The 144179-nt window shown below is 41.6% G+C and overlaps 4 protein-coding genes across 14 annotated transcripts; 2 read left to right on the plus strand and 2 right to left on the minus strand.

The window, feature by feature from the left end:
* Window positions 1-7189: 7189 nt before the first annotated feature.
* LOC118318328 (cystathionine gamma-lyase) lies at window positions 7190-17238 on the minus strand. The gene is made up of 12 exons (XM_035647858.2): window positions 16986-17238; window positions 15028-15109; window positions 14514-14609; window positions 14291-14400; window positions 13915-14049; window positions 13727-13784; window positions 12638-12715; window positions 12065-12217; window positions 11362-11483; window positions 10844-10896; window positions 10429-10567; window positions 7190-8271 (listed from the first exon to the last, which is right to left on the minus strand). Exons 1-12 carry the CDS (start codon window positions 17169-17171, stop codon window positions 8254-8256), a joined length of 1230 nt encoding a protein of 409 aa, XP_035503751.1. The 5' UTR covers window positions 17172-17238; the 3' UTR covers window positions 7190-8253.
* A 1722-nt stretch (window positions 17239-18960) lies between these two features.
* On the plus strand, window positions 18961-44169 carry LOC118317659 (ankyrin repeat domain-containing protein 13C). Of its 3 annotated transcripts, XM_035646518.2 has the most exons (15): window positions 18961-19716; window positions 21263-21304; window positions 27428-27532; window positions 31598-31683; window positions 32886-32931; window positions 34984-35050; window positions 36268-36412; window positions 37187-37318; window positions 38088-38249; window positions 39430-39480; window positions 41067-41146; window positions 41572-41670; window positions 41942-42042; window positions 42271-42438; window positions 42518-44169. In XM_035646518.2, the coding sequence occupies exons 1-14, from the start codon at window positions 19332-19334 to the stop codon at window positions 42399-42401; spliced, it is 1632 nt and encodes a 543-aa protein (XP_035502411.1). In that variant the 5' UTR covers window positions 18961-19331; the 3' UTR covers window positions 42402-42438; window positions 42518-44169. The 3 variants fall into 3 exon arrangements, with proteins under 3 accessions (XP_035502411.1, XP_035502410.1, XP_035502412.1); XM_035646517.2 differs by having other exon boundaries at window positions 18962-19716; window positions 42271-44169; XM_035646519.2 differs by lacking the exon at window positions 39430-39480 and having other exon boundaries at window positions 18971-19716; window positions 42271-44169.
* Window positions 44170-44862: 693 nt separating this feature from the next.
* On the minus strand, window positions 44863-53954 carry LOC118317660 (serine/arginine-rich splicing factor 11). Of its 7 annotated transcripts, none has more exons than XM_035646526.1 (13): window positions 53600-53738; window positions 51718-51808; window positions 49557-49676; window positions 49197-49306; window positions 48655-48744; window positions 48530-48576; window positions 48297-48430; window positions 47911-47992; window positions 47668-47781; window positions 46686-46775; window positions 46126-46197; window positions 45842-46037; window positions 44863-45680 (listed from the first exon to the last, which is right to left on the minus strand). In XM_035646526.1, the coding sequence occupies exons 4-13, from the start codon at window positions 49278-49280 to the stop codon at window positions 45465-45467; spliced, it is 1125 nt and encodes a 374-aa protein (XP_035502419.1). In that variant the 5' UTR covers window positions 49281-49306; window positions 49557-49676; window positions 51718-51808; window positions 53600-53738; the 3' UTR covers window positions 44863-45464. The 7 variants fall into 7 exon arrangements, with proteins under 7 accessions (XP_035502419.1, XP_035502416.1, XP_035502413.1 ...); XM_035646523.2 differs by having other exon boundaries at window positions 49557-50329; XM_035646520.2 differs by lacking the exon at window positions 49557-49676 and having other exon boundaries at window positions 51718-51851; window positions 53600-53954.
* xxylt1 (xyloside xylosyltransferase 1) lies at window positions 53895-75927 on the plus strand. 3 transcript variants are annotated; one of them, XM_035646531.2, is made up of 6 exons: window positions 53895-54032; window positions 55166-55278; window positions 56059-56698; window positions 60203-60350; window positions 66348-66480; window positions 72448-75927. In XM_035646531.2, the coding sequence occupies exons 3-6, from the start codon at window positions 56162-56164 to the stop codon at window positions 72842-72844; spliced, it is 1215 nt and encodes a 404-aa protein (XP_035502424.1). In that variant the 5' UTR covers window positions 53895-54032; window positions 55166-55278; window positions 56059-56161; the 3' UTR covers window positions 72845-75927. The 3 variants fall into 3 exon arrangements, with proteins under 3 accessions (XP_035502424.1, XP_035502421.1, XP_035502422.1); XM_035646528.2 differs by lacking the exon at window positions 53895-54032 and adding an exon at window positions 54785-54912; XM_035646529.2 differs by lacking the exon at window positions 53895-54032 and having other exon boundaries at window positions 54797-55245.
* The last annotated feature ends 68252 nt before the right edge of the window (window positions 75928-144179 follow it).

Genomic DNA, 144179 nt, shown 5'->3' on the forward strand with positions numbered 1-144179 from the left:
GTTTAGTGGCCTGAGATATGTTGACAGTGAATATTTTGCTATTCACATTATTTCAATGCACATCAAAATCATTCAGTAACGTCCCGTGCACGTTGTTTGTCCGAATGCTTGTTTTGGTTTCGTGATCTATAGTGTTGTAATTATTTTCTTCGTTGTACATTATTAGGCAATGGGGTTCGCATTTACCTGTTGTGTTTTTTTTCCTGTTGTCTAACATACTTCACAAAAACGTTTCCAAAATGCCTTCAGAAGGGTGACAGCAGATAGCAGCAGGGAGAGGGAAGAGTAGAGCCACAGCTTTGGCGAACGACAGGTAACACATAGATAACATGCCCTGGTAGCTTTTGATATGCAGATGTTGTGATGGGCCTCCTTTGGAGGATATCCATCAATGTGCTTCGGGTGAAGACAATAGTTTTGTCCCACATATGCATCCATCTTCCAACAAATCCAGGCTTCTGGGTCTTTTGCTACTGCCCACAAAGTGTAAAAATCGCATACTTTTTAAAATTGTTTGAAGGGAGTCACATGGACTCACATGATTGGGCTCGCATGTCCTTGGCAGAGATGTTGTGCATTGCAAGCTCAACATCCGGATCCTTTCTCTCTTTATATAACACCATGGCCAAAAGAGTGGATGTGTCTCTTCAGTAATTGTGTGCATCAGAGAATTTTTTATAAAACAGAACAAGAGGTTCTTTGATGATCCAGCACACATGGTTCTCTCTTTCTTTGCCTTAAAGATTGGCAAAAACAAGAAGGAGCGTGCTATGAGTATCATTTTACAACTACAAGTTTGTATACATACAAACATTAAGTGAAACCTCTAAAGTCTATTTGTAGCATTTGCTATAACTGATTGTCGGAATGCAGCGTTGCGACGATGAAACAGTTGACTGTTGTAAATGAACTAAAAAATAATGGTTTCTTAATCATGCACATCCCTGCTGTCATATTTCTGCTTTCAAGTTATTCTTTGTTGGTGTAAATAATTTAATTTCACGTTTCCATGATTCAATGTTTGTCTAGAAAGCCCCATTTTTGAATCCCCCATTAGTTTGTCTTCAAACATTAGATTATCAGTCCTCTGCCGTTCACTGAGTTGCTGTGGAAGGTTCAGCACCTTGCACTGGATTGAAGCTGTAAGAAGGAACAGAAAAGTGTTTCACTTTCTTTCTTTCTTTCTTTCTAGTTTGGAATGTTTGTTATGCCATCACCACAGATACAGAGATATTCTAAATATGATTCATAAGAATGCCTGTCACGTTTAATTGATTATATTTGCTTTGCTCTGTTTCACATTAACAGCAATGTGCCTGACACAACACTGCCCCGAATATATATACTTTCGTGACTCCCTTCATATCAGACCTCTTTTGTTATGAAAAACAAGCCTCAATGCATTTTTCTTGAGCTAAATTTTCACTCATTTCCAAGGATTATCTACAATTTTAAACAGTCGCCCGTGTCTGTAAACTGTCCACTTTCACAGACACTTTAAACCCGTCATCTCGCTCAACTTTAACAATAATGTTTGTGTTAGTGGTCTCAGTATTTGGCATTCAGCAGCTTCCTCGCTGGCCGTGAGTCACAACAGTTGGAATGACCGAGGGTCACAATCATTTGTGAGGACCCAGGGGAAGGCGGTGCACTGTGCGATCCGGGCAGGATGTTTTTTAATTACACGGTTATTGAATTCTAACAGCAAAGAGAGAAACCTCTGGGAAACAAAGGAAACATCCGATTGAGGACGATCCAGACTGAGCGAGAGGCAAGATGTGTTTTTCTTTGTCCGTCCTACCAAACAACACAACACACCTCAGAGAGTGAATAATTGATTCGTTACCTCACCTCGACAGGGTCAGGGGCAGGGGAAACATTCCCTCCAGCTCGATGTGCCGACACATCCATCTCCTCCGTGTTAACGCTGACAACTTATTTCCCTACTCAGGAGTTACTTTTCTCCCGCCCTCTCATCTGATGGACTTCTGTTGGACCTTGTTCTCTCTTGGGGAGGCAGCACAGACATACGGCATATTGATGAGTCTTTAGAAACATGCAGGGATCCTATACAGGGAGTAGCAGCCTGAACGTCATAATGAGAAACATGAGGCCATTTTCTGCTCCATCTGTTGCCGTGCATGTGCGCAGCGGACGGCGTGTCACTCTGCGCTGGTACAGATTTTAGCCTCAAGGGGGAGAAAAAAATTCATGCACTGACATTTTCTTGACACGGTAAGTGTTGCAAAGGCCTCCTCATCAGATATGGCTACAGTGACATGTACAGGTTTCAATCTAATGAAAGGCATCGGAGGGGGCGATGCCTTAACACTGGCAGCCTCTATATACCCCAATCAGGCTATGCTAACTTTTATTATATTGCAATATTGGCTTTTCGTCATGATGTCATCATGACGCCATTCAGAGCATATGATGACGAATGATTGTTTAAATAAGCTGTAGATGTTTAATCTTAATGGTAGCAAAAAGGAATTAACTTTATCATCATTTCACGTTGCAGCTCTGCTTTTGAATGATCTGATCCATAAATGGCACAAAAAAAAAATTCGTCATCTATAGCCAGAAAATGTTCTTCTTTTCCAAAGTTAGCGTCAAAAAAAACATTCAGGAGCAAAAGAAACGTTGCTCTGCACAAGGCACCTGTGTGGAAGCATCATGTAACTGTGACAGTAAAGTCAGATTTATTCTTCTGCATAGGATCAAAGTTAGAGCCCACAACGTGGCCTACGCCGTTGTGAACAGTTATACGTGGGAGGTGGTGTGTCCCTGCAATTACACCACCAAACACTAGATTGCATTGGGGTTTCTATGCCACTGTGTGTGTATTTCAAACAATGGAAACTGAATGTATAATGTCGGAGTTGATCAGATATATTTACTGAACTAACTGCAATGCAGAAAAGAGAGACGACGTCGAAGACATGATGTTTACATCCATTCAACTCACTGAGGCCGAAGGAGGGTGAGTTGTGTGTGCTTGTCCGGCTACCGAGCGGACAGATCAACGTTGTTGCAGTCTGAGTCATCTTGAGTTACATCGACATCGAAGGGATTTTTAAGTCAATCTTTCAGTGACCATCTTAATATGAAATGCCGAGAACGCATCCTGTCAAATATAGAGTCAGTATGGTTTGATTTGACAATAAAAAGTACAGTACATTTGATTATATATTTCTGCTCCGCAGGTGCTTTAATGGTTTTTCCCTTCTGGCCTTAACATGATTATATTTAATGGCGCCAGTATTTAAATGGACATAATTCGCTGTCATTGAATCACAGAAAATCTCCCATAATTTACAAAATTCCCTATTTTCAGATTGCTGACCTCGGTTGAAGTTCAGCTCTAGGTATAGATGAGTTAAAATAATGAGCACTTTCAAAATCAACAACTGCTTTCTGGGTTTCCTAGAATAGCGGCAAAATTGACATTACTCAGAATCAATACCAGACTCATTATGTTCTTCCCCTATTCAGCACAGTGCGGTTTAGGGAAGAATGGTGATCAGTGTTTCTCATTTCCCAGATTGGACTGTGACAACCCGCTACAGTCTAATTTGTCCCGCCACAGTTTCACAATGAACCAAAAAATCTTAGCAGTTCTCATTGTAACATACAAGGTTTCCAATATAGAGTTCTGTGCCTTTGCCTCCAGGGACATTGGAGCTATTTTCTGGAAGGGCGTGCTGACTACACACACCAACACTTGCGCCGACAGCGCTCCTTTCATGGGGACCCCCCCCCCGACAGAGCTGTCCAACACAGCAGTGCTGAGTAGACTGAGCTATTGATAAGCCCAACCCAAGGCATCAAGCAAATTACAAGTTGATTTCAATATCTATAAAAAATTAACTCACCGTTATAACAAACATATGAAATCTGTGTTAATTTACAATAACCAGAATAATGCCTCATTGCTATCCTCTTCATCTCACAAACTGATTCATCCCTTTTACCCCCAGGCACGTCTTCTTACTCTTTTTAAAAGGTATCGCCCACCAGAAATAATCTATTATCTGTTTGTCGCAATGCACCTAGCCTTAGCAGAGACCCCGGTGCCATTAGAGTGTGACAACCGAACATATCATTGAATATAAATGCATCAATTAAAAGAAAAATAAAGAGCAATATTCCCCATCCACCTCATTTTCTCACAACCAGATCGGTGCTGGGATTATGACTCGTTATTTTTTTTCACCGTGGCTCTTTAATTCAGTTCCAATTATATGAATGGGGCCAAATCTCAACAAACGTTATCTCAAGGCACTGAACAGAGTAAAGACAAGACGCTGCAATATTATACAGAACCCAACGGTTGCCACAATGAGAAAGCACTTGACAACAGCGGAAAGAGTAATCTCCCTTTTAACGGGAAGAAAGAGACAGAGTCAGGGTGGGCGGCCATTCTGCCTCGACCAGTTAACTGTTGTATTTATTTGTAATGACAATAATAATAGCAATACCCATAGGTGTACTGGTGTTGTCACGAATACCTGCAGAATGAGCTGCACTTACTGCAGTAAGTCTGTCTGTAAGACACAGATGGAGCTTTAATCAGCCATGAAAGCAGTTTATATACCCTCTCATTTACCGACAATAATTTACATGGACAATAAAACACAGGACATACGTTGTTGCTTTTTACTCTCTGGTCTGTACTCACTGCAAACAAACTGGATAACATGGGACAGAGTTAATGGGTTCGAGGCGCGTTCAGCTCAGTTTATCAGGCAAAAATGTTCTGCTCAATCAGACATCAGATTTATTTCACCAAACCACCAACTCCCAGAAATCATATCCGTGTTATTGCTCTGCTTGAGCGTATGGTCAAAAAAACAAACAGATCAGCAGCAAAGTTAGCAATCAGTTGAGTCCACATAGAAAGGAATCCTTTTGTGATTTGCATTAAAAAGCAATTACACATGTAAAACTGAGCTGAATGTGAGAAAACAATATCACCATATTGTCTGTGTAGATGTTCTGGGGCTTTTGATCATATCACATGATCCTCGTCCTCCAGTGTAAACTGGAAATTGACGTTGAATTATCTTGAAAAGACGGTTTCCTAAACAGCAGTAAATAACATTTCGTCCAGAGCTGGACTTAACCACACTTACATATAGTGGTGCATCAGTGTTACTTATGCCTCGTTACTATTTTCTGGTAATATAATAATTCTCAAGACTGACAAACATATTCCAGCTTTTTGCAGTTGATATCACTTCACACAATTTCTTGGAACCCAAGTCAATATTTCAAACTGATTTTGGGGTCACAGTCTTTAAAACAACATTTCTACCCCTGAGCTCCAAACCTCTTACTAACCAATTTGTGTACATGGATGTAATCTTTGCCTTTAAGAGGTGATGGAGGGGGGGCACAAGGATTATTTTTGCTATGATGCAGCAGACTGAAAGGCCGCACTGGGAGTTACAGCAGCCACTTTGTGTTTATATGGAAGAGTTTTGCCGCATATTTTGTTGTTTTTAACTGGTGATAGCACAAATTATTTAGCAGAGAATGTAATTTTACAGTCATCTGTAAGATAAACACAAAAAAACCCACAAAGCCATGACATAACAGCTCATGTGTCCTCCCAGTGGTGCATTCTGGGACTGACAAAAAATAAATAACCGGAGCTGAATGATGATGTTCATTAGGAAAGTCTAACCGCACAGGGACTTCCGGTGGCACATCTGTGGTACGGTCGCTTAGTAACAAAGCTCCGTTATCAGCTTCAAGAATTTCTATTCATTCAAACTGAAATACAGAAACATAATAATGAACTAAGACAAGTTTGAGATAGAGGTATACAGGTTATCAAACAAGAGAAAGGAAAAGATTGAGGCCCCAGAGGAAGTGTGAGGGAAGTTGTGACTGGAGGGATGGCAGCACTTCAGGCTGAATTAAAAACTAAGATCTGCAGATTTCCACACATTGCAGTGAAACAGTGAAGTGAACATGAAGGCAGGTTGAAATTTGGATCCACTTTTAGTATAATGCCTCTAAAAGTAAGGGGGGGGGGGGGGGGGGGGCGCTGGAGCCAATCCCAGCTAACATTGGGCGAGAGGCCCTGGACAGGTCGCCAGCCTATCACAGGGCCATTGTTTTATTTTTAAAGCTACTAAAAGCAGTGGTGTAACACGCTGCTTGCAGATGGAAATGTAGTCTCACTGAACGTCAGGGCCCAGTCAGGTACGTTGATTAATGAGTCTAAAGCACACACAACTTGACACATTTAAGGAATGAGTCTGAGAGATAAATGTTGTCTGTTGTGACATCTACTGGCTATGGACAGCATATAATGTACAGCCTTATTTTGGACATTCAGTTGGGCAGTAGTTACCATAGCTGTCTAGTCATTATGTTTGTTGGCTGTGAAGGACATGCGATCTGTCCAGGTTGTACCCCAGCACTTGCTCAGTGTCTCCTGGGATTGGCTCCAGCCCCCCAGTAACCCTTGCAGGATAAGTGGTACAGATAATAAATGGATGTACTTTTTGTCTTGATTTACTGATCATCCCATGTCCTAATTTTTACCCTTTTAAAATGTAATGTTTGCTTTTGCTTGCTTTTCTTATAGGGTGAAAAATCTTCTTATATACAAAAGGTTCTTATAAACATAACAAATACCACCAAGTGAGTGAAGGATGGGAATGTTGAGAGCTGAATTTCTAACACCTCAGGAGCATCTCTACTTTAAGAACCTCCCCCAGTCCTGTTTCCACCTAAACCCACCACTTCCCTTGAATCTATGTAATCTAACTGGACATGCCAGGTTTCCTACTGCTGAATGAACACTTTACCAAACCGAATCTGCTACGGCAGAGATTTGAGAGCTAGTGCGCCTTACACACAAAACCCTAATTCCTGATGCAGAAGCGTCTCAGAGATAAAAATCCATTACATGCCTGAAGGTAACAAGAAATTAAAGTTTCAGTGAACCAAAACCTTTAGCAGATGATAAATAAGTCTTCAACAGAGTCTACTAATGGAAACGTCATCGACGGGTTGTCATTAAGACAGCAGCCAGCTCATTTAAAATCTCAGTGTGCAGCCCACTACGAAATTGAATGTGGCGTGTCAACTACGGTTACTGACACTGAACAAGAATTACACCACTTGTGTTTGTACAGCGGGATGGTTGAGCGGAAGTGAGAGATGCAGAGACTCATATTGCAAACTAATTTTAATGGATCCGTCGATTATATAAATGACATTGTTTGTTCCAAATTAAGTTTATACAAGAGCAGCGATGCAATATGTGAATGCTGGGGGTAAAGCATGGGGTAAAGCAGGGGGTGGGGGTTGGTGTGCCTGAGTAAAACATTTTATTTGCACAGATAAAAACCATGTGAATCCTGAACTGGGAGAGATTCAGTGTTTGTCATCAGCCCAAATACTTTACAAGTAATCATAATAATGGTGCGACCAGGTAAAGTATTCATTTAAACCAATAAACAACAGGTCGTGTGAATAAGTGGTTGATACAGTACCTGTGATATGAAGAGCTGAATGTAAAGTTGGATGCCAAAGATAATACATACCTGACTACTGGAATGTAATGATTTAAGTTGTTATAACTACAAACATGACCACAAAATAACAACGTGTCAGGTACTGTAGACACTTAGGGACACTTACCGAAGATTTAACTTAGAATCAATGGTAGCTATATATATATATATATATATATATATATATATATATATATATATATATATTTATTTATTTTTTTACAAATATTGAAGTTAAAAATACAGTCAAAAAAGAAATTACAACAATGTAAAATGTAACTTTACCAATGAGATTTGTTCAAATGCGCAAAAATATGCATTCCATCCATTCTGAGACGACTTTGAAAAGTAACTTTTTGGAAGATTTATTTGTCATTGACCCATAAACTCAAGGGTATCAGTTTAACTGAATAATATGTCAGCCCATTAAAGCATTCCAAATTAAAAAAATAACCAATACAGACATAAAAATAAGCAAAAACCAGCAAAAGGGTCAATAAAATTAAACCTGTTAAAATGATTATTATTATTACAAATTGTGTTAATTGTTCAGACACAGTATGACTTGTTTTGTTTTTTTTAAAAGAACAGCGTTTTCCCTTATAGATGCTGTTTGTGCGCTGAACTGAGGTACCATGTGTTGATATGCGAAGATGTCAGGTACCTCCAGTCTTCAACCACACCCATTCAACCTCAGTGAGGACAGCACAAAGACGTTTCATTGCTTCTTTGGATGCTGATAAGAGAAAACAGGAAAAGAAAAAGTGAAATCAATACTCTGCACAGTCTGCATCAAAGAAGCAGCAGACTGACGTGGCCATGCCATGTAAGAAGCACAATCCTTTCTTTGCTTGATTAGTTGAGACAGAAAGCCAAAATGTTTGAAGGTCATGATGTGAGTCAAAATCAGATTAAAAAAATGTCTCGTCCCAGAGAAAACTGGACACCACAGACCAAAGATCTGCAGAGAAATTATGATAAATGGTATTCACCCACAGAGGTTCCCAATGATTAACCAACATGTTCCAAATGATTAACCAACAGCCAAGTTTGTGACTCAAAACTCCGGGATGAGGACGCCCGACCGGAAAGTTAACCGCCTGCCCCAATCTGACCTGACGTCCCATCCTATTAAACAGGTAGCCCATCAGAAGTGCCTTTTCCCCAGGACAGACACACACAGTAATTAGAGATATTTGTCTCCATTTAATTTCCATTTGCTAGAGAGGGAGGGATTCAGAGATTGCATCTGAATCCTGCGGAGAGGAGGTGCGGGCCACAAATTCGGATAGGGTTGCACGAAGTGGAAGAGAGGGTTTTAGGATATCCAAACACTATTGAGGGCAAATGCAGTCGATATATGGGAGCACGCGAGAGATCAGTTAATATGGTTTTAATGTGATAAAACAAAAATCTGGTCAGGTTGAGGTCCAGGTGAGCTGTTGCATGTGAGCAGTTTCATTAGTTTCTCTCACCCATAGAGCTTCCACCGGGCAGAAAAAGATTTGATGACAGTTCTTTCTGTTTGATAAAACCTCAGCCGCAATGCCAGAGCAGAGATTATTTGGAACTATGGCTTTTTAACGCTTGAATTGCAACTGCATGGTTCCAGAGGCACAATCAGTGATGCACCTTCTCTGGGAGCGAATAGTTAATAGATTTGAATCCCTAAGTCCTACTTGCCAACAATGTGGTAATTGATGCACGTAGTATCCAAATGCTCGCAAGATGCTTTGACCCCGATATTTTTCAGCTTTTGTTTTGTCCCTCAGTCGTAAATCGCTTTGGATAAAACGCAAACGAGTGAATGTAATGTATTTGAGTTGCTAATGTAGTTAAGCAACTTGTGCTTTAGGGAAACAGACCCCTGGTTGCGCAGCGGACAGAGGGTGGGTCTATGAGGATGGGTGGATACAGGAAAGCCCTATGCAAAGTGCACAAAATGAAACCACTGCACACTTAACTCAATCCAGGTCTGAAACCCTTCCTGGCCTGGCTCTGCCTAAATGTTCGCGAGAAACAATAACCACATCTTCTCCAGGCATAATTTGTCTTTGGCTAATGTGCTTTATTTGGCACCATACAGGTCAAACACAGTCTGTGGCTTGAACGGAAAAGTTTCAGAAGTTTCTTGGATGCAAAATAATTTGATCTTATGTTTTAGTTTTTCTGAAAAATTCCTAAAAACATATTCCCTTGAAATTGGAATGCACCTTTATTTGTTGTAGTGTTTTTTAAATACTGCCCACAGACGCAGGTCTCGTCTCACGTGACATCCTCTGCAGCACCGAGATTAGCTATAACCTCGCAAACTGTAAAGTACACAGGGCCACGCGTTTCCTTTAACCTCTGATTAATCATTAGTGAGTCGCACGTGTATCATCTGGTCCTCTTCGCAGCATTCAGACCGCTTGGTGTGTAAACTAAGCTGTGGCGGAGTGGAGAGACCGTGGTGCATTAAATTGCATTAAATTTCTGTCCGCTGGTCTGTTGGCCCACTTTCAAATTCAGTGTTGACAACAAAGAAACTGCCACATTGAATTACAGACAATTTACAGAGAAAACCCTGCCTGTGTCCTCAGAAGGTCACAGTACAAACACTACACTGTGTGAAATGAGCTGACTGAATATAATGATCATTATTATCCACTACCAAGATGATGGGATTCTCATTTACAACTGCGGTGAAATATCACTGTAGCCTAACTATGGACATTTTCAATGTCTACACACAGTGTGCCTTGCTGGAGAACACTCATTATCTACAAAGTGAACTTGTAGGTCTGACCTGTTTTTTTTTATTTGCTTTATTAACATGAGCCACCATACATAGATGGAAACTCAAAATTAGATGGTTGGTAGCTTTGAGACTTGTGCTGTGTTTGATACTTACAGCAGCCTCCAGTGCCTGCTCCAGGTCTTCAATGATGTCAGCCTCATCCTCCAGGCCCACAGAGAGTCTGATCAGTGTGTCACTGATCCCCAGCAGATTCCTCTCTTTTTCTGGCACTGATGCGTGGGTCATAATCGCCCTAAATTATGATAGAGCCCATAACATATGAGCCCAACACAGAATAGCCTCCTGTTGCTTTAACACAGATTAGAGCAGAGACTTTACAATATAAATAAAAAAGTGCCTCATTAAAGTCCTGTTTGAAAGAGTCTAATTTTCTTCTTGATCTCTGCTGCCCCCATGTGGTGATATTTGTTAACACAGCACAGAGAACAGACAAACTTTTCTAGTGTTCAGTTAAATATGAAAAAAAATATCAACGCTGCACCTCAGGAATTTATTTTGGGATACTTACGGATGTTCAGCTAAACTTTCATAACCGCCAAGACTCTCAGCTATTGCAAACATCTGAGATGAGAAGATAAGAGAACATGAAGGGAAACATTGGTCAGGACATGAATAATGTACACAACGAGGAAAATAGAAGAAGAAGCTTAGTAACCATCTACAGCGAGTGTTTCTTCATGCTGTGATGTTGTGGTTTGAGTCGGTTTCAAAAATACCAACGGCGAGGATCTGGAGGTTTGTCATTTACAGTAAAATATAATATGGTGTTTGTGTGACAGCATGAAACCCACGAGTCAACACTGAGGCCTGTTTAGATTAAATAAAGTTGCACAGAATCAACAAGAAACTAAAATAAAGTTGCTATATCCTCAGTGCCTTCTATTGAATAAAATATTAAAATTAGTATCAGAACATCCCCTCTTTTACTGAAAATATTAAAATGTCTCAAGCCTCCCCCAGGAAATGAATACATAAAGTGTTTGTTCATTCAAAGTCATGACAAAACAAATATCAACTGCAAGTTACTTTGAGGTTACTGAGGAAGGCGGTGGCGTGCTCCAGTTTCCCCTTGATGTAGAAGGTGATCATGCCCGGACACCCGGTGCACTGTCTCTTCATCACTTCATGCTGGGGGTGAGAGGGCAGGCCTGTGGCGAGAGAGAGAGGAAGACAAATCCTGTAATCACCACCCGAAGCGTGGACAAGTGGGGTGGCTCCTTTCGTGGACACGGTTATTTCCTTTACTTTGTTATTTTTAAATAAATGTCGTAGCACTTTTTCTTTAAAAGTGGGTTAAAGGGAACATTTACTCCAATGTGGTTTTGTTGGTATGATCAGAAGAGTGAGAAGAAGAACCTTTTTGCTCATGAGCCCTGGTTCATTTGACCAGTGACTGTAACCAGGTTTAAAAGAAAATGACAACTTTTTGTACAGAGGTAAAGTGAGTGAAACACTGGAAAAGCATGACACTCCTGTTAGAAGAGGATATGTTATCCTGTTTCATGAAAACTTGAAGTAAATCATTGTGCCAGGCCTCTAAGGCACCGTGAACTTAAATGAACTACATTGAGCACAGCAGAAAGCGTGTCCTCAGTTCGCTCCATGTTTTGTGACATTGTCCTCTACAACATCAAACTAAACAGAAACTTCAGGTGTTGTTCTCTTGCACAGGATTCTCCCTTATGTCTCACCTCTTATGATCAGTGTTTGAGATATAACAAATGAATACCTGGGAAGATGACGCGCTCCACCCTGGGATCGGCCTCGAGAAACTTAGCGGAGGCCATGGCATTCTTGAAGTGCCGATCCATCCGCAGGTGTAGCGTCTTCAATCCGCGGTTGACGAGGAAGCAGTCAAAGGGTGATGGGACGCAACCGAGTGCTGAACAGCAGCACATGTGAGAAAACACAGAAGTCGCGAACAAATTCTCAAAAAACCCAGATCTGGAAAACATCAAGCCTGTTTTGGTTCTTGAACCAGTGAATGTAGGTCAGGTTGGAATAACCAGTCAACCACAGTCGCAGTGTGGCACAGCAGGACGTACGTTAGTCTCTACTGTTTACCTCGAAGACATATTCTATGTCCATCAATAATATATTCTGTACATCTCATGACAGCGCAGCCAGCAAACAGCAGATTTCTTGATCGATAAATGACAAACCATTAATCAACGTGGCGCCTAGTGTTCTGCCAGTTGACTCGTCATTTCACTAACATCACCTAATGAAAAGCTTTAAACCAAAATTTGTTGTGTACAAGACAAAAAAATAAATAAAAATTGTTGATTTTTTACAAACTCACCATTTTGCAGGAACTTCAGTCGCTCATTCAAATCTTCCCTGTTCGTTGAGACCAGGCCCATCACCACGTCACTGTGACCTGCACAATCATGACGGGAAAGTTGATATTAGGAAGTCTGTGTGATGTGGGAGCAGATCACATTTCATTTGTGTGGGGAAAAAAGAGGAGAATTTTCGGGAATATAATTGAAATATTTTTGAATTAAAAAGTCATAATGTTATGAAAACTAGTAAATGCAACAAGTCAAGTTTTGATACTTTGGGAAAATGGTGCTGGATTTCAAGACAATTAAAATTACATTGGGTATGTTGCACAAAGTGCATGTTATAGTGTCATCTCACTGTCCATAATTTACTGTTTATCCATTAAAAAGACTTGCTTGGTGAAAATAGTGGGAGCGATAATGGCAGACTTCACCCCCATTCACGTGACCTGCATATGGCATTATGTGGAAAATTGCCTAATTTTTCATGACGCCACTATCAAGTTTGCTCCATGTTTTATTCTGTGAACCCATGGGGCTCTTGAATGAGGACCGTCCCAAGTTATGGTCATTCAAATATATTTCCGCGAAAATTGGAACTGTGACCTTGGCGATTAAAGTTCAAATGTGGAATATGACCTTAGAATTGGCTATAGTTTTCATATGTATGGTCTAGTGGTTGATAGGTCATCTGGAAATTCATTTTTGATAGAAAGGTTTCATGTGATGAAAATCGGTGAATTTTGACCTAAACACCTGGCCTTGGTGACCCAAAATGTATTTGCATGCGGACAATGTAGATACATTAACTTGTAAAACAAGTTTGATAAGATCCTCCACTGGTTTACTGGGTATGGTCACACAGACAGACAAGCCCAAACCAATACTACAGTTACAATGAGGTCCTTATTGGTGAAAGGTCTGGGCTAAAGAAACTCCTCTTCTCTCACTCATGTGGAGCTGACTCCCACATGTCCACTCACCTGCTTTTTTTCCAGTGGGCCTAATATGAGCTATCATTTTATCTTTGAAAATCTAGTGACTTTTTTGGTTCAAATTGTAACAAATTTGATTGAAAATATTGATGAAAAATGTAACCAACCTACCATTCATGTATTTGGTGGCTGAATACATGCAAATATCAGCTCCACAAGCCAAGGGGCGCTACGAGTGAACAAGACAAACATCTCAGTTAATCATTCAGCGGTTTGTTTCCACATGAACTGGAACTGGATTGCAGGAAATGATTAAACTGCTATCTCAGAATCACAAAGTGCACATTCGGCACCCTCACCTGGAAGTAGGCAGACATGAAGGTGTTGTCCACCACCACCACTATGTCTTTGTTGTGCTCATGGATCAAGTCAGAACAGGCCTGGATGTCAACAACCTTCATTGTGGGGTTGGTGGGCGTCTCAATCCACACCAGCTAGAGGCAAACAAGGAGAGGGGTCACTTCTCTGCAGCGTCGTGCTCAGGAGGGTGAACAGAGCTCTGCTGGTGCATTAACCATGAAGACCAATAACAGTCACCAAGTTTTACAACATATGTGTAAGACTGCACTCAAATGATTCTTTAAGGACCCATTATTTGTGTAAAATATTGTAAAGATATCCATAAAATCAGCTGTAGGCAAACAACAAACTTTGTAAAAAAGTTCTTTGACTCACCCTAGTGTTGGCCTTCAGCTCCGCCTTAAGCAGCTCTGGCTTTGTACAATCAGCGAAAGACACCTGCAGACCAAGTTCAGTGGCAATTCTTTGGAAGTAGCGATTTGTTCCTGGAAATTAAATGAAAGTCAAACTTTCAAGAACTTAGGTCTCCTAACCAACTCAGAACAGCGTTTCGCTGTAAGGCTAACAACCTCTCCCAAGCCTCAGAAAGCTGACTCACCTCCGTATACATCATCCATGCAGACAATCCCATCACCGGCTTTGAGCATGTGAGTGATGGTCACTGTGGCCGCCAGCCCGGAAGCAAGAGCAAGGGCTGCGGGGAAAATGTCAACACATCGTCTTATCACTCAATATCGAGATGCTTGGCTGCTGTTTGTAATATCTCTTCTTTTTTTTTCGAAGCATCAAACATTTATCGGGAAAAAAAAAATTGTGCCCAGGCGTTGTAAACACATCATTTGCACACAGTTTTGTGTCCGTTTTTCCATTTCATACATGGACTTTGCCCTTTAGTGTTCCACACATGGAAATTCATTTCTTTTACCCGTGGTGTGGCTAGAGACAACACTTCAGCCATTTTGTCGGGTTCTCGAAGCCCAGTTTTGCGGAAAATACGCCTGGAGCAATATCGATTGTTAGTTAAAGCACATCATTTATGTCGATTTGATTCTCATCAATATATCTATTGATATATACAAATTAATTTGTGATTAACAAACAGTCCAACTTACAGTACTTTGCTCCATCCAGAGCAGCCACGGCCTTCTCCAGGCATTGTCTCGTAGGATTTCCACTCCGACTGTACTCAAACCCCTACACGAAAACATTAGTAGAAGATTGCAGTCACAAACACAAACATTTATAAGAATACTGTAGCCAAGTGGAACCGGTGTTGAGGGGCAGTTGGTCAGTATATAAAGTTCAGAAGGTAATTATTCTTTGTCTTCTCCACAGAGAAGTGTTTAGCTTCGCAGGTGGTGTGTGTTGTATGTGTGGTAAGGTTGTTTCCCCAATTCATATTTTTGCATAATAAAGATTTCTATGACTAATAGTAAGCTGCTTCCTGACCCACATGTGTTCCAACCTTGGCTGAGGGGGGCTACATTCAAACGACATCAGGAGGCAGTCTTTCCATAGACATGATCCCCCAACACAAGTGTATTTTTAAAATACCTAAAATCTCTGCATAAATCACAATTCCTTTGGCTTGCCATTAACAGTATTAAAGGTCAACAACAAACCAGTTAATGTGACATAAAGACTGTGTCTGCTGCATGTCTGTTAAACAGCTTACGCGTAATAACAGTGTAAGGTGAGGAAAGACAACCTCGCCCACTAATCTACCTCTTTCCCACGGAAGAGGTAGATTAGTGGGCGAGGTTTGGCCAGGTTGTCTAAATGGTTGAGTAAATGAACATAGCAAATACAAAATGAGAGCATGTGCTGTCTCCAATGTGGTACATTAAATACATGACAATGCTTTTGCCGGTAATGTGAGAAACATGAAGAGGAACACTCCCAGTTTGAACAAAGTGAGTGACAACAACATTAAAAACAAGTGCGGGTTCATCTGTTCCACACAATCCAGCACACCTAATCATTAAAACAAGACGTGTTTGGACAATTTAAACTATTAATGCTTTAATGTCAGAAAAATCACAGACAATTCATTTGAGAAAATTTAAAGACAAATTAAGACAAAATGACTGCTACTCATTCTCACGGTGCCGTTGCAATGGCACTACCAGACTTGTAATGTGTAAACCTATAAAATAATCATTGACAGAGATAAATGGCAGTTGATCAAGTCAACCCTGTATGCAACTAGAGAAACGTTTAAGTAATCATTACAAAGCTATAAATGCCTATACTCCATTATCTAACCTACTTGTGTGTACATGCCCAGCATAGTTATTCCCAACATGTCTATGCAATTCAAATAGGCAGAACATTTCTCTAGTTCAAGATGCGACATTCACTAAAGTATATTCGGCCCGCTCAAACAAAGTATAGAACATCGCCTTAACTTTTTCCCAACCGATTGGAGCTCATATGGGTCACATTATACTATGTTTCCCTTCATTTTGAAAAACACACGTATGTAACAGAACTTTGTTTCCCCCCTCTGGTTTATCTTTAGTCGGGAACCACCGAACATAAATGTATTTATATACTTAAAGTAGTTGAAAGTAGCTGCACATCGATCAGCTACAACAGTTTACTACTGATACCACATTGTTAGATTGATGATCTAATAATGATATATATGATCATTGTTTATCAGAAGCCAAGTAGTGTTCACATTCTGTGGATTTTTTTACTTTTTACTACTAAGGTACTGTGGGACTTCTACTCGGACTGAATCAGATAGTTAACGGTGTATTTTGGATCATTGACAAAATAAAGATATTATAGAGATATGGGGGATATGATCGATTAGGATGGATGTTCCTTTGTTGATGCCCCGTAGAGGACATTCAAATGGGACACGGCAGCACAAAAGAGGAGAAGCATCACGTGACAAGAAATATAAATATATAAATGTATTTATTTATTTATTTAAATAATTAAGTAACGATAGAAATACTAACCACAATAACGAGTTTTACATACACATTAACAACTGCTACACTAAACACATGTTTTTTTTTTAATGATATTTCATAAAGGGTCGTCGGGGGCTACTCACGGCGTGGTTTCCCGGTCCATGCTGCTTGAACGTCGTAGACAGAGAGATCGGCGGCACCACGGCCATCGACTTCCACTGCTCCGGCTCCTGGCCGACGTGAATCGCCTCGGTGGCGAACGATTTAAACGCCGTGCGGAAGCCGGCGAACGCGTCGGCCGGCTCGTCGTGCTCGTGCTTCCTGTCCATGGCTGGAACGCGACCCGCCGCCCGCCGCGGATGACTTCACTGAACCGCGGCGCGCCGGCCGGAGGAGCCATTTAAGAGAGCTGCGCCCGACCCGCCGCGACCAATCAGCGCCCATCAACAAGAAACGCAGGGCGCTGATTGGCGTTGGAGCAGGGGCGTAAAGCCCGCGTGACTCAGCACGTTGTTAACGCTCTTTGTGGCTTACATAGTGGCACCACGTGTTAATATGACTCTGTGCTGCCCTGATGCAACATCTCTTGTTGTTTGAGTCAGGCCCTTTGTCTCATTTCATTTCAGATTTACTCCTCCGGGTTTGTGAGAGAGATTCGCTATTGTTATTGCTGTAGTAGAAATCTGGGGAACAAGCGTATGTTCACACTTGAGAGGCTGGTGCCAGTGAGGTTTTGACATTTTGATTTAAAAAAAATGAATAAAGACTTAACTGTAAGTTTTGCCTATTGATTTTCAACCAATCAAATCGACTGATCATTTCAGCTCTACACTGGTTGGCTTTCTTGGTTGCACGGGGGAAATCATGAAACACTGTGCCATGTGGTAACCATAGTGGAGGTCAGCAGGGGACCAATAACTATTTTAGTTAACCCAGGGGCCCTCGAGGGGGTTATTCTAGCCAGGAAGCAAACATAACACTCCCATTCTCCCCACGATTTCCCATCTGTCACCAATATACTTGTGAAACGTTACATTCCATTTTTTGCATTTTCTGTTGCTTGTGGTTGGCACACCTCAGAGAATCGGGCTGTTGTTTCCATTCTTGGGCTGTAGGGGGAGAAGTGCTCAGTAATGAGTCGGTGATGACACTGGAAGGCCGCTCTGGATAACCATATCTGTACTGTAGCTAAACCTGACCAGGTTGATGCCTTAATGTAATCTGCCGCACATATTTGATTCCTACAACTGCCTGCAATCATTATGTACTTAACTAGAATAAGAGGGAAAATAGATAGATAGATAGATAGATAGATAGATAGATAGATTGGGAGCCGATGTCGTTATATGTTGGCTGATTTGGGTTGGGAATTTGGGTATTCTGTGTCTAATTGTTCTAATATAGTTCCAATCTATTTCATTATATTCATGTTCTGCAAATATTCTGTCTCTGGGCTGCTGTAATGTCCACATTTCCACCACCAACAAAGGATTATATCATTTTATGTATATAAAAAAAAGAGGATTTTAAATTTCAAACCCTTAAGACGAAGATGTAATTTTTTTTTACAGTTTAACCATAAACATAATTATTGTTCTATAAATTAAAAAAAGAAAACACAAATAACACCAAATAATTAGAACTTGAATTAAGAAAATAACTTTCAAAGTGAACAGAAATGCACATGCTTTCTGCATCGCTCATCCTGTAAAATAATACGTCTGTGGCAGGCTCAAAGTATAATTTTGTCGGCCAACCGATAGTAGACCGATAGATAGACCGATAGATCGATAGATAGATAGATAGATAGATAGATAGAACATAACGAGTTTTTTTAAAATGTTATTATTAAAACATGTGTCAATGTAATTAAGTAATTACACCAGAACAGTAGTAAAAAGTTTATTTCCTGTGATTAATGAATAACTTAATTAACACACCATTTGGTCTGTTGATTAAACAATAGTAGTTGCTCTAAGAGTGCATCGATACACGTGATCCTGGTATTACAACATGTTTTCGTGACATCACCCACCACGGTGAAGAGCCGAGTCCCAGGCCGAACTTCTAACACCGACCCACCCATCTCGAGCAGGAAACCATCTAGCAAACCCGTCAGTCCGTGAGAGTTTGTAACCTCTCGCGGATTCTCGCGATACCACGAGGCGGAAGGCATCGGTCGAATCCCCCCGCTACTCTGGAGCCGATTACGTGCAGCGAGCAGCGACAGTTTCGAGAGGAGAGCCGTTTGTTTTCATCACGGGACACACGCTGCTACTCGTTGTCCTCCGTTTTTTCCTTGGCACTCTCCGGTGTTGGGACCGGGCGCTTCCATGCGGTGCAGCCTTCGGCGTGAACACTTCCAACTGGCGGATCGCATCAGTTGGCCCGGAGGGTCATCGTCCGCGACGACACCCTCTGCCCCGCGAGCGCCAACTGTTTGAAGGGAGAATTACAAAAAAAAAGAAAGAAAGAAAGAAAGAAAGAAAATGACCGGAGAGAAGATCCGCTCCCTGCGCAAGGACCACAGGCCGAGCAAGGACGAGGACCTGCTGGAGCCGGACGAGGAGGCTGCGACCGGGACCTTCAGCGCCTCCAGGGCGAGCGGCAGGAGCAGGGCGAGTAAGATCTTCAGCAATCACAAGTTGATCAAGTCGTCGTCCACCACGCAGCAGCAGCAGCAGCAGCAGACGACGACCAACGCCAACACCAACACGCTGTCAACGTCGGACGTGATCGATGACAACAACAAGAACCCCATCATAATCCCAACCGGACAGGACTTCCCGGTGCACGAATGCGTGTTCAGAGGAGACGTGCGACGCCTGTCTTCGCTCATACGGACGCAGAATATCGCCCAGAAGGACGTTCACGGTGAGTCCACCCAGGGGCCGAGACAACCCACCGTGCGACCGGTCAGCACCGACTCCAAGGTGCAGTGAAGCCTCGAGTCAGCCGAGAGGCCATTTAGTCTCCATCGGCACCGAGAGTAGACGAGGCTTCTCCCTGTCCAGGCCTGGATGATATCAGAGTGGTTCGACCTATCCTCCTTGCAACATCCAGTTTCTTCAAGTCAGCGTAAAGACAAAGCCAAGCGATTGTTTAGTGCATCTTCCAACCAACAGCAGTGGAACCCCATCTTATCCCAAACCAGGGCTGCAGCGAACAGTTGTCCTCCATCAATCGATGGATTTGTTAAGTCGATGAGATGTCAGAAGTTTGACTTGAGTATCTCTAGATGTCCGCTCGTGTCTGATAAACAGTCCAAAACCTTCACTTTCTTCACAAAACTATCATCAACACGGTTGCTGATTATCTTTCCAGTCCATCGATTAGTCGTCCGATCGCAATGGCTGTAGTTAGAACTAGTCACAAATCGTAATGTGGATATGATAGTTGATGTATCAAGGGGGTCCTATGCAAAAACTTTGGGAGTCCCAGACTGATTGGATGTCGTCTACGGGGCAAAGTCTGCTCAGATAGTGGCCCAACTTCCGAAAGAGACACTCCCTGAGCTGTTGAAACAACAAGATTTGCTTTGTTCCGGCTCACGCGTGGAGAAGATGGTCTGTGTCGTTTAGTGTCAGTTCTGGAATCCGGTTTGTCTTCAAATCAAAGCTCCGACAATGATGACTGACGAGGCGTGTGCCTCTGTTGTACAATCTGTTGGCATCGTGGTTGTGGAACGTGAACCTGCATTTCTATCCAATTGCGGCGGAGGCATTTTGGTCTGCACACGTTGGTTACGCCTCTTGGAAATTCGACAAATGAACCGAGAGGTCCTAGATTAATATGCATTTGAGTATTACTCTGTCTACAATTTCATATACAGTCTGTGGCCAAAATATGGCCCCTGTTGTTCCTATGCGCTCTCGATACAGTTTATCACAACCTCCAGTTGGACTGCAATCTGATCCCCAGCTTGGGGTTTCATCCACATCAAGGCTTCTACTGGGTCGACCCTCTTTAATCTGGATGCCCTTCCCCCTGGAACGGGAGCCTGCAGGAGCTGAACGGGCAGTTTGGCTTCCTCTTGAGGGATTCTCCAATGCTTATGAGGCACATTTCACATCCTGGGAAGAGAACCTGTGCTTCTTCTTCACCCAATGAAATGTTATTTTTTCCTGAATGCATTACTTGTGTAAAGCACCTCACCATTCAGTGTTTACTTTGTGTCTGATGATGGGCCACGTCGCTGCCCGGGAGGTTGCAGTAGTTTGTCTGCAATTGTACTTCAGAACACACACTGGGCCATACACTTATAGATATTATAGCCATATCATTGGGAATTGAGTGGATTAGCCTTCCCAATTTAAAAATCTAAATTCACCTTAAATGTGACAGTCCCAGTCCCAGATGCCTCTTAGTATTGAGCTCATCAAAGACCACCCACAAACTTTGTTTTCTTTTTCTTCTCCAGGAAACACGCCGCTGCATCTCGCTGTCATGATGGGGCACAAAGGTGAGAAATGTCAACAGAGTCACCTCCAGGTGGTTTATTTTTTGTCTCTCTCCCTGTGTGTGTATCTGTCTGTCTCTGTGGCTTTCCAAATGAATCTCTCTGCAGGGCTGCATGTCTTATGTTTGTGTTTCCGTTTATCGGTGCGTTTTTGTGTGTGTGTTTCCGCTTTGTTTTGCCGTCTTTGTGAATGCATTTGTCTGGCTCAGAACCACCAGACATTTTTTGGTCACAGATCATCACCAACACAAATCCTGGCAAGATGCTCATGCGTGTTCAAAGGGTTTTTGCTCATGGATTTTTGTCTGGATTGGATTGAGCAGTGTCTTCTCTCATATTTAATACATTCACAGAGATTGTTGTAATAAATTGAATCAGTGGGGATTAGACAATGAGGACACCGCAAGAAATAAGATCCTATCCCTGGCTTAAGTCTCCTGTTCAGATTGATGTCTTGGCTTAAAGACTAATAGCTTGAAGCTAATGCAGGGGATAACCAGCGGAGAGAAGATATTTCAACTTTCATAATATTTTCTGCTGTTATGAGTTTTCCGCTGGAGTTCATTCAGATTTTGACACACAACCCGCAGAGCTTTGCGTATGTTGAAGTGTACGATGTATCTCGGCTTTCTGGAAATCTTCACATGGTTTTTGTTTTCTGCTGAATTGCACTGGCTGGACTGAAAGCATGTGCATAAAACATTAATGCACTGCCCCTTTTGTGAGTCGATGCTCCCATTTAATTTCACGATGGAGACTTCAGAACATGCTATTGAAAATGTAACCCCCCCCTTTTGCGGCAGGCTGTCAGTGAACAGTTCAAGCATAGGGTAACTTGTGCTGCACAGCCCCGCTTGTTCAGTTTTTTTGTCATTGGAATCCATCGGAGCACGGGTTCCAATTGATTTCACATTCACAAAGTTCAATACCTGTCGCCAGAGTGAAGGCCCTGCCACTGCCTATCGGCTGTTCGTGCAGCGGGTTGCCAAAGTGTAGTTGCGGATGCTACGCTATGGAATTGATTGTGCTAATGAGGTTGCCTATCTCTTGCCGGAGCTGCCGCCCTGTTCTCCAGGGATGCTCAGGCCAGACGTGGTGAAGGCTGCAGCATGAGATCATAGTTTGGGTGTGGCTGCTGGATGTAGAGGACAGTGCCTTGTCTGTGTGAGTGCTTCTGGTTTACCTCACTAGTGGCAGCCATACTTGTTTATAGTCCCTTTCATTTTGAGCGTAAGTAGAGGTGAACCAAGTAATTAGTTTAGTAGAAGAAGACAGACAATGTCCGTCACCAACAGCTAAATGATCACAGTTCAATCCAGCCTTTTTGTTCTGCTGCTGGTAAAAATGAAATGCAGAGAAAGGAGTGTTGTTATATTCTTTAATTACATGTGCAAAGCTAAATGAACATTTGACCAAAAGAAACAAACATTGATAATCCGAATAGTTGCCGGTTCGTTGTCTGTCATTTCGGGTCAGAGGACAGAGAAGGATGACGTTTTCTCTTTGACCTGTGGCTGTGATATCTGTTCCCATGGTCAAAGGGATAAAATGATGAGATATCTTAAGAGACACAATATGACAAGGTCAGGTCACCCCTAAAGAGAAAAATGCAGCCCATTAAATCGACAGAGAAGATTAGATTGTCATTATGCACAGAACATTAACATCCGTTTTTGTCTGGAGGGAGGGAAAAAAAATCATATCAATGGTCTGTGTTAGTCTGTAAAGCAAAACAATGTCGAGGAGTTTTCAGGTTTGCTTTGGAGATGGAAACAATTTAACTCCTTTTTGATTCGGTTGCAGAGAGTGTGTGATCGATGGCGAGGAAGTGAGCCAAAAAGCCATTTTACAGACACACTCAGCCTGGATGAGAATGGGCGGTGAGGGTGGGGGCTTTCACAGCCCACAGAGCCTCTTGACGAGTGTCCCCTGTGTAACCAGTGCAGTAGAGTAGAGTAGCTTCAGATTAGCACTTTGCTCTTCCAGCCTGCTCTGCCCTCGCTCACAGAGTTTTACGTGACTCGAGCAGCTGCTGCAGTCGCAGTTAATACACAAACCCACAGGGAGACTTCCTCATATCAATACTCTCACGACTGCACATCGGATCGAATCCGACAGCAAACCGTGGCTAATGAGTTATAGGCTTAGTGCAAATGTATCCAGGCAGCCTTTTCCCATTCGATTCTAATGAATGACCTGCAGTTAGTTGATTATTCCCTGCCATCACACATAACAACTGTATTATGACATTGCATTATAACTGTGTTACATAGTTGCTCTCCTGCTCGTGGGGAATCATTTCTAAGTCAAAATGTACATGTTTTTTCACACCTGACAGTCCGAACCAAGGTTCATGTCTTTGTTACATTGTTTGCATTCGATCCGGTTAGTTTTGGTTTGTCATTGCAATTTAGCGGGCGAACAAAATAATTTTAGTACGTCCTGACGTTATCACCTACGTGAAAATAACCACACAGGTAACTTTAAAATGTCACAGCAATTGTCTTTTTCCTTCGTGAAATGGGAAGTGGTCCGAAAAAATGTCCGGGCGCAATTTTCTTTTAGTTTATGTCCGAAAACAGCTTTAGGCTATTGGCTTTGTTGATGATCTAATGATACATTGAGACAATTGACGTTCACATATGACACAGCAGGAGTTGGACACGTTCACAGCAGCAGGAAAATCTCAGGAACTTTCTGTGGTGTCTGGGTAGAGCATGCAGCAGGCAGGACATGATGATAATTCTAATGCGGAAAGCAGCATTATTTGTTAACAGTCATCTCCACACCCACTCGCTCACTGTGAGTTCTCCAGAGATTTTCCTGCTGTACTCTCACATGGTCTCACTCGGACATCCATCCATTATCTAAACCGCTTTATCCATTAAGGGTCGCTGGGGGGCTGGAGCAAATCTCAGCTGACATTGGGCGAGAGGCGGTGACACAACACGGTTCGCCAACGTAACGCAAGGCCAACATACAGAGACAAACAACCATTTACTCTCACATGCACACCTATGGTCAATTTAGAGTCTACAATTAACCTAACCCCAAGGTTGTCTCCGGCTTCCTGCGAACCCAGGCATACACGGGGGGAACATGCAAACTCCACACAGAAAGACCCCGGTTGGTTTCGAACCGGGATGCGAACCTTCTTGCTCTGAGGCGCTACACCACCGTGCAGCCCTCACTCGGACGTTCTCTGGAAATTTTACTAGGGGCCTGGCAGGAAAACGTTCCGGAAATTGTAATTTGCGTTCTCACATATAGCCCCTCCAGAGAAGTTCAGGAAGATGTCCGGACTTCAGTGCATAACCCAGAGCAGAAGCTAGCAGGGCCGTATCTCAGGACTCATGGCCCAACTGTTCCCTCCATGGTTATGCAATGTTTATCTGCTAAATGTTTCCATTATTATTACACAATCGTTGGATTAAGTGGGGTGATGTATAGGTCAAAGGCCCCGAGGGAATGAGGGCCTTACGTCAGAAAGCAACCGCTCGTTTACTTGGCCATCTGTATTTTTCTCTCGACATCATTTTCTGTCGTCAGCTGCTCCTCCCCCGAGCTCAGACACGGAGCAGACTAATGCATTAACACAGAGGTTTGCATTTTTGTTTGCTGATGCAGAGCTTTCCGCGATGCACTCTGCAGTTATATCCCCACATTTCTGGTTCCAGCACAGCTTCTGTATACAATTAAAAGACTCAGTGGAACAGATGTCAGAGTCCTTTTTTGATTCTTCACATTTACACGTCTGCGGTAAAAAACACAGAGCTTGTCGTGGATATCGATCTTGGCTTTTACAGCAGCCAACGGCGTTGAATGTGCGCTACGCTTTTCACGCCAGAGTTGACCTTCACTGGCAGCTCGACATGGAAAGTCACGACAGCAGCCCGTTGTCAGTTGTCACAGACATCTCGACACCATTTGCATGCACCTGCAGATTTGATCGATGAATTGGACCTCGTGCGCTGATCACGAACTGGCAGGAATAAAGAAATAAATTATCATTCCACACAAAATTTGTTAACGCTCTGTGCAGGATGGGTCATCATACAGTTGAAACCGTTTCACAGGAGAAGAAAATACAGGGATTTTAATGTAAAAATGCAGTGTTGTTGTTTTTTTTACATAGAGACAAAGGGACAGAGGATTAAAACAGGGGAGTGGATTTTTCCTTTAAAGAATGCAATGTGGTCAGTATTACTCTCGTTTCTTTTGGAAGCCTTTGGGCGATCTAAAGCCTTTCAACATTCAGATCACGCATAAGCGAATTGGGAAGAAATATAATGAGAAAACGAATTTTTGGACGAGTCATGAGCCAAGTCTTTGAACATGAGCCGCTCCCCTGGTGTGAACACAATTACTTCCCACTGGCCTGTCTTTGTTCATTTCGATTTTCTCTGCCATGCCTCCACCTTGCAGTCTGCTGTACATTAAAGCAGTGCTGTTGTTTATATATCTTTTGTTGTTGTAAAAAAATATAGCCAAAGTGCTTTTGGGTGCTGTCACAACCTGACCTTTAAAAAAAAATATATATACTGTATAAATATATAATTCTGTATCTACACTCGTGACAGCCACGTTCCTCTTTGTTGTGCGGATAGTGTGTTTGATTAGGAAGTATTTCAAAAGGCGCTTCTCTCTGTCATAAAGAATGTATGAGACCCTGGCCTCGCTCTTATCAATAACTAAACATGGCAAGCGTGTAGATCAGGGAGATGATGGGGCACTGTAGACTGAGCGACAATGTCGATGTCTTTTTTTTTTAAAAGGCAGCAATGATCGTCTCTGGTTCTGAACATCAGAACGCACCACTCGAGTGCTCACGGTGGTGTTTAGCTGAGGAACCAGTTTGAACACAAGGGCAGGAGCCAGTGACACTGAGAGGCTTGTCGGCGGCTGTTGTCAGACTAATCATCACTGAAAAGGCTTCTCAAGCAGCCCCACTTATTCACTCAGCAGCAGCCTGGTAGCAGTTAGCCTCTGCTTTGCATTTGGACAATTGGCTGCTCACAGGGCTGCCACTGGTCCGGCCCAGCGGTGACACAGAGCTGCACAGACGCCAACAATATGATGAATTATGTCATGAAAAAAAACGGACAGCTGAGCCAGAACAACAGGCTTCTTCTTCTTTTTTTTTCTTTTGCCCGGCTGTACTTTTTTGACCGGCTGCCCGGCGGAGAGCGGAGGGATTTTGTGCTGCACTTAGTGCTCATCCTGTCATGGAAGAGGAGATGAGTCGCGTTGGCTGTTTTCCCATCGCCGGAATACAAGCACGACTCTTGAGAGGCTCACTCTGCACGGTTTGACATTTTACTTTGTTTCACTGCAGTGTGGACTCTGCAGCGGGATGCTGATGTCTTGTGTATCTGTAGGCCCCATATGGCTCTTTCGTTAATGGGTCAGCCATCAGCTCAATCCTACACACAATCTGTCCCTCCGTAAAACCAGGATTATTTTTAAATCAGCGCTGCCACAGGAAGCGTGTGTGGTGTGTATCGTACATATTAACAGCAGCCGGCCTGTCAAGTCATCTATGCTTGAATATACTGCAGATTTACCAAGCAAGTGTGTGATAAATGCATTCGATTGGCCAAAAAGCAGAGAGAAGTAACGTAACGCATACAGGTAAAAATATAATGACGTCAGTAGAGGTGTCATTGGCTTTAATTTTTTATTTTTTTTACGGCACCACGCTAGACGAGTCACTAGTACAGGACGAGGCGCGTCTTTGCGTCCTGGCTGCCTAATGAGCGCAGACAAGGTGGTCAGACGAAAACATAGGATGTTGCTACCCTGGTTGCCTGTTGCCTTTGACAACTTTTTCTGATCTTTTTTTTTTTTTAAAGCACATAAACATTGACTGTAGTGACATGTCAGGCATCTTAGCTCTAATTTTACATGTTTGCAATCTTCCGTTCCTGAGCAAACATATCCTGATTCCAAAAATCAGACCTTTTGTTATGTGAACACCTGTAGAGACAACTATTTATATAAAGGTGTTTCTGTTTCCTTTTGTCTTTGCTGTGCTGCTGATCTTGGTTTGTCTTTTTTTTTGTCCTAATTGTGATTCCATTATTTAACCTCATTCAAATGGATTGTCTGTTTTTGGACCTCTTGCAGAGTGTGCCCACCTGCTGCTGGCCCACAATGCACCAGTGAAGGTGAAGAACGCTCAGGGATGGAGCCCCCTCGCAGAGGCCATTAGCTATGGAGACCGACAGATGAGTGAGTATCTGTGGCTGACAGTCACTGCTTTTGGCAAAACACTGAGACAGACCTTTGAAACTTCCCCACCACCACCGCTACATGCTGATCATCTTATCAACATGTCGGCCGGCCAACTCATTCACATAAACAAACGTGTCCTCGGTGCGATTTCCGTCGGGATAGCTCGGCACATTCTTCCACACTGCCGATTCCCAGTGAGGCCGTGACTCTGGTCGCACTCCTTTGTCCCTCAGAGAGAGAGAGGGGGCACTCCTCAAGGGCCCCTCTGGCTTTTGTGCATCGATGAAAGGCAATTCATTAGATGTTTCTCTCTCTCTCTCTCCTCATAGGCTGATTAGGCTCAGGCCCTTTTCTCGCCCATTTTCTGCCCACAGTCCAACGGTGGTTGGAATGTTAAGATATTTTGGTTTAAGTTTCAACTTTATGTATCCACTATTAATAGTCACCATTGCCTTGTACGAGAATATCACTGACACATAAGAGAAACCGGTCGTGTTAGTTTTTTCATCGGTATTGGATGGATGGATATGCTGGCTCTCCAAATATTGAATAATGAACTAGTGAGTGTAGAGTTAGATGCATTCTGTTCATTACATATCTAAGGCCAGAGGTTTGTAGCTGTAAAAGTAAAGATCTGTTGCGCTGCTGCTGCTGTTACTGCTGCTTTTTTGTGTTGCAGCTTAGGGAGCTTTCAGAAACTGTGTTGGGTCAATGTACCGGATTCTCTGGACATTGTCCGGATGGAGCTAGGGCCTCTTTCTGTACCTGCTAACTATAGGGGGGGGGGATCAGAGATCAAGCTACAGACTCGACCTGCTGGCAGACGGGCACAGTGGGTCATGTTGCTCAATGCTGATCTCCTGAATCAGCTGTCGGGTTTTTACAGGCGCTGCAGCCTCTGCTGCGATGAATCCACTGATACCTCCTTGAAGTGTTTAATGCCACACCAAAGTGCAGGGCAGGTCCTCTGATGTGGCAGCTCAGCTGCAGCACGTGACTCGGAAAATGTCAGCTCGCTGTAGCTGCAGTGGAAAGGTGTGGAGGGAAACTGACTTTTCTTCTGTATTCAGCGCAATACATGTTGAGTCATTTTTTAGGTTTAGCCTATCGGAGTCCTGCTTCGCAGTTATTGATGATTTAAAAAACCAACAACAACCCAGTGCTGTTCCTATGTTATGTTTAGTAAATGTTGGTGTCTAACTTTTGCTGCTGTCAACCCGCATTCGTCACTTCTGATTTCCATTTGAACCAGGTGGTGGAATGTGGCTCAGAAATAGATTTTTGTCATGCGTTTGTGTTCACAAAGAGCTATTTCTGTCCCTAACTTCTGCTCACTCGGCGGCGGCGGCGCCGCCTCCAGGAGCTTGTTTAAAGAGCTGCCTCGGTCATGTTGGTGTTTATGAGACGGAGGAACAGTATGTCCTCTTTACAGGACTTGGTAAAGAGGGTTTCAAGTGTCATGTTTCTGTCTTACTTTCCCTCTGTCTCATTTTATTCAAAATATGGACTATTTTAAGAATAATCAAGATCACATCATTTTCCCGTTGTGACATGAAATCCACAAAATGACTCATGTTTGACTTGGTATGTTCGGTACAACCAAGGAAGCTTAGTTCTTTTTCAGGCCGTGCCTAACCATCAGTGTTCAGTCTATATTTGAGGGAATTGTCCCGCCAGAGACTGAATATGGTGTTGTGTTGGTATGATTTTTAAATTTACATTTTCTTTCTGCTTTTCTTGGCAGAGCATCGCGTTCATCACCACTCACTGATCTTGTTCATATCCAGCGAGTTTGGGTTCTTTTACGGCTAATTCAGTTTGAGCACAACATTTTAAAGATTTGTAATATTTCAATCACGTTCACCTGTAGAATGAGACCTCCTGTCGAATGCTGCAGACTCAATAGCTGGTTCGTTTCAAATGCAAAAGCTCACCTGACGAAATTAAATTAACCATTATAAAATATTAAAACAAATTGTGGTCGGGCCTAACGCTCAACTCTATCTCCCTTCCTCCTCACTGCATTAATGCAGACTTCTTTCAAAGCAGCTTGTAATTTTAAATCAGACATTAAGAACTCCCCACGCTGCGTGTGCTGTGTTACCTTCACTTAATGTGCTTATTTAATGTGTGAGTCTTTTCAGATGTCTTCTAACATGAATTGACTGTGCCTCAGCAAGTTTAAACAGCTTGAAAGTTTGAAGCTTCATTCAGCTCGGGCTTGTTTGCAGCAGCCTTCCTGCTCTGCCGCACCACACTGTGACTCCGCTGCGTACCTGTGTCAATATTGAATGTTCTCAGATGGTTGGAGTCCGGCCAACTGCCGTCGTCCAGTACGATCCAAGAGCTAATTGTTAAAGGGTCGCAGTTTGACGTGATCTAAAATGCAAAAATCGCTCAGACGCTGGTCTCTTTTCATTAATTTGCGGTGGTGGTGGAATTACCTTGTCAAGTCAGGAAAGTGCCCTAATCAGTATCGGGGGGTGAATTAGTGCCAGCACGGAGTCAGTTTGGTTTAGTGTCGAAGCGGTCAGGAGCAGGCTTCTCGGCCGACGCTGGCCGGGTCGCCTGTAGCCAGATGGTGAGGTTGTACTTCCTTCCTTATCCCGCTGCGAGGCGGCGAGGATCAGGAGGAGCCCCATTCAGAGCTGGTCTCATTAGGCAGCCAGGACGCAAAGACAGCCCTCGTCCTGTACTAGTGTCTCAGTCAATTGGCACGTGTGTCGTCATGTGTATCGGGGTTTGTGTATGCCTGTGTTCTCATTTGGCCCTAGTTGTACCATGGAGCCCCCCCCCCCCCCGCGCTGCCTCGCGCGGACAATATGAACAACATGTTTGTGTGTGTTGACTCACCACGTGGAGCTAGTGAGGCTACTGATGATACCTTATGTCCACTGTTGCTTTTGGGCTACATCCACATTACTATGTTTTTGTTTTAACACACATCGGTAATGCTGCATTTTATACTACTCCATCCACACTACTCTTTCTGAGTTTGAAATGCTGCTCACCCGATTTTAGTTTGAAAACGCCAAAACTATGTTGTATGGAGAGCAAAAATTTTAACGATTGGAATCGATGACACTGTCCTCCGCATTGGCTTCCCAATTGGAGCTTATCAGTCACGACTTGACTACCAGCGGTGAAGGCAAATGAGTACTAGTTCCACCTCCTGCAGTGGATGGGCTAAAGAGATGTGAAGGCTTGTTAATGTAAAACCATAATAAAAAGCCTCCTGTGAGTGTCTCTCCTCCAGGTCATTGAGGAGTTTAAGCAGCAACTCATCAGCAGGCTGCTCCATATCTGCCAGGCTTGTTCCATTTTGAACTTCCCGGAGCGTTTTAACCCCTGCAGGTGGTGCGCACCAAAGGCAGCGTTACTGTAAAGTGCGTTGCTCTTTGCCTTTTGCATGTTTCATTGTTGGTAGAAACTTATACATTCATACACAACAAGCATGTTGCACATGTGTTTGTGGCAAAAACTCAACCACTTTCCTGTACAGTGCCACATCAATGCTGCTGCATCAACATTGGCACCTTCAATTTTTTTCCCTTTTTGACAGAAGATTAATTGAGGGTGGGTGAGGGAGAGTGCGGCAGTACCAGCTGCTGTCTCTTGAAATGTTCATGCACCAACAATGCAGGTGCTCTCAAAAGAAAAAGAAAAGACTTAGAAAGAGTGTAGCACTCTTTTAAGTTTAGAAAGGTTCAGAGAAATTGAAAAAAACAGTTTATGATCTCGCACCACATAGAGACGGATGCTTTCCATTTGGCAAAACAACAACGACATGGTGGAGAAATTAGTTTTTGATACAGTGACAAAATCTTCTTCTTGGCAACATGATAATTGGCAGGATCAGATTCAACTCAACAAAGGGTCATTTAACGCTCTTATCAGTTCTTGTTGTCAGCTGTTATGGGAACAAATTCTGTCCTCCAAACCACTTCACCACCGCATCATTCCTTTTCCCTCCGCGCAGCAAAAAGCTTCGTCTTTGTTGATGCTTTTGAACTCACTTACCTTTATCTCTGTTTGTCTTTTTGTTTTTTCCCTGTCCCTCAGTCACAGCGTTGCTGAGGAAACTGAAGCAACAGTCCAGAGAGAGTGTGGAGGACAAGAGGCCCAAGCTGCTGAAAGCCTTGAAAGAGGTCTGTACTTCTTAGATGTCTTGATGCTGTTTCTGTCCATTGACTCTCTCTCCTTTTATTTTTTTTTTCCACATCTCGCTCCCATCTTGTTCTGCTCCTGTCTTTCTATCGTTTATGATTATTATCTTTTTCCCTTTCTTCCAGCCTCCTCTCTCTCTTTACTGTCCCTCTGCTACAAACACCACTGGCTGAACTCAAATGAATGTTCTGTGTCCCTGATGACACAACCATAAATACATGCTCGTCATTCACAAATAACTATCATTACAACGAAGCAGAGCCAGGAGGGACACAGTATCACTCTTCATTATCAAGTCGTCGGTTGTTGAGGCTAAATTAAGCCTCACTTTAGTACATGTAAGTACACACAGACTCGCTGCTCAGAGACAATAATATCCCTTCAGGATTTGTTATGGCTGTCTGCCTGACATGACGTACACAGACACTGAAAACATTTAGTAGTGCACAGACTGCCATAAATGCATCTTGGAGCTGCTGTGTATGGAGGACTATGGAGGACAAACTGTTGCTGTTGTCATCTGGTGATTGTAGCTTTTTTTGTGGTCAGTTGAGCTGCAACGCAACCTCCACTGGATAGTCAGGGAGCAAGTAAGCAGATGGACTAATACAAGAGCAAAAAAAAATGGAAAATGGAAAATTTCAGCAAAATGTCCGTCAGCTCATGTCTGTCTGAACTGACTGCCTCTGTTACATAATGTTTTGCTTTCTATTCTGTAACATGTTTATTTTTTGTAAAATGAAACTAGTGTCTCATTCGCACTATTTTTGTTGCATACACACAAACACAACCGTTAGTTATTCCACCTTGGCAGAGTTCCGTTGGTGTTCAGAAGTGTTAAAAACACACCAGTTAGCCACACTGCTGCACTGGAGGGCACGTTCCCTCATTACTATGAACATGGGCACTGATTATTTTCAGTAATTTCCTCATACACCATCCTGTCACTGTAAAAACTTATTTCCCCAAGGGCGGATAAAAACGCAGCTGATAATAGTCCCCAACAAATACACTTTTCACTCCTGTTTGGTCTTTTCATTGAATGTGTATGTGTGAATGTGTAAAGAATCAGAACTCATCCTTAAGGTATACGTCATTTTTACTTTTGAATAGCTTTGTATTACCACCGTTTTCACCCATGTAGTTTTACTCGTGACTGAGTTTTCTCTATCTTCATTTGCAGCTTGGAGACTTTTACTTGGAGCTTCACTGGGACTTCCAGAGTTGGGGTGAGTGAAGTTCCGCCTTTTGTCGCACCATGATATTAAGGTTGATAGAAAAGTTAAACGTCTTAGTTTCACAAACTTGATCAACTCTGGAAAGTAACCACGTGTGTAGTCTGTTCAGAAGAGTGTTGCAGACAGGAAAATGTGATGGAATCCGAGTGTGCACTTTGTGCTGCGAGGGACATCCACTGCTGGAGTCAAGTTACTCCTCCTGCTGGAAATGAACCGACAGTGGACGTCACTGCATGTATATGATTAGTCAGTGATAATCTGCCAGCGACAGAAGCAGAATTTGTTCTCCAGCTGCACTGAACGCTCAATGCATGGCCTCACATATAATACAAGTGAAGCATATTGTATAAGAGCGTATTAAATACTGTTTGTCTAGGAGGGGCATTTGCTTACTCTGCACCAGCTCGGGCCTCAGAGTTTCAGCCAGGACTGAATTCTGTGTTCTCGCTGTGTCTTTGTGAATTATTGACAAGCAAGATTATGTAATGGACGCATGCGAGTAACTAAATGTTCGCTGGCTGCATAACCGTACATCCGTAACGGGGGAAATATCGTGAGAAAGTAAAAGGCTTTGATATAGAAACAGACGTTTACAAATGATATTTGTAGGATAGAGAGCTTCAGATTTACTGTGCATTCAGACCCCTTCACTTTTTCCACATTTTGTTATGTGGCAGCCTTGTGCTATAATCATTTTCTCATCATCAATCTGCCCTCCATACCCCGTAATGACAGCCTTTTTTAAAGGGAGAAACGGAAATATCACATTGACAGTATCCAGACCCTTTATTCGATACTTACTTGAAGCGCCTTTGTTACACGACTACACAATTTCAGTCCCGAGCCTTCTCGGTTGAGACGCCCCAAACTCTGCACACTTGGGAGTTGGAGAATTCCTGCCATTCGTCTTTACAGATCCTCTCTGGCTCTGTCAGGGTGATCGGGGTGGCTGCCATTTTTAGAGTCTCCAGAGACGCTTAATAAGGTTCAGTCAGGTCTCTGGCTGGACCACCTGCGTTGTCTGTGTTGGCTGTGTGGCCGGGGTCATTGGCCAGTTGGAGGGTGAACTCTTATACCGTGCTGATATCCTGAGCGCTCTGGACCAGGTTTTCATGAAGGATATCTCTGCTCAGGGTTGAAAGTAAAGCTTCAACCCTGAGCAGAGATATCCTTCATGAAAACCTGGTCCAGAGTAGTCAATACCTGCATGATATGATGGTGCCATGATATGATGATAATGAGCGGTACCTGGTTTCCCCCAGTCATTACACTAAGAGGCCAAGTAGTTCAGTCTTGGTTTCATAGGACCAGAGACTCTCGTTTCTTACAGTCTGAGAGGCCTTTTTTTCTTTCTGTTTTTTTTTTGTCCAGATCTGTGGCGTGTTCTCCCTCTGGAAGTTTCTCCCATTCCGACACAGGTCCACAATCGGGTTCTTGGTCACCTCTCTTACCAAATGCCCTTCTTCCGTCAATGCTCAGTTTGGTTGGGTGGCCAGCTCTTTGGAGATGTGTGTTGAGTTTAGATTGATTGAAAAACAAAATATTGAAATGATTTAAGCATAAGGCTGCAACATAATGAACTGTGGAAAAGGTGACTGGGTCTTAATACTCGGGGGATGCGATGTGTTTTGCACGGAGAAGAATCTGGTTTAAACCAACTCAGTCTCACAGATGTGAGGGATTCCTGGCCTGGTTCCCTTCAGGCCTGTTTATACTACATGTTGTGCTCTGCTGGGTTGGAGAAGCCAGTTGATTTTGTAAGGCGGCCATTCACAGAATGTTTGTCTGGACTCTTAAAATCCCCCTTGAGTTTTGTGCAGTGGTGAAAGGGCAAAGAAAGTCTCTTACTTCATTTACTTAAAACCTGGTGAAAGCTGCGAGTTGTTTAATATTCAGCTGCAGAACCACACGTTGTAAGGCCCCGGTCTACGGCGCGATATGCCACTGAGGCTTTGAAGTGGCGGGTTGTTTCAATATTTTTTTTTAAAATTGAGACACTTCCAAGATGTTTAACACGTTAAACCGAATCTTTTCATGTTGCAGTGCCTTTGCTCTCCAGAATCCTGCCTTCAGACGCGTGTAAGATCTACAAGCAGGGCCTCAACATCAGGCAAGTCCTGTCGACGAATGGATGCATTTGTGTAAAATGTGTGATAATCACTGGTGCCTCGTAACCACATTGTGTTTTTTGGTTTTAGCTGTTTTAACCCATGAACAGAAAAAATCGGACATTTTTCTGGAAATTTTTACTAGGGGCTGGAGGGAAATTGCGGACATTTGAATTCTCACATACAGCCCCTCCGGAAAAGTTCAAGAAAATGTCCAGACTTCATGTCTGCATGTCTGAAAGCAGTTTTTGTTTCAAAGTAAACGAGGACCACCTTAATGAAACCGCATCAAATTAAAGAGCAATTTCCTAATTGATCTACAATCTCGATCATCACAACACAATATATAAAACATATTTTTCTCCTCTCTCTCCTTTCTCTACCTCCTGTTTCATCTCCTCAGCCTAGATTGGTTAACTGGAGTGTGAAATAAATTCCTGGCTGTATGAGGAAGCTGAACGAAGTTTAAATCAGAGCTTCATAGATGGAGGGTTTGTAAACTCTTGAGGTGCTGCTGAGCGCACTTACAAAGGGCGTCAGCAAAAGTCTTTCACACTCTGATGCACACGCACACACACACGCACACACACACACACACTGCGGACACATCAACACATTCAGTGTAGTGAGAGTTTTTCTTTTTCAGGGTTACATGTTTGACAGATCAGGCCAGCCCTTTGTCTATCACGTACACGAATGCTTCTATATTTGGTTTTCCCGTAACGTATCGTCTGAATCTGTTTGAAGAAAATGAAATGGGTACATAAAAGTGTGTTTTTCAATCTGCGTGCCGACCGCGTGTGAGATGGCCTTGATGTGGAGCTCGTCATTATTCCCTGAAACTGCTCCTGCCTGTCTCCTATCGTATTCAAAATGCCCTCTTATTATATGGTGCTACCGTGTGTCAACCTGTCATACTCACCCACAGCACCTGCCACTTTGTTTCTGCTCTTGTATACTGATCGTTTCTGTTGTTGTTTTTTTTTGCCTGTAATCCCGTGGCAATGGATTAGCATACACATTTTAAACTGTCAACTGTCAGAGCAGAGGTGGGGCATCCATCACGGTGAGTTTTTAGCTCGCAGACATTTGACACCGTGTTTCCTGCTGACTTAGATGTGGCCAGAAGTAAACTCTAGTCCGGCTCCTTCGCTGTTTACTGTCCCTGTCGTGCATCCTAAGTTCCCAGACTAAACCCTATTTGTCCCTGTGTGCACAGATTGGACACCACCCTGATAGACTTCACGGACATGAAGTGCCAGCGCGGTGACCTCAGCTTCATCTTCAATGGCAATGCCGTCCCCGCCGAGTCTTTTGTCGTGCTGGACAACGAACAGAAAGTCTACCAGCGGATACACCACGAGGTGTGAGAGCCACATGCAGTCTGAAAGACTTAAAGCCTCATTTATGCAGTGTCCATTACAAACCGCATTTTCCCACATTTTCGCAATTCTTCGTTTTGTCTGAAAGATGTCAGAAAACAGTGTAAAATGGCTTCTGATTTTCCCAGAGCCTTATTCAAATATCTTTGGGGGGTTTTGGCTGTCACAAGGCAAAGATAAATACTGAAATACTTCAGATGCTGCAAGTGGCAAAGGTTAAGAATACCTCAAGCAATTCTAAAAAATAAATATTTTCTGTAAATCAACTAATCATTGTATCATTTTAGCTGAAACCTCGCAAATTCTCACAGATTTATGAGTTATTAAAAGCCTTTAAATCTAAAAGACCCTTCCCCTGGTGAGCCCAAATGTTCTTCCTCAGGGGAGAGCTAAACAAAAGGTCACAAATGTTTGCATCTGTATGAATTTCTTTACAATGTTTTAGTGAGAATTGGCCCGTAGGTTTCAGGATATCTGGATCTAAACATACTTGTTGGTGTTGTACGGACCAACAGACATGAAAGGGATTTGTTCCCAGCACCAGCGGGAAAACATAACTGCTTTTTTAAGCATAGTATTGGTGGAAGGTCAGAGCCACATTAATGCCACATGCTGGTCAATATGATGCAGATGATCAATTAAAAAAAATTTAATTCAGCCTTTTCCTATCACTTGAAATGATTATTAGGATTCATCACTCCTTCCTTAGGTCTCAGTGTCCATACCTGTGTTGACGCCTGCGTCCTGTGATTTTAGGAGTCGGAGATGGAGACGGAGGAGGAAGTGGACATCCTGATGAGCAGCGACGTTTACTCGGCCACGCTCTCCACCAAGTCCATCACTTTCTCACGGGCGCAGACTGGCTGGCTGTTCAGGGAAGACAAGACGGTCAGTGTTTGTGTCATGTTGTGAGGCAGTCGATGTGGCTATCGTGATATTATTATTATTCCCACTGCCACAGCTTGTCCAAACGCCACTCTTGGTCACAGGTTTCCACCTGCTTGTGGAATCTCTGGAATTTTTGGTAGCTTTTCCCAGACAGAACGTAGGGAATTTGATTAATTCTTTTGGGAAAGGCAGGAAATGGAAGTGAAACAATGCACAGGGCTTGTAATGTACACAGCATGTTTTTCTCAAGTAAACCAGACAATTGACCCCTGTACCTCTAACCTCTCCTACGTGAAAAACATCAGTGACAAACAAACCAAGTGATGGAATATTTACATGTCATTGTGTCTGACATATATGGAAAACAAAAGAAACCTGACTGATCCCTGTTCTTTCTTTTAATCTAACTGTTACCCCACTTAGTTTTACTTTATGAATGTTTAAATGTTGGTTCTCTGGGTCTTCTTACTATAAAACCTTTGACTCCCTCCACATTCCTGATCACGTTTCCTATGCTTCATACCCACACCAGGCAGGAAAAGACAGTAGAGTCGGGAGCAGCAGTGATAACCCCAGGAAGTAACCACAGGTGATAGGCTCAGGGTTAAAAACAACAGCGACAAGGCAGGGATCCGTAGGAGGCGGTGAACGAGATATGTGGGAACTGTTTTCTGCCCTGTTACTGCTCTGTCCTTTTGACATGCGTTTAAAAAGGGAAATTGGTGGCTCAGCGGGGGGAAACGCATCAATCTGTTTCTTCTTTCTTCAGGAACGCGTGGGAAATTTCCTGGCAGATTTCTACTCCGTGAACGGCCTGGTGCTCGAGTCGAGGAAGAGGCGGGAGCATCTGAGCGAGGAGGACATCTTGAGGAACAAAGCCATCATGGAGAGCCTGAGTAAAGGAGGGAACCTCATAGAGCAGAACTTTGAGGTGAGTCGGGCATCGGACCTGGCCGATTGTCAATTTCAGTGCGTTGATAGAGTGAGCAGAGAGACGACTGTTCGGTCGCAACTCGACTTCACGTCCTCTGTCCACGACTGATTTGTGGTGCCACAGAGCCCCACACGTCATTACCCAGGGTTGGGTTGGATGACGGAGGATTGGGGTTATAGCACCTCATTGAGCATGAAATCTACAAATACGCTCAATGATTTTCACGCCGCCCTTCGAGTGTGGTGGTTCAAAACAGTAGTGAACTCTTTTTGTTGCAAATGGTCAATCGGCGTGCTTCACAAACGGATGAGAAAAGCCGCCTGTCCTGACTCCCACAGTGCTGTTGTTTCGCTGACTTCATACCTGCACCTCAACGAAGCGTTATTACCACTTTTTGGGTTTGGACCTTTTTGACCAAAAAGTTTCATGAACTATGGAGCAAGTGTGAAAACTGCACAAATCTGTCATCCTGTATTTTATTTACTGTGTGAATGAATCATGGAAAATGCAGAGAAGTTAAGAAGAGGCTTAAATTATTAGATAAGCGAGTGCCCTCTCTCTTCTTCACTTCTAGTTGCCGTGAAGCCACAATTTGTCTTTAATGCTGATGAACAAGAATAAATGTCTGTTTTTCAACCGTAATATTAATACCAGCGAGTCCTCCTACTTCCTTGTCTTTATGAACGACAAATTGCAGTTCCCATGTAGTCTTGTTTGACAAATCAGCGACGTTCAGCCCCGGTGCACTTCGCCCCAAATGTCCCTAACCCGATGTAGTTTGTGGTTCCACTGGTCGAAATGCAGCTTTAGTTCCTCTGTAGGTTCTCGGTCCCTCCCTATGATTCATAGTTCTGTTTGAGATATGTGAGACACGTGTTCTGCCGGTTTTATGTCAATATTGCAATGTAGCTCATTTAAATATTCCCTTCAGGGTTTTTCTTTTCTTCATTCTGTGATGAAGTTACATAGTTGGTGAGAAAAAACTGTGTGGGTTTAAATTGCACAGTTGTTGTTGCAAAAAACTGATCTTAACGGACATGAATTCAAAATAATTCCAAATAAGGTTCGGATGTTTTCTCTGGATAAACTTGATAGACAAACAAACAAACAGAGTGAAACGAGTTGGACCAGAATCTTCTCTGTCAATAAACATCCTGTTTACTTATACCTCCTGCAGCATAACCACCAATCCAGCCCTGAAACTGTCCTGTCCCGCTGGAACCTTGGGGTAGGACACAAGTCTCAGAAAAAAAATCTAAACCTTACACGACTTCCCCGCTGTGTCTGTACAAAGATCCATCCTGTAGAAACAGCATGGACTTCCTGCCAGACTGTCATCAAACGATTTTGCATGGTTTATTGAAAAATTCCTGTCTCACTCCCCCACTGTTGTTTCTTTAATGTTTTATTGAAAACAACGTGCAAAGCTGCACCACTCGCTTGTGTGAAGAGACAGGTTTACTCCCCCCTCCTCATCCACTTTGCATGGATTTCAGTCGCTGCACTGCCACCTAGTGGTGAAATGTATAAAAACCAGCCCCTTGTTCAAAGAGAGGATCCCGTCACCCCTCACTACAGTTTGTTCCAGAAGCCCTTGTCCAAACAGGGAGCATAGAGACGGTCACAAAGTGAAGACAAAGCCTCTAAACACTCAATAGATGCCTTTTAACGGCTCCCTTGTTTTTACGTCAACATCCCCCTCCCCCCCCTTTTTCTGTGCCGGGCTTTGTCTCATCACAGTGTCCTGTGTTGTTTGTCAGTAAGAACCAGTATACTCATGTTTAAATAAAAAACGTCTTTTCTTGTTTTCGATTTAAAAAATAACGTCTCCTTCCACGCCGGTGGGAAACGAAACATGGAAGTGGGTGAGAGGTAAATAAGCAGCTGCGGTGACGTAGCTGTGTTCACCGCGGCGAGGGAGAGGGGCTCGGCTCGGTGCCTGTTGATGCAGGGTGGCGGCGGAGGGGTGTGCGACACTATTGATCTCACGGATGAAGGCTCAAACCCCCCCGGTGCCGTGGAATGATGGAAGTGGGGCGGGAGCAGCACACCAGCATATCAGGGCCTCCGCTGCCCATGTGCACTCTGTCCTCGTCACAGCAACACGCCAGGGCCGATGTGTGAGAGTCGAGCACTTCACAAAGCCACAGGGAAGAACACCCAAACATTTCTGTGATCACTGCACTACAGTGAGACACGGAGAGGAGCTGCGATATCATCTCCGTCTTTATTCACACCTCGCACGGCCGACTCCTGTCAGGTGTCTCGTCACTCGCCACATTTTTCCACATCATTCTGCCCCAGTTGCCTTGTTATCAAACCACGACCCACATAGGAGAAGTCGGCTGGTCTGAATTTTTGTATTAATTATTTTTTTTAGATAAATTAAATGTTGGCAAAAACAGGAAGTTCACTCTGCAAATTCGTCTTGAGCTGTTGAACGAAACCGCCTGAGGCGACGGCTTGTACAGCCTTTTCTTCTCACTGTTGTTTCGGACTAGAATCCACTTAAAAGTGTTTTACTGGAGGTGTGAGGCTGCGGGGCCCTCTAGTGCCACGTGCTGTGTACGATGGAATAAATTAAGACTGATAAAAATAAGTGTTAATAGTTAAGAGTTTCTGCTTTGGTTAACGGAGATCTTCCTATGACTTTGTTTAAGATTTGTTAAGTGGTCAAAAGTTTGCAGGACTGTTAACGTTTTTGTTTAGTCTGTCTCTGGTGTAGCTTTGTCTTTTGTCTCTGTATTCTGCAGTGGTTTAGTCTGAGATCTGACCTTCACGTGTTTTATTTTTCTCTCTGTCTCTGCCCTTCAGCCGGCGAGGAGACAATCTCTAACTGCCCCATCGCCCAACACGATATCCTGGGAAGAATACATCACTGCTGACAATGGAAAGTAGGTGTCCACACGGGTGAAGACGCTTTTTTATAGAGTTTCACAGACGAAACCAGAAGATTAAATCATAGTTATACAGTAGCTGTGAATGAACAAAACCTCTGATGACTACTGTATGTCAGAAAGATCATGACTGACAGAAAGAACAGGGAATTACTTTCATCAGCTTTGTGCACAACAGTGGTGCAGAGTAAGACTGGACTTAAGCTGTTGGGTCCCGACATTTTTCTGGAGTTCGCTGTTCACGTATGAAGAACTTGGCGGGAGATTGTCCATGTCAGACGCTGTGACAACAGCAGGGGCATTTCCGGACACCGGCGTTGTCGCGTACAGCCCCCGTGCGGAGAAACGGAGCTCGCTGTTTGTCTGAAAGCATCTTCGAGGAGTTAAGGTTCTGACAGGTTGTTGTTTCTGTCTCCGCTCAGAGCGCCTCACCTAGGACGAGAGCTGATCTGCAAAGAGAGCAAGAAAAACTTCAAAGCCACCATAGCCATGAGTCAAGACTTCCCTCTGGGCATTGAATCGTGAGTCTTCTCTTTAACTTGGCCTCCACACAGTTGCCAACAACTTTTATTCTATCTTTCTGTTTTTAACTTCATTCGCAGCGTGTTCTGTCCTGTGACGCTCACTGTAGCTCATCAAGCTGTGTTACAAGTAGAACTTTCACATTAGATAATACTGTTGTAGAAATCACTAATAAAATAATGATCAAAACTAACAAGTCTGAAAAAAACATAGTGAGTGTGTTTGTTGATTTATTTTCTGTAACCATGTGTTTGTCTTATTGCCTCTCAGGCTATTAAATGTTCTGGAGGTGATCGCACCCTTCAAGCACTTTAATAAACTCAGGGAGTTTGTGCAGATGAAGCTCCCCCCCGGTTTTCCTGTCAAACTCGGTAAGTAGACGTGATTCAAAGGAGCATGAACCAGTTTGACCGTTAAAGAAATAGAAATAGGATCAACAGACCAAAGGACATGGTACTTTTGTGCTTTTTTAATTTTTTTTAATTATTTACACCACCCATTTAAAATTTGGAAATAAATGGACCCGAGACGGTGTATTTTTAAATACATATTTTTCAGAATGATGATACTGGTTTAATTCTACCCACGTCTCCCTGCAGACATCCCTGTCTTTCCCACCATCACAGCCACGGTGACGTTCCAGGAGTTTCGCTACGACGAGTTTGATGAGTCCATTTTTACCATTCCCAACGATTACAAAGAAGACCCCAGTCGCTTCCCCGATCTTTAACACCCCGAGCTGGAACAGGAAGCAAATCTACAATGAGGCAACATTATGCTACAAAACATACTTTTTTTTAAATACAAAAGGAAAAACGGAGGGAAATAACAACAACTTCTTGACAGTTTATAGATTCCACCGGACATCCAGACTCTTGAGTACAAACTGCAACAGAACCTGGTCAGACCTGACGGACACGCCCCGTGTGGCAGAGACGTCGACTTCTGATGAGCGTGAAAGTCTCATCGGTCAGAGGGCATTGAATTAAAAATGAGTGACGGCAGAGCAGGTGAGGTGTTTCTGAACACGGGCTGCGAGTAGAAGACAACGGGGTTCAGTCGATGCCATGCAGTTTAATATGTTAAAGTGGGACCGTGTTGAACTGACCCGTAGTGAAGCACTGATGTTACTGTGACAGATGTTTGGGAGGAATTCCACATAAAAAATAAGATTTTTAGGTTCTTTTCCTACTGAAAACTTCTAATAAAAAAGGGTCATTTTTAGCTTTGTGATATTAGATACACAACACATTGACTGTATATAGTGTAATCTGCACACCTCTCAGTCAGGTGTGAAGGGAATAAGTCACAACTCTTTTTTACATTATCAAATGTGGAAATGTTCAAAACATTCACAATTCTGTTTAAGTCCAGCTGTTACTTTTGTACGTTTCAAAATTAAGTCTTTTTTTGTAGAATTCCACTTGAACTCTGCACATTAGAATTGTGTGTGTGTGTGTGTGTGTGTGTGTGTGTGTGTGTGTGTGTGTGTGTGTGTGTGTGTGTGTGTGTGTGTGTGTGTGTGTGTGTGTGTGTGTGTGTGTGTGTGTGTGTGTGTGTGTGTGTGTGTGTGTGTGTGTGTGTGTGTGTGTGTGTGTGTGTGTGTGTTAGTTACTGACTGACTTTCTGGACACTAGATCCACTACAGCGACTGTACATCCAGTTCATTTTGTGATACTATCGAGGCAATGCTAGAAAATGCTGCAGATTTTTATGGTACCACCGAGTTTTCTCTTGTTCGTCCGAGTGAGTGGTGTCGACTGTAAGTTATGATTTCCAAGCCTTTTTTTTTTTACTTAACCTTTTGTAAACTATAACAAACTGTACAATCGAATATTGTTCAGTTGTTAGATGTTAGAGGGGATGAATGAGTAAAAAAATTCAGGCCATTTTTACACAACAACAACCAGGCTTTTCCCCTGCACAAGAAGTAAATACACGTTTTATGACTTATGCTTTTGTCTTTTATGTTTTCTTATTATTATCCACGCGGATGACTTTTTCCTCCACAAGTGGAAGAGTTGTGGAATTTTGTTATGTATTGTCACGCAGGTTAATTTGAGTCATTGGTTTGTAACATGGTGGCAGTCACTATTTTTGTACAGACTTGTTTTAAAGAAAAAGGTAAATCTAAATTCCTCGTCATCTTTTCCCACTCGTTTTTATCGGATAAACTTTATGAACCTCCTTCAGATGTGTGGAAGCAACAACAATCACTTCCACCATGTGAAAAGCACAAAGCAACGCGGTTCTGAGGAAAAGTGATTCTGTAAAAGGCCGGGAGGCGTTCAGTCCTCAAAGGTGCTGCTGTGGTTCATGAGCTCTAAATGAAGTGGGAACAAACTGGTGTTTTCTGGAGGATGTTGTTGTTCAGCGTCCTCATCGTTGGAACAACATGCTTATTTATATCAGTACAGCAAAAACTGTTGTAAAGGTATGCAACACTATTTTCATATAAAATGTCCTAAAATAAAAAAAAATCCACATATCCAACTGAATTTGGACTCCCATGTTTTTTTGCACCCACAATTGATAGCTATATAGGTATATATATAGACCTATACATCTATATAAAGTAATATAGACATAGGTCATAGAACAGTGGATTAAGAGGGGGATACTGTTACACAAATGTTTCAAGATTTTCTTAAATTTAAAATTGTTCCAATAAAATCAATGTCTGATATCTGTTACTAAGGTTTCACTGAGTTAATGGAAATGTAATTTAGGTTTATCAAAGTGATATAACGACCCAGTTTAAAAGCTGGTGGTTTCGCAAAATGCTGAAACTACTTAAACAACTTAAAGTTAAGTTCTTCTGACGTCACAGTTGGAAAAAATTGGTTGGTAGAAGACTTGTTTGTAACCGTTCAATTCTGCATTTCAAACAAGTACATGATAATTAACGTGTATTTTGTGGTTGCCCCTTTAAGAACTTTTTTTTAACCTCTTCAACTGTTGTAGTTATTTTTAACCAAATTTTAAGTCTGAATGTTTAATTTCTTTTGATTGTAATTCATAAATTCATACTAACTTTCCTCAACTTTTACATGCTGCATACTCGTCCTATTCAGTTGACAGGCAACCAGTGAAATCACCACTGATAAAAAGTTGGTAAAAATTATTTTTAACCATATTTCCCAACATCTCACTTACTTTTTTTTCACTAACAATTTTCAAATAACAACTCGTCAGTTTGATCTGATTTTATTTGTTTCCTTTGGAAAACCTATTGCAGACAAAGTTTATCATTGTAACATATATCAGTCTACAGTGGACAATTACAAAGCGCTGTAAATAGGAAGGTCAGCTGAAACACGAGTGGGTGCATCACAGTTGAAGCAAAAACGGTTCTGCGACCAAAAATAAAGAAAAAGGCATTTAAAGAAACATGAAGCTGGTGCAACACTAACAGTCTAAGGAAAGGGTTGATTCCTGACCAGTAAAATATTTACAAACTCAGCATTTCCGTGAGAAAACGCTGCGTATTCTACCGTCAGGAAGACGAGGTTTGAACACTAAGCAAAAATGAACAGGATCTTAAAAAAGGTACAGCAATAACAATTTAAAACCACGTCTCACATGATTCATCTTTTAGTCTTGGTTTTTTCTCATGTCTTTACAAAAATTGGACGTCTCCTTCTACACCCCTTCCCTGCCAGGAGGCGTCTACAATTAAGACAACAAATCTTTTTAACCGAGTGATCAGGTACAGACATTTTGTGGCCTATATTAAAAATATAAAAGGACAGTGGAAAGAAAACGCGTTCACGTTTGCTCTCGGGGGAGGTTCTTAATCACTCATCTCCATATCTTCCTGATGGTGATCGTCTCCGTTTAGTTTGGACTTTTTGGGAATTTGGCCCTCGGATCGCTCCATCTCCTTCTGGCCTTTGGGGGACGAGGCCGAGTCGGAGTCGCTCTTCCTCTCGTTGTCGTCGTCCTCCTCCTCCTCTCTTTCCTTTTCACTGTCATAACCTTGCTCCTCCTCATCATAATCCCGGGTCACCTGCGTCACCACAAGTTAAGGGTGTTATTATAACCTTTATCTAACCAGGAGTAAAAAGAAACTCGTTGAGATTGAAAGACAGGCAGCTGTTGAAATCCAATGAAGGGAATTTGGAAGAATTCAGGGATGATCTGATAGTAGTGATCTGTAGTGGCACATACCTTAACGTCTCCTTTCTCACTGTCAGACTTGCGGTCTCGCTCTCGTTCCTTGTCCTTTTCCTTGTCCTTGTCCTTGCTCTTCTTCTTTTTACTGGCGGAACGTTCTCTTTCGTCTCTGCTGCGGTCCCTGTCCTCCCTCCTGTCTCGGTCCCGCTCCTTCTCACGCTCCTTGTCCTTCTTCTTCTCCTTCTTGTGACTGTGAAAATTATTAATACACAACATCGTCACATTTGGCTTTTCACTCGTGTGGCGATTGAAGATGCACTGCTCAGGACTCAACTCACCGTCTGGGCGACGGAGACCTGGTTGGCTTCCTCTTGGGGGAGCGAGACGCACTGCGGCTTCGCCTGTGCCTCCTGACACACAAAAGTATCAAGTAAAAGTCAAGAAACAAAAACGTTTAATTAACCTATAGGTCAGTGAGCACCAAGGTCCGAAGAAACAGGGGTACAGTAGTGAATTTTCAGTCTGTCTAAATGCTGCAGTGTCTCAGGGCACTTCTGTGTTGTTTCGCTGTTGAGGAAGTAAAAGGGGTTGGTCACCGGAGCGAGAAAAAAGAATTGCGAGCGCTGTGTGAGGCGTCAATCGCTCTTCTCACATTTACTTTTTACAATCTGACTTCAGTTCACGACCTCACCGTCTGTGTCGCTTATTCCCCTTGTCTCCAGAATGTGAGTACGCCGTACGCAAAGTTTGCTTACGGTGCACACAGTCTCCCGTCAAGTTGGTTTTCTTATAGATCACAACCTTTGCGTGGGAAGTGGCGTACGCACGTTTCCAGCCCCGTTTTGTGCGTACGCCACGTTTATAAATGACACCCCAGAGCACTGCTCAAACTACTCACCGACTGATGCTTCGAGATCTCCTGGCACTGCTGTAGCTCTTGGGAGGCGTTTTGGACCTTTTCTTAGATTTTTCCTCCTTCCTCCTGTCCCTGTTCAACACACAAAGAGAGGGAAAAATATTAGAAAATTGCACATTAGAGGAGAGGGCGGGGAAGCTTCTACTGAAAGTCCACTCGATCACAATCTGCTCTCAAAGGCATTTTAAGTTTAAGAAGAGGAGCATCTGTAATAATCTGGACACTGACATGGTGTTTCAGGACTGATAAATGATAATGATCCATTTATTGTGGCGGATACAATAACATCTATTTATCATACACATGCAAAATGTGTATTTTAGTTTATTTTTCTAATACAACACCAAGGATAAAGAAAGACTAATCTTGAAATTTGAGCTCAAAGATGAGGCCCCCACTCAGACAGATTTCCATCAGCCCCTGTAACTGGTCGACACAATCACAACCATTCATTTAAGACGAGGAGAGTTTGATGTGGTGACTGCCGGAGGAGTGTCTGATGGAGAAGCTGCTAAATCATTCATGATTAACAACGAAGGTAGCTTCTGCAGCTGATGTGGAGTGGTCTGTTGAATCTGCTGTCGAGACGGTGTGTACCTTTACGGTATATCACTCCTTGGAAATTGAAAATGAAATGAGGTTTATTGTTAATGAAATGAGGTTTATTGTTAATGTATTCATAATAACCATTCTTTTTTGTAGACTTAATAATGCCAAACTTTATCTCCATATTGAACAGAATGTGATAAAGTAAAAAACCCACTGTTCAGGGCAAAATTTCTAAGTGTTCACCACCTTCTCTGCATTATTGGACAGTGGTAAAAAAATATTTTTTTTTTTACTTCTTGGCCACAGAAATATCATGCATCCATATAACTGGATGTCTTGCAGCTCTTGCTCATAATCAATTTTGAAAATAAAACAGGCTACATTGGTGGTGAAGACAATATGAAGAGTCACTGACCTCGATCTACTGCGGCGGGTTCTATCCCGGGAGTGGGACCTCCTCCTTCGTGGGCTCTTGGACCTCCTCCTATTCCTCGAATGGGACCTCCGCCGAGACCTGCTCTTCGAACGTCTACCAAAATTAAGATATGACACTTTCTACAGCATAACAACACAACTTGTACTCGGTGTTCCTGTTTCGAATGAGGCTCAAAGCTCATCTCACACCGGATGTTAAAGATCTACTAGCAGATGTCTTTACCTGTGTCTTGAGCGAGATCTGGACCGCCGGCGCCGAGACCGCGAACGAGAGCGGGAATGTTTACGCTTGTCATCTTTCTTATCTACAAAAACAAAACATGAAGTTAAAAAACGACCATGTAGTGGAGACTTATTGTTCACGTAATTTATCGTCATCTCGCTTAATGAAGATGAAATTGTTTAATCGCAGAGGATTTGGTTAAAGAATCATGGAATTTAAAGGTTTTCCGTGACATGTTTGGCCAAAAATTATTTAATTTTACAATCTTAAAACTAACAAGGCTGTGAGAATCATAGATATTAATTAAACAGTCTTAAATACACCCGGCAGACCAAATTTATCTTAATGTAACTGGCACCATTACACACAAGAGACAAACTACTCACTTCCGGGTTCGATCGCTGCAGAAATGAGAGACTGGGCCTCTCGGACTCTCTTCATGGCCTCTTCAATCTCCTTGTTGGAGGCGTCGCTCTTGAGCCCTGGGTTCAAGTTCAGCCCGGCCGCTAATGGATTCAATCTGAAATCATTCAATCACTTAGACTCTTCTCAAAGAAATATCCAGGCATATTAGACTGTACTACCCTCTGGATGACAGTGGTTGAGAATAGTTTCTTACTTGGGATCCATGGACTGCATGAGCTTCAGGAAGTCTGCGGAAAGAGCCTGAAAGAGAGACCAGGGGTTTTAAAACATCAGACAGACATTTTGTTTGAATATGAATGTGGCTCATCCCGTGCTTACCTGGGGGTTCATGTTTGGTCCTTGCATTCCCATGGCAGCCATTTGCTCCATGTTGGGAGCGCCGAGACCTCCGAATGGCGTCCCTCCCATCTGGAATAACAAGGCACAGTTAACTTACGACTGAGTTGCGGTGACTTTTGAGAGGGTTTTGAATGTTACAGTGGTTGTTCAGCATGTTAGACTTCAGTCCTGACAGTAATGTGTTTTAGTCTCAGTAAATCTGGTTTGAACACATGGAATTTCACAACTGCATCAGAACGTTTTCCTAGTTGACTCTCGTTACTGTACACACCACCAAGGGAAGGCTGCAGGCTCTTGCATGTAAATTCTTTATACTGCAACACTGGCGAATGAAGGTGATGATATATTCACTGTGGTAATTTACATATCTAATACGTAATTGAACTGAGTGGGAAGCTTCAAAGGTCACTGAAATGAATGGCTGCCTGGAAGGTAGTAAACCAATGTTAAATCAAATGATGCAGAAGAATCTAACTTACAACTAGTTTATAAATAGCACAAACTTTTTGTAAATAACTCACTGCTGCCAGAGGATTGGGTGTTGGAAGAAGGCCTCCGCCAGGCATCATTCCTGCCACGGCATTGGCTGGAGCCAACAGCGACATAGCTTTAGATTCATCAGGAATGACTCCTGGAGAGAAACAAGGACATTTCACTACATGTTCCAAGCAAACATCAACAAACACTCAGACTTGCAGACAAGCCACCTCAGATTAACTACTCTATTGTGAAAAATAATAAATACACTTTTTTGTCTTGTCTGTAAATCTTGATCCCTGGCTTTTTTTTGTGTGTGTGTCAAAGTATGATTGTAGGATTATTAGCTATGAGTTTAAAAGTCACAATACACACTGTGGTCAACACTGCCAAGATTTTATCACCTGCACTTGATTTTTAAGTCATGAACCAAACGTAAGCAAGCACAGCCAGTTGTCCCGTGGGATGTGCTCTCAACTTTCATTAGATGTTTTATGAACAAGCGACTCGCGCCGGCTGCTTCGCTATAAAGCACACAAAAACATTGAGATACAGAAAACAAGAGTTCATGATTTGGGCGTAGACACAAAAGTACATTTCAACAACACTTACCACTACCAATACAAAAAAAGAACAAACAGAAAAAGGTTCAGTCATTTTACCTTTTCTGGGCTATTGATTGTGCTTACTTTTTAACAATACCACCACAGAAAAAAAGACAAAAACAAACCCTGCTTTGCAACATGATAAACTACTACTACTAAACTACAGTTCTGGTGTTAGTCAACAGTATGTCACAAAATAAATACACAATGTCCAAGATAATTTGCACTAAACAGTTATGGGCTAGTACCAGCAAAAGCCGTGATAAAAACATGAAAATGTGCCCAAAGCTGAAGAAAAAACCAAACAGTTAAAAATCAAAGGGAGAATCTTAAAAGAGATGATCATCCATGGTTGTGCAATCTGGAAAACAGGCTATTTTTAAATCTGACATTTTTACTTTATAAAAAAAAAAAAGAGGGAGAGGGGGGGAGAGAGAGACACGCACGCACTCGCACACACACACAAACAGAAAAGACACTTGAGAAACGGGATAAGGCTGCAGAAGACAAAACTGTTGGTGGCATTTTCAGCAGGGCCTGGTATATAGGGCTGGCTGAACCAGGAAAAAGAACTGTAAAACACAACAACAAAAGAAACACCACTGTTAAACGTGAGATTCACTGAACTCTTTCAGAGTCATGTGTGGAGAGGGTCAATCAATAAAGACTAAGCATTGTTTTACTGCAACATCAAGCAGAGGCTTCATACTAATTTTTTAGCTTGCATGTTAGTGGAAATTTGGGAACACAAATGCACATGTCTAAATACACTACAATGCTTTGGCACATGAAGCAAGTGAAAGCCAAAGGCAGTTTGTGCGCTTATTTTAATTTAAACCCACATTATATGCTAATAAACGTCCACAACATCTGCTGAAAATAACTGTAGCTGACACTTTGGGAATCTAGTCTGGCATGCAGAACAGATTAGTTAATCTATCTTGCATGCTTTGTGGCGTAGGGACGTCCCGAACATTTCTTTTTGTTTCCAATCTGAGCAAATTCAAATTATAATTCTGCCAATACCAAGTCCCAATCCAGTATTTATATTTTTTTCTTTGTAAACAGTTGTGTGGTTTCTAGGTAGCCTAGTAAAAAACTGCAGTTCTGAACAACGCTTTATTAATTTTTAAAAAAATTATATATTTTTTTTAAAGGACACCCTAAGGAAACCCATAGGTTTTACCCACTTGTTGGGCTGATAATACCTTCTCTCAGGACAGTGTGATTGATTGACATCTCCCTCACTTGATTGCTAAGTTTTGTTGCACAAAGAGTAAAATATAAACAAAGGATAAGAAATGGTTCAAGCTTGAGGGTAGATATCAATTAAAAGAAAGAAAAAAAAAAAGAATCCCTTGATTGGCCTCGATACAGATCTGCTCGGGGCATCCCTAGTTGGTGCATGCCTACTTAACATTTTATTTGAGGAAAAAAAAAAATAATACTGAGATTGACAGATATCCCTGCACCCTCTCCCACACCCCTTCATTTTGCTCAATGTGGCTATTTTTTTTTTTTTTTTTTAGAGAAAAGATGCCTTGAACAGAGAGAGAAAAAAATAAAGAGTTAATATTTTACTGCAGAACAAGAGAGAGAAGGCGGCTTGCGAGCCTGGTGCCATATTTTTTTCTAATCTCCTGATGGCAGCAGAGGACCACTTTCAGCCAGCAGGGAAGGGGCTCTCTGCAAATGACTTGTCCACTATGAAAACCACAACACAAATAACAGAGAGAGAAGTTTATAGCTAGATTGTAAGACATGGACACAAATGCACACATCCCTTTTACATACCTAGTAATGCCAAGCACTGAAAAGCTTAGCTAATTCTGATTGGTCAGGAAAAAACTCACAAATGGCTCAGATAGCGTTTGCAATGCTGTTAAATACACCTATACATTTGTGATGTACGTTCAGAAATAGCCATGTGAGTGACGTTAGACTTAAACAAGACACCCACCTTCAGCAAAAGGGACCACGATCAAGGCTCTGTCCACAAAGACGGTGTTTGTCAGGTGTTGGGAAACGCCCACCGATTCAGACTCGAGGAACTTTACAAAACAGACACGTGAAGTCACAGGCAAGGGAGAGTCACTGGAAAAAAATACAGACATGTTGTGCAAAGAATACAAACAAGGAGACCCAACATGGCAAGTTAAAACTGAGTGTGTGTCCCCAGGGACAACTGACCTAGTGATGGATGATGAGCAAAACTGTCCCCTGCTTTATGATATGATGCTGGAATTAAGTCTGCTTTAACAATGTTTTCAGTTTGTTGTATTAATGTATTGTATTGATACTTAAAGAGTACTAACAAACACCCTTGTTTAGACCCTCTCTCATTTTCTCATCAGATGCTTGTAATGCGAGTGAAGCAACACTGAACTGTTACTGTGTAGTCGCATCTTGCTCTTGCCTGTAAAGCAGTCCAAGACATGTCCTACCTGTACAGTAGCCAGGTGTAAATCATTAGAAGAAAATACAAAGCAGAGAACAATTATTTCCTGCTGTCGTCAATGAGAAAATACTTCGATCCAAGCAGCCAAGAGGGATCAGGGCCAACTAAGGGATTCAATGATAATGATACTTCTCATATTTATCCATTTTAAATGTCCCAGCTCAGCACAGCTACAAATAGAGCTAAGACTAATATTTAATACCACAGTTACTTTTCCATTTACTCAATTGATACTTTCACTTTAATTTACATTAATGTATGTTCAACAGTAAGAAAAGTAAATGAAACAAGCAAACTCTTTTTTAAATTTTCAGTACTGCGACATCGACCAATATAATGAATCAACCGTCAATATAATTTTATAATCAGTTATAATGGTTTAAGTCATTTATCAGACATTTATGTCAGATTTCACTTTTTTCAGTGGGGCTGCCGACAAATGATTGTTTTATTATTGATTGATTAGCTGATTATTTTCTCAGTCAACTGTAAGAGAACAGTGCCAGTTCAACATCAGGGAGGTTTTCAGTTTATTGAAATTAAACCAAGAAGAAACAGAGGCTGAGAACAGCAGATTTTTCTCATGATTAATCAATTCTCAAAATAGTTTGATTATTTTGGAGCTGATCACTAATCGACTCAATTACATCATTTCAGCTTGTTCACAATTCTAAATATAGGTATATCCTTCTGCGTTTCTCTCTGTCTTTATATACAACATTTGTATCAGTTTCAGATAAATTACACACCGAATCATTAGTCATTAATATTTCTGTTTGATTAACTCAGAACAACAATCATCAACGCTAATGAACCAATAGATTCGTTGTCCTGACATGCATAGAAGAGAGGTCACATAAAATAACAACCAATGGTATTATTAAGATTTAACGATCGATCAATTCATCGTTGAGACGAATGGGAGTAAAAAATACTAAATATTCAAATTAAAACAATCATTTTAAGAGTTTGATCATTTTATAGGCAAAGGGGTCAAATATTTTCCGGTTGCAGTTTCTCAAATGCGTGAATATAAACCTTTATATATATAGAGAGAGAGAGAGATGTGAATTGAACACCCCTTTGGTTCAGGGCACAAGACATAACCTGGAATATTGTAATATGACTTTTGCATTTTAAAATTAATATCAATTAACAGGGCAACGTGAGGTTAAACAGAAGGTATTTATTTCCTGCAGCCGTAACGCGGTGCAGGAAGCCGCTCAGCGAAGGCGCGGGACAAACGTTAGCGTTAGCGTTAGCATTAGCATTAGCTAGCCTTGCAGCGAGGCCTACTGCTCGACGCTAAAGGCCTCGAGAGGAGCCCGCCGTGGGCGCAGGTCGGACCAGAGGCCTTTACCCCGGTTCAGTGGAGAATACTCACTCGGGTGGAAACAGCTTGAGCTCCTCTATGTTCCCGAGGAATCCGAACAGAGTCCGCATCTGCTCGGACGTCGTGCTCGGCGAGACGTTCGTCACCTGAATAACGTGCGTGTTGGAGTTCATTTTGCGACTGGTTAGCAAGCGGGCTAGCTTTGTGCTAGCGACGTGCCCGGGGTTTATAGCCAAAGAAAGAAGAAGCTAGGAAACGTTCACGAGGAAAACCACATTAGGCGAATAGAAAAACGCGCATCTCTCCAGTCGTGAGGATGTTGGTTGTTGTTGTCGAGCGCCGCGGACGATGAGACAACGGCCGCTAGCAGCGAACAACAATGCCGCGACCGAAACTGTCGTGAGGCAGGGGTGTGCGTTCACGTGCGGCTGGTAGACTTCACACTTAAGAGTTTTTCATGGGAAACACAACTGGACCCATTGAAGTGAGGCCAAGTATATTATAATGACAATGTATTCAATTTACTGTCATATAGACTGGTAAACTCTTTTTTAATACATGTCTTCTTACACTCACCGCTCTTATGGATTTTCGGTATTTCATATTGTTTTTATCTATGTCTGTCTTAGATTCATGTCTTTGATTCATTCTTTTTTTTTACTGTAAAACACTTACTGGTTTGAAAGGTGCTGTGTAAATATATTGTTTTATTATTGCACAAAGCCTCACATTTGAGAAGCTGAAACCAAAACATGTTGGTTGCTTGAAAAAAATCCGATTAATATTCTGTTGATGGACCAATTGATTAATTCACAAATCGTTTCAGCTTTAACTCTTACCACAACGTAAGGGTACATTATGAATACATACAAGTCCCTCATTGAAAACTATTTCAAGTAAACGTTCTCCCTTTCAATTCTAGAAAGAAAGAAATAATCAGCATACATTTCCTGTCACATTTCATACAATAATTTCCCCCTCTTGTCTTCCTGTTGTCAGGAGGTGTAAGTTATAGGTAGTTTTTTTCATGGAGCACAGGCAGATGGCAGTGGGAGGGTTTCCCCGAAGCCAACAGTTTTACTTCTACAGTATTAATAAACTCAAAAGTAAACAAAACAGCATACTGTACAAAATTGTTAATAAAAGCAGAACATTTTTGCAATGTGTGAAGGTTTACATATAATTTTTCCGACAGTCCGTGAAGGCAACACGACTTAAAAAACGTCTGAACCCAGAGTGGGCGTGGCTAAGACTGTGTCACCGGGTCATGTTGCTAGGCTGCTAGCTGCTGCAGTGAGCAACAGGCACTGCTGCCTCTCTACCTGTTTAAATCGTCTATTTGTTCAAACACCAGGGTATTTTCGGTTTGTACATGGACGTCTTTATTTAATTTTCGTGACAACTGAACAGTGTTTGTTCCGGTGCAGATATTGCGTCGGAGGGCAACTCGACGACCTGCATCTGGGCGCAAAGTCGCTGCTCGCTAGTGTAGCGTGTGTGCGTGTGTGCGCGTGCGTGTGTGTGTGTCACTGCGGTTATGACCTTATGTGGACGGTAACGGTGCCGTTAACTGTCAGTCAGACGTTAACTAATGTAGCATTGTTTCGTGAACTCCAGGATCCAGACACCCGGAGGGGGAATCTAATCCCCGGATCAGCTGTCAGGATGAGACTGCACAGAGCCGCAGCATGACACAGGCGAGTGGATACACTACTTTCTTTCCTTCAAAGGTAAATACATTTTTCGCTGCATGGTAATATTGGGATTTTTTTTTTTTGGAGGTTTCTAAAGAGTTGACGATTAAAGTGCAACTTGGTGCGAAAGCTATGAACTCTTCCTGCAGAGAGCCGAGGTTTATTGAGAGCAGGATTTATTTGCAAGAATCAAACCGAACAAGTGAGATAAGCAAGTAACATAAGAAGATATCTTAAACCAAACAACACAGTGATGGGCAAGGCTTAAAAACATCTCTAGAACATCTCTATAAATGAAATGGATTATTATTATTATCATTTGATTTGATTTATTAATGATCTATGAAACACACTAATCCGAGGAATAATCTTTGCAGTTTTTTTTTCCGTTCAATTTGTACTCGTACAGTTTCGGTGCTTAACTTCAATTTTTGATTCAATGTTTTAAGTATGACTTTTAAAATCCTAAAATAAGTGAAACAAAAAGCATCTTATTTTTCAGTTTTGACTAATCTCATCATTTATCTATGAAAGTTTAAAAAGTGTCAGTTAGAACTTTGCAGAGCTGAATGTAACATCGTCAAATGTCTTGTTTTACTTGACCAATAGTCCAAATAACGCTAAAAATATTCAGTCTAATGATATGTGTATGGCAAAAAAAAGCCGGGAAATCCACTGATTTGAGAGGCTGGAGTCAGCCTCTTGGTTTTGTATTGTTTTGCTTGACAAACATTTTTTCTGTCAAACGAAAAAATCAACCTTCTGTTACAGCTATACTTTCAAAACGAAGATTAAAGAGTATTCCTTCTCTTACAGGAAAATGTCGGCAACCTATGAAAATAACCATGAACCTGACGGACACAAAGTTTTGAATGTCTTCTCATTTACTCCCCCACTCTCATGAGGCCAACGGGAAGATATGGGTATCCTCAGACTGGCAGCCAGAATCATGGGTAGGATCAGTACATTCCGGTCCTATCAGTTCGTGCTTCTCTTGGCTGCCGCACTTGCCGTCGTAGCTTTTTACTACTTTGGCTCGGAGAAGCAGAACTTCTCCAGCACCACCAAGAGGATCAAGCAGACCCAGGCCAGCCACAACACCAACAGAAACGATGCCGACCTGACCGTGGACACCAGGCTCTCTCAAATGGCTGGCTCCGAGGAACAAGGAGGGGAAGGCCGAGATGCAGGAGGAGAGAGCGAGGCTTTCGGCTCAAAGAGAGGGGCCAGTGAAGCTACTGACCAACAATACCACGCACTCATGATGTTCACCAAGGTGGACAAGAGCCGGAGCCTGCAGGACAAGTTCCGGGTGGCCATGTTGTCCATGGTGAAGCATGGACGCTTTCTGGAGGGGGAGGTGTTGGTGCTCCATTTTGTGAGCGACCAGGCCAGCCAAGAACTGGGGGAGCGGATGCTACGCGGATTTCTCCTTGATGCAACATTTAAGTACGAGGTAGGGCAGTTTTAAAAGGTGTTTGCTCTGTAGTATTTATCTGCTGATTTCAAATCAAAAGAAATGTTTAAAGGTGCGTATTGGTGGGTATTTTAGTTTTAAAAAATGCACTATTATTATTATCAGAATGTGAAGAAATTATAGTTTTGAGAGAGGGGTGTTAGACACTCTTCAGTGAGATCAAAGGGACTTACTTTTAAGCCCCCAGACTCCTCAACCCAAAAGAAGAAGGCCTATAATGAGAGGTTTTTTGAAACACACGGGGGCAGTGTTGTCCTGCCAAACAGATCCTCAGCTGTGGCGATGTGCCTCCCCTGTTGCTCTCTTTCTGCCAAAGGGGAGGATTATGGTCCCTCTCTGTTGGTCTCTCTCTTACATGCAATATCCTGCCTCGCTTCAGCTCCTTTTGTATTGCTCACAAAGGACAAGATCACAAACTTGCTTATAAACAGCACATCGCATCCTAAATCCTCCTTACCAGCCAGGCCTTTTCTCTCGGGAATGTCTCATCGTCTAAAACATCTAACAACTCTCTTATTAGCTCACACTGATCCCATGCCTGCTCTGCATTGGTTAGAGGTTTGTTCAGCTTGGCACTTTGGAGGCTGCCGGTTAGATTGCTTACTGTTCATTCCACTCTCTACACTCAGACTGTTCTCAGAATCCCAGAATGTAAAATGCAGCACAGTGTTACGGGATCTGCTGTGTTACCACAGTGATAGACACGACCAGATAAGGTTTCATCCTTAAAATGACAGCACAGACTGGCACGCATAAGTAATTGCCCAGCCCTTCCTTAATGCATCGATCAGCCAATATGAATAATCACTGATTGCTCTATGTTTAACTATTGAACTAAGCCAGGATATGATACATTAGTTGGACAGAAAGAGCACAAAGTATAGGCAGTAATAATTGCAAGAATATCACAAACAATTACCCAAACTTTTGGCAATAAGAAAATTTGTTTGGGTCATAATAATAATTATAGTAATATATCTTTCTATAAGGAGCACTGAAGCTAATAACACACAAACCGGTATAATCTCTTGTGTTTTTATGCAACACACCCCTTAAAAAATCACTGTGCTGATACAAAAATTAAGTAAACTGTTGGAATTTCTTTTTTTAATCAGTCTCTTGGTGTCATTCCAGTCCTTGGCTTTTAAACATGGATTGAGATAATGACACTGTCTCTCTTGATGTGCACTCAAACATTCACACAGAAGATCCTACCACAGTTACAGATGGGACGGTAATATCTGAGCACATTGACGTCCCTGTCTGCTCATTCCGATTCTCACTCCTTATTAATTATTTATTTCAATGGAGCATAATGGTAAGACGGTGGTGGTTATGCAAGAACTTTAGCCTCCATCCATTCCCAACAGTGATAATTCACTGACCCACTTGACAGTCACCAAAAGGCCTGCAGAGTCACACCGCCCCAAGGCTGTGCTCATTACCGCTGACCATCTTTCACGTAACACACTGGAGACTTCAGCAATGTGTGCGCTGGTGCTAATGACTGGAGAGAAATTAAGAAGAGTGTTGTGACACGACTCCCGGTTTAAAACCCTGTTCCAGTCAGCCGGAGCGCACATAAGGTACATGAATAATGCGTTACTGACGATAACGATAATCAAAACGTTCATCGTGAAAACTTTTACAGGCTAAGGACCATGAATGTGGGTCCATCATGGTTCAGGTTTAACCTTTTACCAAACAGCTCTATTTCTGTGCACAATCCTGAAAATAATGTTCCGAAATAAAACTGTTGCTGTTCAACTGCTTAGATCACAGTCATCATTACCCTGGTCTCCTTCACAAAAGGCAGTGTTTAAACATTTTACAACCACAAAGTCTGAATGAGAACAAGATATATTGATCTGAAAGTTACAGAGGCCCAAAGATACGTGAGTTTTTTTTTCTCATTCTGTATTAAAGTTTATGCAGGCTTTAAGGTCTTAGTTTCCCTCTCTCTCACTGCTCAGTAGAGATTTTGGGTAGCCAAACATGTCCAGTCTCTCAAGTCACCTTTGTGATTTCTGTCTGTCAATTATAATACTTGGCCACATATGACCAAGGACTTACCTTAATCTGTGAAGCATCATTAAAAAAGTTTTCCCAATTGAGGCACATGGGTCTGATTTATAATAAAACAGCCATGTTTGTAATGAAGTCTCTAACATACACACTTACTGATGTCGGGCTGGAAAAGTCCTTGATCGTCCTTAAGAAAAACTGTTTGCATTTAAACAACACTTGTTTTCCCCTCATACAGGGAAGCTTTAATGATAATGGGAGCTTACTGTACTTTTATATTTAAATTTAAAAAATCCTCTTTCAGTAATCCGTAGAGATATCTACTGTACATGATCAGATCAGAAACTGCTGCCTTACAGCTGTTGAGGGATTAAAAGCTCACAACGACGGACTGAGAAGCAGGAAACTTGGACACGAGACGACGAGAAAAAATAAAGCATTGTAGATAAATATGATTGGTCTCACAAAGATATAAAAATGACACGAGACAACAAAACATCAGGTGCTTTTATTCTTCCTTATACATTGTGGTCCTTTAAATAGACCGTGGACAGTGAAGGAGGCAAGTAGTTGTCTGTACTCGGGCATCCAGTTATGACGAAAAATTGGACCTCTGACCAACTGGGTTTGGATTTACTGTTCCATTTTGTCAATACATCACCAGGTCCTGTTTCTAGAACCCTGCCTCATTTGGCATCGAAAAGTCAACAGGTATTGATTGACTTTCTCAACACGATGGAGCTGATATTCTTACAGTCACACACGCCACGAGAACAGACTTCTTCACGTTTTCTCATCTAATTAAGAGATTGAATGTCATTCTCCAAGAGACTCACTTTACCTTTAGCAAAGGTAAAGATGACATAATCGCTCACTTGTAAGACAGGTCTTAAGACACGTTTCGTATCTATGCAGTTGACTGGAGGCGAACGTCCTTTCTATGGTCTTGGTTACTTTTGACAACGTTTGAATGGTACCTTCACTTCTTATCTGTTCAACTCATCATTTTTCATGTAATTCATTAAAAAGTATTACAGTTGGCGCCAACTTGATAACTTGGAAGTTGACACATCAGTAGATTATACAGTTTTATAAATTGTGATTTTGTCACTTGACATTATAGTCATTTGGATTGATTCAATTAGACACTGAGACTTTACTCGAAGTGTCGGCCCCAATGTTCTGCAAAAGTCCAGATGGTCTTGTCTAGTTTTAATGAGCACTTGTGTTTAAATAGAAAATTACCCACAAGAAACTTTTACAAAGATCTTTATTGAGGTTAATGGGACAGTCAAGCATGGAGAGGCATTCACTGTCCAATAAAATCCAAACTTTAAGACCAGGTGAACCCAAATTTAGGCTATAAACAAAATACTAATGGTCTAATGAAGCAGAATCTAAAGTAGTTGGGTGATTGTTGTACTGATATGATTTTCACTTTGCTGATCTTTCCCTCAGGTGTTGTTTCATGACGTGGTGGAGCTCACACAGAAGCTCTTCCCCATCGTGGAGGCCATGCAGAAGCACTTCAGTGCAGGCTCTGGAGCTTACTACAGTGATGCCATCTTCTTCCTGTCTGTAGCCATGCATCACATCATGCCTGAAAGTAAGAGAAGCACATTTCCTCTCATTTTTTTGTAACAGTTATTTAACCACAGATATAGACCACCTCAGAATAGCTATCTGGTTGGAGTGTCAGATTAAATCACCTCTGAAGAGTCTAAAGGTAAATCTTTAAGGTGTTGGAAACTTGCTTTAATATCAGTGCTTAGACGGTCATCTCACTCATATCTTAAAGCATTGCATTGTCTCTCTTGCCCATGCAGATTCTTATGATATTTTTTGGCAAAGTTTTGAGATGTCTATCTCTGGGATGTCACCACACCAAAGTAACAGGTGTGATTAAAACCTTAAAGGTGATCAGATCATTTAAAAATGACACAGACAGCAATGTATTTTCGGAGTCCAAGTCCTGTAGATTAATATTTACATCTAAAAAACTATATACTGTATATTTTTCCTTTTTAAGACCTGTCAACCTGATTAAAAGCAGAATTTAAATTGTACTAAAAGACTAAGTTATGGTCGGCAGAGATGCTCTTCAACAGCACATCCCCAGTTTAGCTTCTGGCTGAAAATGGTTTAAACATTTTTGTCTGCTTAAATAGTTTTTCAATTTTAAAAAACTATTTAAGCAGAGGCTCACTTCTCTATTCTGGCACAGTGCACAGTTGGAAAAGGCAGTAAGGGCAGGTATCTAACTGACACGTGGCATGCTGCAGAGGCCCTGGGGAGGGAGGAAGGAGGATGTGATCTGTCAATGCCACCCACATTAGTGCCTCCTGTGTTGGTGCTGACTGATGGTAGAGATCTCCTGCGTTGTTCACTGCGGTGGTTCACGTCAGTGGGTGTGCGGCATGGGGCATCAGTCCACAGATGCACCAAACTATTAGGCTTTTGGGATGAATCAACAGACAACACAGGCCCATATATGGAACCTGAAGTGTCATGAAAGCAGAGCACCATCCCATTGAAGGTTTTCAACTAATTCAGGCTGACAGCGAGGTCTGTTGTGGAAAGTTTCGATCGTTACACATTTGTTCTTAAAAGTTACGTGAGACATTTTAGTAACGAAAGGGGGGAGTGATGTCGAATGTCATTTTGTGTTCAGGTGTTTTGCACAAGATTAATTCATTCATTATTCTGTTTTCATAAACCTGGGAACACTGGGAATTTTATTTATTTGCACCTGAACTACTTCCCAATTTTATTTGTCTTCCACCAAAGACATATTCTGCATGTCCGCATTTGCACACCCTATGGTCAAATCGCATCTGTAAAATGTCAAAGTTTACATTGCTTGTAGGTAAGATTTTTTTGTCAAATATTTGGCAGTATTTAACAAGAGCTTCATGTGAAAACACTGACAGGCTCACGTACCATAATGGAAGCAGGCATCTAGAGAGAAAACTATTTTCACCCCATCTGTCCTTGGAGGGCAGGAAATAAAACTGCACAATGGAACCATGTTGTTATTAACCATAAGGTTCCTAAGAAACTGTTTTTGTAAGTGTTGAGTTGTTGTATGTTTTGCGCCTCTAGAGGTCTCAGCATGTTGGGACACGAGTCTCTCTTTATTTTCCACCTAAGGTAGAAGTGGCACTGCTAATTTGTGAACTGCTTCACCAAAATGAGACAGATGATGAAATGAGGGTAGTAGCCGATCTGTTTGTCGTCAGCTAGGCCAAAGATAACATAGCAGATATACAGTATGTCAGAAGTGTCAGCTTAATTAGGTATTTTTAAGGTTCTATCTTTATTTCCTTCTTTATGGTGATGAAACGGGTTCTGCAACACTTCCCTTCAGAGCCTGGTGTAGTTCCAAGATGAAGCACTGAAAACACTTTATTTGGTGATAAAACCTTTAAATAATTTAGCAGCTCGAATGCATGATGTTTTACCTTTTTCTAAATAAAGCTGATCCGTGGTATATATTGCTGCTGTAGACAAACCTCTCACCCTGTTTACCCAGCACAAATAACACAAATAGAATAACTCTTTTCATGGAGTTTTTAATATAAAGTAACAGGGTTGAACGTGACTGGAATGATGGAGTAGATTGGGCTGGAGCTGAATTTAAATGTCCTGAAGGCAGCCCAGTTATAAAGCTGATTAGGTCCACAAAGGGTCTAATGTGGACTTTGATTTGGAATTCCAGAGAACAGACTTGCATATTTGACTACCCATAAAACTTAAAAAAAAAAAAAAAGCAATTTGGAAATTTTATACAGTAATGTGCAAAAGTTTCACGGCATTCGATTTATATACTCAAACTGACCATCAAACAGTCACTTGCAAAGTGTTATATCACAATTCCAAGCAAGCCAAAGAATTAATTGTGGGTTACAGTGATGAAGAGTAACTTTATCTGAAATGCTTAAATCTCTAACTTTGGCAACCATACGTTAGATGTTTGGTTATTGGTTTATTATCTATCACGCAAAACCATGAAGGAGGCATCTTCTTGGTCCCAAATTCTTTTAACAGCCGACAAGGCCCCTAAATATACAACTAGAATAATGATCTGTATTCAATGACAAGAAGTGACAGGAGTCCTGCAACTGAAAGTGTGGCTCCCACAGAGCCCTGATTTCAACATTTTGAGTCAGTCTGGCATTACATGAAGGGACAGAAGAAAAAGGCACAGTCGAAATCCACAGAACTGTGGCAAGTTCCCCAAGAAGCTTGGTACAACCTACCTGAAGAGAAACATGAAACATTGTGCACAAGTTTAATTTCTCCTCTTTTAAAGGCGAATGAATAAATCTCACCAGAGTCCAACCTGGGGTCACCTGTGCTATGAGGAAACCTGCATTTCCCCTTGGTGTAAAACCTGATACATCTGACTGCCACTATGTTGAAGTGTACTTGTATTTTATACCAAACTAGTTATGTGTATCTTTTAGCAGGGTTATTTTATTTATCAAAATACAGATAAATCTTTAGGTTTAATAGAAATCAAGTGGCGTTTTCTGTGGACTTTATGCTGCCTGTGTAGCCAGCCCACATGATGCATATCTGATCTGTCAGACTTGCTTGAGACAGAAAACCAAAAAAATCTAACCAACACATCAAAATGCATGTGACGCTTCAACTGGAGATCCCGTTGAATCTACAGACACCTGATCAAATGAATTACTGACGTAATTCCCAATTTTTTAAGTTTTCAAAAACAAAATTAAACAAACAAAAAATGGTGAATGACAGTTCTAACATTTTGATTTAATTTGTCAATTTGTAGTCACTTTGCTTGCGCATTTTGTCAAAGGAGTAGAATCATCATGGAAAAGTATGATGCCGCTCCAGCAAGACTTTCTATTTCCGTTGTTTCGAAATTTTGTTTGGAAATTGAAAACTCAGTTCTGCTATCTTGGAAAAAATGCAAAGATTAGATTTGAAAAAATTCAATAACTGGGGGAAAAAATAATGATACAATTTGGATAATAACAGACACAAATTAGATTTTTATTTTATGATGATGACTTAAATCTGAAGCTTCTTCGTATTTTCAAAAAATTGTAAGAAAACTCCAAGGCACTCTCCTTTTGGATTACTATAATTTCTTTATTGTCATGAGATGTTCATATTAAATTCAAACGGCGGTATTGTATTTTTGTTTTCTCCTCTCATTATATACTAGTGCTCGTGACTTGAGGACCCTGATTGGCAGTAAACAGCTTTTCTTGCTTCTTCAGCAGCAGTATGAAAACATGTCAGCATGTTGATGCATGGGAGCCTAATGATTGTGAAAATCAAGTGATCGCTTCTTTAACAGGAAAACCTGTTTCCCAGTGAAAGTTGGTAAAAGCAGAAAATAATGACCCTCACAAAAGGGCTGTAAGTGCTTCCATCAAGACTGATATTAGGGCTTAATAAGGTTGACCCACTTTCTGTCTGGAAAAAGTGAGGTTGGATAACAGTCTTTGTCGTTTTGTTGCTGTGGCTGAGTTGAGGTTTAGTCAAATATGAATGTCTGACCTAACCAGAGCCTAAGGCGAGCTCTAAGCAATCCTATCAATGTTAGGATTCTTATTTCTTTTTATATATATATGGCTGTTATATTGCTGCACCATTTTCCTTTTCTCTCCAGGCTTATATCCCATTTTCTATACAGTGGTAAAAGCTGCTGAACTTGAACTACTAATGCACTAATTGACAAGTACTGCAGACTCTGTCTTGCACTTTTTTCCACAATATAAGCATTTTACATTAATCATTCTGTTAAACATGAAATGGAGAGTTCACTTTTACCCTGAAATAAGCCTTTTCAAACAAACCAAACAAGCTAACCTTGTGAATGAAAAGAAAATATATTTTTATCACGTTAAAAGCACATTTACAAGGAAAAGTATATTTGAAAACGATTCTCCAGCTCTGACACAAGCAACAAGCTGTGTGGGGAAAAAAATAACTATTCAGACCTGTTACCTCAGTCTCTGTTCTTATGACAAGAAAATCCAGCAGCAGTATGACTTTTGTACAAGCCACAATTAGGCATTTATGAAAGCAGATGTTGAGAAAGATGGAGATTGGATGAGATTTAACACCAAACAGCAAATATTTCCCCTGAAACAAACTCACAGAGCTCAACTGTAGCCGTAAATCACATTCAGTTGAAATCACAAGGGGCTAATACAGTATATTCTATGCTGTCATTTCCATTTAAGCGACAAATCTGCTGTGATTACAAACACCGGCCGCACCATCCGACTCTACTTTCACCTTCACACAACTTTTCGTTGAGTCACCGACAAACATCAAACCCACCACATCACAATGTTATAACAACTTAAGACCCTTTTCCTGCTATAGTCTCACTAGTTAATCCACGTTAGTACAAACAAACAGCGCTGACCACTCAGAGATTTCACTTCCGTGCCCCTCTCTGTTGCCACAGTACACGGAGGCATTGTCATGGCAGCTTCCATGTTTGGAGAGCACAGGAAACGGGTCGCTGTCGTACTGCTGAGTCTATTCTGGTCCATTAATGATCTCCCTATAGTTATACACTTTATTGAACTTCATTTGGTTTTGTTGGGGCCTAACAGATATAAAAGTATTAAAAAAAATAGCCTGTCTGTGATTAATTTCCTGCGGAGTCAGGTACTACACAAGATTTTGCAAAAAAAATTTGAAATTTTTCCAAGGACTGGTAGGAAAGGTCTGAAAATGTCCTGACTTTGGTGCATGTCTGAAAGCAGCTTACGTGAACTAGAAAGCGTATATTTTTAGGTTTTAAAGGATTTGATATGAGTATATTGTTTCACACATGCTACCAAAATTCTGATTGTATTTAATACATTTTTAAGCTGAATGTGATTTTTTTTTTTATTTGACTGTTTTTTTTGTGCAGCTCATCATTTTTTATTGGCTCCATCTTTTGCATTCATCACCACCAGCTGCACCAGTCCCACAGATGCCGTCAAACCAACCTTTTGCATTGCAGATAAATGTTTACTTCAGTCTTCAGACTTCAGGCCGTCATCTGCGTCGGTGCCTCTCAAGCTGAGATTGCAAGTGTTTTCATCTGTTCAGTAATTAAGTTGTGCCCATGGTGCACCATTCCAGAGTATTTCCCATCCTTTCATCACCATGCCAACCAACAAAACAAAGGAAGCCGAAACAATGGAGAGATGAGGACCTGAATATCCTGGTTACTGTTATGATTTCATCTACAAACGCGATACAGTGTGAACAAAAACTGCACTTTGTGCTTTTCATAACTTCCTGTAGATTTCTCTGCACAATTTGTAGACATTTTCATGCAGTTTCAGTTTTTAAGGTCAATGGTAACATTACAGGAATCGGTTAATTAAGTACACTGCTGCAACCATATAATCATGCTGAGCCTTTTCTTTGAGACTTTTCTTATTTCCTCCAACTCTGGCAGTTGCTGGATGATGTGCTCATGGTCAAGGAATTCAGCGTACGGTCACAGTTCACTTTCATTACGTGTAGATGTCCTGGGATCACCGTGTGAGTTTGAAGTCTGCTCAATGTGATTTGATGATTTTTATTTTTTAACAGAGTACTCTTCTTTCAGGTCTGATGCGCATAGTGCAGCTGGACCTGGATCTGAAATACCGGACTAACATCAGAGACCTCTTCCAAGAATTTGACCGGTTTCCTCCCGGAGCGGTAATAGGCATCACCAGAGAGATGCAGCCGGTCTACAGGTACCCAATGTGCACACAACACACCTGCTGTGTTCACCACTATACATTTAGAGACAGATTAAGACAGTTTTAATACAACACAGACAGTAGTAACCCAATAGGGAAAACAAGGCCTGTAATGTTTTATGAAGTACAAGAACATTTGCTTCACATTTTTGTCTTTACATACAAATACTACTATCAAAATAACGTTACCCAGACAGAAATTAATGAAAGGATTAAGCAATAATTAATTCAGGCATACTGTATTATGGTTTTAAGATTTTCTCAGGACCTGCAAATACTACATAGCTTTTTTGTCTCTCTTATTAGTAATAAAATGATAATAATAATCCGCAAGCCACAAATCACAAACTGCTCAGAACGGTCCTTTTAACCAGCATCGATAGCCGCCATTGTGCAACACTGGCAGAATGATGTGATGTTTTCATGAGTAAGCTATTTAAGTCCCTCGTGGAAGATAAATAATTTGGGATTTGGCAGGATCTAAGCAGAGAGGCGTCTCTAGTCAGGAAATGTTTTGTTTTCATCCTATGAATCAGATGCGCCTCCTGTCTCTTTGTCAGACCTGTCAGGAGTAAATAAATAAATAGATCTGACAGACTCTGGCAACACAATAACAGGATCCATATAACCTCGAACTGGTTGTATTATTTGCCTTACATGTCAGGTTCATCAGAAACTTGACACCAATCAAGTAAACATATTGCTTACTCATTACTATCTTCAGGTTACGGAGCAGCTTGGTGGTCTTGCTGAGATCAAGATTTTATTTAAGAGTAAACCTTCTTCTCAGACAATTGTTTTCATCCATATAAACAGGACTCATAACTAAGCAGTTTGTGCATGGATGTGTGTGAGAGATTCATTGCAGCATTTAGTGAATATTATAAAATGCTTGCTCAGATTCTTAATGTTCTTCAACCACTCTGGGTCCCAGCCAGATTTTGGATGATTCGTCTTAGTTTCTTTTGACTGGTCCAGCTTCAGTCGGACCAGCATCAACAGTGTTTATGCTTCTTCTCCATATTTACTTTTACTTGGTTGTGGCATTTTAGAGAATAGTGTTGATGTCCATCCCCCATGTTGGAGCTTTTTCTTCATCTAGACGAAGCTCATACCATCATGTCTAAAGCCTTTAGATACTTAATTACTGTAATGTTTTGACAGAAAAGCTGAAATTGGCACATTCAAAAGGCTGAAACCATCAAGTGTTTGACAGTTTTGTCAAACAGAGCCAGGGATTTTTTCGGCGCACACACAGAACCGACAGACCGTGAGGAAATATTCAAAAAGTGTATTGATTTTAAATCCCTTTCTGCCCCTGTAATGTTGAAATATAACATGCTGTCTGCCTCATGATTTTGCCGACGACGTGATTGCCATGGTGTAACAATTTGGTAAATGATTATGTATTTGTGTGACCTGGTGAATGTACATGAGACAGTGAAGCTTAGTCTGTAAATGTTGGTGGTGTCAGGTTTCTTAGCAGGTCTTTGTGTAGCCTTTTCTTTCCTGGCAGACTTCAGTTGGCACCAACAGCTCTAAACAGAACTGTAGCTCTGTCCCGCCACTGCTGTGGCTCGACAGTTCACTAACCCTGGGAGTCGCCCTGCTAATGTCGTCACTAAGTGCCCAGACACTCTTCTTAAATAAAACAAAGAGCAGCATAGCAGGAGAACGTGCCTCTTAGCATGAACAGTCTGTGTTTGAAATCATGAAGGATGTCAACAAAGCTTTCAAACAAACGGTGTGTGTGTGTGTGTGTGTGTGTGTGTGTGTGTGTGTGTGTGTGTGTGTGTGTGTGTGTGTGTGTGTGTGTGTGTGTGTGTGTGTGTGTGTGTGTGTGTGTGTGTGTGTGTGTGTGTGTGTGTGTGTGTGTGTGTGTGTGTGTGTGTGTGTGTGTGTGTAATTTTATGAACACTTACAATGTTATGAAGAACAACTCTTTGTATCAGTCTAGCTGAGTTTTCAAGAGTTTTCAAGCACATTTCAGGACCAGCAATAGAGTTTTCTTGAATAAGATACTGTGACCACCAAGACATTGGGGGTCATATTATATTTAAGGGATCCTACAATTTCACAGGGAGAAAATAAATTGAGTCTAAAGCCTCTCCCAACATCTTGCAAACCAGGAACTGAATTGTCTGACAAGCAGGTAAAATACCACAAATTGTTAATGGGGGACCTCAGTAGAAAGTGAAAAATCCTAACAACCAAAAAAAACAATTTTGAAGATTATGTGACAGAGCTGGATACATGTGGGGTTTACGTAATGTTTGTGTTTCATTGTACGATAAAAAGACTATATGGACTAATAGTCCAAGGAGAAAACTTAAATTATGAACAGTGTTGTCTTTTATTCGGTACAATGTGGTAGCCTACTAGACATTCACTAGAGAGAGGTGGGAAATTCATCAGTGAAGCTGCACGGCAAGATCCCCGAACACACCATTGGTTACAGAGACAGTGTATCGAGTGTTTTATGTAGAGGATAACCAAGCCAGAGAGAACATTTCGAAGCAGAAGCAAATCTACTCTCAGCCCGTTAGCCCAGTAAGATGGTTTGTTAACCATTAGTCAGTGGCCAATAGACTCTGTGATATTATCATTTTTAAAACTTGGTGTCATCAAGCCACCCTCTTCTCTGGAGTGCTTTCCTGTGATCAGTGGAGAGGGCTCTCTGCTCCCACTGTGTTTTGGTGCTAATGGTCGGAGCATTATTCAGGGGAGAGCATCCTCCCACCAGCCACATTCAGTGCACGTCCTGCCACTGAAAAGTTCATTATTGGGAGAGAGGAAAAAATTCTCTGCATCTGCATTTGTTCCGTTTTAAGGAGACGAGACCCACTTACATAAGTGTCACAGATAAAGCCACAAATGCGATGAAAGACATTAGACAGAATTGAGGCTCCATTGTGTGATACATCCCACGTTTTCACAGCTTTTGCTTTCAGACGGAATCAAACATTGTATTTGAAATATTGAATATTCTAATGGTTATGTGACTTAGTATTTTCAGTAAGATGGTTGTGACTTATGTAGTAAGTTCACTGTTAATCCTTGTACATCTGATCAAAATGACAATTTATGAATCTGACAATTTGGAGGAATTTTATAGGAGCGGAGTTGAGGTGTTGGAATTGTCTTTAATTCATCCTCATCATGTTGCCAAACAACAATGTGATGAAAAGGACTGGACATTTCATCTGTGTGTCCCCCAGAACCAGACTTCCTTCTGTCAGCGAGCGAGCTTCACACAGCTTTTAGAGAGCAGGCTGTTTCTTGTCCTGAACAACTTGGAGGACACATTTGGCTGGAATGGCAGCACAGAATGTCCCTGTCACCTGCTAATGCTTTCCCCTCTCGCACGAGCAAGCGATACTTCACTTCAAAGGTTGGCAGTGAGAATCGAAGGCAGGAAGACGAAGCTAATATAAACCATGTCACAGCATAGTGTATATATGTCAAGGTTTTTTTTGTGTGTGCCTCAGGAATGAACATAAAAAGAACATCAAAGCCATCACATGTCGTCGTACACGTTCACTGTCATATCCTGCACACTGTAATAATTTTCAATATACCATGATAGGAATCATCACTTTCATACAAGGTTAGTAGCAAACAACTGTTAAAATTAGTTATATAAGTTGCTATTCTTTTTTAAATGCACTGGTATCAGATTTGTTTCGGCAGATATACGCAAAGTCCAGGAATCAGTATTGGCAAAGGGAAAAATGCTATCGGAACATCTCTACTTCCTTGTGTGTCGTGACTCATAACAAGTGTGGCGTCAGTCATATATCATTGCCGGCATTACACTGTGAAGTTTTAAATGTGCTACTAATCACTTAGTACATTTCATCAAATGAGCAGAAGGGAAATGTTCCCTTTCTGACTGTGCTCACCCTGAATGTGTCTGGAGGCACGTAGACCCAATATTTATGTCTTAAAGATGATAAATGCTCCACAGGGGCCATGAATCCCAGGCGACCAAACCAACAGATTGTATAAAACTGTGTGGACAAGCTGCAGCTGCTGAATATAGGTCAGAAATAATATTAAATCGTGACTCAGAGAATCCACTGCTCCCATTGGATTTGATCAAACAGCACAAAGAGAGAGAGGGAGAGAGAGAGAGAAACTTTGTAGCCGGCATAATTATTCTACATAATTTTCCCACACGTGTTCATGTGCACCAAGAGAGCAGGCGTATATATGTTAAGGTTTTTTTTTTGTGTGCCTCGAAATGAACAACATCAAGGCCATCACGTCATCATACACGCTCACCGTCATATATCCTGCATCAAGAGAGCCGGCAGAGCTTAGCTGATTGTAAAATTTTCTTTTTTCAACTGTCCTTTGTCCATCTTCTATCCCCACGTTTTAGTGAAAAACCATTTACCATTAATATTTAATCCACCGGTTTCCTCCAATTTTGGCCAGTTCTAAGAATAACATCAATCCTACCGAGAGTGTGTGTGTGCGTGTACAGACGCCTGCTAGAAAGGCAACACTTTTATTTATCCTGGTGTTCGGTGCATCACTGCTCAGCTGTTGGTCAGAATATAGAAAAGATCATTTTGCACTTTCTGAAAGTGAATACTTTATAAAAACATTTCAAAACCAACAGCTTACAAAGCAGAGACCTCCACATATTTGATAGAAGTATAAAAAAACACAGCAACATGATTATTTTATTTTTTCCTCCTGTGCTTCTTGTTTGTTCAACTTTCATCGGATCTTCTGGAGGGACAAGATTGAAAATAAAATGCACACATGATCAAACGTCAATAGGCAATCAGCAGCTGAGTGAATAAAGTGGAGGGCATTTGTTTTTCTGGATGCAGCAAGACGGTCCCAGCTTTGGTCAAATGAATAGGCCCTTATCCAGGGTTAAAGTGCTGCTCCTGGGCTGCAGCGCAGTATTCTCTGAAAATCTTTGTCCCAGTTTAGAAAACTTCTGTTATACGGACAAATTTTTCAGATGAAGACAGAACATGCTCATTCTTGAATAGTATATTATATTTTTGTTCATTTAAGAAATCATATATCATATGTCAGGACGGAAACTTACCTAGATCATATTTTTCATCCAGCCAAAAATACAACAGGAATACCTGATGAATTTTCTGGCATCCATGTTAGTTAAGTGCGTCTTCAATGGTGACCCTTCTTTACTCAATGCCTAACCCGCTATAAAGCCAGTACTATATTTTACACTACGCCTGGGAGGCCTATAATAAAAATAGAAGAAATACGACACGATAACCCTCAGGTCTTACTTGTATGTACATATATCAAATCTATGCCTAAGAATGTTTGTTGAATGAAGCTCTGTGTGTCTTTTAGCCACCTCAGAGTTGGTGCATTGGCAGAACATGGTGCCCAGTTGGCACAAACCTTTGACAGTCCTGGACCAACTCTCTTCCTGTTTTGGCCACAGTGCTGTTTGTTCAGCAAATGACGGAAACAGAGGGTGGATTTTCGGAAAGTCCTTCCTATCACCTTTTCCTAACTACTTTTCCTTAACCTCAATGGAAAACGTCATGAGGTGAAAGAAAGGTGTAAAGGAGGATACATTCACTTTATTTTTATTTATTTTAGTTGACCTTTATTTCACCAGGTAAGATCAATTAAGAACAGCTAACACTTTAGGAAAAGCCAACAGCGGTGCTCAGAGAATCCGACTACAAACTTCTGAAGATGGACTACAATTACATTTGATTACAACACATTTAAAGAATTCGAACAGCTCGTATCATGGCTGCCGATGAAATACTTCCTGGTCATACCTCACCCTCACTTTTCTAAAGCACAAGGCTGAACATACATACATACATACATGTATACATGCATGCATGCATAGGAATGAGACATTTCACCATTGATGTACAGTTTCTGGTCTGTGGATGTCATGTCATGTCGGCTAAGCTACAGCTTGCGTTTCTGTCCCTCTTCCTGCAGACATACTTTCTGGCAGTATCGTAAGGAGAACGCTCAGACCAGAGTAGGCGAACCTCCTCCTGACGGCCTCCCGGGCTTCAACAGCGGAGTGATGTTATTGGACCTGGGAGCAATGAGGGCCTCCGCTCTCTACAACCAACTCTTGGAGCCCAGTAACGTGGCCAAATTGGCCGACCAGTACCGCTTCAGGGGCCACCTCGGCGACCAGGACTTCTTCACCATGATTGGCATGGAGCATCCGGAGCTGTTTTATTCCCTGGCCTGTGGCTGGAACAGACAGCTGTGCACCTGGTGGAGGGACCACGGATACGGAGACGTGTTTCAGCTGTATTATCGTTGTAAAGGACCTGTTTATATCTACCATGGTAACTGTAACTCTCCTATACCCGATGACTGAGCAATGTGCTGTGACACTGGAATGAAGGAGCCAATGACATCTACAATGAACTCTGAACGAATAGTGTTTTTCCTGCACGTTTGGAGTAAATATTGTGACTTTTATGGCAGTTTTCCTTTCTTGACCGTGCACATGTGGTCACAGACTCTGCCTCCTGCTGGTCAAGGAGCTGGTAAAGGGCCCCCGCACACTTACTTCAAGCAATCCACCTGTGTTATTTTAGAACAAGGCTACATCCACACTACTATGTTTTAGTTTTTAAACACATCGCTGCTGCTATGTTTACACCACACTACTTTGGAGTTGTTGTGCGCCTAGATCAGAGAAGTTTTGAAATGCTGTTGGACCCGTTTAAGTTTGAAAACTTTGGCTGTGTTGTCGTATGGACAGGGAAAAACTGATGAAGCAATCACCTGCATTTGTGTCCTGATTGGTTCTTATCAGTGTGAACTCTGTGATCATTGGTCAAGGCAGAACGTTGTTAACACTTACTGTCAGTAACAGTTCCACCTTGCGTCTGTCCGAGAAATTTCCCGTCTTTCAACATCATTGTTTCTCCTCATAAGTATTTTGCTTAACTGAACGGCCAACTGCTGAGATTACTTCTGATACAGAGCTGAAACTGTCTGGACGCTGATCATTGTAGTTTTAAAAAAGCTTTTCAAAATGAAAATGTAGTAGTATGGATGTAGCCTAAGAAACAGCTTTGAGTTAAAGCAATGCAAAAGGCTGCATTCATTATTTCTTAGGTACAAATCTGATGAAATGTGAGCATTGAAGTTAAGTTTGACTGAGTAACGGATCCATTGATTGGAATTCTTATCAGACACCTTAACACTAAAGATGGGTTTAACATTATCAGGAAGGATTTTACTGTCCTTGAAAACTATCACACTGGCAATCATTTCATTTTTTGTTAACAGGAACGTAAAGCATATCCTTGACCGACCAATGGTTCATGTTGCTGGATGATGTTTTATTTCATTCAAGGTTTTTGCTCGAGCGAACCTCGTTGGCAGCACCGATGTCTGTGTTGTCCTTGTTCAAATGAATGTGGGGGCTTATGTCTGTTTGAACGTTTGAGGACGTTACCTTGGGCTCTAGAAAATGTTTCAATCTTTTCTGACATACAGTATTGTAGACCAGACTCATCACTAAATACAGAAAATAATCAGAGCACTAATCGGTTAATCAATGATGAGGTTAATTGATAGTTGTCGCCCTAACTGATAACTAATGTTGAAATATCTGTGTGAAATAGAGTCAGCAAATGTGTTCATTTCCTAAAACTAAAGACCTGTATTTTTTTTCCATTTTCCTCGTATGTGGCCAGAATTCGGTGTCACCCAATCTTCCTGCCAACACCACATCAGGTGAGGGCTGATCGGGTGCCGTTTACTTTCCATCTCTGGGGTCGTGAAAGAAAGGGAGGGGTGTGTTTAACACCAGATGACTCCATATTTTAGGAGTCATGTGGGCGCAAGGCACATCAAACTGCCACAGTTCCTTTCAAGCACATCTTTCTGCGGGTTGAAAGAGATAATGGTCAACAATGATGTGACTGATGGCTGTTGTTAGTGCTCTGCATTTTGCACTTCAGCCGAGGCCAAACAAACCCAATTTGGCCAAACACACGTTTCAGAGGGGAGCGTGTTTGCCCAACTGTGCTCACTGAATAAACAGTCGTGTTCAAAGACGCGTCATCGCTCAATATTCAGTCTGGAAAATGTCTGAGGTGAAGCTGCTGAATGTCCTGTGCCACGAGTGGAGTCGAAGAGGGCCTACGGAAGACACTCGAAAATATAATTTTTTTCCAAATCAGTTAGCTTCATTTGAATTCACCCTGAAGCTTATCCGATTTTTTTTCTCCCTCTTTCAGAATGTTCTTCACCATAGCTCTAAAACAAATTGATGGCGAAAGAGAAGCACATGTTTAGACTAAATACTGGAAACAAATTTGAATCCTCAATTTTTTTGACTGCATTTTACAACTTCAAAACACATGCTTTATCACCAAGGGTTTGGTTGACTAGACAACGGTTGCATTTATTTCACTGGCTTTAATATGAAATGTGCTTTGTTTTACTTATGATTTTTGTACGTTTTAGCCCATTACTAAATTAAATTACATTTTGATATATTCCCGACTCTAGGCCTCAATTGGCCTCCATTCGTTTCACTTAATATTCGCAAACGAGTGCATTTGTCCCATCTCTCTCTTTGGATCCAACGATTAGAAGGCTGCTTTCAGTGTTAACAATAACTTCCTAATTCTTTTCCCCTAACTCAATGATATGATATATTTTTATGTTGTTTTAAGGAAAATGAAGAGAAACAAAAAGTAATTCTTTGTTTTTGTTCCAGTTATTTAACGGTTCACCTTTGTAAATAATATTTATTTTTCCGTCTGTGTGGGAGAGAGAGTTGACAACAGTCATCCTCGTGAAAAACAGGATGCCTTAAGTCACTTAAGGGTTCGAACGAGATGTGGCAACCTGTGGCTGTGTTCGTGTTTGTCTGCTACAAGCTAGACACGACCTGTTTCTGTCACTCAAACAGGGAGCAAAGGCTTCGTAGATGGAAAAAAACCTGCATCAATCAGACACCGAATGTGCTGACATTAAAAGAACCAGAGTGAAGATCAAAATTAACCACTGCGATATGAAATGACTTCACTGACTTTCACAAAGAGCGAGCAGGGCGTTTTTGCCTGTAGCTTCTTCAGGGTCGCTTATTTCAATGTGCTGTGATTGGTTTTGATCAACACTGGCTCTGCATGGGTCGTTTCTCTACAGTAAAATAACCCAATTTACATCCAACAGTAAAATGTATCTCTTATCAAGATTTGCTTTATTATAATGATTTTTATTGTTTCCTCCTATTGAAATCAGATTCATCTTTTTAAAGAATCCTTAGACTCTTGTTGGTTTACGTATCTGTGTTACATTTACATTCTTTCGAATGACCTTTTCTTGCACATTCAACGTGGACGGTAGATTTGAACAAATGCTGGTTAGTACATTATTAACTTTTCATGAACATATTTATCTGATTATTAATAAAACATGAGAAATTTGCTGAGTCATGCATGTCATTCATTTGCTTCTCTCACAAGTATGCGTGTCTGCGTGGATAATCAGGTATTTTAGTGCAGGTAAACTAGAGAGCAACACTCCGTTCATCTGTCCATCCCAACAGAATGCACCATTAACAAACTAACTTTTTACACTTTCTGCCTCCCCTGCCTCTGCCTGGCCTTGCATTACAGCTCCTACACTGATTCAAATTATATGAGGTCCGGCATAATAACCCTGGGCTAACCAGACTATTAGTGTGCTGGGATTCCTAAAATCCCTAAGCCATGACAACAGGACATTTAGGGTGCGGTCAAATTGTCCTTCCTATCTACTATTCCTTGACCTCAGGGGAAAACCTCATGAGGTCAAGGAAAGGTGTAAAGGAGGACTGATGGGACATAGGAAAAGCCGGCAGCGGTGCTCAGAGAATCCGATTGATTTTCACGTCATCACGCGACGGCGGATGTTATTGACGTGCGTCTGCCGTGGTGAAACTACACATTTCCTAAGATGGACTACAAAAAACTCAGCGGCTACATCAGCATGTATCAGTGTGTTTGACCACCGTGTGACATCAGATGCAAATGCTTCATATGTAACAGTAACTGATACGTGTCCCTTCTGGGTCATATTCATACTCTTCTACTTCTTCTTCTACTTTGGATTGAATCGTTTACGTTCGTGCATGGCGCGTCACGTTAAATATCGCTGCCGCAATGAATTGTGGGGCGTCTATTTCTCCTTTTCTTTCGCATAGGAAGGTCCAGTGTTCCCTATGCTAAAGGAGATAGGAAAGGAAACATTGAAGCACCTTTCCTATGCATTTAGAGAATCCAAACAGCTCTTATCATGGCTGCCGATCAAATACTTCAGGTTCACGTCAAGATTTAGGAAACTTCCTAAGCAAATTTGACAATTCGACCGCACCCTTACCTTGAGGGCAGGCAGCAGCAGGCTGCTATGGATTTGATTCTGCAGCAGCAGTGAGTGTCCCAGCCAAGAAACCAAAGGTTCAATCCAGAGCTCAGTGAGAGTAGGGGTGTTTCTCTGCACCTCTGTTTCCTGCAGGCCGACAGTGGAGCAAGGACAGAAACTCCCCACATGACCTATTGCTGCTGTAACTGCTAATCATAGATGACTCACTTAACCAGCACTGCATTCAAAGGCAGCAGAAACAGCACACGATGTCAAACTCCTACACAGTGTCCACACAAAGTGAACAACACATAATTATGTGCAGGAGCCTACGCTTGTTCGTATGACGACGAGTCAAAAACGGTGTTTGAACCGGCGACCTATTGACCTGCTTTATGTCCGTGTACGACTTAAGAGTCTGCACACTCTTGGACAGGAAACAGAAAGAAATCCGCAGTGTCTCTACCAGTGACAAGCTGGGTAAACATTTAACTATGCAGAATAGAGGAAAACACTCACTGCTGCATAATACACATTCTTAGGGATGGTTTGCCTTAATGTTGGATGATTTTTGTTTTAGTTTGAGTTTTTTCGCACAATTTCGCCACTTGTTCCATCAAACTGAGAAATGGTACAAAACCAGGACGATCCTGCCCCCAACACCAACTCAGTTGGCAGTTTATTAAATATGTTTAGCCAAAACTAATCCACTCTAAGAAACAGTTTTCCTGCACAGCCTGTACAGCTCTGACTCTCAGTGACCATACAGGGCTTAGTTTTGAACTTGTTTTGTTATGCACCAAAACGCCAGAGCAAATACCTCGTATTTGAAAACCTACTACTCATATTCTGATAAATCCACCTTGTGTTAAAGATGTGTTATAAAGTAAAGCCTCGTTTTTGAGGATATAGTCTATGTTGCTGTTGAACTGTACCTTATAATACAAAGAGGTGTGTCTGCAAGATCTGCATGTTCACCTATTTTAGAAGACTTTGAAAAGATACCATGCTGGCCATCAATTTTTTTTAAATTTTTTAATTCTTAACGCACATTTTTGCACATAACTTGTACAATTGTTGTTCGTTTGTGTCCAAAAACATCTAACTCAATAGCACAGTGGTTCCAGACAATGTGTTGATTTAAAACATTTATTTTCTTAAGTGTGACTGTGAAATGACTTTGCAATCCTCGTCTCTATTCGTTATTAATTTCATGTGGCGTGTTCAGCGGTGGCCTGATCCCCTGGTGTTATGTGGCCTTCCCCACAACACCACCGCCTTTTACCGTGCAGTGCCTCTGACTCATCCTAATACAGTCAATATGCATGATGGTGTTTCATTCAAGAGACTGCCACAAAAGCGGCTGAACTTCTATTATCTCCCGACAACCAAGCAGTCTGCCGTAAATAGGCGATCTCATGGTGAACATCAGAAATCAGAAACAATGCATGTTGCTGTTTGCACGTGGGAAGCTTCTCACGTGCCTGCGGCTCCTTCAAGGATCCAGAGAGAGAGAGAGAGAGAGAAAAAATTGGGCGACTCGCAAAATCACCAGTGATTCAGCAGAAGGCTCCTCAAATGTAGGAACATAATGACTTTTTTTGTGACCAGTGGTCATCAGCTGTGAAAGCGGTTCTAACTATAGGCACACATTTGTACAGCCACCTTTTAAATCTACAGAGGGTTAGTTAATCTCTCTCTCTGTCCATTATATGCTCCCATCTTCCAAGATTTTTGCATATGCATAAAGAGAGGCACAAATAAAGATGCACTCACTCACCACCACCATCTGTGGCCCTCGGAGATTGCCCGTGTTTTCCACCTCTCAGTGTCAGAGCAGCTGTAACTCATAAACAAGACATGGTATAATAATGACAGCAGCGGGACATTCTGTGAATCACCCACAGACGAAACATCAGCTGAAATGACACGACTCTAAATTGTGTCAGTGCCTGTCAACGTCGTCTCTGCGGCCTGATTGCTGTGTTGCAGGTGTGACTCACGTGTGCGCCTTTAACGTGTCTCTTTTACAAACACACACACACACACACACAGAGCTGATGATGATAACCAGGCTCACATTCACCGACTGCAACAGAAGAATAACCTGACGATGAACAATATGATAAACAGTATGAAAAGTGACATTCCCAAAAAGAGATGAAATCAAATTCTTGCAACCACAGAAAGATCATGTTTGAAAGAGACCCTAAATAGTTTACAGTATATATACTTATATTTTAATCTCATGCTGGATTTTAGACACCAGAAAAAAAATTCACAACCTGTGATCCACTTTTTTCTCAGTGGAGATTTGGAGGTTTGGTTTATCATTTTACATTTAGAATATCAAAGAAGATATTTTTTTCAAATTACTTGAATTTCCTGTGGGTGTACACTTGTATCCCCTTCATGACTGTTTATATTATATGTCAAAATTTGCCATTGATTCGTAGAGCAGTTTGAACTGCATTAACCGACCCCCTACCAAAATAGTTCTCTTTTAATGATGATCCTTTACTGTCGAGCCATTTTCAATTCATTCTGTTACATGGACATTTTCACAGACTGTATCTAAAATCATCTAATTAACGCAACCATTGAACACAGCATGAGACTACAACAGCCCGACGCATGTCAGTCCAGCTCTTTTAATAGAGAAATAAAATGAAAAAAAGGAAGTAGTTCTGAAAAACGCAGCATTGTCATTATGCACTGCTCCTTACTTTTAATAGTAAGGAACAGTGCATATATAAAATTTTACTGGCCCATGACCCGTCCCTCGGGGGGCATTACGCAATAAGTACCGAACCGATCTGCACCAAACTCGGCACAAATCAGTTCAGTTCTCTTGCTGAAAAATGAACATGCAAACCAACGAACAGAAATGTATGAAAACAAATAATGTGTTACCAAAAAGCCTCAAAGGGATTATGTACATACAACACAGCACAGTTCAAGTACAACGACAGGAAGCACAAAAACCCCTTGAGACATGGAAGCTCATCTCTTCATGTACTGTATATTCAGTTTCTAATCATGTGAATGACACAAGATAAACTACGTGGGATCAGGTGGGCACAGGAGATAGACCTGGGAGGGGTAGCACAAACCACAGGGACCGTGCCGTCTCACAATGAGCAGACACCGAGATATATGAAGAGACCGTCTCAAGAGCTACAGTGCGCCTAGACATATTACAGCCATTTATTCACCAGATATGGAATCACAATGCCTTCTGGGAGGACGCAAACTGTGAACACTGACTGGGAGGCTGACCCACATAATATATGGTTCCATTTCCGCAGAAATTAGGTCTCTGTGTCGCCCTACTTCAAAGTCCACGGGGAGAAACGTCCATGTTAACATCTAATCTTGTATGCAGCTGCAGAGTCTGATTTAAGATCGGAGGAGGCAAACTGTTCTTTCGATGGGAGGGGGTTCTGATTGAACTTGTTCCCGGTGCAGTGGAGTTCACTCACTTTTTGTGCCTCATGCATCAAAGAAGTAACTTCTTGAAGTAAGTAAAACTAAGGCCCTTCCAAAACGTACAACCCCTTCTGTTAATCTGATGGCAATTGAGCGACCTCCGTTTCCCGAAAGCATCTCGAGGCTAACGATCTCAGCTCATGCGCAATTTAAATTTTTTCACCTCCATCTTTTATTAATAGCCTTTTCTTTTTAACTGTTATAGACTGGAAATGAACAAAAGGATAATAAATATGGGGTTTTGATTCAGTATTTCTAGTGTTGCTACAGCACCAATTCCACTGTATGCCCTTTTGTAATCTCACTTTTCAAACTTGTGCCATGACACCTCTTTACATAATCCATGTCCACAAATCGCTGGCATAATTTGATTTCTTAAAAAATATTTGTTTCCCTGAATTAATGATCCACTCCGCTCTCTCAACAGAATACTCATTCATGCAGATTTTCCGCCTGCTTCCTCGAAATTGCAGATCCTTTTTTTCCACTTCACCCATAACCTATTTGCTATTGTAGAGTAATTCCTTTCAGTCTCTGATAGAACTTTGGCAGCCAGGTTCATACGTGCTGGACTGAGATATGGGATGTAATTGTACTTTGGTATTAGCTTTTAAAAACACTGTAAAGTGTGATGTACTTTCACTGTATTTTTACATAACAGCTGATCTTTTAAATTTGACATGAATAGTTCTGATTTTCCAACAGCTGGGATGACAATTGGTTGGTTGACCTACTTATTCTACCTTTTCTCAACTCTGCTAAGGGTTTTTCAGTAAAGCCTGATGTCACAGTGGACATGACTTAGCATATAATCAAGCCATCATTGAACATTGAATACATGAATAAAAATCAATGACCAATGAATCAAATAAGACCACAGCAAATTGGGCCCATCTCCTCCCCTGCAAAATCAAATATCTGTGATTATAATACACTTCAGGGACTTTGTGTTTGTTGTACGCTCCACATGCTCGATGATGGTCAGGTACCTGACAAGTACTAATTGTTGACCCCATTTTGTGGTATTTAAGATCTTAAGATGGTATTTATGGGAGTTCGTAGTGTGTGTATGTGTGTGTTGCCATTGTCAAAAAGGACAGCGGTACTTGCAAAACATCCTCAGAACTGATTTAACAACACTGTCACTACCCATCTGTCTTGCTCCTAACACATATATAATTGAGCTATAACATACACACACACACACACACACACACACACACACACCAGAATACCAGAGAGAAAGGTTGCGATAGTGTAGCCTTGATATACGTCAGCCCATTCTGCTGTCTGTGTGTCAGGCGAGATACGGTACGACACACAAACAGCAAAGCCCATAACTAGGTCAGTGTGCTACAGTCCGTGCAACAGGCCGGCACTGGAGAAGCTCCAGTGGTGATTAATAAGCCACTAAAGTCCTGCTGCTGCTGCCGCTGCATACGTCACGAGAGTGACACACATTAGAACAGGATGTGCGCACTGAGGTCGTCAGGAGACCTTCCGTAGGAGATTCATCAAAGATGTGCTGGGATGGCGTTCACCTTTTTATCCACAAGGGGGTTTACTCTAGGAGCAACGGGACTCCTCTCATCCGACGGGCTTCTTCGGCTCTTACTAAGCACTGCCCATACTCCACGGAGGTTTGATACCTGGGAGTCTCCTGGGAAGAGATGAAAGGAAAGCATTGTAAGTGGGAGAAAGATGGTGTCTCCGGCCTCCTCCTCTGTTGAGGCAGGGTTTCACTATTTTAACATAGAAGCCTCTAAAACGCTTAATGTGAAAAGGCTTAACGTGCCAAAGCAGCTATCAATCATCAACCACATTTTCTCCGATATATCTTGTCATAAACACTTACACCTGTAAAAAAAACAAAAAAACAACCGAAATCCTATGATTATGGACGTTATCTGACGTTAAGTGTTTTCCTCTCCATTGAAAACCATTGTGAGCAAAAGGCTTAACGTCACTTAATGTGCCAAAGCAGCGATCAATGATCTCAGATGTTGTTCTGATTTCGGCTCTGATTCATCCGACCCAATCATTCACGCAGCTGTCCGGCATGATTGCACACCCTCTTTTAATAGCATCATATTATTACTAATTAAAAACAAGCTCATCAGAAGATGAAGACTTGAACATACATCAGCATGATAAGAAACCACCTTCAGTTAATATTTTCTTGTTCCTCGTAGGTGGTGAAGTTTATGGCCTATAAGGCCGCCAGCCATCAGAGGGCAACCAAAGTGTTTTGGCTTCACTTCGAGGAGCTGTCCATCTGTATGAAGATGGAGTCAGTGATGTATCCACTCTTTGTCCACTATTTTCATTTCCATCCAGCAGCAACACACATTGTCATGGCAACAAGCAGCCGGCAACTTCTCAAGAAAATCCACTCTCCATTGTCGAGAGCATCATTATGAGCCACCATCAAATGACTGCATGCCCCGCGGCCAGTCTATGTGTCCACGGCTCTGTCCTTATTCCTTGGCCCAGATGGCCAGCGGCCACGCCCCATGTCTCTGCCGAAGCAGTGGCGGTGACTCACTGGCATTTATGACAGAGGAGTCAAATATTTAAAGCCTTCTTGGGCGATGCACATGCTGTTCTCAAACTGAGATCACTGACAGGGTGGCATCTTGATCACAACTTCCTCTTGTACACAAAGTGTTAGTGATGGCTTGACAGGGTGACCCGTCACGATTCTGACTCGCGGGCCGTAGAATAATGCATGCAGGGAGTGAAGTCATGTCTTCCGAACCTCTCATCACCGGCGGATTTCTACAGGTTTCTGTCCAACAGAATAATGAGCACAGATGACTTTCCCTCAATCCAGTAATCACTTGGATACAGACACACAAGATGAGCTATTTCAACAAAGTGCCCCCCACGCTCCCCAGGCACATTCGAGCCAGAGGAGTTGGAGCATTTTGAGCCCCTCACGAATCAACATCTGAATCAAGTCACGGATTTGGAAAATCATTACACCCCTAATTATTATCTTCCTATTTTTTTCATGGAAAACCTCAACCACGTCGAGTTTCCTTTTATCTCTTGTTTGTTCTCTTTCTATATTCACCAGCCAGTTGTTAACTTTGTCTGGCGGCCATTTGGTGTAATGCTGCATGTTATCAGTTTGTAGGCAGGAAAACACAATTAGAACTAAAACACATTGGAGACATAATTTAGGAATTATTCTCTGTGGGTTAGTCTACAACACTTGAGACACATCCTCAGTTTCTGTCTCTCTGTCTCTCTAATCCAACTGACCCTGCATATAATTACTGATGACTAAGTATTTGGGTCATATCCAGTGACCTTAATAATATGCTGCTAATGGGCAGCTGAAGGAATACTCCTGGCATGCAGATGAAAAGAAGATCTTGAACTCTTTCCTCTCTCTTCCATTTATATCAATTACATGCACACAAATCGCACATGAAGCATCTACATTACGTCCGACGAGGCACTACAACACACACCAGACTTAACGGAGGGCCTTTACACTAAAGTCCATCGTCATCCAATCAAGACAAATATTGGACAAGGTTTAATTCTCACTCGTCTGTAGTTCTGCATCATCAAATAAACAATTAATCATAGCAAATCTATGAATGTCTGCTATGTAGATACAGCACAGACACATTTACACGTTTCCCGCACACACACACACACACACACACACAGACACACACGAGTGTCGCAGTCTGCTGTCACATTACCCCGGTTCCATCGTTTGACCTTTGCTACTTCCTGTGTGGAAGATATCAAGAAAAAAAATAAAATCAATATGTTTCCTTCAGATGGTCCTGAATAATCCTGCTTGTTTTTATTATTTTTTTCTTTCTGGTTCATGGAGCAAATCTGAAGTATTCGTTTTTTAATGTAAGTTCGCAGCCCAAAACAATTTATTTTCTGCGCTACCACTGGGCACAGAATGGGGTTACACAACAATGTAGGTCATGTTACCCACATATGATGGTTTTATGGTTATCTCACGAGCGTAGTTTATGAGGAAAGAACAATTATGAATATCAGAGAGGGAACATAAAGCCCACAAGTGACAAGAAAAAAAAAGGTTAATAGGTGAGTAGCAAGTGAGCAGCTGATTTAAACCTCCCAAGGTCAGGCACGCATAGACGAGCACACACAGCCGGATGTAAAGGTTACAGAATGAATTCATTCCTATCAAGTTTGACCCACATTCTGAGTCCGTACAACAAACAGGTGCTACTGTTCCAATCTCACTCCTCTTCCTCCCTCGGAGTGCACTTATTTTTCTCACAGAAGAGTTTGGTGTGTGAAAAGAGGGATGACTAATGAAATTACTCCTTTCCCTTCGGTCAGCGGGGCTTGGAAAGCAATGAGGCCTGACGTTGCTTTAAACGTGTAAAGGTGCGCTTTGTGTATCTGTTTCAATCTTAATATCAATATAACCTGACATGCACGTGTCAGAGATGGCAAAGACTTGCTTCATATCTGCAGATTTAACATTTACCGTAGCACTGACATGTGCATCGCAATGACTCATACTGATGGAAATGTCAATTATCACCTGAGGCAAACCTGGCAGATCTGAGGATTTCTGTTAGTTCGCCTGTTTCACACCGTCTTCATCTGAAACACGGCCATTTGTTGCAATTAGCTGGTTCAATCAGCTTTGCATAACAGCGCTCTTTGTCTTGGCGTAGACCGCTCGCAGTGATAGTATAGTGCATTTCAGTCGCTCGAGAGCAGAATAAACAGAAGAAGAGTTCATTGAATAATAGTGACACTGTTCTACATTCATCTCTATTGTGCCTCCCGTTGAGATAATGGATCAAACAACCACACAACCTGTTTTCTCTCACATTTCTCACCAGTTCTTCTCAAGAAGCATAAAAGAAATAGGGAGACCGATGTAAAAACATTGGATGGTGCAACACAGTAAGTAAACTAGTAAACTACGACAGCGTCCTTGCTGTTGCTAGGGTGGAGGCTGCCTTAAGTGATTATAAAAACAGTTTTCTGTAGGAAAACTTCCATCTGATGGTATATAATCATCAACAGATGTTGAATTTTAACTACTTTCCTTAACTATTATATTCAAATTAGTGTTGCTTTTAAGCTCTTAAGTGCATAGCCTTTAGATGAATGACACAGAGGGATACTTTTTTATGAATATGAGCAGGAATGCCGCTGATATTTGTAGACAACAACTTACAATCACAATCAGAGTTTTATCTATTAGTGAGTCTTCTTACATCGACGCTTCAAAACACACATACTGGATCTCACAAGCGAAGCAGCACAACCACCCAGCCCTCGTCCCACCTCCATGGTAGTACCGCATCCACCGTCTGCCCCAGAGAGGCTGCCAGTTCAGCCCTGGCATGACGCCCCGTCCAGCAGCCCGGACCACCCACTCATCTCGGCTTTGACTTCTGCTCGAGTGACACCGGCCACAGCGACTCTGATTTACTATAACCGGTACACATACAGTACGTACTGTCCCACAAGTGCCATATGTGCTACTACAAACTCAAAATCATAATCATAAAATCTTGCCTGCATAAATTCCTATCCGTATGAGCACTGGTAGGTAGGATTATATGTCCCCTAAGGACATATGTTGACATAAAAACATGAAGTGGATATAAAAACATATAGGTTGGGGTGAATTGTGATTCAGCAAAATGAGGATATTGGAAAAACACATTGATGACATTCATTACTTATAATTAATGGCTTTACTAACTCACAACCTGTGTAACTATGAAACTTTTTCATATGATTAATAAATGGAGACATACAAAGTATAGGTTGAGCTCTGAGGAAGACATTAAATAAAAAAATAAATGAATCAAAATATATCTGTACATCGCACCCTGTGCATGAATGCACCACACCTCAAATGCACAACTGCTCGGCAAACCAGCAAATGCACACACACACACACACACACACACACACACACACACACACACACACACACTCGCTCCTCCAACATCTCCTACACACTGAGGCTGTGGCTAATGAGCTGATGGTATTTGTCTGTTCTTGGAATTGCAATCTGACGCCGCTGTGCTTCCAGTTAATTGTGTGATGTAACTTTGGTCACGGCTCAGTATTTATGGTCATCACTGCAGGGGGAGTTTGATTTATCAATGCCAGCTTGATCACAGCTGCTCTCATGCCAGCTCTGTGAGTTTGGGCAACAGGCCTCAGTATCGGAGAGCAGCAGAAAGCGGTGTTGTTGTTTCGTATCTTGTCATTTGTATTTGTGTGTGCTCACAAAGATTTCTTTGTTCACTGGGCTCTGGAAAAGCTGAGCGGACATTTGTGTGGGGCAAAAAATTCATGAAGGCTGCCCGCTGAAGATTGCCAAGTGTTTTTTTACAAAAATGAGCCAAATTATTAGTCTTCCCGACAAATATGGCAGTTGCAGAGCTTGTTCTTACTTTGAAAGTTACATTTATAAATAATAGGGTTCATTTAAAAAGTCTATGAAAAACATAGATGGCACCATACTTTTGATTGACCATCCTTCATTGTATGTGCAGCAGCAGCTCGATTAAATTGGTTTTTTAATCAAGTTTTGGAGACAGAAAAGGACAGCAAAGAGCCAGATGGCTGTTCAGCACACACACACACACACACACACACACACACATACACACACACCGTATACTGTGCTGTACATGATGTTCTGTTCACACGGTGGAGAAAACAGGCAGAGGAGGTTCTGCGGGCGGCCCATGGGAGGCGCTGCTGTGTTCGGAAGCGTTGCCTTGTTGATGTTGCACATGAAATGGGACAAACCTATTTGCATGCACACACATGCACCCGCTCGTTCCAGCGTTTTTTTTTTCCCAGACAGTAACATGCGGTCTGTGCAGAGCACCATGTAATTGGTGTTTGTTTAGTTGCTGTGGTCCCAACAAAGAGGCGTGATCAGTATTCAATACCGTACAGATGAAGGCTAATAAACGGATAAAAGCATTTTCCTCTGTGCAACTGACCTCTATCCATGTCTTCACAGTGTCCACCTTAATATTGTGATTCTAAATGTTGCAGTATTGAACAGTTGACCTGCCGCAGGACTGTTAATTGCATGGTTACACACACTGTGTTCCCTGAGCAATCTGGGGCCATACATAATTAAAAACACCATTGATTTGCTGTTAAATATATCACAGCCTTCTCTTTCTTTTTATTGTCTCTCTATTTCTCTTAGCCCATTTCTCCTGTTGTACTTCTCTTCTGACTTTCATCTCTCACTCTCTCTTCGTTCCAGCTCTTTTTCTATAACTCTTCCTCTTATTGCTCATCTAATTGATCTGTTTACCTTTGTTTGGAGGGCCATGCTCTTATCTGTCTCTCACGCTCTACTCTCTTAAACCTGTGTCCTTTGTTCCTAACATACATTTCTGAATTGATGACCCACATACACACCTCTAGGCTTCCATCACTCACTATAGCAACCTCCCTCTCTCCCCTCCATCATCGCACTGCCTCTCTCTCTCTCCGGCTCTCATCCTGTTTCCACTGGGGAGTGATGTGGATCCCCGGGTTGCTTCACTCAGATGATGCACACGACGCACACATGCATATGGGTGACATGCCTGCCACGTTCCACACGAGTGGCAGTAATGCAACAATAAAACCAACAATTCAGAGGCCAAGAGGAGAACGCCGCAAGCACATGAACATGAAACAACATTCACTGTTCCGCCACATTTGGAGTTTGTTAATTTGTTCACCACATAATGCTCTCGAAATTTTCACATTGAAATGAGAAAAGAGATTTCCGTGGCATGCACAAGACTTTTTAGAAAAAAATCCTCCAATGCAGTGCATCTCTGCCAAGTGACAACCCACCATGACGTCACCCATTGGTTTGTGAACTGCCCTTTTGAAGCCTCAAGTTTAGCATTTTTCGACCACACACACACACACACACACACACACACACACACACACACACACACACACACACACATAATAAATATTAATGTTCTACGTACCCTAAATTTATCATCTGGTAACTACAGTATTACCATTTTATAAATGTAGTGAACATATGCAATGTGTGTATGTCCTGAAATGTGATAAAGTATCTGAACATATTTTCTTAGACTTTATGCTGGTAAAGGATCTCACATGAAATAGTTTTTTTTAAAATCAGGAAGTTTAGCTCTGAACTTTAACAGTAATATCACTTATTCTAATTTGTATCTTAGGAAGTGAAAATTATTTTTACAACATGCGTACTTGATTGACACGTTTCTCTGCTTAGTCGGAGGCAGCAGTGCTGCTTACAAGCTCAACTCACTCCACTCCACATGAGGTAGTATATTGTCCGTGAGCCAAAGGTGGGATATTCTGGCTCCAGTAATTGACGAAGAGGAAGTTGAGGTTTTGTACAGTCTGATATGAGCTGCTGTGTTTTTACAGCGACGTATCTGAATAAGAACCTCAGCTCACTTGTGTATGGAGGAAAAAAAACATATCAGAAATGGTCTTCGCCTACATACTTCTTTCAGTCTGAATCTTTTACCCTTGTGAAAGGTATAATTACACTGAATGAAGTCTTTTTTCTCAATGGACTCCCCCGTCCAGCGATCTCCCCGCTCATGTTTCTTTTTCTCATTTTCAACAGCACAGCATCGCTGGTTTCTAGCCGACAGGATTAGAATTGATTGAACAGTTATGGAAACACTGTCACGTGTGCTTCACATGCACAGAGCGTGATAACGAAGAGTTGAAACAAGAGTTTTCCCTCTTGCTCCTTATCACAGATGTTTTTGCTCCTCCGCCACCGTGGAAGAAGTCTTGTGCTTGAAGTTGTTCATTGTACAGTAAGTCCTCTTTTGAATCTGTTGCCCTCCGTTCTGTCATCCCTGTCTTTACACGGCAACTCTTTTGTCTTTGTTTTTGTCTTTCATTCTCCATTTATCATCTCTTTATGTCCTTGTTTTATGTTTGTTTCCTCTCCCCTCTGATCTCTACATCCTGCCTCTCCATCTATTCCCCCACCTCTCCCTGTGGACACAGAACGGCTGCTCACTGATGCCTCTCTGTGCAGCAGGTGATCAATCAGCCCTCTTTTTTTTTTCCTCCCCACAAGTCACCGGGGGGGGGGGGGGGGGGGTGCACAGCAGGCGACCAGGACACGTGCTTGTGGGCTGACATCCCCCTCCTTCCCCCCAAACACTCACAGATGCACAAACCCTGTCTCCACTGCCAACATATCTATTCCCTTGTACGCAGCCTTTTTCACGGCGGGATTGTTGCACCTTTATTCCGCCTCGCCATTCTTTATAAATGGTACAAGGCCGTCTGGACCCGAATCGACATCTGTGTAAAATGGAGAGCGCTGGCATGGCCGGACGGTCATCAACCCTGGAATGCCGGCGTGCAATCTGAAATCACACAGGCAGCATTATGCCGACTTTGTTTGGTTTAGTGTAAACAAGCGAAGTTGGCCGAACATGAGTTTCGCTCACGTCTTAAAATTGTGCTTTGCATTTCCATTAACCTGGTTATATGTTCCGATAATGCCGCTTCATTCGTTTGTTTTATCTCAAACTTTTTAATACAGCGATGTTGAAACATTTTCTAAGGAATAGTTTCTCACCAAGGTGAGGCTCTAAGTATCTATGTTCAGCACAAACAGTACAAATCTGAAAAGATTGGTGCATTTATATATAAATTTGAATTACTTATTTTTAATGACAATTTTATTTTACACAGGCTTTGTCCTGCAAATATCCCATGACAAGGCTCCGTGGTTCCAATTGGTCATTAAGTAGCCCTTGGAATCGTGACATATGCTAAAATTATTTTTCCTTGTGTGCGATTAGCGTGAAACTTTGCAGGTATCATTTATGGGATTCTAATGATCGGTGTGCGTGCGCCTTGTTTCCCTCAACTTTCCACCTCACCATGTGAGAGAACTGATCCAAGTGGTAGCCTGCCCCTGAAAGGTGCCATCACCAAAGCCAAAGCCATTAAGGCATTTTCGCTACAGCCACAAAATGAAGTTAGGTCCAACCAGTTAGATGTGATGAGTGGGCTCAGGGCCTCGTTCACAAACTTGGAGCTCAAGCCAGGAGCTGAGGGGGAGCTACAAAATCGAGATAAATGTGAACATTCAAAATAAATGCTGCTCAGATTTATATGGATGTAATTTGTTGCCAGGATAGACACATTTCAACAGCTGCTTTGCTGCTGTAACATGAAACAGATGTTCTGCCAAAATCAGCTCCTCAAATCTTGTAGTATAAAATAAATTTTCGTATAATTCACAGCCAAAAGTGCGGTTAATGTCATAAATTGCACCAGTTCAGAGAAAGGACTTTCACTACAGGGTCAAGTCTACACCGTCTCTGATATAAGCGGGAAAATGGAAAATATTTTTAAAAAGACGATATATCCCGGCCTGGCTGCCGCTCCCTCCTTGGTGTGTTGGTGTGCTGTTGAATTTTGCACCACTTCAACAGTGTCTCCCGACTCCTGAGGTGATCTGTTCTCATGGCAGTGAGACAGTGTTCAGTGTTTCTACTGTCTGGGTGACAGGCTTAAAAATAAATTTGTGCAAACAGGCCGAACTCATTTCTGGACCACCTAACAAAATCTTGGACACTGCTCGTCATTCAGTTCTGATCGTCAGATTCACAAGATGAAATAGGGATATGTTTGTGCTACTGAGAGAACTACACCTTATATACTGAGAAGGACATCACACGCCATCAACTATTAATCACCCTCCTAATTTGTGTGTATATTTGCACAACTTGGGTACGGAAACTGCACCTTATTAATTTCCATCTCAATTAAATTTGTGTCTAGCCAGCGTGTTGAACCAAATTATGTGCACAAATTAAAAGCCTCACTTGTGGATGGTACATGCTTTCTCTTCTGTCTTTCTCTTTCCTAACCAGCATTGCTCACACCATGCTGGAATTGCACCATGTAAATATTTGCCGATGCGGAGCAACAGTGGGGGTTTTTCTACTACAGTATGTTGCATTTAAAACTCTCACATCTTTGTGTTTCGTTTTGTCTGTGTGCACCAGAAGATCGTATAGCACTATAATCAAAACCTATGTTTGCACAGGAGTTTTGCTAAGTTTTAGTTCACTACCAACGAGAAACAGCGATGACAAAAAAAGTAAGAGTATAGGGATTTCTTTTCTTGGTCCGACGACGAGGTTTAACTGTGGCTGACAGTAACTGTGAGCAAAATTTCGCATTCACCGCTGACGGTCAAGTTGTGACTGATAAGACCCAGTAAGGACGTGAATGCGAGTGAGTGCATAATCATTGCAAAAATGTCTAATCTTCTGCTCGTCCACGCTAAAAACATCCCAGTAGTTTTTCCAAAGTTCTCCATTTTAACATTGAGCAAAAATTAGTTACCATTTCTTGTTCACTTAAATGGTCGCTGTGTGGACCCCCCTTCTTTGTAATGCCCCTGAATGAGCCCAGAATAACGGCTGTAATACAGGAAGAGGAAGGAGTGCCATCATTTATTTTCTCTGAGATTGTGACCTGCATCTTGTCAGAAGAAAAAAAAAACAAAGGGAGGAGAAAAAAGGAGCAAAATAAAGAGGGAGCGATACAAAGAATGAGAGAGAGAGAGAGAACTGGAAGAGGGTAGATTCATCTCAGAGTTAATCTCAGTTTAAGTGCAATGCAATGCGTATCCTGGAATGCAGGGTTACTGTCGGATCTATTCTACGTTGTAATGGGGGAGACAAAGGACAAAAAGAAAGGAGAGAGGGACAGAGTGAGAAATAAACCAAGCGGTGGCACACTGTATCTTTCCACATCTCTGTTCATCTGACACTGATCTCTGCAGGGGGAGAGGAGGGAACGCTTTGTGCTCTCGTCTGCAATGCTTCCGGTTTTAGGTCAGTCAATATTGAGCAACACCATGTGCATTAGTCAAGGTCTCATGTTGTAGAAAGACGGATTTCCATGGTTTGTTTAATTATCAAGCGGGTCGAGGTGCGACATAGTTAATCAAGAGAGAAATGCAAAACAGTCAGAAACTGTGACTCCGCCACCACAAGTCTCCATCATAGGGTAACCATGGTTACATGTATGTATATGTATCAGTATGTGATAGAGAGATTTTCATTGATACATCAGAAAGTGAAAGAGGCATAAAACTATAGCTGCATTTTATTTTCCTTTGGTGGAAGTAACGTCACCCGACGCCTGTTTTGTCACCCTTATTTATCCAACATCAGTAATATTAGACGAGGCAGGCGCCTTTGAATGCGAGTAACGTGGCGCAGTAATGCTGAAATTAGCTGCAAACTTGTAATTGGACCTAGCAGTGCTCACCAAATGTAGAGCAGCCAGTATATAGCCGCTATTGTTGTTGTTTCTGGTGTATTCCCAGTACACAAAGCAACAGCGGGCATGCGGAAATAAGCTGTGACATCATTGTTTCCCAAATGCTGCATTTTATAAAGGAATAAAAAAAATCCCTTTTAGTTACTGAAAACGCAAAATTGCGTGTGGATGAGAGTCACAAACGTAGAGGAAAATGTTTGTTGTCAAAATGTCCGCATTAGTGTTAAGAAGGTATGCGTGCCATTCTAGTTGATCATTAACAATCAATCTTAGGGTGTCTTTACCCACAAGGTCTTATTTTTCACATCATTATATATGATGTTGTACATCATTAGCATGTATTCAGCTATGCATCCCATTTTGTCTCCTCTTTCTGCCAACATATATGTAAATATTGTAAAATAATTGACCATATATGAGAGCTGCAGTGACACTTTTTTGTGTAAATATTCTTATATCAGAATAACTGAAGTCCTCATGAACTAGAAGAGCGATATATATATTTTCATATATGTTCAGGCCATGTGACCCTAAATGCTAATGAGGAGACAAACTAAGGCGGAACAGCTATTGAATGGAACTTTGATGTTAGATTGCCATTAGAGAAGGGCTATGATTAATGAGCGTCCCATGATCTCCTGTGAGGTTTACTGTGGGAGTGGTCCTCGTCCACATCTGGCAGACGATCCACGCTGCACTGCACTTTTGTGACCTCCGTAATCCAAAATTATCTCCAACAGCTCAAGTAGGATTTCCAGCCCTTTGTGTTGCGCCAAAGTTGTGTCCTGAGGGATGCTGGGTACTTCATAGACCTCTGCCTGGGTGTGAACTCATTATGGTGTCATTGGCTGGCAGTTAATATACAGTGATGCCAGGGTGAATGTCAGGTCACAGGACTGACTCAGAGAGGTTTCCTAAAGCGTCTCACGGCAGTGTTAATTGCTGCTCCGGTCGGCCAGGGCAAGTTCTCCGGCTGCACTGTAATTGGCGAAAGTGGAGGTTTGGCCGGACCGGTCACTGCCTGTCCACTTTCCCTGTGTCTGTCTTTCTCATAATTAACTTGCACTCAGCCACTGCCTCACACTGATAATTTGGCATGAATTGAAGAGCAGATAAAGAGTGTGTCAGAGAGAAAGAGAGGGGGGAGAAGTGGAGAAAGACTTTCAAGTCATGCTCGCAGTTTCCAAGGTGACAATGAAGTGGCACTTAAGGTATGAGACTGTTCCCCATGTTGCATTAATAAGTGGCCCTTTAGTCTACAGTCTCTCAGTCTTTGCATTGTATTAGTTTACTCTAATCTGATTCATTGAAAGCTGGAAAGAAATCACAATGTCTGGGATGTGGTAGGGGTAAATAAAAGAACAAGAAGATCACTGCTACGCTAAATTTCAATTCAAACCTTTTCATTTTGAACTAAATGTGTTTAAGTGAATGCTCACATCTTTTATAGGTATAGATTATTGTACGTCTACAGCTCATTTTGTTGTGAAAATATGCATATGACAATGGTCTGAAAAAGCAACCAGTACCAGTCAGTCATCATCTCATGCATATCATTAAAAATTGCAAAAATATACTGCACAGCTTGGAGATGTTGTGTTTGCAAGTTGGGAAATTAAATCAACAAAATACTTTCTTTGTGCACTATGCAAGCGGCAACATCAGAGAACAACTCAGTATGTGAACAACATTAACATGAAACATCCGAAACAGCCTCAAACTTTTAAGTTTCTGTGTGGACCAGACACTACATTAACTTAAAAACCAATGGACAGAGAAAGGTTTTTTGATCTGAAAGACTATTTTTCTACGTTTCCTTTTTTAGCATCTGCTAATGAAGGATGTTCTCTAAGTCTGTATTTTAGACCTGTTATTGTTTCCCTTTATCCTCCCACACACCTGCAGTACCTTCCTCTCTCTCTCTCTCTCTCTCTCTCTCTCTCTCTCTCTCCCACTCTGTGTTTATGACCTGATTTATTCTGTTTTTCTGTTATTTTGTTGTTGTGTGTGTTTTTTTTCATTTTATTTGTAGAGGACCTTGATGTTCTCTGGTAAATCTTAATAAACATTGTGTTTTCAAAATCAAAATCAAAATCTCTCTCTCTCTCTCTCTCTCTCTCTCTCTCTCTCTCTCACACACACACACACACAGACACACTGACTCAACAAAGTGCATACACACAGACACACACTATCTAGCTGCAGGGGCGACCTCTTCCCCCAATACCACTCGGTTTAGTTTTGATTAATCAAATTGGTCAGGGGTCTTTAGAGGATTGCATTTGCCTGTGGTTGGCTGGAGACTGGCGACCGGCCGATTGGCTGAGGGGATGGAGGGATGGACGGATGGCGACAATGGACTAATTCAGGAATGGAAGGCTGAGGTGAGAGAGAGGTTACTGTAGGTAGAACGAGGACAGAGAACTCAACATGGCTTCTTTTTTTCCCCCATTCGTTGAAAGTCAGGTCAACAGAGAAAACAGTGGAAAAATAGAAGGGCTGCAAATGTCAGCATTTGAATAAGCCAATACTGAATGTGAAGAGTTCCTAGATTTAATAGATACAACACACACACACACACACAAGAGAAACTAGACTCGTCACACATGAATATATCTCTAAAGTTACAATGATGAAGCCTCGGTGACAAGAGCTCCAGGACTGTTGGCTTCGCTGGTGGCAGAAAGAGTTACACAGAGCTAAGATTTGAATAAAGACATCAAATGAAAGAACTGCTGATGGCAGAGATTCTGGTCAGTCACTGCATCTTCCACTTTGTTGTATTAGGTACAATAGAGCAATCCTGCATTTCAGAAGAGGTCTACTGAAATGCACGATTGCTTTGCCTTGCTCTTGTTTTGTTGCTTGTTCTTGTTTTAACTTTTTTATTATGACAAATGTACAGGAAGTCATATTTGCATAGCAGTCAGAGCACACCTAGAATTAATCATTACCAATTTCCGCAACAAACTCCCCCAGGCTCTCAATTATCCTCCACCTCAAGTTGACAGCAATGTTTTGCTTCGGCCTAAATTGATTGTCCCATTATACCTCTGTACTTGACTTGCATAGAGGTCATGGATAATATGAAACTGTTATCATAGTTACAGTGACATCAGCCCAAGCATAAGCAACACAAATGCTTTTCTCTTTTTTCCCTTTACACAAAAAAAGGATCCACAAGGATACGACAACAACAATAATAGATGGAGATGCTCTCATACCTTTTAATGCTGCTGTGTCTTTGTCCACAACTGGCCTAACTGTAGGTTGCTACCTGTCGTGTGACTATCACTCTCAGTCTGGATAGAAGAGTGCAGGTGTTGTTGGACCTTGAAAAAGTTGCTTTAAATAAATCAGGTGATCTTGAATGATGTGAACTGAATGACACCTGGGTTATGCTGCAGAGGTGCCCACAAAGACATGTTGGCATAAAAGATATTTTGACACTGAAGTGCATTTCTGTGGACAGTTACAGTGCTGTAGATGTCACTGATTCATAGTCACATACATATCATAAATAGACACATGACACACATTAACACAATTATTTTTCAATAAATCCTCGACTAAAACGATGAGTCTATTATTCATATAGTTAATCAAAAGAGAAATTAACAGACACTGATCATCCTTTAAATATTTTCTACCAAAAAGGCCAAACATCGGCCCGACAAGCTTCTACAATGTGCAGATTTGCAGCTCTCTGTTTTATATTATATACAGTGGTAAAAATATATCTATCAGTGTAAACGGATTCATTTTGGGGTTATAATGTTGGATAAAAACAAACAATACAAAGGTCACCTCCAGCTCAATTCACAACTTTTTTCAACAGTTGATTAAAGAATAGAAAATAATTCATCAACAGAATCAACACACACTAGAGCACATACCTTCGCCAAGGCCCAACGGTCGCCTCAAATGTCCCCAAAAGTTGCCCTTAATGGCATACACTCATCGATATCAGTCTCCTAAATATTAGGGATGTCCCAATCCAATATTCCAATTCGGTAGATGTCTTGGTTAAGCAAAGTGCATCCTGAGCAATGCATTATTAATATTTTATTTAACGAGTGGGGAAAAGATTGTATCAGATTAGTAACTGATTGGTATGTGCAGATACTCAAGATTGCAGGATCAGTGTCGGATCGGACACGAAAAAGTGGTATCGTCCCATCCCGACTAAATATGCCAAATTGTTTCATCAGGATCCATGAATTAGTTTCTCGGAAACTGGTTAAAATGTCAACCACAAAAAAAACCCACCCCTGGATCTGCCCCTTTGTCCGGATCTGCACCAAAATGTTCTTTTTTTGCCCATCTCCCATCTCCCATTCTACCACCAAGTTCCGTGGAAATCCTTTTTATTGTATTTTATGTGCAATCCTGCTGATAAACCAACCAACAAACAAAACTAATGGACAGGGGCAAGAACATAAAGTCCTTGGTGACGGTAATGAAAACGATGGCAGCCGTTAATGTGACCTAAACTATCTGATTCACTAATTTAATCTGCAGACATAGAGGCTGGTGGCAAAATCTCCTCAACAACAGAAAACAGGCTTTTGTCACGACTTTCAATGTTGAGCTGCTAGTTACAGTTAACACATTCAGTGCTATTGGCTACTGGAGACACCAGTCAATGCCTGCAACAGCATTGTGTTTTTTAACTGGACAAAACTCAACCTCAATGGGCCTTTTAAAGGATGTGTTGCTGAAATATGTTCAACAAACAACAAGGCACAGCTACTGGGACCAAAAATGTTAGTTTATGATGTCCACTACACCTTCAGCCTCGATGAAACATGAAGGCAAACAGCAACAGCTGTGCTTAGATTCGACTGTGACTGAAACACTGAGAGCTTCTCCAGATGGTAATCAATGCTTTCCTTATGATAAGGGTTCTTGGCGACGGGCATTATGGTTGCCGTTGTTCATATGCAGGAAATAATGGAAACTTGCTGACCTGTAAAAACAGGACAAATGGCATTAAGCTCCTCAACACACTAACAAAATGCCACTCTAGCCTGGTTGCTTTATTGACCCCAGCGCATTAAATCACAAATGCTTTCAAGTAAAGACATCAGTTTTAAAAAGGCCTCACCTGAATGCTTGAAAGCTTTGACCAAGCCCATGGTGGTTGGCACCCAAATCAGTACTTGAATGCTCGCTTTCTAAAATGATTTTTATATGTTAGCAATACAAATTTAATCTCTTGATCTTGCTGAACATTTCACTAACGCTTTTCCCCAGGCAGCCAAACATGTTGCTACAGTACATATTGATGGTTTGGATAACGAATAGAAGAATTTGAATTTGTTTTACAGTAGGAATCCTCTTGAAATAACTTTGATATTGAATTAACATGGAAATTGAACCCAGTTATAGCCATGGCATCTTCAGGTCTGTTTTCATCGTGGGACATATTTCTTACAGTTTATCTATCTCCCCATCTATGTCTTTCTACAGAATGTCTCAGCTCTCAGTCTCAAAGAGGGTAACAACTGATGTACTGACTCATTAAATCCTCAGTTTTTAAAAGGTTTACTATTAACCTCTTGCAGTCAATAGTGAGGTTCACTTGATCAGTGTGTGTGTGTGTGTGTGTGTGTGTGTGTTTGTGTGTGTGTGTTTGTGTGTGTGTGTGTGGCAGATAACAGTGGACGTTGGGATTCCACAGCAGCATCTTTTTCTCTCCATGAAAACCACATCCTCTTAATCTCTCAATTACTCATTTAAAAAATGAACGTCCTCCTCTAACACGAGCAAAGCTAATCAAAGCTCTCTCTAATTACCATCAGAGGCCATCATGGCTCTGGTCTAACACGTTCCTTTACAGTTCACTGACCATCAACATAGAATAACTGAACTAAAGTGATGCAGCACTAAATTCAAGAAAACAAAGATCAAAGATTCGTAGATTTGGTTCTGAGCCTAAGTTGTGTTTTTACAAAAACATTTGCACGGACACAGGACGTCTCAGAGCTACTGACTAAATGACTAAAATTGTTGATCTGTTTTGAAATATCACCAAGATCTGTGTATCGTAAAAATGTGCCTTAAAACAGAAAATAAAAAAGATTATTTTAAATTCCAAACTGTGACGGTTTGTGCTCAAGAAAATAAAACAACTCCACCACATCCAGCTAATTAACAGCCCCAACTTGACCTATCGTCACATAAGCCAATTAAGGTTATAGCTATACTACTGTAAGAGATTACCTTGAGGCATGCAGGAAAAAAATGACCTTATGAAGACATCACTCTTCTCAGGTGCATGGCACAGGCCAAGCACAGAGGCCTGGTAGTTATATATTTTGATTTTTCTTAGACAACTCAGAGGTAGCAGTTGACATTATAATCCCTGCCATTCTGTCCCTTCACAAACCCCCAACCCCCAACCAATCAACAAACACCCATCGACACAAATCTCACAAATTCACTATTTTGGATTGACAACACTGTTTTTTTTACCATAAGGAAATAAGTTTTGAGCGCAGGTTTGTGTGAAATTTGAATATGAACACCAGAACATCTTCATGACCTCCATCAATGAAAAAGAAAATTTCTCTTAAAAGGCTGCTTTGAATCTACTTCCCTCTCACACAACACAGGCAACAGGCGGCATGACTCCTCAACATCCTCTTTTCAGTCCCTGCTTTTCAACCTTGGGAAGATAATGTGAAAGTTGACTGGATTGATGTCACAAGCATTTGACATCTGCAGCTCACGTGGCACGTGGGCAGAGACATTGTTGGTGAAAAACACAATGGGATTTTCTGTGCGTTTACTGGCTTCTTCTTCTTCAGTGGCGCAGCCAAAGCATAAATTTAGACCCCATTGAGCATCTGTGGAGAGACCTGAGATCGGCAGCTCACAGACACTTCCCATCCAATCTGAGTCTGCCAAGAAGAATGGGGATGAACGGGTTAAATCCAAAGCTGTGCAAAGCTTGTGGAAATGGCCTTCAACAAAGTATTAATTGAGGGTCTGAATACTTGCATTAATGATAATTTCAGTTTCTGATATTTGAAAACATTTTAATAGCCCATGACAAATTCACTTCTATATGACAAATAACATCTTTCAGAAGTGAGCGGGGAGTGTTTTCAATTTTATTAATTTACATCACATGCCCTGGTCTCCTTGCTCCTGTGGCATTCCATCAAATTATCCCTTTAAACCCGAAAACAGCTGCACATCATGCTGATTGCCATTGTTCCTCAGTCCCCCAGGCTTACCCCTAAGCCAGGAAGGAGCACTCTTAAATAACATATTTTTACCAATTTGATTGATCTGTCTCATTGATTTTTATAGCGTTGCTTTACTTTTCTGTGCAGTGAATGAGTGATTTCTAGTATTAAGACCTGAAAGCAAAACTGTAACTGTGAAGCAACAGCAGCATTAACTTCTTCCTGAAGTGAGACGGGGAAACAGTTGGAGGCCATTCATTTCCAGTTAGTCATCATCCCTCAACAGAGTGACATTTCAATCTTCCATTGCAGAGTCAATGGCAATCTACTGCATAGAAATCAATATCTTAAGACTTCAGCCCACTTTGAGCGTTTCTGCAGAATGCGACAAAAGCAGTAGCGCTGACTTTGAGGAATGAAGCTGAAAGATATAATTAGTTTATTGTACAGTAAATGCCAAACCCTGAAGTAAATACTGAAAAAGAGTTTTTAAAAAATGGGTGACAGCAGTTCAGTGACTCACTATGTATTTACTTGTAAATACTTTAAATATTATTTACTTTAAATGTGATTTTCTCCTAAGTATGACGACCAGGGAAGAAAGTCACAGGACGGTTTAGTGACTTTTCTTGGAAGGTTAATTCTCAGTAGTGGGTCATCTAATATACTATAATAGAATAACCGTTACAGACTCTTGTGATTTACAGTTATACAGTCATACGAAAACAGGAAAAACATTTTTCTTTTCTTAATGACTATAAGACCGACCCTTAAGACCTAAATGATATTTTTTACAGGTGGTGTTTTCTTGTTTACATATATGCCTCAGACTATTTTCCCAGCTGTTCTGCCCCATTTGGTCCCATTTATTTTACATGATCACATCAGCGCTTATTTAGACGGAGTTAGTCTAAACTCCAGCGCGAATAAGCGGTGAAGGGGGAGTCAGATTGCATTTGAGCCTCAGGATCAATCCTCCTCTGGAACACAGCAAAGCCCCAGAGGAGGTGAAGCAGCCCTGACTCTCAACACAAATAATGAGAGAGTGACTTATAGGTTTTATTAGTTTTCATCATTTTTATGAGTTTAGAGTGACCTCGGACTGAGTGACAGAAACCTGCATCCCGATTCTCCATTTCATTAAGTCGACTCTGTTTAATAGGACTGCGGTGTATGATGAAGGTACGCTATTCTTTTCTCTCCGCTGGCTCACTCCTTTATCTCAGATTTTTCTGTCTGGATCTCCTGCTCTCTTCGCCAGTGCTGAAAACCAAAAGTAGGGCACGAGAAGTGTGTAACTGATCTCCCAAGCTGTTATTTGAGGCTGCTGCATTTCAAATAATCAGATGCACTGGTGCTTCTAACAATTTACGCCTTGTTGACCCTATTTGCTACCGTGAAGTTTTAGTATCACATGGAGCTCCTACAGGCCTTTTGGCAATTGAGAAAGAACAAATAAACTGACTAATGCCGCTTGAGGTATTTGGCTTAGTGCACACTCATGAAACCAAAACAGCCCCTGTTATGTAAGTGAACTTGGTAAGTTAGTTAAGTTCATGCAAACACATTATTCATGCTCTACAAAGTCCTGAACACAGCCTCATTACCAAGGGCTGGCCTTGCATAACACACTCCAATCCTGTCCTTAAGTTGTAACAGAGCTCATTATTTGTCAGTCTATTGTCTATTCGCTGAATGTTTAATTTGCTCTTATGTGAATGAATGTATCTGCTGTCAGACATACATCCTGCTGTTACAGGTCAGAGATTTCATTATTAAAAAGGTTTCCCTCCTCGTCACTTAGACACACAATATCTATAGGTTTATTTTTCTTTACAGCGCCTGCACTCAGAATAAAATACTAATTATGGAGAATAATATAGTAATTGTATTACAAATTAACAACAAGCAACCTCCACAATAACTGAGTCAAAAAAACAACAGCTATTTATATATATTTTTCTTTTCAGTTTTCTTTTATTTGTATGTATTAAAGTAAACTGAATATCTTGGTTGCTGAAAAAATGTTGGCTGAATAAAACATGCTATTTGAATACTTACACCTTACTCTGTGACAAGAGGCATCATTCGCTATTTTGGAGACAAAACAATTAATCAGCAAAATAATTTGCAGAATAATCAAAAATTAGTTTAGGTTTAGGTTTTGTTGTGATACTAATGTAAGCAAAAATTACATGAATAACCTCTACTCCTACTGCAGTGCTCAAAACTTTTCATTGTGCCTTTGGCAGAACAGTAAAACTTTATAGGTGTCACCATTTTTGTTTGGCTGTTTTATTGTGTCTGAGCCAGAGAAATTGGACTATAACTGTTCTTTGCTGAAAGCATACGGTACATGTTGGCCTTTTTATTTATGTTACATTTATGTTGTAGGCTCAGAGGCTACAAAATCAATCAACTCTGCCAAACGAAGAATCAACATTATTACATTTTGGACAGTTTTTAGCTTAGCAACGTAAATTTCACACATGTAACAGACATCTAATTCTCACATGGTCTGAGGAAGGGATTTAATCAAAACACCCGCATCCACATTCTAACTTCATTTTTGGAGATGCATTTGGGCCATTTTGACTTAACAATATTTAATTTTCAACATTTAATTTTGACCCTAAAAGCATAAACATTGCTTGAAAGCCTCCACCTGTTGATGTTAGGACATTCCCCACACCTGTTTACCGATACGCTGGGTTTCCAATGAGTCTTTCCAAGAGTTTTTGCTTCGCTGCTGAAGTAACAGATACTCTGGACTAAGTTTCTGCTGCTCAACTAAACTCAGTTCAACTCAGATACCTGGTGTCTGTTTGACTCTGCTGCTTTCCATGTCTCTCATCTACACTATGTAGCTGTACATTGCATGTGGTGAGGCTTGTTCCTCTCTATGTCAAGACGGGGACCAGCCAGCTCTGGCACTGCCGAGCCTCCTAAATGAGACCATTGTACCCTGTATCAATGCTGTCTCGCAATATCTTCATGTTACACAGCCGTATCGTGAACTATGATCTGGGAAATTACATCTATAACCCAGAAAGGGCCTGGCAGACCCTGAGCACACAGCGGGCTTTGTGTTCATGTTTCTCAAGACTCCATCTCCGTAACGGCTCAGAGGCACAGATTTAGGATTATAACAAGCTAACGGATGTGTGTGTGTGTGTGTGTGTGTGTGTGTGTGTGTGTGTGTGTGTCCCCTGCAATGCTGTATAAACCTGTTTACATCATCATTACACTATACTTTGTAGTCTCATCTTCTTAACCATATAGGCTGTGTTTGTGTACTGTGCTTGCACAGACGTGCACACGCACGCACACACACACACACACACACACACACACACAATGTGGGTGAGGTGATTAACAGTCTCAGACCTGTGAAGGTTTCGTTGAAGCAGGACCCAAATGCAGGTTCGGCAAAATAGGAGTATTAAATAACTGAAGTTTAAAAAAAAAATTGACTTTCAGATCGGGGAACAGGGAACCGAGCCAACGGAGAAGATCATGGATCATGGCAAGATCAAGAGAGAGAAAAAAGAGTTTGTTGAGCTTTTTTGAGACGAGGCCTGGCCTCTTGTTTTCAGCTGGGTCAGATTACATTTCACGCGAAGAATTAAGTTACGTCTCTAATGTGTCTTGGGTGACTACTTGAATTGTGATTCATACAGACACCCGGACATTACTAACCTACTCCATAAGGAACTGCAGACCAGAATTGATCTTGGTGAATCAGTTGAACAAACGCAGTCATTTTTTGGCACAATCTTCACATCGGAAAGTGTTTTGAGAAAACAGAAAAATATTCATAAAAACCCTTTTGTTAATATTGCACCTGCCCATGCTCCGTCACTCGCAGAGTAAAAGGCTCCCACAGCGAAAAAGGCTGGGTGCTTTCAAACAGCTCTCTCCCCACTGCTCACGGACCTGGATCATTCAAACGAGTGAAGCCTGAGTACTCAGCGAACCTTTATCCGATTTTCGCTGGGTGAATAAATGTTAGCAAGAAAAAGATGCGTTTCATACCTTTAGTTTCAATAATGACAAAAAGAGCAAAGCATGGTTCATTCAGCCCCAAAAGCGCTGTGGTCAGGGTCCGACGCTGCCACTCGTCTCCATGCTTCTGTCTGCTCCTTCAGACACTCGATGTGCTTTGCAAAGGCAAAGGGACATTGCTAATGTGTTTTCTATCCATCATCTCATTTGGCCAGACAGCACCTTCCACAGTTCATGTGTTTATCAATATGCTGGTGTGTCCTGTAGCACTCACCATACTAGTGGGCAGAAAAAGCTAGTCACATGTGAGATTGTGGCTGTGTTCAACCGAACGAAGAAATGAGGTTAGAGGAGTTTAATTTTATCCCAGTTTCAATAAACATTGAAAAAAAATTACATTTATGGATATCAGAAATTAAAAGCAGAATATAAACAAATACAGAAAAAGACCATCGCTGTGAAAAAAAACTTGCGGCCCACAGAGTTCGCAAGGCAGTTATAACTGCAGTTATAACTTACAGTTATATATAATATATATATAATATAACTGTAAGTTATAACTGCAGTTATAACTTACAGTTATAACCTCCCCCAAGAGGTTATGTTTTTCTCCCGTGTCTGTGTTTGTTTGTCACCAGGATTGTGTAAAAAGTACCCAACGCGTTCCCACGCAACGGGGACATGGGCCAAGTGGAGCTGTTGAAGGTGATCTGTGGTCACTGGAGACGGCACAATGTCATTGTGCTGTTGTTACACGGCGTTACTGCGTTAGTGGAGATGTGTGCAGGTAGTGGTCCATTTACCCTCTAGCCTGGTTCAGAGAAATGAGATTAGGGTCTAAATTTAGCCCCTATACTTAAAAATAAACCTACACACACAAAACCAAACAACGAAAACAAGCCGCCGCCGTGACGGTCTGAGGACAATCTGAGGACATTTGGACAAAATGAATGCTTTAGTGCTGAAAAGACTTGCTTGTTCCCTGACCTACTATAGTGCAGTCTGAGGATAAGGTTTCACGACACAGAGCGCTGCCAAGATGACATAGAGGAGGATATAGAAAAGAAATACAACTTGAGATCAACTTTTGAAGTGCGCTTGCTGTACTACTTTATTGCTTTCACGGTGAAGCAGACACCTGGTAATACATACAGGTGGATGTGTTTGACGGATAAGACGGTGAAAAAGTGCAATTTTAGTTTAGTGCTTTTTAAAAAAAAAATTTAGAGGGCTTTACTGTGAAAACGGACACATACACCAAAACATAACAGTACAAAGGTTGCGGATAGGTGTACTTGGTTTGAATGTTCAGTATGTTAAAGTAAAACTGCCTGTTAAAACAGAAACACGGTGACAACATTGTCCTTTTCACGAGCCTCGCCGTACAATCTGTATTTCGTCCTTGGCACACCACAGATATAAATGAATACTTGATAACACCTGTCGTGTCGCATTCATCGCTCTGCTCGGCTGCGAGGTGCGAGCAGTCTTTTGTTTCGGCGGCTCAAGCTGAACCGCGAAAGGTGATCTGCTGCACTCCCTCGTGCTGCCTGCTCATAGAAACATTAACATGTCGCACGGTGAAATACAATAGATGCTCCTCAGCTGAGCAGAGCAGGCGGTTCACGCCAACAAGACCGATTGTATATCACATGTTTGTGTCATGTCTCAAAAATACAGCGCTTGATTTAGAAAGAGACAGCAGCTACTACGACGCCATTCGACACCATTATCCCTCTTGGTATTAGACATTATCGATCAACTTGAGTATCGTGATATTGTATCCTTTGTTTTTGTATCAAAAACACTATGGTATTAGAGGTTAACATGACCGTGAGACAGCGGTGTAGTCATCTACGGTCTCTTCAGTCACTCGACTACTCCGATCCACTGTAATGTATTTTGTGTATATCTTGGTGTGTTCTTCATACTATGTTTTAAACTAGATTTAAATAATGTCAGGTAGATATATTGTGACATTGAATCATAAGCCCTGAATCTTGATATGCATCATATCGTCAGATTCTTGCCGATTCAACTCCCTGTGTGTGTGTGTGTGTGTGTGTGTACGCCCTTGGCCCTGCAAGTAAAATTTGGATTTCAGCACTACCCTTCACATGACCATTGCTGCTGTTGGCCAATGTTGTTTACATCTCATACATGAGCTCTCTGTAAACAGATTGACGGAAAGCTGGTAAAAAGAACTTAAATCCCTGCGCGTAGTATATGACTCTACTGAATGTTTAGTCCCGGTGCTGTGTGTTGTGGCCACTGGGAGGTGATAGTGATCAATGGTGACACATTTGTGTTCCGCTCTATATGGCCTGCAGCATAGTTGCTGTTTCTTCTGGTCTACAACTGCATCAAGCAATGTGACAAATAATGCTAATTATTCTGGAGAAGTTGTCGCCTTCTGTTGATGAGGTCCCCCACCCTGCTTTTTACTGAAGGGGACACTTGGCTTCAACACCACCCAGACTAACAGCAGGGTGAGATCCTGATAACCAGGACAGAAGGGATCAGTGTGTGTGTGTGTGTGTGTGTGTGTGTGTGTGCACTTTCACTCAGCACTTAAGATTTGCATTTATCAACGACGACATCTGACTAAATTAGTGTGTAACGTATTTACGTATGTTTTATGTAAACGAACTAGAGTAGCATCCACGAGATATTTGGGTTTTTTTGGGGCTGTGATGTTACAATCAAATGACCACAAACGCTACCAGATATTTGTCTGGTGGACTTGCCGGAGCCAGGCTGCTTTTGTCTGCTTACTCTATCGGGAGTTAATACTTAGCATGCCTGATCTCTGAAGGCCTCAGCTTCTGAGCAGCCATAATCCTTGGGCAGCTCATATCACACAGGAGCAGACGCAGCAGGTCCGGAGTCCGCGCCTCAGCCACCCCGGCCTCATTCATCCTGTCTGTCGACTCTCAGAGCCAAATGTATAATGTTTCTTCCATCAAGAGGAAACTGAGCTTTCTTCAGATCTTTGCTTGAATTATGTGCTCGCCTTAAATAACTATTCCTGTGTGCACAACATACTACTATATTATTTAAAAATCATGCAGGTCAGTTGCACGAATAGTGCAAAGGGAAACAGTAAGCAAATCTTGCAGTTTATCCTTTTTATTAACATTACTGTAGATAAAACATACCTATGTCATACCTATGTTTCTGCTCTACTGTCAAAGCCCTCTAGTGGCTGTACTAATTATGACTCAAATTTTGTTGTTTGACGTTAATGCCGAGTTCACACTAAACTGGAACAGTTGTCACCCACTTCAAATATTTATGAGAGGTTGTTCTGTCATATTTATATTCCGGAGGCTGAATGCAGCGGGAGCAATTTTTTTCATCAGCTCTGCTAACTCTGCCAAAATGAGAAGGAGAGGAAGAACAGAGAAGAGGAAGAGGGAAAGAAGAGGAGAGAAAAACACTAGAAGGTATAAAATAAATGAAAACAGACAGGCAGACTCGAAAGCCGAGTCTCTTGACCGCCAAAACCTCTGAAATGACTCAATATTCTACTCAACTTTGTGATGATTTCCTGAAATGTACATTTTGGAGCAGTGGGCTGCCGATGCAGAAGGGAGGGCGATAGAGAAGAGAAAAAAGAGCGAAAGGCATAGCTAACATAAAGTTAGCTATACCTTTATGTATAACCCATTGATATTCACTCATGCAGTTCATTGAGGAGCTATGTACGCGGTGCAGGTTCAACAAAATCATTCATAGTTGCACTGGCTATCAGGCACACCCGACAATTCTGGGTGGGCTTCCACATCCGGTGGGTTTCCAGGTTTGATTTTTAGGCCTGTAACTTCACTGTTCTGGATCACTGCCACTACTCTCGGCATCATTTCTGGTCAAAGCAGCGAGCCGTTTTCAGGACAGATGAACACAAAGGAATATGTCACAGCTTTAATAAAAAAAAGCCTGTTGGAGCGAGCTTAGACGAGACTGAAGAATAGATTTACACTTACCAGCTTGACAGACAACACACAAAAAAGTTCTTGCAAGTTTAACCAAGCCTTTAAAAAACTTCAGTTGCCATAGTTACTGTACAAATAAATTGGTATTCAGTGATGTTTATGTTTAGAATTGTTGAATATTTTTCATTCAAACCTGTAAAAAGGTTCATTAGAATTATTAGAAAAAAAGGTACAGTAGATCCTTTAAATCACATTTATTTTGTCAGGCGCCGTTCCCTCGCTGGTCTACATTCACAGTTTGGCATTCAGCTGTGTTTTTTCTCAGGAATGCTTGGCTGTGGTGTTAGTTACATCATACAACAAGGAACCCACTGTGAGGGATTAAACACTGTGACGGCCCAGTTCTCATCCCGCGGAAAATGCAGCAAAAGGTACAGATTAATCAATCGTTGCAGCATCTGCACTCTAATCTGCAGAGGCAACCTGCATCCAGAGCAGCCCCCATTAACACACTTCCCACTGGACACTTATGGACATATGTAAACCTACACACACGCACACACACACACACACTCACACACACACACACACACACACACACACACACACACACACACACACACACACACACACACACACACACACACACACACACACACACACACACACACTGCATTCACATGCACTTAAGAGATGATTTTCCTCAACTGTTGGCATTAACCTAAACCCCTGACACACTATCTGCATGAGCGACCCAGGTCGCGTTATAACATTGATAGATTTAGAAAACACAGACAACAAGGTGGATTTCTGATGGAGAAATCTCATTATTTGAAAATGACCTAAACCATTTTGGACTAAATCCAACATTTCTAAATTAAAAATTCAAACTCTAACAGTGAGTGAGGAAAAAAAGGTAATCTAGCGTCCAGGGAAGGGGGCAGAATGTTTGCCCTGGGAGGAATCCAGGGGATCTTGTGGTTGAGCTTGACCGACAGAACAAGGTTCTGCAGGGTTAGGGCACAAGCAGGCAAAATAAAACAACTTCTCAAGAGCGTTCAAAAACTGGCAGTTGGCCGAGGCTGAGGGTAGATTGACGATCTGGCAGAGAAGTAGTGATCAGACCGGTGCTTATTTACAGCAGGCGAGTGAGTGGATGATTGCTTGGATGAGGATGGTGGTTCGTGGAGGAGCACACACTGACTAACAGGGAAGAGAGCAGAGCGGGGAAAGACCATCCTCCCCGAAACTACAACGTGGACCAAACAAGTTCACAATCCTGATAATTCCGTTGATAATCTGGTTGAACTGCATCACGTTTTTGCTGTTAACACTTTAGTATCAGTGTTTAGATGCTGATAAAGCAAAAACAACAATAGAAATCTGATCAAGTTCTCACATTTGTTTCATTGGGCCCTGTCTGCTGGGGTCATGCTGACGTCAGACCCCAGTGAAAACAAGGGATGTGAGTTCAATCAGGAGAGACAACATTTGACAATTGAACAAAACATTTATTGCCATGCACGACAGAAGACTCTCCCTCTGGGATTTCGTCATGATAAAAGGGGGTGAGGTGTGTGTCTAGACCCCCTCAGGGTGGTTGTGTGGAATGGAGGGAGGCAGAAGATCTGATGAAGCATATGTGGACTCTGCAGGTCTTGAACAGGGATTTGATTACGAGGACTGGAGGTGACTGGGGGGAAGGAGGGTCGCAGCGAATCACTGAAACATTAGCTGACCGCAAGAGAGAAGAGAGCAGATTTAAAGACTGACGGCAACAATGCCATTGGCTGAATGAGAATGGGTCGGAATCTGATTGGATTGTTGAAAGCGTCCAACATCAACTGAACAGCCGAAGGAGTGAGAGAGAGAGAGAGAGAGAGAGAGAGAGAGAGAGAGAGAGAGAGAGAGAGAGATGAAGAACAAGAAGTAAGATCGTCTCCATAAATTTAATTTCAGTTGATGAAGACTATTACATTTCTGTTAATCGTGACTGAGCTCTTTGGATTTTAAGGGTACCAGTCTGGAGAACCGCCTGATGTTGTTTCTACCTCCAGATTTCTAGGGAGAACCTTTTGAATCTTTCAAGAACGACTAGTCTGCTGAAACCACTCAGTCAATTAGATTTTCATTTCTGGAAACTAATACTCCCTGATGCTTCTGCGAGTGCCGGCAGTCAGTACCTTGTGACTTCAGACTTGGCCCCTCGTGGTAATGTAAATGATTCATGATGCTGCCCCATGTCATCTTAACACTACTACTAACGGGACACACGAGAGGTGGATGTCATTATTGATTATGGCATCGTCCAGGGTAACAGATACGCACAAAGACCCTGCAGAGACGGTGCTCCTCTGCAATGAACCAAGGAGACAAATGAAGGGATGAGGTAGAGAAGGGGAGGGTGAGGGGCTACAAAAGGCCACAGACGTCCCCTGTAGAGATTGTGTATATAGGTCAGAAAAATATCTGCGCCAGATTTAGCAGATTCCTCTGATTGTTTTCATAAACACAGACACAGATGAGACACCGTCCGTGAGGCTTGTTGGAAAGCGAGGCCCTCTGCACGGCACCAGCAGAGTCCTTTGAAGGTCAGAGAGGAGCCCCTCTGTGGGAGGAAATGATGTTGCTCTCTATTGTTCAAGGACATGGGGGGGGGGGTGGACATATTTCTGTAAGCTTTCTGCAGGGACCACATTACCATCTCTAATTATTGTCTCAGCAGCCTATTGTTAGCAAGCAAGTATTTACACAAAGCTCAATTATTCAGAACACATAATGATAAAAAGGGGTGGGGGTTGGGGGGGGGGGGGGGGGGGGGGGGGCGACCTCCAGCTTGTCATCAAGTGATCAGTCGAAATGAGGCCCTAAAAGCAAGCACTTTCCCACACATTCATGGAAAGGTCACATGACCGGCCTTGAAAACATTACCGAGAAACTTTTCACGAAATAATGAGGCTCAATACAAAAAAAGACACGTTGACGCCAACAAACGCATGCAAAAATCTGCCCTGGCAGTGACCGTGACGCTTTTCTCCGACTCCGAGCAGTATTTGCCAATTAAGTGAAATGTTTCATAATCATAATAGTTCATACAATGAAAAATGTACCTTTTTTTAATTTGTTACACAGCAACGAGAAGAGCACGGCCTGTACTTCTGTTTCTTCCCGTCAATCTGTGTGCAGCAGGAACATCATCGGGATTTTGGGCTGCAGTTGTCACAAGGAAGCACAAAACTTCCACAAGAGGTGGATTCCGGTGCATGGATGCATGGATTAGTCACTGATATGTTTTAGGAGAGTGATTCATTTTACCAACCTGTAGCATCATACTCAAAAACTCAAAGCTTATTGTACAAAAAGCCTGCCTAAATAAACCTTCTGACAGCGTTATCACCACTCCCTTATGTCTCTGAAGACAAAATGACTCCCCTGTGGAGACGTTTCAGGGATTTTCTTTGCTTGGCAGCTCAGTCACCATTGTCTGCTGAGTCAAAACATCTGGGTTATAAAAATACACTTTTTATAGACCACATGTTCAATTCAAGCAGGGTTATTTGGAGTCACAGCCCAGGTTCAAAATTATCATGAACCGCCAAATGTGAGCAGATTTCCAAGCACCTGTATTCCATAAAGACTGCCCCCTTCTCTGCCTCTGATTGGCTCTCTGAGCCTGACATCTAACCGGCCCTCTGAGCGTGGCACAATGAGGAACAGCATTTGTACAGGGGGAGTAAGTGTGTATAACATATGGGAAACTCGTGGAATTTTTCTTTTGTATCAAATCATATCAAATCCTAGAGGTCACAAAGTCACTGGCTTCATTGAAGGGACAGACGCAGTGGGAATGACGGCATAATCATTAAGTCTCACCCTGACACTTTCCCCACCTATAAAACACGTCATGTATATTTTTATCCAGGCATGTGACAGGTCGAATCACTATATAGACAACTTGTTGATGCGAATGTGAGATCTTTGAGGCGACATCAAAGAGACGTTCCCCTCTTGTTTGATGGCAGTCTGCATCCTCAACCAGTCACCACTCTCTCCTCTACGTCGATTAAGACAAGCTTAACATCCAACGGGAGGTAGAGGTGAGCCAACTATATCACGAGATGCAAGGCTAAACGTCAACGCGTCTCCGAACGGGGCGGCGATGCTTTGTCGCTGTGTCTCAGCTCTCATGTACACTGCAAGATGTGAGAGTGCTAAAGAATAATATTTCAGTGGAGGTTTTTCCAACATATTTCATGCACACAGCTGCAACATCCGGGAACTTTCTGCTGTTGACAGTGAACAATATGACTGTGGATTTATGTCTATTTCTCCGAGGAATGTCTGCATTTCATAAAGCGTTTCTGAAAAAGTTACACACAGTTAATACACTCTGAGAACCAGTCCAGTATGAAATAGATGTTTGAAACTTGACTTGCATAAAAGCTCAAACACATACAGTAAATGTTAAAAAAATACATGGCATCTGACATTTTCCAAGTTCACGATATGAGTGAAATACGAAAATAAAATATATGAAATATGGCTGCAGTCTCCCTTATTAAGAAGCCACTTGAGGTAAAACAAGGTGTGTTACGCGATGATCATCCTTTCTTATGTAATAACCCAGTGTGCGATGACCACATTCTTTCAATTGCCCATTAATGCAAAAATACATGCCACACCTGTACATCCAGAATAGCATGACACATCTTTTGAGGGAACTTGTTTGAATCTGCACGCAGCCACTGCAGCGTGGTAACGTTATTTAAAGTTTTGTAACCAAGGCAGGGGCTTACTACCTGCTGTGAGGTAGTCTGGACAAAATGCTGTGGTTTCAAAAGGATTAACATAATTTACTATTATTCACACTGGAATGTTTGGAGCAAAAACCTTTGTTCCACACTGTGTAAGTTGGGGTGTCCCCTTGGAAGCTAAGTCTGCTGACATTATCAATTTGTTGAACTTAAAGCTAACAAGTTAACAAAGTGATAACTTTAATTTCTCTGTGTTACATCCTACACAAATATTTAACTTTAACACAAACACCTAAAGTACAAGGGCTGGGTGAACTAGATGCTCTCAACCGGCTTTGACCTCATTCCTCAAATTATCTCATAATTGAAACTCCTTGGTGATCAACAGCATAGGAATGCACTTGTACTGGGCAGCTCCTGGATGACAACAATAATCATTATCATGGTTAATAGAGTCAGATTCTTTGTCAAACCGTCGCTCCTTAAAGGAATTTTAAAAATGTCAGCGTCTGTAAATACCTTAACAATAATAATCCAACGACAGCACACATTTAAATGTTATTTTGACAATGGCTTGAATTTTGTTTTTTTGATATAGATCTAGTAATACATCCAAACTATCCGGGTAACAAAGTTGTCTCGTTCTTGGCCGTAAAAAATTAAACACATGTCTGAACGATGTCAAACTGCTCAGCCCCCATCACTCCAGCAGGCTTCTGGAAAGATCCAAACGCTACAAGGGCAATTAAGATGTAAAACTAGCGAAGGCCAAAACAACACGAATCATAATCATACAGTGTTCACTACACAGTCATTTACGCATTCCCACACAATCAGCTGCTGATGTCCTCATCATCCACAACCTTCAAAAATCTTTTCTAAAGGCAACACGTGAATTGCAAAACAAAATCTACAGAATTAGTTTCACAATACACTGTGCACGTTTGTTTCTATCCACATAAAGTTTTATCTGTGGTCCTAACGGATGCATGAGGCAGATTGATGCACTTTGCTCGCAGTGTTCCCACGTAACATCACCAGGAGGATCTGTTCCCACCGATCTATGGACGTTTACTCCACATCTGAAGTGCTGTAATAGTGTGTTGAATGAGTTGTGAGATGATGTCACCTTCTTCTCTGACTTTATCAGTGAGGTCAGACCAGAATATTTTGCATGTTATTTTCCATGCCAGCTGTCTCTTTCTCACAGAGGCTCTGCAAACATTTGTCAGTGGCCAAACTGCAGAAACTTCACCACAGTGCTCGTAGTGTACAGTGTGAGGCGCCTCAACGAGTAGATGTTGATCGGTGGTCACTTTTTTTAAGTCCCTCTATTTGGACTTGGACTATGAGCAGTAAACAGATTTAATAAATAGTTTACATCACAGTGTAATGTGGATGTAAGCAAATATAAACATCTGGGAGCTTAAGATAAGGAATTAATGTGTTTTGAGGTTAAAAACAGTTAAATGGTCAAATCTCTGCATCTGTTTCATTCATTTAATAAATTCATAATATGCTGCTTCAAAAAGAATGATTCATTGTGGAATGCATGATATTTTAAGTGTTCCTTTAAAAAGCACTTTGGTGAGAGAGCTTTATTTCACTTCTGTATTCAGAAAACACACACACAATGTGTATTTATTCACATGATGAAATGTCATGTGAAAGTTTGCTTGCTGACACCTCATTTTAAGAATTAAAAAGGTTTCAAACTGATTTCAGATTAGCGTTTGTTTAGCACAAGTAAAAGCCAGAAGAAGAAAAAAACACTTCAAAAGCTCAACAGACTAACTTGCAACATCTTTGTCCTTATTTAAATTCTGCTGAGTTTGCACCTCTAAGTGAAGACAACTTCACTCAACTTTTCTTCCACTTAAGAGGTTATCGGCGCCCTGTGGCAGAACGCCAAAGAGTACCTTCATCATTTAGGAGCTAAATTTCCTTGCGGCTGAAATGCACTTGAACTACCGGTGTGTGAAATCATCCTCACTCAAAATGACTATGCGAGCCACTCGGTGGGTCAAATTGAAACTTGCCAGATCCCCAGTATCAGGGTTCCTCTGGCAATCCACTTGAGTTATTTCCAGCCTTATTAAGGTTCATTCCACGGTTGTAGCTCTCTGAGGAGGGCGGACAGGTTGCCGGGCTCTGACTGATAGAACTTCTTATCCTTGCAGTGTGACTTTACTTTCATGTCATTATCTCTCTCTCTCAAGTAGCCAAGAGATTTCAGGAGTCACAAGACTTTCAAGAAGTCATTAGGTGATGGGTTCCTCTAAACAAGCAGATTCAAAAAAAAGTGCATGTCTCAGCAAATGAGCATGTGAATGCAAGAAGTCTTATTAAATACACAAATTATCGAGTGTTTTGTTGCACATTTCAAGATTAATTTGCCAAAATAATTTCTACTACAATGATGGGCTATAATAAATATATTATTATCAATTAATCTCCTCATTGTTCTCTCAAATATTTGATAATATAATCATAGAAGACTATGAACATATTCACATTGGAGGATCTACATCAGTGAATGTTTTGCCATTTTTGCCCGAAAAATTATTAATTATCAAATGAATTTAATTCTGTCAGTTGACTATTAGATAATGAGGATAAAATGACAAGTAGTTCCAGCTCTAGTGAACTTTTTCTTACTCTTTGCTTCTCTGTGAAACTTTGGATACACTTTAAAGTTGTTTTACCATTTGTAGACAAGGATTTGTCCAGTTTTAACCCACTATAACTGCCAAAGCATACAGTATGAATATCAAACACTGTAGCAAGTATAATATTAGACGTTGGAGCAGAATGAGCAGGATGAAACACATGGATTGTTTATTTTCCATATATATATATATATATATATATATATATATATTTTTTTTTTTTTATGCTTTAAACCTAATTGATCACACAGCTCAGCGCAGAAAAAAACCCCTCACAGCTGCAGATTATTTCTGAATATTTCTGAGCCCGGCCTTGTGCTCGCACAGCATAGTGTCTGTCTAATCTGCTTCCAGCCTATTTCCTTCACAGCTGTCTCATTTAGTCACATCATATCACGACTGCCATTAGCAGACTACCTGCCACGTGAAAATGCCATCAGCTGCGTTGAACGTGACCGCTCTGTCGCAACGTGCAGCCTTTAAAGGTGTGCTAATTCCGTCTCCTGCAGTGATGGAATGTCATGTCACTGCGTAATGTACAGGGCAGACATCAGGGTAAAGATCTGATGTACTGTGTCGATTGAGAAAGTGTGCTGATGTCATCAGTGAAAAATGTCACATGACAAAAGTTAGATGGCTCCACTGTGAGGAAAACTATTAGCCGATAACAAAGAGTAATTAGCGGAGGAAGAAACGTGTCTGCCTGGCCCTATTCTGCCTCGTGTTCATTAGTGTGTATGTTTATGGCAACAGTGGTAAGATGGTGAATTAATCTTACTAAGGAGCTAGGTCTGAATCTGCCGAAGGCAGAACACTGGATGGATGGATGCTGGAGAGTGAGGAGGCAGGCGCTGGCCCTTTGAGCTTAAGGGTTTGTTTTTCTGTTCAAGGTGCAAGGTGACCTTGTCCTCTCCTGAAGTCCTGCAGGGGCCAATCACCGATCGCACCGTCCGGTCAATGTGAGCCTATTGAGAGTGGTCGTATTTATCGAGGCTGGAAGTCTCACTCAATACAGCTTTCTCCCCCTGTGTATCAAATGTAGGTGAGGGCTGAGTGGAGCCCTCTGTGGACGTCATGAGCTTCTTGTTTTAATAGCAGGAACGACTGCAGGAGTAGAAGCTCTTTTACGATGAAGTTGTTATTTTGAGAAATAGCAAAAAGCAAACTGTCACATAAACCTTTTGAGTTCAAATACTTCTCTAATGCATTGCTACACATGTGGAGATAATAGCTTCTGCTTTAGTTTCTTGCTTTGATTAACTTCCTATTGTACTGAAGGGATCCATGGATCAAAGTACGTGAGAATAAAAAATATGGAAAAAAGATTTCCATATTATAGCGGAGTTGTATTTTTACTGTTTATGTTCATTCGTCTCTCTTTGTGTCAGCACCTTGGTGTTTATAGAGTCAATACGAAAATACTTGAAAGAGTGACTCTGAAAGATTGATCAATTTTATGTGAATAATGTAATTATTTCACAACAACACCGCAGGTGTTATTTTCCTTATTGATTTATCTGTAGATGATTGTGTTGACTAATTAATCATTTTGTCTGTAAAATGTCAAAAACAGAGACAAATTAGAGCTTCAACCTTTAGCCCATTCCAACCGATTAGCCAATTGGAAGGTTAATTAATTACTATTTTGATAACTGAATGATAATTTTTGTCAGTTTTCAGTGCCAAATGACAAATATTTTCTGGTTGCAGCTTTTAAAATTTTGAAAACTGTATGCTTTTCTTTGTCATACATGATAGTAAAATGAACATGTTAAGGTGTTGGTAAGATAGAACCATTCAATATGTCGTCCATGTGGGGAATATAATGCTAATCATTTATTGACATTTTAGGCAATAGACTAGCAAAGAAAATAATCAGCCTATTAACTGCTAGTGGAAATCATCATTAGATGCAGCCCTAATTGATTTCCCATAGCCCAAGGTAACCCATTAAAATTGCTTGTTTTAATTGAGACCAAAGCCCAAAGATGTTAGATTTTTTAATCATATGTAACAAAGAAAAGCTACACATCTCTTTACATTTGAGAAGCATTTTTAAAGCAGGACACAAACATTGAATCAATGATTAGAATAGGTAATCATTAATTTCCGGTCCCCTGTTAATTGACTCCGTTTCAGCTAAAGTGGTATGGAGACATTACAATAAGTCAGGGCAATGGACTGAGGCCAGTTAGATTTCCAATATATGTTTCTGCCATACTGACCTTTCAATTTAACAAGGATTAATCACTCACTGGATTCAAGGAGACACGATGCTCCTCTTGGAAACTATCATCAGTGGAAGAGTCAGACTCCGAAATACTTACTGAAGATTTCCACCCCAATCATTGTTTAAAGGGGCAGTAAGCGATTTTGGAGAAAGCTTGTCTCTCTCTCTTTGTTGTTGTTGTTGTTGATGATTTTACTGCTCTGACTGGACTCAGCCTTGGGTATGAGAGACAGACGCACTAACCAGTTGGCCAAAACCCCTGAGTCATAGTGCCATTTGCTAGCACGTCTCTTAAAGTGTCGACGAGTGATTTAACAAACTGCACACGCAGTATTCAATTTGCAGAGCCTGGGCTGAGCCGAAAACCCAGATTTCTTTTTCCGGCGCAAACCGACAGCTGGGGGACTGTGAGGAGATATTTGCTGATTTTTACAAAACGTGTATTGCTTGAGAATCACGTACTGCCCCTTTAAGTCATATTAATATTTGTTTTGTGTGTGCATAAGTGATATTTGGCATCAAGATATCTGAGCTCATCATTTCCTGGTGAGAACAGCAGTGACTGGAAAGTGACCGTAGTACAATCCCCCTTACAAAACCACATCCGATACAGAGCCTGATGCCAGCTAATCTGTGGAATCTGCAGCGTGAACATGAAGAAGTGAACATCACTGAAAAATGATTATGTGAATAATATGTGAATCATGTTATTGGGCAGAAGTCCTATTTTCATCCGCATGAAATCTGGACAAATTTAAAAACAGTTACTATAATTCTAAGTTATTGGTCCCCAAGACTCTTCAAACCATTTGGATAAAGAAGAAAAAAATTCTATCCACTGCACAGCCTTCCAATCTTCAGTACCAGCATTGTCCTTTCTCACATGTTTCCACCTACGTCCATCATTTGTTGATGAGAAGCAGAGAAAAGGGAAAACCACTAAAACAGTCAAGGCCAAACATGCTTTTCATGCCTCCAACTATGTCATATTTTCTTCAAGGTGGCTACAGACAGACAACCTAACGGACGTAGGTGTGACATTATGTTACAGTTCCATGATACCCATTCTCTGAAAAGGGACAGCAGCCTATCTAGGCCACAGGAGGGAGGGATGGAGGATGGAAACTGTGGGTGAATAGATGGGATGTGGATATAAAAGAGCTACTTCACAGATTCCTTTCAGCCTCCATTGTTACTGTAGTGGGAAGGACAACTGTTTGACAAACACATGAAGAGAAAGTAATGACTTTTCTTTTCAATACCTGAAGACTTGCCGACTTTTGGTAATGATAAACATCTAGAATGTAAAATGCACAACAGTCAAAGATTTTATCAAGATGACACAAACAGAGATTATACAGTGCGTCCCTTTAATCCTACGGGACAAAAACAGGAAGTAGCAAAGCACTACAAAGTAAAAACAGGAAATAATGAGCTTAAAGGCTGATTGTTGAAATTTCTTCGTCTCCCTTGAGCTATTGGCTACACTGCCCCCCACGCTTTCTGATGGTACTGCGCCCTCTCATCCTATCCGTAAGCTTTCAGAGGTCATACACATATGCGCACGAAATGAGTGCGAAGAGAGCGGAGAGGACGCTCCATCCATCTGAGTACGCGCGTCTAAAACTGAAATACAACTCCAAGCAGATCTTTGTTAAAAATTCAAAAAAATACACAAAAGATAAACCAGGATCGCAACAAGATCGCGTTCAGATCTGGACATAGAAAGGTGTCCTTCATTTGCTGATTAGGACATTTATGAACCTGATGGAAAGATTACGGCTGAAATGACTGGAGAGAGAAATATAAGTCAGTTTGTGATTATATATCTTAATCATCTGAACATCTCTGATGGCAGGTGCCCATTCGATATCCCAGTGAAATGCTTAGTCTTCGGCCCCGAAAGGAAACAGTGGGATTATTTGTTCAGAAAAGATTATTAGTGAAGAGATCACAGTTATTTTAGAACCTGAAACCTGTTCTGCTGTCGATAGGCAGTTACGTTTCGATGATACACCAAACTAAATAATGCCAAATCTGTCTGTGTTATTGTTCCCTTGCAGTTTTCATTATTTCACTTCCTTGCATTAAGGCTGAGATGCTCACCTGATGTAAACCCCCGATGCCAAGTTTGGTCCTTTGTGTGCCACAAATTCAATCATGTTTATCCTCGAGGGCGACGTTTATCCCCCTCAGCATTCACACCAAGGCCAAACTATAGTCAGAAGAGAACAGTGGTAGTAATTGGGGCAGTTTGACTTTAATTCAATGGACATTCACAGTAGCTGACCAAGGGATGACCTGTCGTTTGACGTCTGTCTTCTGGCTCAGACTGGGGATATGTGCCCACGTTTACAGTCACACATTCAAAAAGAGAACAAGGCTTTCTACTTCAACCATGAACGATGCTGCAATATGTAAAGTGTTAAGTGAAGCAATAATATAATAGATTTTAACAGACAGCAACACTCTTATGTACACTGTGTAGACATAAGGACATAAAAGGCTCCATGTAAAATTAAGTCTTTAAAAATTCCATATCTGACTCATTTGACTCTGAAGATTTCTATTAACATTCATGACTCTCATCATTCACATGTACTGGTTTTCTTATAACAAAGTAGTTGTTTCCCCATTTTCCCCCATATCTTTTTCATTTTCTTGGCTGTCATTGAAGAAAGTGTGTTTTACGGGGCTTTTTTGAGCAAAAATCTTCATTATATAAGTCATGTCATTAGGTGTTCTCTCTTTGAGCTGGAGAAAAACATTTATGAGTCATCCTCCATGGACGGAAATTCCACCGTGTGCTGCTGAACCTCTCTGCAGATGTTTCCTCTCTGTGTTGTTGTTGTTCTCCCTCAGCACCCTGGGGGTCTCTTCCACTCAGCCTGTGGCCAGGTCAACCCCAGTCGTACTAGCAATCTTTATTAACAGAGGTCGTTTTTTAAAGAGGAACATAGGTGTTTCTGACTAGAAACGGAAATGAGGCAGGCTGCTCAACCAACCAGCTTTTGGCTGGTTACAACCCTGTTGTATGCAAAGGAAGGTAACAGTCATATTTTGGTATTCTTAAAAGGAAGTTTCAAAATGTATTGAATATATATTTTACATATAATTTAATATATTTTCCACCTTGCATCTGAATGTCAAAGCCACTTTTTAAAAATCCATTTGTTAGAGATAAGAATACTTTTCACTGCTGATAATGTCAATAATGTAGTGGATTAAGATTCTTCATCATGTGTAGTGGCCTCCTCTTTCTCTTATTCTCAAACATCACGTGCGTGGTGCACACAGATGGATGGTGGTCCCACGATAAACTAGGCTAGAAGGATCTGAATTTAAACCAGCAACCCACAACTGCCTCTACAGGGGCACACGTACACCATCTTGAGGTATTTATAGGGGTCATGAATGATTTTATCCTGCAGCTTGCAGAGCGTAGGAGCATGTACGTCTAAAGATAGGGAACCCCGACTGTGTCTGACTAATGAGATGCTCTGATTTCCACCCAGAATAGAAACAGGGACACTCTAAGTGAGTCCACCAAGGCTGAATGTATGCAACTTACAGTATACAGTATGTGGCGACTACGGGAAATGCTAAAATCACATTTCTTACTTCTGCCATGTAGGTAAAGTTTCTGAATTGGTTGGTTTAGTTGTTTGTTTGTCAGCAGTACTATGCAAGAACCACTTATTATTTTTATTTATATTTGCAAGATAAGGCATTTTTTGTTATATTTTCACCAATTTCCCAGGTATTAATGCATGGATCTTAAAGGGAAAATAATCTGCCATATTAAGGGGACTGATGTCTTGTGTGCAATTTGGTGCAGCTTCTAGTCTTGGTTTTAAAATAGGTATTCACCTTCATTTGAATATAGTCATTCATTAGAAAACAGTATCTTGAAAAGAAAAAGCAATACGTCGTTGAAAAACGAATAAGTCCTAGGACGAACTGAGAATCAAAGACTGCTCATATAATACATAACATGCTGATTTGTTTCTGACTACTATGATGTGTTTGTCCTTTGTCAAAGAGGGTTTTCTTTGGCACATTTTAAGGCCAGTGGGAAATGAACGGATCAATGAAAAGCTCACCATAAGATGTCAGGGTTCTCAGAAATGTGCACCACCACGCACCTTCCCAAAACTGAGACATTCCAGAACAAAAGCTCCACAGGACATCACAGCTCCTGCAATTGATGTGCATCTGGAAACCTTTTTTCTTTGCCAAAATTTTCCAATTTAGGCAAAAAATAGTTCTGATTTTAATTCTGTTCATTCGTGCCTGTAACACGTTTCCTTTGGGAAAACTGTTAAACTACTGTATGTGTCTTGGTATGTGTGATGTTTGTTTCATGTTCCCGTTTCTCTGACAGTTTATGTTTGTGCCAGAGCAGATATGAACGAGATGCTCAAACAGGCCTCAGTTCACTCACATTTTTACAGAATACATTTGGGTCAGAAATTCCAATTTCATTTGAAGTTAATAACATTTAAAAGAAAGAGGGAAAAATTATATTAAACTTAGGCATGTTTTTGTACAAATATCTGCAGATAAGGTGAGACACTTGAAATCATAATCAATGGATCAGTCTCAATAAAACATATCCAAATATACATTGTTTTTATTTTTATTTTGTCAATGTAAGAACACCACCATACACAAAGTCAAGTTGGATATTATGTTACCTTATGTTTAAATAAACATAGTTTAGAAAATTGTGGTAATAACAAATGTTAAAGTATTTGATGAAGATCATGGTGAGAAATATTTGTTGTGTATGTAATGTGTGCACAAACATATGACAGTATGTTTGATCACCTACATGTGTGTCTGTGTTGTGTCCCTGTTGTTATCTCTCTACATACACGTGGGTGTGTACATACCTGCATGTGATTATGTGATGCCATGTGTTTGTACATCAATCAGCCGCAACATTACATCCAATCACTTTAAATGGGTGTTGGCCCCTCTCGTGTGTCCAAAACAGCTCTGACTCATCAAGGCGCAGACTCCACCAGTCCCATAGAGGTGTCCCATGGTGTCTGGCACCAAGACGTTATAGCATCAGATCCTTTTAAGTCCGAGGTGGGTATCTGAGGACTGGAGAAGATGGACTGGATCTAGACCTGGAAGATATAGAGGCCAAGTCAACACCTTGAACTTTGTGTCATGTTCCTCATTCCAGTACAATAATTTGAATTGTTTTAGGGCATTATATTTTGCTGAAGGCCACCGCCAACACAGAAATCCTTTGATATGAAGCGGTGTACTTGGCCTAAAGGTTTTGGTTGTATAATCCACATTATTTTTATTGCTAGGACCCATGGTTTCCCAGTAGAATATTGCTCAGAGCATATTGCTGCCATCTCTTCTCCTGATAAACAACATGCGTGCACACGCGCACACACACACACACACACACACACACATTGCTCCATGGTCCAGTTCTGGTGGTGGCAGCAGGGGCAATCTGACCGGAAAGCTGTGATGAGCTCTGTGTGTTCTGACAGCTTTCTATCATATCCAGCATTAATTCCTCGACCACTTTCAGTAGGTACTGAGTACAGCAGAGTGGAAACACCCCACAAGACATCAGGCCTTCACAATGTGAGTGTGTGTTCTGTATGAGATATTTAGCAGAGCATGGCCTCAGGCTACCTTGTTGAAACCCGAGATGAAGGCTCACGGAGACGAACCAGCACACGGTGTTACTCCCCTTGCTCTCCCTGTGGACAGCTGTAACAGTTTGCATTACACATGAGACATGTTCATGCTGTGGCAGTTCCTCCAACCTCAACCTGCCCTGCAGACTTGGGCGGCGGAAGTAGCAGAAAGTTTAGAGAAGTGACTTTTGGACAGTTTGGAAAGTGAATGGTTTACACTCTCTCGGCCTAAAGCTATAGTTGTAGACAAACCGATTACATAAAAAAATAGTATATATATGTATATACATGAATAGTAATTTTGTAACTTCATTAACAACTGTTATATTTTGGTTGTAATTAGAAAAGATTGAAAAAAACTAACTTTTAATAGAGCTATGCTCCAGGCCCCTTTTGCAGGTCCCAGCTCGGAAATGACATGCCCAAAATGAAAAGAGTATATCTTTGCAACTACAAGGTCTATATGGATAATCTTGGTATCTATATAAAGATAACACTTGTGAGAATCAAGTATAGAGGTCATTGGGTCAGAGTAAATGAAGATGGAACACAACATAAATGAAAGATTTCATGTCCACCTGAAAAAAAAAATCTGAGTGAATATCTCCTATGTAATAATGCAGATGAAGCCCATTCCTCTTGAAATCCATAGAACAACATCTGAACATAATCTGTGCCAAATTTCATGCCGATAATAAACGATCTTTGTAGTGCGATGCAATGAGGCATGTATCTCAGCAGCGCGTTGGTCAAGCTGGGTGATTGACACGTCTATAGAACCGTCAGAGCCAATAGAATCGACGGACAGCACCATTTGCTATCTGTGAGGGGGCGAACCCACTGTGACGCCTTTGACATGCGACTTCCGCCTTTGCAGTCGAAGTAGGACGGACCAGGAAGATTTATATCTTGAAACGACGAGCGCTCTTTGTGCTCGCTAACGGAATCAGATTTCTGGATCAAAACACAACTTTTTTCCTGTAAACACTTCGACGGTAAGACTTGGTTTATGTCTTTCGCTGTATTGATATGAACATTGGTCAGCGGCCCTTGGTCTTGCTCTTCTTCGGCTGATTATTCGATGGCAGTTGATCGGAGAGTTATAATAAACACACTATTGGAATCAGTGCACTATGAGCTTTCAATTGATATGTAGCTTGTGTTGTTAGCCTGGAATATCACGACTGTCACATGTGGACATAACGGACATGTACCCTATTCGTGTTTATGCGATCTGCTGACTTCCTGCTTGTTGTTTCAATTGTGTCTCATACAGGTGTAAATGGTTGATGTTGAGCTGTAGCTGAGTTTCTATCCGTTCTGTGAATATGCTGTATGGCTCTATTGCTTCATGTTGAGAAAAGTGATGAGTGATTTGGTCCAATTGCGTCGGAACCAAGGCCCGTTTGGTTCCAATGGAGCAGGTCAAGTGTTAAAGCACTTTACTACTGGCAAGAGGGTTCTGCTACAACAACCAGTGCAATGTGCTATTTTCAACAATATTATTAATTATCCACTCCACTTCATCCAGCATTTGTGCTCCTGCCTGTGGCAAGGCCTTCCATTCTGGAAGCTGATCGAGAGGAACAACGCTGCTGTTGTATTTGAGGATTAATAAAACCAGATAATAGTGACAAGAAACAGACAGATGGCCAAATATCTAAATTTAACATCATGGTTGGACACTTGTTTTCCAGATGCCTAGGGGAGTCTGTTTTGACACTGATGCTGAGATATTATATTGACGTGTTTTCAGCAGAGAGAGTTCCCTCGTGGTTATAGTGAGATCACTGTGTTGAAAGCCTGCGTAATGTGCTCATCGGAGGGCTAACGATCAATAAAATCCTGGAAATGCTACGGCCTTCAGTACGGGCCGTCTGCCATCTGACACGATGTCTCTGGTTCGGATCCAGGTTGGCTCATATACAACTATGTGGTTTGAGACACAACAAAACAAAAGAGACGATTCTTCATCTTTGTGTTTTGCTGAGTTGTGCACCGTTAGAATTCCGGCAAGCTACAAGACTTCCAACAAAATCTTTTCTTCTCTCTGTATGTTTCCATTGTTTATCTCTGGGGATTCATTTCCTACAGTTGTGGGTTTGGATTTGAGGCAGACGAACGGCTGATCTCAGAACAGCAAAAACAAGCGACTCATATTAGCTGGACAAATAAACACCATCGGGGGACTTGAAGAGCTCAACAATTGTTTTGACAGGAGAACCTGATCTGAGCGCAGTTTTCAACCCAGTATCCACACACAGACGCAGGTCGTGACCTTTTCTACTGAAGGCTCAATAGAGTTTACGTTTGATTTTCAGTTTGATCATTATGATTTCAATTTGATTTCAATTTTGAAACAGGAAAACACAAATAGGGAGAAGTTTAAGGTAAAGCATTATCTCCTCTATGTTCATCATTTAGATTTTATATTGTGTCACACATCAATAGTTCAGGAGTGTGGAGATGCAGAGACTCCTCAGTGTTTTCAAACTTGTAAGAAAGTCAGGTCTTGTAAATTAATATTTCATTAACACCACATCTGCTTCTTCCCAATTACAGCGGTTCCTTCTTTTTGTCCTAATATCCTGATCTGTTTGGTTTCCTCACCTGAAGTGGGAAGAGATTTCAGCAGTTTGCGTCAGACACAGCAGGAGTGTGACGGCGGATTTGTATGCACCATGTGTTGTGTGAATGGCAGGTACAGCCCCTGTGGGCCTTTTAGGTCCACAGCAGATACTACAGATTATCAGCATGAAGCATTTCACTAAACAGACGATGATGATTGAGAATGGATTTAAAGAATCAGATTTGAGTCAAGTAAACCCCGTTACCACAGTGGGCTTCAAAGTGTCTTTTCTTTGTACCTAATGGTGTCTTATCCCAATACATGTCAAGTGTTACTATAACTAGAGCAAGAATGGCTGAATAATGTGTTCTGTAGCATCACCATGTATACTCACCTAACTGAATACTACATAATCAGTTGAATAGTTTTTTTTTGCGAAAAAGAGCAAAACTTACACAAAATGAAGCTTTGGATAAAAATGCTGTTAATCACCAAAGTTAATTTGATAGATTACCATTTTAACCATATAAGTTATGGATTCATTAAGTTTATTTGAGCTGATTCTCCATTTGGTGACAAAAACATCAGATCTGTGTCGAGCAATGAGGCAACTGTTGCAACTGAAACAAACATAAATGCCACATTTACATAATATTTTCTGTATTTTTCTATCACTGCTGGACCTCACTGCTGATGATGTCATCTTGCTGTCAAATATGACTGACACCAACTTCTTATCTCAATGAACAAACACCCCTAATAATTGTATGACAGCTGTGGATGGACAGACTTTAATTTGTCTTTCAATTTGCACTAAATTTGGATGGAAATTTGAACATGTGTTTTGTCCACACTGAGATCGTCTAATATCTGTAAATGGTTTTACCATGTAGGACATTGCACTGTTGTAAAGGTGGAATATGGTCGTTTTGTGTGTGTGTGCGTGTGTGTGCGCGTGTGTGTGTGTTCCTATATCTTTTTCAACTTAAATGTAGTATTGGCAATAAACACTGTGGGGTAATCTGTGGGGTAATGATGTTAAAGGGCTGTTGCTGGGGCTCAGGGTAGACAGCAAGGTTATATTAGTTTAGAATATCTTGTCCCTGGCAATTTGGACACACCAAAAAACAAAGCTTCTGCCTCCTCCTCCTTTTCTTTCCCCCTCCTTTTTCTTGTCAGTTCTTTATCACTTGCCCTGACAATCTCCTGATGTATTTTTAGTTGTGTATCAACATGCTTGTGTAGCTTTTTTTTTTAGCTTGTGTCTGTTGTGCTGACCATTCATTAAATCGGAGGTTAAGCAGATGGCCCTCATGAAGTTATGGGTGATAAAACTTGCCCGGACAGACTTTAAAAAAACCTTGCTTCTGTTGGTATCTCTTCCACACCAGGCTCACCTGGAATATGAGCTCCCCACCGCACGCCTCAGTAGACAGAGCAGCAGAGCACTCCTTAGTGTGAAAAGTCTTTATAATGTGACCTACTATCTCAGTGTGGAGAGCTCAGGGTCACTGTATATTCCAAACAAAATCAAATGTAGTGTGTTTTCAAAGGCAGTTGGACTCTCTTTGAATACAATGTGCAGCTCCTTCCTCTGAGCACCAAACACTCATGCCCCTGTGGACTTGAAGTGTGGCTCGCTTCTTTGCAGGGGACGGCAGCTGGAGTCAGCTTGGTTTCAGTTACAACAGTGACCCACTTTCATTGGTGGGAGAAAAAAAACAAACATTAAAAATCCAAATCAACTTTTTAATCTTGCACTAATAATAATATGTGCACTATAATTCACTGTGTCACTGTCCACCCATGTTCTAAATATGCTCCAATAACTTGTTTTACCAAATATATTAATATAAATCAAATTATTGAAATTATTTTTCAGCTGTCACGCTCTAGTCAAGTTTAGCCTTAATTCTGAATAAACAATGGAGATATCTTTTAGTCACTTTATCAACAACAGCCCACGATGTTCAACCTAAGTTAGATTAATCAAATAAAAGACGTATACATTAAATAAAACATATAAGTTATTTGCCAGTATCCTCTCTTATGATTCACGGGAGCACCTCCTGAATTAGCCTCCCTGTGATGGCAGGCCGGCCGATATCTGAGCCACGTTATCACGGCCTTGATTATAAACACACACAGTGTACCAGTGTCGGCACACAGGACATGTTGTCCTCACCGTTAAAATAATAAACATGAGGTTAGCGTTGTGGAACAGTCATGAATTTAGAAAAGAATGTTGACTGTCGTCTCGTCGTCACCTGACTTTCTTTTCTGCTGCCTTCCTAATTACTGCGGTTGCTTAATAATCTAAACGTACTGGGTTGCGATAAGCTGCTTGCGCTGACAACCTTTATTTTTTACAGGAGGATGGATGTGGACTTAATAAAAGAATAATAATTCGGTTGATTTTCAACTTGTTTTGATTCAAAGATATAGTGTTCGTGACTATTCCCAATCCTGCTCATTACAAGCACACACATGTACCACACACTGAGAGATATGCTCACAGGTCAGTCGCTGAGAGGTGTTCCCTTCTCTAGAGAGATAAACACCAAAATAAACTATTTAATGGGACACCACCTCTTGGTAAGGCCTGAGAATGAACATAGCCGCAGAGGCCATAAGGCCATAGATCAAAATTAGCAACGCTCTATTAAATCCCTCCTCAAACAATTACTCCGAGAGGTCTTGAAGCCCAGTGACCGAGGCAGCCGGTGTTGTTTTCATGTTACGTGGTCGGAGTTAACAGATGAGGCGCTGAAAGGACGCAGACAGCGAGGCCAGTTATTGTCTTTCTTTCATCCGTTTTAGACAAAAGAGAGATGCCGTTTCCAGGAAACCAAGCTATATTTTTTGCAGGTGCACAAAAGTCACAATGAGGACTGATGTGAGGTCTGAGCAAGCAGCTTGTGATTGGGGAAACCCCTGTGGTGATACGGGTCACTTCTGCTCTGTGTCTTTGTTCATTGAACCCTCGCTGCAGAAATAAACCGATCCAGCTGATTCAGCTGTTTTGGAATTGTGAGTCATGATTAAATCAGTTATTGTACGTGATTAGTACAAGTTCAATTTAGACTACACGGTTCATTTAAATGAATAAAAAATCCTGCTCATACATTTATTTGCTTCTCACCTCCGTTGATTGTAGCACCTCAGAAGCCGAGCTATTTCAGATAAGCTCCAACTCTGTTGTCTGGCTTCAGCAATTTGGGTGTTTACACCTGCCAAACGTGTTGGATGTGAAAGATCCAACAACAATCACATAAGTTAAAAAAAAAACATGGCGTACGTGCAGTTTAAGGGTGTGTCGAGGATTGACAAAAGGTCACTGCGCCCGATGCCTGATTCAAAGGCCTGATCACACCTCATTTTAAAACCAACCCGCCCCGTGGTCTCTCAGATGGGCAAAACTAGCCCGCTGGCAAAGAACCTACTGATCACCTGGTGTATGATATATCTCAGACGTTGAGTGATATTATTCACTTTATGTGGAAGATGTCATGGTCGTGTCTATAATGTAAATATGCTGGATAGTTATGTTGAAATTGTCTGTATTTGTCAGTTCTTGTGGGGTTATACAGGGGTTACATAGAAATGACACATCAATTTCACTTGAAATTTATTCGTCAAGGTTCTTAAAGTAAAAAAAATCATCACAAGACAGTGACTCATGAATCTCCGCATGACTGGTTTCACTGTGTGTGTGTGTGTGTGTGTGTGTGTGTGTGTGTGTGTGTGGGTGTGTTTGTGTGTGTGTGTGTGTGCAGTAATGCTTGTATTGTGAGGAATGCGGGATCAGTCAAACAGCATCCAGTGTCACTGTGCTGCAAATATGCGGCGCCCATTTCTATAGTCAGCAGAACTTCCTAGTAGCCTGCGGGGGGTGAGCACTCACAGCTCACAAATGAAAACAGATTTTGTAATGATGCCTCAGGCAGAGCATTGAGTACTCAGATTGTCCTCGCTCTATTCAGTATAAGAGGAGTAATAGGCAAATCTCAGACTAGTCATATTCTATAAGTTCTTTACTGTCAACTAATCCCATGAAAGGAACAAAAATGTGTATCTCGGCTTGAGGATTACTCAAAGTAAAATAGATCAAAAGTTGTGAACATAAATTCATGTTTTAATAATTTCATAGTTTCAAATAGACTCATGCTCACGCAGATAAGTAACAGTATCAGCTGTATCCCTGTGATTTTTCATAATATCTGAAAACACATAAGCAGTTTTCTGACCTGAAGTCCAGAAAAATATCCAGAAAATTGGGTCCAGAGTTAACCTTTCTCCTATGTCCAATGCAGCAGTCCGAGGCAGCCTCGTTCACACCAGCAGGAAATATCTCCGGATCATTCTGTTGCGTCTGACGAGACGATAATTGGAAAGAGCAGTGTTTTTTGTTTACACTCATCAAGACGCCCACTCGCTCGCTGTAAATATTTCAGGAGATTTTCCTGCTGTATTCTCTCACATGGGCTCACAACATTCATTTGCATTCTCGCATTCAGCCCTTCCAGAAAATGTCAAGAAAACCTCCTGACTTCATTGCATGTCTGAAAGAAGCTGTAGACCTTTTTCAAAAAAACGTTGTCTCTTTTGAAATTGTGCAAAAACACAAACATCCATTCTGAGTGCACTCTTACAGTTTCAGGTTAAAATCGGGTCAGTGTCTTTGGGGGCTTCGCTGCTTGAGCATCACTGCTAAAGTTGAGAATCCAGGGCCCCCGGTGTTTAACGTTTTGACTGTAAGTCCTCTACTTGGACGTGGCTGCCTCTAAGAATACCACATGTCAACTCCACACACGCTACCAAACAGACACACCCCGGAGCAGAACCACACGCACGCGCTTCCTTTGGATAAAAGTGGTTTTCTGGTAAGGACGTTGATCAGTGTGGATTCAACCACTAATGACTAATGCAGTGACTGACACAGACATGATGTCATCGGCCAGTGTCGAGGCCAGATCAGGGTGACGGAAAGTTGCTGCTTCAGTTGTTACGAAAATAAATATGGGTGGGGACAGTCAAAAAGAAATGCTCCTTTCCACAGACAACAACTCTTTATGTATCTTTCTGACTGTGTACGTGTTAATTAGAGAAGAATTTACACAAGAAAATAATGAATGTAGTAACAAATTTCAACAACAACAAAAAGTTTGAATGCAAGTGACGAGGTTAAATAATCCCAATCTCAGCTACACTTTTTCCATGTTGGTTTAAAGAAAAAAAGTCAGCTGTACTTCCAACAACATAACAGTGCACAGCATCCTGTCACATCAGTGGCCCTTTGTGTTGAATGTGATCAAAAAGAGCGACCCATTACTGTCCTGTTCTAAACAAACCTCGGGGGTTCATGACCAGGTTGTTTTTTTTTCTCCATTGATTTAAACTCCTCTGGAGGCCTCTTCCGGAGCCACTGAGGACACGAGCCAGAGACGGGAGTAGATGGGAGTCGGGATCCTCTTGCTTTCTTTCTTCTCGCTCTGGGGTTGCATCCTGAGGCCGTGCAGGCGGCGGCTGGAAATAGCTCAGACGTGCAGGCCAAGTCGGAGCAGTGAGCTGTTGGTGTTGTCTCCTGTAAGACTCCCTCAGCCGCGCTGCTAAGCAGCAGAGACGGAGGAGGATGCAGAACAGGAGCTAGACAGAGAGGGAGGCGACAAGAGTGCATGCGTGTGTGGAAGTATGCTGGTGTATATCAGTGTGTGCATGCACGCTTACCAGCATGCACATATGCATGTGAAACTTTGAACATGGCGACAGGAGACATGGGAGTGGCACAATTCCACTTGGATTTTCTCGTCTCACAACTCGATTTGGAGGCGGTAAGTGGCCGAGTACTGTACGTAAGTATAGTATTGAGGTACCTGTACTTAAATTGAGTATTTCCGCTTTTATGCTTCTTTAGAGCATAATGAATGTTTGAGTGAATGTCAGATATGATAACACAACTGCAGTGCATTCCATCGCAGCACTCTTTCTCTAAATCACAGTGAGATAAGACTGTCAGTTTGGTGATTAAAAGTAAACAGAGGACTAGTGTTTAGGGCTCCTTCACACTTCCCTTGCTGGCGGCGCTCCAGGCGTCTCTGCCCTGTTTTTGCATTTGTCCAAATATTTTCAGAGGTGTTGCTTGTAATGACCCATTGTCTTATCTCGACTGTACCAAGTCTGTGCCGCACAATGTGTGAGTGGAAGTTCACTTGATAATTTTAGATTAGAAGATTACGGCGCCACCTTCAACTGACAGCGTTGTGTGTGTGTGTGTGTGTGTGTGTGTGTGTGTGTGTGTGTTTTGTGTGTGTGTGTGTGTGTGTGAGAGAGAGAGAGAGTGTGAGAGAGTGTGTGTTAGAGTCCGGCTGATCCTGGTGGACGGAGGGAGGGAGGTCAAGACACACGCACACACACACAAAGTGACTACAGCAAGCGTGCGAGTTGATGAATGAGCGTAGACAAAGAAAGAGAGATGTGGCGGCTGAGAGGACTGAGGAAGTTAAAGAATCACACTCACCCAAAACACAGAGTCAAAACCTCTGTCCGGTTTCCTGTTTACAGCGCTGTGATCGCTATTTTTGTCCACTAGATGTACGAAGCAAGGCCTTCAGCCTAAACAATAGACACGGGTGAGAGAGACCTAGCAGGGAGACTTAAAGCACACACATTCGCTCCTTATGCCTATGTACATGTCAGGAATTTGTAATACGGACACTGCACAGAGTAAACTTGGTCAGGTTTTTGACCAGGTCAGTTTAACATTTAAAATATTTTTTTGTCGACTATATAACAAATACAGAGAAGTACATCCTTTCAAAAAGAGCACTCAGAGACCACAGACCTTCATAAAAGGCTGAGCAATCCCCTGAGCTATGGTGGAGAATTCCTGGATCCAGATCTGGATCTTAACTTTTTGAGTCATCCAGATCACTTACAAACAAAAGGACAAACCGAATCAACCAAACATCCTTGGTGGAGGTAATAATAAATTAATTCTTACATGGGTTTAAAGGAATTACTTCTTTCAATGGATGTTAGTGTTTCTACTCATTACGGTTTTAGTAGCTCCTTCAAAAACAAACCTTCCGAAATCTTTCTTTGTGATATCAAGAAAACTATATATGATTATATATGTCTGTCTTTCTCTGATATTGTCTATGTTTCCCTTATATGAAATACGAAATGTAATTGTTCTTTCCAGAAATTTCTGAGACCTGAAAATTAGGTGCTGATAAATCTGAAGAATTTCTGAAGAAAACCCAATGGCTAATGGGTTGTTTTTTTGTCTCTTTTTTATTGCAGATGTTGAAAACAGAAGAAAGGAAAATGTCCTTGCTCTATATTTGGAGGTGGGTCAAAGGTCATGTGGGAGGTTGAAGAGCGCAGGTCACTGAATCGAGGGAAACATCTCAGTGCAGCAGTCTGTTCTGGCCCCACAGCCATCCGCCATGACGCCTGTTTATCCATCACATTTCCTGTGTGTGTGTGTGTGTGTGTGTGTGTGTCTTCATGCATAACACATTGCTCAGTCCCTGTCGGGCGCCGCACTCACACACACACACACATGTGCATGCTTACATGTGTATGGATAGTTAACTAAGTATGCCCATGATGGATATATATATATATATATATATATATATATATATATAAATCATTAATATATTAGAGAATATTGCAGATCCACAGTTTGCAAATTCAGAATGTATGCAATGTTTCAATGCAATGCAGTGACCACACAGTGTCCAGCCATAAATTCTGTTTATACCTAGTCTTGTTTTTAATTAAATGAAGCTGCTAGGTCCTAAAAACATGCAACTTCAAATGTCCAATTCTGGCCCAGACCCATCATCACAAGACATAAAATGTTGAATACATTAAAATGCGTCCAAGTGGAGAATTAATCAAATTTCCTTGTGAATGCTGACATTGAGAGGGAAAGCGTTATACCCTTTTATAGGCAAATAAAGATGTGGAATCCTGGCCTCAGAATTGTTGCTCTCCTCAGTCTTGGTGCCAAAGGGAGACTACGCAGTTATCCCCACAGAATTTACTGTAGAATTATTATGTGATAAATAGTTTGACCTTATACTGTAGTAGCTCTGTCAACCATTTATCAGAATCTTGTAAATGTAAATTGTTTATTTACTTTCTAACATTGCCAGATAAATAAAAAGTCCAGTTGCACACCACTGTCTGTCACGTGAAGTCCCTTTAGTAAACACTGTGTGAACCTCTTGAGGCAGCTGTTGCTCTGGAGGTAGAATGGGATTTCTGCTGATTACAAACACCCGAGCCCTGCCTTGTGGAAGACACCACGAGATGTGTGTGCGTGGGTGTGTGTCTGAACTACACTAGTGAGCAAGAGAAAGGCGGATCCTGCCTTTTTTGTTTTTTCATTTATCCCTTCCTTAACCATTGCAACATGAGGCATTTTTTGACATTCTCACTGATTTCCCAGGGAATAATTCATGGATTTTGATGAAAAAAAAATCTAATCAAGCATATCTAGGGGACTGATATCTATGAGTGTATGAAATTTGGTGAATTTAATGGGACTGTTGGGTCTTGTGTCACTCCAGTCTTAATCAGTATAGGATTTCTTCTCTGTTTGAGAAGTCAAAAGACAAAGGTCTGGTATAAACACCAATGACTAGAGATTATGGATGAGTTTGTATAGTTGAGTTTCTCCTGGATAGACAGTGGGTTTTTGACTGAAAGAGGAGAAAGAGACACAGAAACAGAACACCGAGGGGATCACCCTCACACTCACACAATCTTTATTCAGCTCGTCCAACCGCAGCTCCCACCCCCTCCTCCTTTTCCCACACAGCATCCAAAAAGGCAGAAGCTGCAGCGACAACGCCCGTCCACGGCTTCATGTACCCTGTGCTGGGGATCTATTTTTAACTACACGCTTGTGTATTGGGCAGCGTGAGCTTTGTGTGCTTCTCCGCGCTGAGCTCTGGCTTTTGCAACACAAACGCTCTAAACCCGTGTTTCCCATCCAGCCGTAGAGATAAGAGAGTTTTCTGCTTTTCTTGCAGACAGGGGGCCTCTGCACAACAACAACCAGCGCTGCAGATGACACAGAGTACGGATACATGCAAAGCAAACATGCACATTCTCACACGCATTCCTTCTCTCTCTCTTTCTTTCTCTTACTCTCTCTCTCTCTCTCTGTAAACATGTGTGTGCGCTCATGTACATCTTTTTTTTCCTCAATGAAACCACAAACGTAAACAAATGAACAAAATAAGAAATACTGGCTCTGTCTGGGTGATGGTGTGTCTGAGGCAGCTGGCTGATCCTGACGGAGCAGAGCAGGCAAACAGGTGATCCTGAAGAAAAGGAGGACAGGCAGAGTTAGGGAGGAGAGCGGGCAGACACATCAAAAAACTAGAAAACAAGACAAGGTTTGGCAGGAGCACAATACCACGAGGTAATGGGACGTGCTGGCAAGGAATGTGGTGATCGGACCAGAGATTATGCACAGCAGCAGGTCAGTAGTGGGTCAAACGAGGAAGAGGCGAGGAGCAGGAACCAGTGGTCACGGCCAGCCAGCAGCACACACTGTGGAGAGATGGAGCAGAGCGGGGACCGGCACAACACACACACACACACACATTCCATTGAGGCACAGTAAGTGGATCGGTTACCAGGCCAAAATCGTACAACCCCAACATTAAGTGCAGACTGACACATGAGCAGGAATAATACATGCTTAAGCCCACGCATTCACATTCTGCGCACACACAGAGGATGCACACAAGCCTTTGCATTGCATCTCATTGTCCCTTCTTTCTCCAGACTCCAAAGTGTTCTATCAGAGGTGTGGTAAGTGACACCAGCAGCGGAAACGTTGGTTCTCAGGAGGGACGCTGTCAAACCTGGGCTGGATCTCATCCCAGCAGGCTGCTGTTTATTGGCGTGCTGCTGCTGCTGCTGCTGTTTTTAATTGTGTTAATGCATATGCAACACTTGACCTACATTCGCCCTCTATATTTCCTCATTTCATTCATGTTTGACTCTCATTAGTCTGTCTCTTTATTTCAGGTCAGGGTGTAGTGAGAACAGGGGGAGGAGCAGAACAGTGAGGAATTTGGCAAGAAGTTAAGACAGTGAATAATGATCACGAACGTTCCTTGTGGATCTTATCAAAGTCGTGCCATGTCTGTGTTTTTAGGTTTCATTTCAGCAGGTTGGATTACAAGGGTGTTGCCTTGATGGTTTGTTTTCCTTTGTGTCAAAGCAATGCAGATGTCCTCATTTGAAAATGTCCTGATAGCATAACCTGAACTACAGTTTGCATGGTTTATGTCTCAAGTACAATCTTTTCCCCTTGGTTGACGTACCGCAGCCCTTTCCAGCTGAAGGCCAGTGTGGCTAATGGGATTTGCTGTGCACAATTTATGGTTCTGTCTTCAAATGTCACTTTTAAACTCACACACCAATTATACCAGTGCGTCATTATAATTATCAGACATATCACTGGAAATGGCCGCAGAGAAAATGACAACAATGATTTCAGACGGAAACTTCTGAGCTCTGCACTTTACAGATTATATAGGCAGAGGATTATACAAACCCATTTCATTAATTAGTCTGATTAAAAGCCGCTTGTCAGCCATCCAATCTGTAACCTTCGCACGATAGGCATGTTCAATACTGAGTCACATTTCACTTCTCACTCTTTCTGCTTTACAGTGAGTTCAGGATTCCTATCGCAGGTCCAGAACAGCTGCCAGGGGCGTTGTAACTGCGTCGACAAAGAAGGCAATTACCCGGGGCGCCGAGTTGACAGGACCCCCCCAGAGAACAGCTGATCACGTTAGTCTACAACAACAACAATATTGGGAGAGAGCCCTTAAATTCTCTGATGGTGTATGTGCAGGAGAATGACACCGTGGTCAATGACAAGGCCCAATGCCACAAGCTTTTTTGCCAAAAGCTTCGTAATTTTCGAGGTTTGGTTGAAGACCAAAAGGTCTAAAAGCATTTATATGATGTGTCCGTCTCTCTCTCTCTCCCCCTCCCTCTTTGTTGACATGTGTTAACACCACCCAGTATTGTAACGCCGCCCAGATTGTATCTAAGTTATATCGCTGATTATATCGCTCATGGACATCTTCTCTCCACGAAACGTACAGAGATACACAAAAAAAAAACAAATGAACAAAGATGGCATCGTGAATTCACTGCCTTGGTTCTTTCTTTTTTTAAGACCAAAGCTGCTCTTAGACTTTTTCTAAATGAGACCGTTCAGAAAAAATGACTTTATATGATTAAAACAGTCAAACATTTTCATCATCAAAAAAATTCAATAGCACAAGCAAAGGGTTTAATATATCCATTAGGTGTCAAGATGGCAAAAGATTTAATATGCAAGCAGAGACTCAGACACACAGAGTAGAGAAGTAATTAAGTAAAGTAAACATGCAAATTAAGTGACCAACACCAACCAAAACTACCAAACCCGACTCTTTAAAATCAGTAGCATTACTTATTTATTGATTGATATGATCTGTCAAAGACTAAAATAATCGTTTAAATCAATCATTTTAATATCTCTGGTTATCAGTCTGTCGCTGACTGTGTCTTACTCCTCCGCCCTTCAGGTTCTAATTCGTTCTCTCTCGTCTTTCATCTCCCTGCCTCTCAGCCTGTTGGACTGATGCCAGAGGCAGGACGGATATGAGCGGCTTTGCATTCCAGTCTGTACTATAGTGTTGAGGTAGACAGGTTAGACAGGCGGGTGGAGGCACGTGACTCCTCTTGTGACAGATGGGAACAAAACCAAGAGGAATCCACCTCTGCCCCCACACCGTCCAACCCCGTCTTTATTGCCTCTCACTCGAGGATTTCAGTTTCTCATGCTCTCAGTTTCTCATGGTCCCTTTGAAATCATGCTGGAGGTTTGGCAATGTTATTGTGACCTAAGCCTTGATTAGATGTGTTTCTACTGAGGGGCAAAACTGTGATGTGTCTACTTTGAATTCAATTGAGATCTTCTGCTACGCTGATTGGCTCAGTGCATTTGTTAATGCAGGTAACCAGAGAAAGTTCAGTTATAAAACTTCTTCAGAAACATAACCACCAAATTACAAAAGAAATTGAATTGCGGGAAACTGGACTTAGATACATCAAGATGTTTTGACTTGAAACATGACATGGTCGATTGAGAATCTTTCCGGACAACTTTCAGTATAAATATTCCCATATTATATTTACCAAAAACATTCTCTGGGTGGTGTTACAATACTTTCTCAACATATTTGTTGCGGTAAATTAGTTGTATGTGATTTTAGGAGACAGGGTTGACCAATAATCGAAACTGTCTTTCAAAGTTTTACTGTAAACAGTTTTTGGGGGGGATGTGTGATTTTGAATTTGTAGGGCCAAAATTGTTTATACTTTTGGTTTTAGTTAGATACGTTTGGCAAAGGAAACTCATGAACACACTCACACGAAGCTGTGTCCCTCTCACCAGTGGGTTGGGAAGTATGCACCCACACACACACAGTGCAATCCCTTTTAATCACAAGAATCCTGACTGGGAGCATTCCTGTCGCACAGAGTGAGCACAATTTGCTTATTAGAGCAAACAATGGTATCTGTCAATTTCATTTTCATAAGCAGAAAGATTACAGAGCGTTGTGCTTATCCTCCGTATCCAGTTCAGCGCACTGCAATTCCACTGCGTTCCCACGTCTGATAGGCACCATGATGTATGTGTCTTAAGGCAAACTGATGGATTCAAACCCTGAAGTACTTCCCCCAGACATGTGGAACACATATTTTAATACCACAAGGTGAGTGTAAGGGTGGTTCTTGTTATTGTTTAAGCCACCTTGATGATGTTGATGGAGTCTCTGAGATTGCCATGTGTCACCATGGTGCCATTATCCACATTAAAATAACTCCCTCTCAGGTATTACTGCTGCAGTGTGACAGAGAAGCATCTGTTCAGACCTGCTGACTCCCACTTCATAACCCACTGCACCTGAAAATCTGCTGCGTCACTCACAACCACGACTAATGGCACACAAATCCACACAAGTATGCACAAAGTGTATTAGAATCAGCATAAAATGTACTGTATAAACACAACACATATGCACCCAATCCTACAGAAGCTCATATTATTTCAACAATATCTGTTGTGTGTGACACATTTTCAGAATATTCTATTTTACCTATAAAAAACACAATTACAAAAAATGCGTGCACATGCATACACAAATAAGCTGGTTGCACTCCCTCCCAATCCAATGTAATGTGTTTCCATGCAGAAGTATAATAACAAATATGAATGAATGTGAGCTATATTTATGAGTGGACATTTTCTGCATGGCTGGATTACTGTTGCTTTGTTCTTGTGAAAACCCTGTAGATGCACCTGCACTGTGTTTGCTCGCTTGTGTGTTTGTTCAAAAGTATGTACAAGTGCATGAAACGGATTCTGTGAGCTTGTTTGTGCGATGTGTCATAATCTGTGTGTGTGTGTGTGTGTGTGTGTGTGTGTGTGCGTGCGTGTGTGTGTGTGTGTCTCCAGGTGGAGGAAAGAGGGGGCAGTTTGCAGCAGGGGACCGGAGAATGAAATAAAGGAAACGGGAAGGAAATGACGCGAAGGCTTGCTCTCTCAAACTGCAGAACTGCCACTCTCTCTTTATCGTCCTGTATGGAAAGCTTGACACACACACACACACACACACACACACACACACACACACTGCCTGTTGTTGATGTGCCTGTGATGAAAACAGGATCTGAGACACGATGGTAAACACAGATTTTGGAGAATAGAGACCAAGAAAGAGGGGAGAGAGAGAGAGAGAGAGAGAGAGAGAGAGAGAGAGAGAGGGAGAGAGAATTGGAATTGGTGTTATACAAAGATAAAATGATGTTATACATACAGAATGTATTCCAAGACCAAGAATTTAAACAATTAAAAACCAAAAAATCAGATTAAACTGGAAAGGAAAAGTCACTGAATGTGATCTGGATCCAACAGGACCAGGAGGTGTTTCCCATGTGTTAATTTCTGCCAGATCAACAGAATTGGCAGTTGAAAATTTGTTTGGATGTATTTATTTAAGATTTTTCCAGGAGCTTGGGAACAAACAAGATTCTTCTGCAGAGGCCGACAAAAAAAGCAAGAGAGGAATGTCAAGGGAAGGTCAAACGTCACTGGAAGAATGTCACTGGCCTGTTCGCTGTCACATGTATTCACCACCCCCACCCGGGCTAATCAGAAAAGTTAGTTCGATATTCCGTGTGTGTGAGTGTCCGTTTCTGTGGTTGCAGTTTTCACTCTATACATTATTGTGTCCAGTCTTATAGGTTTCGCTGAGTTAGCTTTTGTGTTTGCCTGTGTGAGGACACAATTATGCTTTTAATCATCTGGGTGTGACCTGCATCAGATACACTACCTTGCATTCTGTGGTATGACAGCCGTACATTCTGTGCCACGTGGTTAGTTGACACCAAAACAAAAACCCACAAGGAGTGAAAACAAGGAGAGAGAGGCTCCGTGGTAACTAAATCTCTTCATCAGTAATGTTCTTTCTATAAAGGGAAATCTGCTCTCTGCTACCAGTTAATTAAACACAGTCCACGTGTCTCATGAAAACCTTGCTGGTCTAAGCACACAGTCTAAGGTAGCTCGACCACAGGAAAAATCCCTACTAATGTGTTTTATGTTCTTGGCAGCAACTGACAGGAGGCTCCAATAAAGAACAACTCTGTAGTTGGCAGGACATGCATTAACAACCCTGACTAAACCCAAACTTCAGTGAAGAAAAACAAAGCCGCAGCAAAAAAAATCCCTGTTTATCCCCAAGAGACTCAAAACCAAAGGTCACGCACACATGCAGCCACTCAGAGGTTCGCCTCCAGGTAAGCCAGGCGACAAAGTGGGCATAGCAACAGCCAAGGACGGTGTGCATTTCCTACATGGTGAGTGGCCCATGGGGCCCGATGACATGCTGATTCCATGGAGACAGCGTTGTAGGTGGGGCCGAGATTACAGTCTGGTAGTGGAAGTCTAGCAAGGTTGCTCTGTTGTTTCCTGGAGCTCACGGCCTGTGTCTTAAGAGGCTTTAAGGGGCTTGGAGGAGATGAGCTGCCATCTGGCCAAATCCCGAACAGCCAGCAAGACGGGGTCAGGAAATTGTTGACAGCACTGATGTGGTGTGATGCAGGACGGGACGGCTCAAAACTTGTAGCTTCTCTTACCTCGGGAGAAGATTGGAAAGACATGGTGCAAAATTATTTAAAAGAATGTGAAACTTATACATGCAAATATTTTTTGTTTTTAAATAACCCATTTTGTTTGATTTATCCTTGCAAATTGTGTTTTTCACCTGAATTACATTCAAAGGGTCAGTAAGCGATTCTACAGCAACACACCTTTTAGCGCTTTGGGTTCATGAAAAGCGCTTTTAAAATTAAATATATTACTATTATTATTTTGCAAAAATCTGCAAATATTTCCTCACTAGCTGTCGTTTCTGTGTGCGCCGGAAAAAAATCTGGGGTTTTCGGCTCAGACCTGACTCTGCAATTTTTATCTCTCTTTCACTCGTTGACACCTTAAGAGACGGCTTGGATCCTTTCAATGGTAAATCAAGTAACTTGTGTAATTGTTTTAAGGTGACGGAGGTTCACTGTTCTGTAAGGAGAATATCAGCAAGCTGGAACGGTTCAAACCTTCAGCAAGTTTACGTGATTAAGAGTAACTATCCATTCTCAACCTTGTCTGTTTGTTCATATAAAACAAATTTTAACAAGCACACAGTAGTAAAATGTTCCCTGCCAAATACAACTATTACATTGGTTTTGTTCAGTATCCGCCCAAAGCCAATAGAGCATTATGTTTAGGCACTCACACCACATAGTTAAGGTTCGATGAATAATGTGGTCTTTGAGTTTTAGACAGAAACCACTGGCCTTATTCTTAACCAAAAGGTTTTTTGTTGCCTAAAACAAACCAAATGTGAGAGTCTCCTGTGCCAAAGTCCTGTGCTTTGCACAACCACCATCCACCCTGAACATCTTAGCTTATATGTGATAGAAAAATATGGGAATATGTAGAAACACTTGGCCAGTGAAAATAAACCACTTGGTGATCATGTTTCTCTCACCACAACTTAATATTCTATAAATGTATTTTCTTGAGACCGACAGGACAGCCCTTCCTTTGCAAAACATTTGAGTGCTGTATGTTTTCCAAACCTAAGAATTAGTATGAAATAAGAGCTGAATACTAATCCAAATTAAACACGTACAGTCCCCAGAAGACGTCGCCCGGTTTGGCTGTGCAGCAAGGTTGTGGGTGTTAACCACATCTGTATCGAGAACAGTACAAAGCTGCGGGCAGTGAAGATGCTGGCACTCTTCCTTCACCCTACCAGTCTGCCCAGGTCTGACACAGGCCTTCACAGTTCACAACGTTTACTTCATCCTCCTCTGCCAAGGCTCTTGAATCTTTTTTTAGCCATGAAAGTGAAGCCCTTTTTTAAAATCTTTAGAAGTCTAATTAAGATATGACACTGTCAGTCATTATCCCGTCAGACGGATATGCAGAACATGAGTCACTCAAGGACAAAATAATCCCAAAATAACTTTTTCAAACAGCAATGTGACAACATTAGAAACTATACCACAGTGAGGTGTCGTCACTATCAGCTATCACACACTGCATATTTTTGCACTTCTGTAATTTTAGTGGTTTAGTGGTTCCAGGAAGTGGTTCTTAGACAGTGACAACAGATAAATATTGTTCTTCGAACAGAAGAGACTCTGTTGTGTTTACCTTCCCCTTGCAGGGAGCCACATGGTTAGGACTCTGCCTGGGGGCGCCGAGGCACTGAACGCAGTTTCTTCTGATGATCAGTCCTCAGACCTCCTGACCAGGGGGAACGTCGTGCACGTGTTAAAATGGGCAGCAGTGGCCCAAACCTTATGAGCTAGTTACGTCAAACTACCATTTTTCAACTGAATACAAAAACTATAGTGTGTAAAAATGGGCGGAACAGCATCATTAAACACATGAGCATTAGAGCTCAAAGGTGACTAGACCCAGCCTGCCAGACCGTCTATTGATTACATTTGAGCCGGTGCGTCAATATGACACCTATACACTCAATTCAACTGATGATGTGTCGGTCATATCAGAGATCCTGATCCCTTCTCACAGCAACAGTCTGTCAGCACCAGGCGACAGCGTGCCTGCACACAGTGCCCTGCATATGATTGGTCTAAATGCAGTGGTGAGGATGTATTGGTCAGTGACGAGGTCTGTCTGTTGCAGGTCATGTAATGACAATGGAACATTCTGATTTGATTAGTCAAACCAATGCCTCTGAGCCTTAGGAGTCTCTCAGTAAATATGACACTGTTCATAACTAGAGAACATGATGTGTAACATTTTACAATAATCTGTTTGGCTCAAAACACAAGCAACCTCAGCACAAAGTGCAGCCTTTGGAACTTTGGTAATAAAATGGCACGTGTCAAGATAACAGCCATTTATAAAAACCCATCAGGGTGCAAAGTAGATTATCACAACTAAGGAATCTTCATTGTGAACCTTTACACTTTTCAGGGATGTCTTCCTGTCAGTTACATAAAGGTACAAGCTGGAAAGCTGAGGTGTAGGACATTGCAGCTGTTTCCTGTTGAAACAGGAAGATTACTGATGGATTTCACCACATTTTCTTTCTTGTATTTGTTCTGATATGAAAAGTAGGCCATGGTATCAGATGGTTGAGAGAAAAAAAACACTGAATAATAAAAGCAAAGATAAGCGAGCATTTGGGAGGCATAGGTGCACCTCGAGTGTCCGTCCACACAAAACGTGCTGATGAATATCTCATAAAAACACTGAAAAAGATTCGTAAAATCCAATCACGGATTCTGCGTGATGCTCAGGTAGCCTGTCTGTCGGAGGGTCGCCCCATGATTCTCTCTCTCTCCCTCTCTCTCCCTCTCTCTCCTCTGTTATTATTCCATTTCCTCTCTGTGAACGGAAAGACCGAAATAACCCGGCTGAAATCTATGGCTCTCCAGGGGCAAAACTTTTGTGTCGGAGCAAGTGGAAAACAAGAGCAGTGTTGGCTGAATGACATGCTGTGAGATCTAGAGTTTCATGGCCTCATGGGGCTCGGCCCACAGACACAGACACGGCTCATTACATGAGCAGACTGTATTGAGACCGACAGAGAAGTGTCGTGTGAGATGCTCAGCGTGTATGGAGGGCATATTGTGGGGTGGACTTTTGTCTGACGCTGAATGACGGCTCAGTGCACGGTGATGAAATATTCTGTAAGGACCTGCAACCTTGTTGAACTGAGCATGGTAAAAGTTAAGATCCCAGCTCAGGGAAACTAATGTTGAACGCCGCTGAACATTTACTCCCATGTATCTCTTTTCCTTCTGCTTCACTGGTTTTTATCCATAGTGTCCTTCATTTT

The sequence above is a fragment of the Scophthalmus maximus genome, chromosome 13 (assembly GCF_022379125.1).
Source record: "Scophthalmus maximus strain ysfricsl-2021 chromosome 13, ASM2237912v1, whole genome shotgun sequence".
Lineage (NCBI taxonomy): Eukaryota > Metazoa > Chordata > Actinopteri > Pleuronectiformes > Scophthalmidae > Scophthalmus > Scophthalmus maximus.

What these genes read in the sequence shown, in the direction of transcription:
- LOC118317659 (XM_035646518.2), top strand. Translation starts at nt 19,332, where the DNA reads ATGACCGGAGAGAAGATCCGCTCCCTGCGCAAGGACCACAGGCCGAGC. An exon ending in CGCCCAGAAGGACGTTCACG is followed by an intron (nt 19,717 to 21,262) that starts GTGAGTCCACCC and finishes TTTCTTCTCCAG; the next exon opens with GAAACACGCCGCTGCATCTC. An exon ending in TGTCATGATGGGGCACAAAG is followed by an intron (nt 21,305 to 27,427) that starts GTGAGAAATGTC and finishes GACCTCTTGCAG; the next exon opens with AGTGTGCCCACCTGCTGCTG.
- xxylt1 (XM_035646531.2), top strand. Translation starts at nt 56,162, where the DNA reads ATGGGTATCCTCAGACTGGCAGCCAGAATCATGGGTAGGATCAGTACA. An exon ending in ATGCAACATTTAAGTACGAG is followed by an intron (nt 56,699 to 60,202) that starts GTAGGGCAGTTT and finishes TCTTTCCCTCAG; the next exon opens with GTGTTGTTTCATGACGTGGT. An exon ending in GAGATGCAGCCGGTCTACAG is followed by an intron (nt 66,481 to 72,447) that starts GTACCCAATGTG and finishes CTCTTCCTGCAG; the next exon opens with ACATACTTTCTGGCAGTATC.
- LOC118318328 (XM_035647858.2), bottom strand. Translation starts at nt 17,171, where the DNA reads ATGGACAGGAAGCACGAGCACGACGAGCCGGCCGACGCGTTCGCCGGC. An exon ending in TCTGGATGGAGCAAAGTACT is followed by an intron (nt 14,610 to 15,027) that starts GTAAGTTGGACT and finishes TTTTCCCCGCAG; the next exon opens with CCCTTGCTCTTGCTTCCGGG. An exon ending in CCTTCCTCAGTAACCTCAAA is followed by an intron (nt 10,897 to 11,361) that starts GTAACTTGCAGT and finishes TTCTCATCTCAG; the next exon opens with ATGTTTGCAATAGCTGAGAG.
- LOC118317660 (XM_035646520.2), bottom strand. Translation starts at nt 53,721, where the DNA reads ATGAACTCCAACACGCACGTTATTCAGGTGACGAACGTCTCGCCGAGC. An exon ending in CACCCAATCCTCTGGCAGCA is followed by an intron (nt 48,745 to 49,196) that starts GTGAGTTATTTA and finishes TTGTTATTCCAG; the next exon opens with ATGGGAGGGACGCCATTCGG. An exon ending in AGATCTCGCTCAAGACACAG is followed by an intron (nt 47,782 to 47,910) that starts GTAAAGACATCT and finishes TAATTTTGGTAG; the next exon opens with ACGTTCGAAGAGCAGGTCTC.